We start from the raw sequence: 141604 nt of genomic DNA on the forward strand, positions 1-141604 counted from the left end.
AATAAAGAGGGGTCTCTTGTAAGGATCCAGTAGGCAAATTCGTAAGCATGGGGGACAGGAAAGAGAATTGAATCATCCCACTGGAGTGGGAAAGGCAAGGGCAGAGGCAGCTTTCTCTGTCTCTATCATCTTTATTTCATTGTCCGCACCCCACCCCGGCCCCCCGCCCAGACACACACACTCTCTCAACTGAGCGCCAGAGCTTTCGGGTCAGTTGCTTGCTTTCATTTAACTGACTTAGACTCTGTGTGCCTGTTGGATTCTCTCTCTCTCCTTTTTTAAAGTTTTATTTATTTATTTATTTATTTATTTATTTATTGTTAGGTAATCTCTACACCCAACGTGGGGCTCCAACTCATGACCCTGAGATCAAGGGTTGCATGCTGTTTGCACGGAGGCAGCCAGGCACCCCTGTCTGTTAGACTGTCCTACCCAAGAACGGTCATTGCTTAACATGACGCATTGTTGATACTGGTGTGCTGAAGATGTCAGACAACTGGCTCCCTAAAAAAAAGAAGTATGCATATATACATATATAACTTTATTATACATTTTACTGATAAAAAGGATGTGTAGCGTACGACTTACAAATAATACAAGATACCTACTACTTATTATAAATTGCATACCCCTATAATTTCAGTGTGACTTGTTATTTCTTTTCTTGGTTATTTCTTAAAATTCTACTGTTGGTCTTTATAATTCACAACAATAGTCATGAAATCAAGACGATGAATAAGCTTGATTACTACTCAGTTAAACAAAGAACTCACGTATGTCACAGACCAGAGTGCCGTTACAACCTCAATGTTGTTTTATATTCTCATTTATGTTGACTAGTAAGACAAAACTGGAACACGAAGGACATCCTTCCGAACTTTACTCGATCATTAATAATGTGAGCAAACTTCTCTGATTAACTGAATGATAAGTTTTGAATACTATAAAGAATTTGTCCTCAATTTCCCATTCTTTTCACAGCGTAACAGCTACACACATGACAGTTTTTATTTTTTTTTTTATTTTTTTTTTATTTTTTTTTTGTCTTTTGTTTTTTGCACATGACAGTTTTTAGTTCAGTCTGCTTTATTAACATTTTCTTTACTACTTTCTTAAGTCTAGACCAGAGGCTGGCAAACTATAGCCTGTGGGCCAAATCCAACCTTTGGCTTTTTTCTGTGCAGTCTGAGATCTAAGAATAATTTTTACATTTTTAGAGGCTTGTTAAATAATTATTGTGACAGGAACTGTGTGTAACTCACAAGCTAAAATATATGCCTTTTTAAAAAAAGATTTTATTTATTTATTTGAGAGAGTGAGAGAGAGAGCATGAGCAGGAGGAGGGGCAAAGGGCGAGGAAGAAGCAGATTCCCCACCAAGCAGAGAGCCCACCACAGGACTCGATCCCAGGACCCTGAGATCATGACCTGAGCCAAAGACAGATGCTTTATTGACAGATGCTTTATTGACTGAGCCACTCAGGCGCACCTATATGGCTCTTTATAGACAAAGTTTGCCAACCCCTGGTCTAGATAATTTGTAAAACAAATCAATAATATATACTGATTTCCATGATATTAGTACATCCACTCTCGCTAATTTCAGTCTATAAATGTGGTATTACTGAAAAAAGAATTAGGGGAAAGGATGCTTAGTAACATCTTTTTTATAAGACTAAAAAAGATTTAAAAAGATTAAAAAACAAAACAAAATCAGAGAGGGAGACAATGAGAGACTCTGGACGCTAGGAAGCAAACTGAGATTACAGAAGGGAGGGGGTGGGGAGAATAGGGTCGCCGGGTGATGGGTATTCAGGAGGGCGTGTGTTGTGATGAGCACTGGGTCTCATACGCAACTGATGAATCACTGAACACTACATCAAAAACTAATGATGTACTATATGATGGCTAACTGAATATAGTAAAAAAAAAAAAATTAAGTATAAAAACCAGCTTAAGGGACGCCTGGGTGGCTCAGTTGGTTAAGCAGCTGCCTTCGGCTCAGGTCATGATCCCAGGGTCCTGGGATCGAGTCCCACATCGGGCTCCTTGCTCAGCGGGGAGCCTGCTTCTCCCTCTGCCTCTGCCTGCCATTCTGTCTGCCTGTGCTTGCTCTCTCTCTCTGATAAATAACTAAAATCTTTAAAAAAAAATAACCATAATACCAGGTGTACATGTTGTATCACCATAGAGATATAGCAGACATTAATAATATTAAAGCATAAATAATAGTAAGATATAGTAATGAGAAAGTGGTATTTTGAGTACTTACACTTTTTTTTGAGTACGTATACTTTTTAATATCATTTGCTTAATCACATACTTACATATACTAATATTTAAATAATTGATATGTTTAAAAACCAGCTCGAGGAATTCCTGAAAAGTTGGCAAGGCTCTCATCAGCCAGGATGAGAAGGCTCCAGCATCCCACTGGATCCACTGGTTTTGCCACGACTTGACCTGTGGGTAGGTGTTCAGTAAGAAGCGGAAGGAGCACAAGCAGAGTAGACCTGATCCACATCCTGAGTTCTCTGATCCAAGCCAGCATGCTTCAGGAAGAGAATACAAAATGGCAAATTTCCTGAGTTTGTTTTCATTTTGCTTTCCCTGAAATCAGCAAAGTTCTTTTTAGGGCCTGAAAATAGGGAAAACTAGAGATGGGGAAGGTGACTGGATTATCTTCCAGAGAGGTCTACGAATCATAAATCCACACTGATTCCTGAAATGGGAGCTAAAGATGGTGAAGAAGTTTGGACCTGTACAGACTTTAATATGACCCATGAGGAAAGAATCAGTGAACTTCAAGATATGTCAATAGAAATTACTGAAGCTCAAACACAGAGAGAGTGAGAAAAAAAAGAATAGAGCACCCAAGAGACTTGGGACAATATGAAGTAGACAAACATACTTTTTTTTTTTTTGACAAACATACTTTTAATGGGATTCCTCCCACTGCAAGAGAAAGTGGAACAGGTTAGAAGAAATATTTGAAGAGGCTATAGCCAAGAGTTTTCAAAAAATAATGAAAGACATCAAACCCAGGAGCTCAAGATCCAAGTAGCTCAGAGAACCAGGAAACAAACAAACAAACAAATACAAACAGGATAAATATTAAAAACCCCACCAAACATACAAAACAAAAAACACCTAGACACATCATATTCAAACTGATGAAAACCAGAGATAAAAATAAAACACTGATGGTAGCCAGAGAAATAAGATGCATTACATGGAGTGGAATAAAAATCAGATTAGCAGCACACTTTGCACCAGAAACAATGCAAGACAGAAGGCAATGTAATGACATCTTCAAAATGTTGAAAGAAAAAAAAAAACCTCATCTACTTAAAATTTTATAAACAATGCAAATATCTTTAAAAAATTAGGGTGATATCAAGACTTTCAGAAAAACAAAAGGCTAAAAGAATTACCAGCAGATCTGCATTACTTGATGTGTCCAAGGAGGTTACCGGATAGAAACTTGGGTCTACACCAAGGAATAAATATCTCTAGAAATGGTTAAAATGAAGGTAAACGACTTCTTTTTTCTTGTTTTTAATAACTGTAACAGGTGATTGAGGATCACTTGTACCTTGCCAGTGAAAATGTAAAATGGTATCACCACTATGGAATACATTTTGACAACTTCTTATAAAACTAAACATGCAGGGGCTCCTGGGTGGCTCAGTGGGTTGAGCCTCTGCCTTTGGCTCAGGTCATGATCTCAGGGGTCCTGGGATCGAGCTCTGCATCAGGCTCTCTGCTTCCCCCTCTCTCTCTCTGCCTGCCTCTCTGCCTACTTGTGATCTCTCTGTCTGTCAAATAAATAAATAAAATCTTTAAGGAAAAAAAAAAATAAACATGCAGTTACCATGCAACACAGTGATTGTACTTGGGGGTATTTATCCCAGAGAAGTGAAAACTTGTATTTACACAATAACCCATAAATGAGTATTCGTAACAACTTGATTCATAACAGCCAAAAACTACAACAGCTCAGATGTCCTTCAACAAATTAGTGGTTAAACAAGCTATGATATACATAAACCATGGAATACTATTCAGCAATAAAAATGAACAAACTATTGATATACACATCAACATGGATGGTTCTCCAGGGAATTATACTGAATGAAAAATCCAATCACAGGTTATATACCATATGTTTTTTTTTTTTTTAAAGATTTTATTTATTTATTTGACAGAGAGAGATCACAAGTAGGCAGAGAAGCAGGCAGAGAGAGAGAGAAGGAAGCAGGCTCCCTGCTGAGCAGAGAGCCCGATGCGGGGCTCGATCCCAGGACCCTGAGATCATGACCTGAGCCGAAGGCAGTGGCTTAACCCACTGAGCCACCCAGGCGCCCCATATGGTTCCTTTTATATAACATTTGTTGAAATGAAAAAATTGTAGAAATGGAGGCCAGTAAAGTGGTGGCCAGAGGTTTAAGATGGGAGTGGAAAGGGACAGAGATGAGCGTGGCTCTACCAGGGCAACACAAGCAATCCTTGCGGGGGTGGAATTGTGGTGTATCTTGACAGTGGTAGTGGATACTGAACCCACATGAGATAAAACTGTCTGGAACTAACACACACATGAAAGTAAAACTCTGGAAATCTGAATATTAGTGGATTGGTAACAGTGTCAAAATCCTGGCTGGGGGGCGCCTGGGTGGCTCAGTGGGTTAAGCCGCTGCCTTTGGCTCAGGTCATGATCTCGGCGTCCTGGGATCGAGTCCCGCATCGGGCTCTCTGCTCGGCAGGGAGCCTGCTTCCCTCTCTCTCTCTCTCTGCCTGCCTCTCCATCTACTTGTGATTTCTCTCTGTCAAATAAATAAAAATAAAATCTTAAAAAAAAAAAAATCCTGGCTGGGATAATGTGCCAGAGCTTGTTAAGATGTTACTGTGAGGGTAAACTGGGTAAAGATTGTGTGGAATAACTCTGTACTCTTTCTTACCACAGAATGTGAATCCACAATTATCTCCACTAAATTTTCAATAAAAGATGACTGACTATCTAAAGCAAAAGCAGGAGCAGTGTAGGGGCCTCTGGGTGGCTCTGTTGGTTGAGAGACTGACTCTTGGTTTTGGTTCAGATCATGATCTTGGGGTCTTGAGCTTGAGCCCCACGTCAACTCCATGCTCAGCACAGAATCTGCTTGAAATTCTCTCTTTCCCTCTGTTCCTCCCCCTGCTCACACTCTCTCTCTCTCTAAAAATAAATAAGTACATCTTTAAAAAAAAATAGGCAGTGGGGCGCCTGGGTGGCTCAGTGGGTTAAGCGGCTGCCTTTGGCTCAGGTCATGATCTCAGGGTCCTGGGATCGAGTCCCACATCAGGCTCTCTGCTCATCAGGGAGCCTGCTTCTCTCTCTCTCTGTGCCTGCCTCTCCATCTACTTGTGATTTCTCTCTGTCAAATAAATACATAAAATCTTTAAAAAAAAAATAGGCAGCAGTGTAATTTGGAATTACAGTATGTGCAAAAATAAAATACAGGCTAACAATAGCCTAAAAGATGAGAGGGAAGAATATGTCATATATTGCTAAAAGGTTTTATACTATATAGAAAGTATATCATTATTTTAAAGGAGGATGTGTTTAATCAAAGATGTATATTGTGAACTTCAGGGCAACCATTAAATATGTGTGTGTTTTTTTTTTAATGAGGCATGAATGGGGCACCTGGGTGGCTTAGTCATTAAGTGTCTCCCTTCGGCTCAGGTCAGGTCATGATCCCAGGGTCCTGAGATCAAGCCCCGAATCAGGCTCCCTGCGCAGTTGTCTCTCTCTGTCAAATAAATAAATAAAATCTTCTAAAAAAATAAAAATGAGACATGAATAATAAGCCTATAGTAAAGATAACATAATAAAAATTATTCAACCTAAAAGCAGGCAGAAAAAGAGGAAAGAGGGCCAAGAATAGAACAGAGAGAAAACAACTAGCTAGGTGTTAGATTTAATCAATATTACATTAAATACAATGGTTTAAACAGGGGTGCCTGGTGGTTCAGTGGGTTAAAGCCTCTGCCTTCGGCTCAGGTCATGATCTCAGGGTCCTGGGATCGAGCCCCGCATCGGGCTCTCTGCTCAGCAGGGAGCCTACTCCCCCCCCCACCTACTTGTGATCTCTGTCAGATTAAAATTAAAAAAAAAACTTCAAATGGTCTAAACACACCAATTAAAAGACAGAAATTTTATTTGAATTAAAAACAAGATCTACATACATGATATATTTTTAAAAATCCACTTTTCTCTTCTTTTTTTTTGAGAGAAAGAGAGAGAGCAAGTGACTGAGAGCAAGCTGGGGGAGGGGCAGAGAGAGAGAGAAAATGTTAAGCAGGCTCCATGCTCAGCATATAGCCCAATGCAGGGCTCAAACTCACGACCCTGGGATCATAACCTGAGCCGAAATTAAGAACTGGACATTTGGGGCGCCTGGGTGACTCAGTGGGTTGAGCCTCTGCTTTCAGCTCAGGTCATGATCTCGGGGTCCTGGGATCGAGCCCCGCATCGGGCTCTCTGCTCAGCGGGGAGCCTGCTTCCCCCTCTCTCTCTGCCTGCCTCTGCCTACTTGTGATCTCTGTCTGTCAAATAAATAAATAAAATATTAAAAAAAAAAAAAAAGAACTGGACATTTAACCAATGAGCTACCCAGGGCCCAGCCCCCCCAAAATCTACTTTTTTTCTCTTAAAGATTTTATTTATTTATTTGACACAGAGAGAGATCACAAGTAGGCAGGGAGGCAGGCAGAGAGAGATGGGGAAGCCGACTCCCCACTGAGCAGAGAGCCCAATGTGCGGCTTGATCCCAAGATCCTAAGATCATGACCTAAGCTGAAGCAGAGGCTTAACCCACTGAACCACCCAGGTGCCCCAAAAATCTACTTTAAATATGAAGACATAGATATTTTAAAAGACAAAGGACCGAAAAGTGTAACACGTAAACAGTAATCTAAGAAAAGTTGGAGTGACCATGGTAATATTTAAGTCAACTTCAGAAGAAGGAATATTACCAGGGATAGAGGGACAGCTCACATAATAAATGGGTCAATTTACCAACAAAATGTAATAATCCTACATGTGTATGTACCCAACCACGGAACTTCAAAATGCATGAAGCAAAAAACTTAATAGAAGTGAATGGAAACATAGACAAATCCACAATTTTATAATTTTTAAATAATTTTTTTTAAGGAAACTCTTTTCCCCAGTGTGAGGCTCAAATTCATGACTCCAAGATCAAGAGTCACATGCTCTACCAACTGAGCCACCAGGTACCCTGAAAAATCCACAATTTTAGGTGGAAACCTCACTTCTTAGTAATCAATAGGGCCAAGTAGAAAGAAAATCATAAGGATATGGAAGAAGTGAACAATACTATCAAGAAACTTGACCTAGTTGCCATTTATAGAACGGTTTGCCCAGCAACAGCAAAATATACCTTCTTTTCAAGTACCAATGAAACATTTACCAAGATAGACCATCTTATGGGCAGTAAAAGAAACAACACTTGCGGGGCGCCTGGGTGGCTCAGTGGGTTAAGGCCTCTGCCTTCGGCTCGGGTCATGATCTCAGGGTCCTGGGATCGAGCCCCGCATCGGGCTCTCTGCTCAGTGGGGAGCCTGCTTCCCCCTCTCTCTCTGCCTGCCTCTCTGCCTACCTGTGATCTCTGTCAAATAAATAAATACAATCTTAAAAAAAAAAAAAAGAAAGAAACAACACATGTGAAAGAATAGAAATCATATAAAGTATGTATAGTATGTCTTCTGATTAGAATGGTACTAAATTAGAAACCAGTAGCAAACATACCTGGGAAATATTCCAAAATCTGGAAGTTAAAAAAGCACTTTTTCTCTTTTTTTTGGAGAGAGTATGTGCATGAGCCACGGGTGGGGGTCGAGGGGCAGGGAGGTCAGAAGGAGAAAGAGAGAGAATCCCAAGTAGGCTCCCAGCACAGAGCCAGACACAGGGCTGATCCCAGGACTCTAAGATCATGACCCCAAATCAAGCCAAAATAAGAGCCAGATGCTCAAGTGACTGAGCCACCCAGGTGCCCCTAAAAACACGCTTTTAAGTAATTCACAGGTTAAAGAGAAAGTCACCAAGGAAACTACAACATATTTTGAACAGAACAAAAATGAAAACTATAATTTATCAAAATTTGTGGAATTCATCAAGAGCAGAGCCTAAAAGGTAGTCTGTGGGGTTCAATGCTTATATTAGGGAAAGAAAAAGAAAAGAAGGGTTTCAAATCAATAACCTATGTTTCCACCTTAAGAAACTAGAAAAAGGGGGTGCCTGGGTGGCTCAGTGAATTAATCACAGGGTCATGATTACAGGGTCATGGGATAGAGCCCTGAGTCGGGCTCTCTGCTCAGCAGGGAGCCTGCTTCCCCCACCCCCACCTCTCTGCCTACTTGTGATCTCTATCTGTCAAATAAAATAAATAAAATCTTAAAAAAAAAAAAAGAAACTAGAAAAAGGGGGTGCCTGGGTGGCTCAGTGAATTAAGATTAAGCGGCTGCCTTCTGCTCAGGTCATGATCCCAGGTCAAGCCCCACATCAGGCTCCCTGCTCAGTGGAGGGTCTGCTTCTCCCTCTTCTTCTGCCCCTACCCCACGCCCACCTCCAGCTCATGCACTCTCTCTTTCGCTCTCTCAAATAAATAAAAATTTTTTAAAAAGGAAACTAGGAAAAGGAGAGCCAATTAAACCCAAATCAAGCAGGAGGAGGAAATAAGATTAGAAACAGATGAAATTGGAAACAGATGCCTGTGTGAACAGCTATCACCCAAAAAATTAGAGATAAGAAATGTTAGCAAAGATGTGGAGAAAAGGGAACCCTGCGCACTGTCGGTGGCAATGTTAATTTGGTGTAGCCACTGTAGAGAACAGTACGGAAGTTTCTCAAAAAGTTGAAAATTGAACTACCATATGATTCAGCAATTCCAGTTCTGGGGATTATCTGAAGGAAAAGAAAACCCCTGTTGGGATATCTGTACTCCCATGTTCACTGCAGCATTATTTACATAACCAACGGAGGGAAACAACCTAAGAGTCCAAAGACCGATGAATGGGTAAAGCAGTGGAATGGAAATTTGCCATAAAGAGAAGGAAATCTTACTATCTGTGACAATACAGAGAGCCCTTGAGGGCATTATGCTAAGAGAACTAAGACAGGGAAAGAGAAACACTATATGATCTCACTTATCAGTAGATTCTAACAAACAAACAAACAAAAAGCCAACAACCAAGAAACCCCCAAACCGAAACAAAACTCACAGAAAAAAAAAAAAAAATCAGATTTGTGGTTACCAGAGGCAGGGGAGGAAGAGAAGAAAGGTGGTTAAAAAGCACAACTTTCCATTTATCAGTAAGTCCCAAGGATGTAATGTACAACACGAGGACTATAGTTAACACTGCCAGATGGTATATTTGAAAGTTGTTAAGCGAGTAAATCCTGAGAGTTCCCATACAAGGAAAAAAACCATTTTATTTCTTTTTCCCTTTTTGTGTCTCTATGAGGTGACAGCTGTTAACTAAACTGATTGTCGTCATCATTAGACAATATATGTAAGTCAAGGCATTATATTATATACCTTAAACTTACACAGTGCTGGGGCGCCTGGGTGGCTCAGTTGTTAAGCATCTGCCTTCAGCTCAGGTCATGATCCCGGGATCCTGGAGTGGATCCCGGCACTGGGCCCCCTGCTCAGTGGGGGGTCTCCTTCTCCCTCTCCCTCCCCCCAGCTTGTGCACTCTCTCTCTCTCTCTCACTCACTTCCTCAAATAAATAAAATCTTTAAAAGAAGAATGGTGACTGTAGTTAATAATACTATGTCATGGGGTGCTTGAGTGGCTCAGTCTGTTAAACAACTGACTTTGGCTCTCGTTATGATCTGGGTGGGGGTTCTCGGGTCAAACCCCGCAACGAGCCCCAACCTACACTGTGCTCAGCAGGGAGCCTGCTTCCTCCTCTCTCTCTATGCCTGCTTCTCTGCCTACTTGTGATCTCTGTCAAATAAATAAATAAAATCTTAAAAAAAACCCAACCTCTCACAACCAAATAAAAGAGAAGAAAGAATCCAATAAAAAATGGGCAACTATCTGAATAGACATTCTACCAAAGAAAATACACAGATGGAAAATAAGTACGTGAAAAGATCTTTAACATTATTGGTTTTACTGGGAAAAGGCAAATTAAAACCGCAGTGAAATACCACTATCTAACTACTGGAATGGCTAAAAAAAAACCTGATAATACCACTTGGTGACAAGGTTGTGGAGCACCTAGAACTCAGACAGCCCTGGGAGAATTAAAATGGCACAGCTGCTTTGGAAAACAATTTGACAGCTTATTAGAAAGTTAAATAGACATAGAATCTGACATAGAATCCAAAAATGCCATTGCTAGTTATTTGCTCAAGAGAACAAAACCTACATTTACATAAAACATGCACACAGGGACACCTGGGTGGCTCAGTTGGTTGGGTACCTGCCTTCTGCTCAGGTCATGGTCCCGGGGTCCTGGGATCGAGTCCCCCACTGGGCTCCTTGCTCAGCGGGGAGCCTACATCTCCCTTTCCCTCTGCCTCTCCCCCTGCTCATGCTCTCTCTCTCTGACAAATAAACAAACAAAATCTTTTAAAAAAAATGTACATAATTGTTTAGGCAGATTTACTCACAATCACACATCTAAAAAAACCTGGAAATAACTCAAATATCCAACTGATTAATAGGTAAACAAATTGTGGTACATCTACATCATGAAATGATATATGTCAGTAAGAAGACAGATTTATTGATACATCAGTGTGAGTGAATGCCAAGCACATAATGCTGAATGAAAGAAGCCAGACTCAAAAGATGATCTACTATATGATTCCATTTAAAGAATATTCTGGAAAGGGTAAAACCATCAGGGCAGCAGACACATCAGTTATTGCCAGGATCTAAGGTGGGGAGAGGGATGCTGTAAATTTTTTTAGGGAATGGAAATATTCTATATTTGGATCGACAAATGCACAGTTGTATGCATTTATCAAAACTCAGGAATTATACACTACAGAGGATGAATTACCTGATTTAAAAAATATTTACAGATCACAGAAATTGTTTTCATTTTATTTTTGGGATATTGTCCTGAAGTGAATACACAAATGCATTTGACTTGCTATTTAGAAATGTCATGTTTGGGGCACCTGGGTGGCTCGGTCGGTTAAGCGTCCAACTCTTGATTTCAGCTCAGGTCATGGGATTGAGCCCTGTGTCTGTCCCGTAGCTGGGCATGCAGACTGCTTGGGATTCTCTCCCTCCCTGTCTGTCCCTACCCCTTCTGCGTTCCTCCCCATACCTTCCCCACAGTGCTCTCTCTTTCTCAAATAAATAAATACATCTTTTAAAAACAGGAAATGTCATTTTCTTCTTTTAGGTTATTTCAACACTTAAAAAATCCTTACCTAGGGATGCCTGGGTGGCTCAGTGGGTTAAGATGCTGCCTTCGGCTCAGGTCATGATTCCAGGGTCCTGGAATTAATTCCTGCATTCGGCTCCTTGCTCGGCAGGAAGCCTGCTTCTCTCTCTGCCTCTGCCTACTTGTGCGTGCTCTCTCTCTCTGATAAATAAATAAAATTTTAAAAAATCATTACCTCATTTAAAAAGTGCGTGACTATCGAATATTCTTTTTAGTAATTTTTTTAAATTAAACTACATATTGCTTCTGCTAAGAACCTCTTCCCTGACTTATCCCTGTGAAGCATGTTTCAGTCTCCCTGTTTACAGCCAGATTCTGAATCAGACACTTGAGCTGCCCAGGAACCTGCACTGTAACTAGCACCCCCGGGGACACTGATGCTCATGGGCTGAGAACGGCTAATTAACACTAGGAGGCAGTAGAGCATTGAGTAAAGAATGTGGGTTCTACAACCAGGCCGCCTACTTTAAAATCCTGCCTCAACCACTCTCTGGCTGTGCAATGGAAGCTTTATGGGCCTTGCCTGTTTGGCAGGGTTGGGGGCGGTGTGTAGTAACAATAGTATCAACCTCGTTAGATTGTAACAAAGCTTAAAAGAGATGCCATATGTAAGACACAGCAGGATATGTGGTATGGAGTCTCCGAGTGTCCCTTGTTGTTTCTAGTGACCTGTTCATGAAGAGCAAGGCTGTGGCCCAGATCTAGAATTTCATGGGGGTAAAAATACACCCATTTTCATTTCTAGAGTGCTTTTCTACCCAAATGCCTCCCCGGGAACTGGGCAAGCCTCACACAAAGGGGAAGGGTGATGGATATGGGGCCTAAGAAATGCAAGGTCTTTGGCTTCGGGTGGTAAGAAGCTGACAATTTGTCAAGCATACAGTTGTCTCTGCTTACAAACTTCGTCATAGGTATGCACCTGGCGCAGTAAATTATTTCCTAGGGAACTCTGAACTGGTGAGATTTTTTGTTAAAGAGTGTGGGACGGGGTGCCTGGGTGGCTCAGTGGGTTAGGCCTCTGCCTTCTGCTCAGGTCATGATCTCAGGGTCCTGGAATCGATGATCTCAGGGTCCTGGAATCGAGTCCCGAATTGGGCTCTCTGCTCAGCGGGGAGCCTGCTTCCTCCTCTCTCTCTGTCTGCCTCTCTGCCTGCTTGTGATCTCTGTCAGATAAATAAATAAAATCTTAAAAAAAAAAAAAAAAGAGTGTGGGAAAACAGTTAAATTGCTTCTCTTTTGTACTATGTAAGTACAGATATGTTTGTTCTAGCATTGGGGGGAAAATCCACAGAATTCCAAATTCGCAAAAGAAAGTAAACAGTGAAGGAACAGATCCTGTAACTGGAAGTCTAATCCAGGTGCACGTGTGCAGGTGGTCTTTATTAAGTATCATTTTTACAGTCCAAATAATTAAGGGGATGTAATTTTCGAAGGTCACCTGGAAAATGTCAGGGATGTAACCAGAATCTGAGTTTCCTGCCTCCCGGTATGAATGCTCACCCTGGTTTTGAGGATAAAGGTGAGAGCTGGATGAACTGACATGAGGTTCAGGGACTGGGAACACGTGGGGGGGGAATAAAGACCCTGAAATAGGGGCGCCTGGGTGGCTCAGTGGGTTAAAGCCGCTGCCTTCGGCTCAGGTCATGATCTCAGGGTCCTGGGATCGAGTCCCGCATCGGGCTCTCTGCTCAGCAGGGGGCCTGCTTCCCTTCCTCTCTGTCTGCCTCTCTGCCTACTTGTGTTCTCTGTCTGTCAAATAAATAAATAAAATCTTTAAAAAAAAAAAAAAAAAGACCCTGAAAGAGAACCTCAGGCATGTCTGAGCACTCTGGGAACATTTGCATTCCTACCCATGGCACTTTTCAGACAAATGAGGTCTGATATTTGTTGGGTGAAGGAAAGCTTGCTAGCCAACTTCAGTCCCCATAAGGAGCTTGAGGAGGGAAAATCACCATTGCCTAAGGTTTTGCTGGTGCCGAAACCTGAGATGTGGGTATGCTGAGAAGGAATCACTTCCCACAGAGACATTAGCATAGGCCAAACTCCCAGCCTAGTGCAAAAAAAAAAAAAAAAAACACAAAAAAACCCCCCAAAACCCCACCCAAACCTATTTACTAATTTATACTGAGAAATTTGTCAACGAGACAGATCCTTGCATTCCCCATCCGCACATCCCCACCATGCGGTGAGCATGTAATGAGGGACGTGGCCATTTAGAATGATGTTAATGGATGATGTCATGAAACCTGGATAAAATGGATGCACCCATCTCCATCCACACAGAGAGAGACATCGGCCACACTGAGCCAAGCGGAGGGCACTGCTTCCTGGGCTGATGATGGAGATCCATGATGAAATCAGCCTGCCTTTCTATTTTCTAAGGCTGACGCTCCTCTCCACCTCTACCCACAATGAACTGTTTTTTCTATAGATATGTTAGGACCTTCCTTCAGTCAATCTGCAGTCAAGTCTTGCCTTGGGGACCTGCTTTCCTAAAAGGTGACTTTGCACCTCTTTGCTCTAATCCATTAGACATATGCTTTCCCAAAGTGTGATTCTTACCGATTTTATTTCCCTATTTCCAGAATTTTTTTCAGGGCAGTTTTGATGAGCAACTGCATGTACTGCCTATCATGCCAAAGACCTGACTTAGGGGCACCTGGGTGGCTCAATCAGTTAAGCATCTGCTTTCCGCTCAGGTCATGATCCCGGGGTCCTGGGATTCAACGCCATGTAGGACTCTCCGCTTGGTGGGGAGTCTGCTTCTCCCTCTCCCTCTGCCTGCAGTTCCCCCTGCTTGTGCTCTCTCACTATCTCTCCCTCTGTCAAATAAATAAATAAATAAATAAAACCTTTTAAAAAAAATACCCGATTTGGCTCAGTGGGTTAAGCCACTGCCTTCTGCTCAGGTCATGATCCCAGGGTCTTGGGATCAAGTCCCGAGTCAGACTGCTTGCTCGGCAGGGAGCCTGTTATTCTCCCCGCTTATGCGGGAGCTCGCTCGCTCTCTCTCTCACACAATAAATAATGAATAAATAGGGCGCCTGGGTGGCTCAGTGGGTTAAGCCGCTGCCTTCGGCTCAGGTCATGATCTCAGGGTCCTGGGATCGAGTCCCGCATCGGGCTCTCTGCTCAGCAGGGAGCCTGCTTCCTCCTCTCTCTCTGCCTGCCTCTCTGCCTACTTGTGATCTCTCTCTGTCGAATAAATAAATAAAATCTTTAAAAAAAAAAAAAAAATAAAAAAAAAAAATAATGAATAAATAAATAAATAAAATCTTAAAAAAATACCCGATTTAATTTTTTAAAAAGATTTTATTTATTTATTTGACAGAGAGAAATATCACAAGTGGGTAGAGGGCCAGGCAGAAAGGAGTAGAAGCAGGCTCTCTGCTCAGCAGAGAGCCTGATGCGGGGCTCGATCCCAGGACCCTGGGATCAGGACCCGAGCCGAAGGAGGAGGCTTAAATCACTGAGCCACCCAGGTGGCCCTGATTTTTTTTCTTAAAACATCTTTAAAACATATGTCAAAAATATAACATATTCCTGACACTTGTGTCCAGATATAAATTCTAAATGGGGTAAAAGAATTAACAAATATTAAATGTTCTTAGATACGATATGATCTACCATGTATCAAATGAAAATATGCCCATGTCTAGAACAATGGAGAAATTCTAGTCCATGTATCAAACAGGGTGTTGGAGAATCTAAAAATTAATCAATTGTGCTATCAAATAACTACAGGAATAACTTAAATTTTTTTCCTTGAAGACTTTTTCCAGGGCACCTGGGTGGCTCAGTCAGTTAAGCATCTGCCTTCAGCTAGGGTCATGATCCCTGGGTCCTGGGATTGAGTCCTGCATTGGGCTCCTTGCTCAGCAGGGAGTCTGCTTCTCCCTCTATCCCTCCCCACTGCTTATTATCACTCTCTTTCTCATGCTCTCTCTCTCTCAAATCAATAAATAGAACCTTAAAAAAAAACTTATTTCATTGAATAATCGTGATGAGCATTGTAGATGTGGTAAAAATTATCTGTAAATCTGTCTCTTTATTAAAATTTTAAGAAAATTTTCCTTTTTCTTAGATTTTATTTATTTATTTGACAGACAGAGATCACAAGTAGGCAGAGAGGCAGGCAGAGAGAGAGAGAGGAGGAAGCAGGCTCCCCGCTGAGCAGAGAGCCCGATACGGGGCTCGATCTCAGGACCCTGGGATCATGACCTGAACTGAAGGCAGAGGCCCCAACCCACTGAGCCATCCAGGCACCCCAAGAAAATTTTCCTTTAAATTTTTTCCTTTAAAATTTTCTTAAAGGAAAATTTTCCTCAGGGAATTTGTTTAAACTTATATTTAAAAAACATCAAATTTGGGCACCTGGGTGGCTCAGTTGGTTAAGCAACTGTCTTCAGCTCAGGTCAGAGTCCCGGAGTCCCAGAATCGAGACACGCATCGGGCCCCCGGCTCCATGGGGAGTCTGCTTCTCCCTCTAACTTTCTTGCCTCTCATGTTCTCTTTCACTGTCTCTCTCTCAAATAAATAAATAAAATCTTTAAATAAAAAAAAAAAAAGACAGCAAATTTGGCTCTAGTATCATTTATAGCTTTGGTTATAATTTGGGCTTCTGGAGGCAGAGCAACCTGTTCTATACTCACAGATAACAAACTATACTTTTGTGAGGTCCCTGGGCAAAGCTGGCTTCTCCTGCTCTTACCTCCCAGAGCTGGTGTGGGAGGCTGGAGGAAGCAGATGGAATCTGAGCGCTGTTGGTGGAAGGAAAAACTGCTGGCTTCGAATGCCTGCTCCTGTCGTATCTAAAACTTTTTTTTTGAAAGACTTGAGCATACAAAGCTATTGAACTTGAGGTAAACTTTCTATTGTAAAATAGCCTAATAGCTGTTTTCAGGATTGACTGTCAGTGTTAGGAAACTGTATGGAACAAAGGATGCTTGCTAAGGGGAAACCATGAACCAGAGTAAAACAGCTGTGGGGGTCTCACCATGCTGAGGTTTTGATTATTTAATAGGCCAAATGCCTTTCCTCTGGGTTTAATGGTTTGTGCACACAATACGTTTAAGAAAGATCCTAGGCTGAGATGTAAAGCAAACTAACATTAGTTGTGGCTATTTAAAAAAATATATATCAATCACTGTTTTCACCAGAGAAAGGAGATAGTTCTGTCTGATTTTCAGGTTGCTTGATTGCTCAAGTATCCTCTTTCATAAATGTATTCTTCCTCATCCTCAGACCAGTATGTGGTTGTGCAAAAATAAAATGGTCGTCGTCTTTCGTGCCAGCAGAGATGTGGTTCTGGGCTATGTTATATGAACTCTTTAAGATCACTTATGTTTACATATGTACATACATATTTTGTCTACTGTGACATATTTAGATTTTAAGTTTTAAAGCTTTCTCATTGTACCGTGCAATTTTTTTCATGTATTTCATATGAACCGTACGTTTGAATGTTTTATAGTTATAAAACAAAAAGGCTTTATAGTTTTAAAATGAGCATATAAAAACACAGCGGCATGAAGTGACACGGAGCATGGGGTGGAGAGGAAGTGGCCATTCATAAGACTAAACCCGCATACATGCAGGAGACAGCAATTAAGAGGCCAAGGATAGGGATGTTTTGAAAATATACTTAAAATAAGATCAAAGAAGATCTTTGGACCTTTGAAAATGTCCCAGAAAGTGAGTGAAAAACAACAGCCTTCTCTCTTTTTTTCAGAGCTCTGACTCAGACCTCCTACTAGAAGGACATTGCGAAGTAGAAATGTGTGTGTTCTTTTTTTAAGATTTTATTTATTTGACAGACAGAGATCACAAGTAGGCAGAGAGGCAGGCAGAGAGAGAGGAGGAAGCAGGCTCTTCGAGGAGCAGAGACCCCAATGCGGGGCTCGATCCCAGGACCCTGAGATCATGACCTGAGGCGAAGGCAGAGGCTTTAACCCACTGTGCCACCCAGGCGCTCCTGAAATGTGTTATTTTAAAATGCAACATATATTCCTTTAAGTGAGTTAAACTACTATGTGCAATTTTTCGAAGGATCCTTAAAGCAGTCATGTATATGTACAACATAATTACATAGATGGCCCACCGTGAGTTTTCACATCCTAGGAGGTTCCAAGGGTCCCCCTATCTCTTTCCTCACAATTACTGACAGCACCGATAATCCAGAGGAACTTGGGCAATTTGGAAACTCTCAAACTTAAGATGTCAAAACGAGGGCTGCAATGTCACACTTCCTCTGGGCAGCTCTCCCTGCATACTCTATTCCCTGTACCCTAGTCAAGTTAGATTCCTCTGTTGTAAGTTCTAGCAATTTCCAATTCGTTTCTTGCACACAGCAGTTTGTAATTATATATTCATTTTTTGATTCCTTGGACAGTCTAACTCCCTACTGCACAGACAGCAAGCTGTATGAGGCACTGTGTTTTTTAATTCCACTTAATCCAGTGACTGGTGTATGACATGTATTCAGTAAGTTATTTATTGACTATATGGAAGTGGTATTTGTCTTTCTGATGTTATTCCTGATGAGACAGGTATAAGGTTGCCATGGTGTATAGCTGGAGGGGCAGGGGAAGGAAGCCATGGGGGTCAGAAGGTTCTGCACAGGTGAAATGCCACGGCTGGCATGGAGTTCTATGTATCAGAGTGGGAACGGCTTTCCTACCAAGACAGGCATCCCTGACAAGTCATCTGCATTAGGCTTGCTGTCTGATTCTGTGATTTTAGGTTTGAATGTTTTCTAGTTCTGTGTTTTATCCCCACTCCCCTTCTTACCCTTCCTCCCTTAGTTTGAAGTCTCAGGAAGGAACCTGGGAGTAGACACATCAGGAGGAGGAGCTCTCATCAAGGCCTCTAAGGGAATGTTTGATGGCGAGAGGCTTTGCAGAGACCACAGTCACTTTAGGACTGAACATAATGTTGGCTGAGACTTTCAGATCATCTGATTCTCAGAGGTATTATGAAGGAGGCAGCTCAGAATCATGGCCCTTAGTTTATAAATGAGTAAAGTAGAGGCTCAGAAGAGGCTGGATTATACAAGTTATAGTGAAAACCAGAGCAAATTAACATTTTTTTGGAGAGTTTATTACTATGTTGTTGAGGCACTACACACACACACACTTAGAATATATACTTTAATTTTTTTTAAGAATATATACTTTTTTTTTTTAAGAATATATACTTTAATCATTACCACATCCCCACGAGATAGGTAACCATTACTATTATTCCCATTTTACAGATGAGGAGACTGAGACTTGGAGAGATCAAATTATTTGCCTCAAATATTACTATTAAGAAGCAGAGAACCACGCTTCAAACTCAGGTAGTCTCTGTCACACCACTATGTTAATGAGTAGCACTGGGAGTTCTCCAAGAGTACATGGTGTTATTTGAACTTGCTTCTATAGGCGTGACTCCTGGCTTAATTCTGCTGCTTTATGTTGCCAATTTTTTTTTTAAGATTTTATTTATTCATTTGGCAGAGAGAGAGAGAGGTCACAAGTAGGCAGAGAGGCAGGCAGAGAGAGAGAGGGGGAAGCAGGCTCCCCGCTGAGCAGAGAGCCCGATGTGGGGCTCAATCCCAGGACCCTGAGATCATGACCTGAGCCGAGGGCAGAGGCTTAACCCACTGAGCCAACCAGGCGCCCTTATGTTGCCAATTTTTAAAAACTGTTTGCACTTTCACCTGAGCTTAGAATTTATCACTTAGATACCACAGTGATCATTGCCTATAACTGAAATTAGGTCAACCAGGTTCAGATAATATCCCCTATATCTACTAATTAAAAAAAACCCTGCTGAATACATTTACTAATTTTATATTTTAGAGGTGCTCGTTGCTTAATTACCACAGGGCACATCTACTGAATATATATGGGAATACTTGCACACTTCTCTGACACTCTACAAAACATTATTAAAAAAAAAAAAGAAGTCGGGCGCCTGGGTGGCTCAGTGGGTTAAGCCGCTGCCTTCGGCTCAGGTCATGATCTCGGGGTCCTGGGATGGAGTCCTGCATCGGGCTCTTTGCTCAGCAGGGAGTCTGCTTCCCTTCCTCTCTCTCTGCCTGCCTCTCTGCCTACTTGTGATCTCTCTCTGTCAAATAAATAAATAAAATCTTTAAAAAAAAAAAAAAAAAAAAGAAGTCTATGAAAACGTGATTTATGAGTTCTCTGTAAACTGTTACCTCTTTAAGGAGAGGACAGTAACCCACAGCGACTGACACATTTTGTGCCCTCTACAGATCCAAGTCCCTCTTTCTATGGGCTCCCTTTACATTCTATTTTGTCACTGGAAAAAGGACATAATGTTGTCATCTGTAGCTCCTAAGAACAAATGACAACAAAAGGGACCCTTGCTTGGAGTTCTACAGAGGGAAGTGTACCCAGGCAAGATTTGGGGCTCATGCACAGAGCTATGACCCAGGAGGGCAGTGAGCAGAGATCAGTACAGTAAAGGGTGTCATTTGTGTATCTTTGGAATATCACTGACTGGATATGAAAGCCACATTAGAAAGGATATTGGCTGGTTTGGGGCTTCTCGTGTGATCTGGGCCTCTTCCCCTCTCCATTATGGACAACTGAGGTTTTTAATTGAGGTTTTAATATACAGCAGTGACATTCTAGTAGATGAAGGAAGGGGTAGTCCCCGAGGGCAATCTGAACTTCTGCTTAGTATATTTACTCTTGCTGTTTTCCTTCCTCCTCATTCGTAATTCAGGAGGCTCTCTGAGAAGACAGAGGCAGCGAGGCTTGAGGCTTCTTAGATGGATCGAAGGATCACGAGCGGGGATACCAAGTTCTATGAAAAGGTCTGCTCTTGAATTTGCTCTACCTTTAGGCCAATCATTTGATCGTGTTGTGCGCTTTGGTTTCTTCCTCTGCTTGCTAAGTGTAAATAACATGTATTGGACTATTTTGTGATTATCATAGAGACTTTTTTAAATGTGTGGGTGATTTATTTTTCCAGGCCAGCTGCTCAGGTATAAAATGACAATCTGCTCCTTTGAGATGCTAGGCTCCATGGGCCGTCAACTGACCTCCAAATCCTTGAGGTCAGCAGCTGTCCGGTTGCTTCTCGGTTGGTCTGACACAGTTTGCAGTCTCTGGGCTGTGGCTCCTCAGGTTTACTCTACAGTGGGGGCGCATACCTTTCTGTCTCCTTTGTTTTCAGAAACGGAAGACGTCACTTTACATACCCTTGCTGCTTTCACCCTCATCCCCAAGCCACCCCGTCTAAAAATAGGAAGGCTTGCTTTCTGCACAGAGCTGCTTTATCGGACAATGATTTCAAGACACAGGAGGGAGAGCTGACCTGGTAAACAAACAGAATTCTTCGGATTGCCTAATAAGAGTTCCCTTTCCATGACTTAGGCCAGGACCACTCGAGGTTTGTACTAGCTTTAGGGGCTCTCCCTCTTTGCAGTTTTGGCAGGAAGCAGTCAGGGAATAGAGTGAAAAGAGAGAACACAAAGTATCCACCCCGTTTCCCCGCCCCCTGTTTTTGTTAGTTTGTTAGTTCGTTTATCTGGTGGGAAACAAGACATTCCTGTCAACCAAAAACTGCTGACCTGAGATTCTTAGAAGCTACTAAAAATGTCTGTGTGGAGGCTAAAGGGACGATTTGGGTCCTCATCAGGGGATCCCCACACCGCTGCTTCCCAAAGGACCCTCTCTCAAGTGCAATCCTGGAGTAACCGGAGAGGCTTGTTTCTTTGGGAAACCAAAAAAAAAAAAAAAAAACAACAAAAAAGTTATTTACATTGTATCTAAGGCAGTGAAAATTAAAAAGCCGTTTCTAAACAAACCTGGAACCCGTGAAATACGTGGCTCCCCAGCTGGAGCTTTTGGGTGTAGCCGCGGGAAGAACTTCAGACCCAGGAACCCAGCGCAGCCCTTGGGTTCTGAAACGTTGCTAAGGTCGGCTCGGGCTGGAAAGGATCCGAGAAACCTCCGCGTCCACTACGGCTCGCAGAGCTGAGTTTTCGCGTGAGGCGTGTTGGGTCCAACTTCTGCCGGTTAGTTCAAGGACATCAGCAGCAAGGGACCTCGTGTGTGTGTGTGTGTGTGTGTGTGTGTGTGTGTGCGCGCGTGTGTGTCTGCGGGGGTGTGTGTGCATGGGGAGGTCTTCATTCCTGGGCAGGGTCGTCTGTACATCCAAATAGGACTTGCAGGTGCCCCCGCTGCCGTACGATTTTGCAGCAATTTAATAGTAATATAAAACTATATTTTCATATGAAAATATTTTAAATATTTGCAGCAGCTTCTGACAAAGGCAGAGAGCTTTCGCGGACGCCTCTGAGACACTAGGCAGCCCGCAACCTGCCAGGCTCGGGGGACAGGACCGGGACGAGGGAGGGGAGAGCTCGGGGAGAGCCTGTGCCTCGGAGATTCCGGGCTGCTCTGTGGCTCCCGCGGCGCCGGGGGGAGGCCCGAGGGGGTCTGGCTCGCGGGCTCTCCGTGGGAAGAGGAAACCACGCAGCGGAGCCAGGGACCCGGGAAGAACGGGCACCGGCCGTCGCAAGCGAGGGGTGGGTCTGGCCCGTCCCCGACCGACGCGCGGCCGCCGCGGCCGGGGGTCCGGGGGTCCGGGGGTCCGGGGTGGGGGGATGCGACGCCCAGAGGCCAAGACGACAGCGAGGAAGGCCCAGAAGCCCTAGAGGCAGCACCTCGGAGGGACGGGAGGTTGCACGAGCTACCTGCGGAAGGATCTCCCTCGATGGTGAGAAAAATTAAAAAAAAAAAAAAAAAATCATCTCGGCCATTCCGTGGAGCCGCCGCCGACGCCAGGCGGGGCGGCGCGCGCCGGGCGCAGGCGCGCTCTTTTGGTCCCGCCTCCCGGCCGGCGGCGGCGCACGCAGCCGGGGAAGGCGCCCGGGCCTTTCCTTCCCTAAGGGCTCCGGGTGGAAACTGGCGCCGGCGGCGGCGGCGTTCCGCAGGCGGAAAGGAAGGGGGAGGCGGGAAGGCTGTGCGCCGCCCGCTCCTCCCCACCCCGCCCCCTCCCCCGCCACCACGTCCGCCTCGGCCCTGAAGGGGGCTGGATGGGCGAGTTGGGCGCGATGGCTCGAGCCCGGGCGGCGGCGGCGGCGGCCGGAGGCGGCGGCGCCTCCTCCTCCTCCTCCTGCTGCTGCTGCTGCTGCTGCTGCTGCTCGCCGCGGCGCCGGCGGTGATCCGAGCGAGCGGCCGCGGCCCCCGATGCGACTGCTCGCGGGCTGGCTGTGCCTGAGCCTGGCGTCCGTGTGGCCGGCGCGGAGGATGTGGACGCTGCGGAGCCCGCTCGCCCGCTCCCTGTACGTGAACATGACGAGCGGCCCCGGCGGGCCGGCGGCGGCCGCGGGCGGCAGGAAGGACAACCACCAGGTAACGCGGCCGGCGGGAGTCGCGCCGCGGCTCCGGGGGCTGCGGCGGGGGGCGTGGCGGCCCGGCCTTCCCGCGCGCGGCCCGGGCTATTGTGCGGGGGCGGCCGCGGCCGCCGAGGGGCCCCCACCCCCACCCCAGCCCCGGGGCGGTCGCGGCCGCCGCCGCCTCGGCCCTGCAGAAAGTTTTCCCGACGCCTCCGCGGCCCCGCGGCGCCTTTTGTTCCCGGGCGCGGGCGGAGAAACGGCCTCCCGGAGCCGCCCCGGGCCCGACGGCGGGCGCCCCGGAGCCCCGCATTGTTCCCGCGCGTCCCGGGCGGTGGTCGCAGGCGCCCGGCCGCCGCGGCGCGGGAACTTCGGGGGGGTGGGCGCGTGGCCGCGGGCGTCCGGCCGGTCCCCCCGGGGGGCCTGCGGGGTCGACGAGCAGACCGAGCCCCCGGGGACCCGGGGAATCCAAGCCACAAACCGATCCCTTAATTTTTTTTTTTTTTTTGGGGGGGGGGGGTCTGCTCGAATCTCTGCGCATACAAAGGGCCATAAAGAAATTTTAACCGTGCATCGTGAGAGCCTTTTAATAACTCTCCGGGTGACCTTTTCCCTCGGCAGTTTTTTTTTAAAAAAAAAAAAAAAAAAAGGATTTGACAGGTGCTCACACTCCCACCCTCCCGAACCCTGCCCCCCACCCCCTCCGACCGAAGACTGATCTCCTTTAAACTTCGCTGTGGGTTATCTGGCTGGAAAGATGAGGTAAGAAGGAAGATGATGCAAGCTTTTCCTCGAAGGGATTTTTTTTTTTTTTTTTTAAACAACTAAACAACAAAACAAAATTAAAAAAAAAAAAAACAAAACACCCCAGAATTAGGCAGGAGTGAATTGCTTTCAGAGTTGTGGATCGTGACCTGTGCGATGTGACCGGTGAGGTCGCCTTTTTCATGAGGTTTGAGTTTGGGGGGGCCCCCTTAACAGAAGTATGTACGGTTCAGCGGGAGCATTAAGAGTGATCGTTTCATTTTTGACCATAAGGTACTTGGCGGTGAACCTTGCATTTATGGAAAAGAGGCTTTCGGGAGTCCGGCTCAGGATTGCTGAGCCTTGATCGTGCATTTTGCCCTTCCAGAGAGCAGGAAGAAGCGGTGGTTCCCCATTTTTGTGTCTCATCGGGTTTTCATAGATTTCTCATTTTCCTATGTTGGGTTTCTTGTTAGGCCAGGCGTTCAGAGAGTTGACACTGCGGTGGAGTCTGTGTATTTTAATGGAAGTAAATAATTATCTTAAGGACATAAAGCAATTCATTAAGACAAGTAGTGTTTAGTTTTTATCTAGTAATTACTGATCTTGGTCCCCCCCCCCCCTTTCCATTTTTAAAGGAAATCATGCATTTCCATGAAATTTTTTTGTGTGATCCCACGGCTGTTAGAGTTTGTTAGGTAATCCTGCCTATGATATTTTTAGGAGGGCCCTTAAAGTCAGGAGGTGATCTTAAGTTGTAAAACTACATTCTTTGCTGTGGGTTAATTAGCACTGATCATTCTCAGAGAAACAGCTCTGAAGTACTACAGTGATAATGTACAGTTACCAGAATGTCACATAGCCATATGGAATATGAAATAAGGTTCTGGGTAGGATGAAAAGGAGGCAGATCTCCATTGCTATGGAATTATGGTTGAGTCTCTTAGCTGAGGTGCTTATGACTCTTGTCATGATTACACACTTGATAAGTTGTCCGTGCTTGTGGAAGAATTGGTTATATTTTAAAAATTGAAAAGCTGTTTAAGTAATTTGATTTTTCTGGAATCTAGGTAGAATACAGATGTAGACATCACCTCACAATATCTCCTAACAGGAGATACTTTCTAATTGTGGACCTTTTTAAAACTGAATCATTTAGGTTCTGATGAAAACTGATACTGGTTTCAGACACATCATTTACTTTGTTACACTTCTGAGATACTGAAGTATGTGTGTACACTGTGTGTTTTAACCAGTTGGACTAACAGTTTGGCAGCTGCATTCTCCAGGGTGAAGACTGATCTGGTACTTCCTGAGTTATTTTGGGGGAGATTGGCTCTTCTCCTTAGCGTGATCAATCCAGAGGTTATTTTGAGATGATGCATTGACATTTTGAAAATATTGTCCATGAATAAAGATTAAAGTGAACAAAAGAAATGCGTGTGTAAAAACCACAGTGAGATAAAGTGAAAAAGGGGATTTTCCCCTCTGCAGTGTCTGCGGTGGTTGTTATCTGCTTTATATTCCAGGATCCTAGGTTTGCCTTATGAACCTTCTGACCTGTGAAGAAACTTAACTCTAACATTCCTTCCCCCTTCAAATTTATAGTTTCATCCAAGGTTTTCTGGTGTTCATTTGGGTGTGTGGGTTCCATAACCAGCCACATCTGGTTCTTTTGGATTTGCATGAAAGTGAGGTTATGGATTTAATTGAACCGTACTTAGCACAAGTTTTCTTTATGGTTATTTTATTAAGAAATTATGGTGGAGGATTCTCTGGTTAAAGGAGAGGTCTTGGGAAATGTATTAAAAATTGCTATTGGGTTACTATCTCCCGGAGATGAGATGCAAGGCTCCTTTGAGCTAGAGTCGCTCTAAAACTGTAGGGGCAGCATCATCTTAATAACTTGGTTTGATGTGCCGGCTTCCAAACTGGGATTGTTTTTCACTTCGGGCAAGGGAGAAGCAAGAAAGGCTTCTCCCAGAGCAGACATGTGGCTTGCAGGCCAGCTTGGGCTCACTGACATTTTTGTTATAGCCCATGAAGTCAGAATACTTCTACATTTTTAAGTAGTCGTAAAAAATATATAATATTTTGTCGTATGTGAAAATCATGAGATTCAAATTCCAGTGTCCACAAATAAAGTTTTGTTGGCACAGAGCCACTACATTGGTTTACTTGTCTTTAAGTGCTTCTGCACTACAGTGGTCAAGTCGCATAGTTGGTTCTTTATGACCTACAAGTCTAGAATATTTACCCTGTGGCCCCTTACAGAAAAGGAGTTTTCCCCAGAGAACTTTCCAGCTTCCTTCATCAACAGCACACTTCTTAATCACAGGTTGCACAGTGGATAGTTTGACTCATTGGGAAGAAATAGAGCCAGCCAGGGAGAAACTAGATATGTCACTTTTCGGTTTTGGCAGGCTTGGAACTTAAAAAGAAGATAGCAGCAACAAAAACTTTTGATCTAGTGTTTTTGATGCATTGTACCTAGTACTTAAAGTTAAGGCAACTCTTATGGAGCTATTGAAACTTGAAAGGACTCTAAGGCCCCACTAACTAGGCTCTTGATAATAACAGTCATTCAGTAGTTTCTGAGTTGATGGAGTGAAAAAAGAATTGTTACGGGGACTCCTTGGAACCAGGCCAGGACAGCTTCTTCAGGTGATGCACTGTATGCGCTTTTAAGAGCACAGGTAACATTGGTTATCTGGAATTAGTAAGGTGTAACTTAAAATTACAAGTTTGTTTATATCTGCCTTATTTTTCACCTTTTTATATAAATTCAGAACTGTGTTATGTTACAAGCAGTGATAGATTTAAGATAGTCAAAACAATTGTTTTTTGTGGTTTTTTTTCCAAATGAAAAAATACTTGGTGATCCCAGCCATAGGTCAGAGGTTGTGCTAGCGGACAGATGCGGCCTCCTGTCCCCTTCACTCCTCATTTACTTGTGGAGGCCGACCCAAGTCAGCGTGACTTCACAGTGCTCGGGGCGGTCGCCAGCTGGCCAGATGGACACGGATGGATTTGTGTCCTCTTCTGAACTGCCTTCCAGAACCTGGAGGCCTTCGTAGCCGAATACCAAAGAGATTTTGTAGAGTTTCTTTCCTTATAATCTGTGTTGAAACCCTATATAAGTGTTTGCCTCAATTTCATGGACCACTGGGATCCCTCTCTTCTGCTGGATATGCCAGAGGCCTTTATGTTCCCCTTTGAAGGTGCTTGAGGGCACCCTGGTAATTGCCAGTAACAGACTGCTGTTTAGACCTTCTGAAGCTTTGTTAAAATCTTAGGATTATAAAATTTTAACAGTGAGTGAGTACTTGAAATGAAAATTGCCAATAATTTATTTATTAAATCAGAGCTGAAACAACTTAATCTAATCCATATGAATTGTTTCCCTTCGTGGACCTGAGGGTGCCCTGTCATTCTGCACATTGAAATCTCATATAGAGAGGTTGTTGGTTTAGGTTTGTGTCATTTGTGGAAAAATAATGAATGGTTTGAAGATTTACTCTTATGCTGTGCTTAGATGCAAGAAAGTGTCAATGATTGAGTGTCTGGACAGATAGGACCCCTTGCAGAACTTGGAATGTGATTTTTGAATCCTCAGCTGTCAGGTCAAGGTCGTCAGGCTTGGTCTGACCACCCCCTGTAATAGAAAAGATTCTATGTTCGTGGATCCCATCAGTGGAGCCTTTCCAATTGTTTTTAGTGGTACTAAATGCCTCAGGTCTTGGGTTACTCATTCCTTTTGAGAATGGCTGGGTGCCCAGACCTACAGTGTGGTTTTTAGGCATTCCCTTGAACTTCTGCTCTCTGACTGGCTTTTGTGGGCCTTGGACAGGAAGGAGAAGGAAATCAAGTTATTTTGCTTCTATTGTGCACCAGACACTTTAGTGTATCATCCTCTCTCATCCTTACACCAACTCCCAGAGGTAGGTGCTACCCCCCCCCCCCCTTTTTTTTGCTCCACCCCCTTTTTTGAGAGAAGATTGAGCCTAAGAGAGATGAGACTTGCTTAGGAGACGTTGGAATGTGGCAGGTCCAGTGGAAACCCGCCCCCCCCCCCCATCATATTAGAATACAAAAGATACTCTTACTGCTCAGGAGATTCCCAAAGGGTTTTAGGAGCTCTTTGCCTGGATCTAGGGGTTAAAGACCAAATATATATATTTTTTATTATACCATATTACCTAAAATCAGGACCTTGGCTGCTTTTTTTGGGGGTGTAAAGATTTATTTATTTGACAGAGATCACAAGTAGACAGAGAGGCAGGCAGAGAGAGAAGAGGAAGCAGGTTCCTCGTTGAGCAGAGAGCCCTATGTGGGGCTTGATCCTAGGACCCTGAGATCATGACCCGAGCCGAAGGCAGAGGCTTTAACCCACTGAGCCACCCAGGTGCCCCAGGACCTTGGCTTTTAAAAATAATTTTTCTAATTCCATTTCTACTGTGCTCAAGTCCTTTGTATTTTGGAAAGAAAGACTTTTTTTTTTTTTAAGATTTTCATTTATTTATTCGACGAAAAGAGGCAGTGAGAGAGGGAATACAAGCAGAGGTATCAGGAGAGGGAGAAGTAGGCTTCCTACAGGGAGCCCAATTTGGGCTTGAACCCAGGGTCCTGGGATCATGATCTGAGCCAAAGGCAGATGCTTTATGACTGAACCACCCAGGTGTCCCAGGAAAGACAATTACATAGCACATGTATGGTTGTTGAGAAACTAAAAAATAAATTCAGAAAAACTTCTAATTGTATCCCTTGGTCTTGTAAGTAAATATAATCAATCTTACAGGAAAATTATATTTATACTTTGAAGGAATGATTCATCCACCAAGGTTATATAAAGATTAAGAGATGTTCATGGGCTTAATCTGTAAGACCCGACCTAATACCTCATTATTTTGATTGGCACATACTGTCACATACATGTTAAGAACTCATGTCTACGTGATTTGGCTGTGTATGTGTCTAATTTTTAGTGTGTCTTGCTACAAGTGGTATAGTCTTTTAGTATAGTTTTGCTACAAGTAGGGAGAACATTGCAATTTCCTGTGATTTCTGGAAGATGTCTTTGTTAGTTGTCACATCCTACTTTGTCCTTGACATCAGCAGAGGACTGTACAGTGTAACTTAGTGTGATTAGAATTTGTTATTTAAAAGATTTCCTTCCTTACTTGGATGGATGAAAATTCATGTAAGCTTTAAAGGAAGATGCTAAGATGACGTTTCTCCAGACACCAGTCTCCAGCTGAGGAGGCCAGCCTGCTGTAAGTAGGGTGAGCACACAGTCCTTCCAGTGTGAACATTTAACGAGCATGATGCTTTGTTCTTGCCTGTGCACCTTGGTCTCTGTAGTCTTTGAGGAGCACACATTCAAAGAACTCACCTGCTTGAAAGTGCATGGGAGCCTACAGACAGGCCACCCATGCTGTGAGCTCATTACAGCTTTTCATTTAAGCTGGATTGTCTGGAGAGAGGAGCTCCGGGGGACCGCCATATGGTTGCAGGGGGTTCCTGCATTGATTTTCTCTCTATCAGCATCTCATCTTAGAGCAAGGGGACTGCATATTTAAGGCCTGAAGGTCCTGCCTAAGATCATAATCCCATCATGATTCCCTTGGTTCCCTTGGTTTCTGATTTTTTTCTCTCCTCTGGAATACAAGTTCCTGGAGGCCTTTGGTCATCTTTAATTTTCCCTAGACCACTGTTAAGCTGTGATCATTAGGAAACAGTAATGAAATTTTTGGGGTTGGCCCGTGTAGTTACTCTCAAGCAGTACTGATTTTGCCTCCCAATGGATGGATGTTTGGCAATGTCTGGGACGTTTTTGGGTTGCCACAGCTCGGTGGAGTGCTCCTGGCATCTGATGGGTAGAGGCTAGGGGTACTGCTGCATGTACATCCTATAATGCATGCGACAGATCCTTTGACAAAGGATTATCTGGGCCCAAATGTCAGTAATGCGGAGGCTGAGAAACCCTGTCATTTAGTTGCTATCCAGATCAGATTATCTTTTCTCTTAACGTACCCAGTCCAGTTTAGTTGGACAGAGTGGTCCTGCTTTCTTTTCTGCAAATGTATCTCAGACATGCTGGGTAGACTAAAGAGAAGCTTCTTTGAAAGAAGCTCTTATGAAGCAATACACTCCTAGAATAGGAACCCGATTCAACTGTAAGTGCTGAGAAACCCCAGGCTTCCGATTATCCGGAAGTTGTGAGATGGTAAGTGAAATTTGAAGCCCTTGGCTGGGTGCCTGGAACAAGGTAGGTGTTCAGTCAGTGTTGTCCTTCGTTGCTTGCTTGTGGTGATGCAATTTTGTGGTGAGTGGGTGGGTTTAACCACTGTTTGCAGAAGTGGGTTTAAGCAAGGCCTTTCATAGGTACCTGGCTGGCTCAGTCAGTGGAGCATATGACTCTTGATCTCGGGATCATGAGTTCAAGCCCCACACTGGGTGCAGAGATTACTTAAATAAATTAAGTAAGATAATAAAATAACCTTAAAGAAAAGCAGGACCTTTAAAAAAAACTTGGAATTTTAGAAATTGACAGAAACCTAGTGACCGCTATCTCTGTGGCTGTCGTATATCTCCTCTAAGATTTTGTTGGAAACTCTACATTCTATCTGGTAGGCTGCCTGTGATTTTTTTTTTTTTAAAGACTTATTTATTTCGAGAGAGCAAGTGGAGGGGTGGGGGGAGAGGGAGAGAAAGAGAAGCGGACTCCCTCCTGAGCACAGAGCCCAACCAGCGCTCCATCTCAGGACCCTGAGGTCATGACCTGAGCCAAAATCAAGAGTCAGATACTTAACCAACTGAGCCACTCGGGTGCCCCTGGGCTGCCTGTGATTGATTCAACGAACATTTATTGTTCATTGTATCTGTGCCAGGCACTGAAGTCAGTCATTGTTCCTACCTTTATGAAACTTTGTCTTCCTGGGAAGGGAGACAGTGAACATACAGTTATGTACAGTTATTCAATTCAGTGGTCATCAATGCACTGAGGAGATATATAGGATATAGGAGAAGGTATTTGAATTGGGGGGGGAGGATCCTATCTGGTCTACAAGTTCAAGGCAAACATACTTGAAGAAATATTTAGGCTTAGGTCAGATTAACCAGGTGAAGAGATAGTGGTTGGGGTGATGGGAAATGTAGAGGAGAGAGCAAACCCCATGTGAGACAGTCCTGAGAAAGGAGTCTTTCAGAAAAAGAGGGGTACAGTGTTGTGACATAGTGAATGGTCAGGGGTTATGGGTGGCAGACAGTGTTAAGAGATAAGGCTGTGGACACAGAACGAACAAATTGCATAGGGCCTGGGAAGCCCATAGTGAGCATTTTGGGTATTAGCTTCAGACTTGCATGAAGTAGGGTTGTGATGTGGTCAGATTTGCATCTTTTTTTTTTTTTTTTTAAACTCGACAGAGAGAATGATCACAAGTAGGCGGAGAGGCAGGCAGAGAGAGGGGAGGAAGCAGGCTCCCCACTGTGCAGAGAGCCTGATGCGGGGCTCATGTGGGGCTCGATCCCAGGATCCCGAGCTCACGACCTGAGCTGAAGGCAGAGGCTTAACCCACTGAGCCACCCAGGCGCCCCAGATACACATCTTAAAATTTGCATTTTTATTTTTTAAGATTTTATTTATTTATATGACAGACAGAGATCCCAAGTAGGCAGAGAGAGAGGAAGAAGCAGGCTCCCTGCTGAGCAGAGAGCCCGATACTGGTTCCATCCCAGAACTTGGGGATCATGACCTGAGCCGAAGGCAGAGGCTTTAACCCACTGAGCCACCCAGGTGCCCCAAAATTTGCATTTTTAAAGAGGTTTGCCAGATCACTTAAATTTTCAAACCACTTTTAATTTCTGGAAGATAAAAATGCCATCTACATTTAAATATGTATGTATATGTTAAAAAGAAGCCTTTATTGAGATATAATTCACATACCATAAAACTCATCCTTCTGAAGTGCGCAGTTTGGTTGTGTTTATAGTACAGTGTCTTCACAGAGTTGTGCAGCCATCACCGTGCTAATTTCAGGGCATTTTCATCACTCCAGAGAGAAACCCCATATGTGTAAGTAGACACTCCCTCTTTCCAACTACAGTCTGTTTCCTGTCTCTGGATCTACCTATTGGACACTTCATGAAAGTGAAATTGTATCATTTTGGGCCTTTTTTCAGAGTTCTTCCATGTTGCCCCATGAATCAGTACGTCACTGCTTTTAATGGTTGAATAATCTGTATTCTCTTGTATGGATCAGTCATCTCTTGTTTATCCATCAGTTGATGGGTACTTGAGTTGTTTCCACTTTTGGGGATTACAGATAATGTTCCTTTTGGAGTTGACATTTATATCCTGCAGATAGTCAGCAGGAGCATGGATTTCAACCTTTATCTTTTTTTTTTTTTTTAAAGATTTTTTATTTATTTATTTGACAGAGAGAGAGATTACAAGTTGACAGAGAGGCAGGCAGAGAGAGAGAGGAGGAAGCAGGCTCCCCGCTGAGCAGAGAGCCCGATGCGGGACTCGATCCCAGGACCCTGAGATCATGACCCGAGCCGAAGGCAGCGGCTTAACCCACTGAGCCACCCAGGCGCCCCTCAACCTTTATCTTTAAAGAGGAGGGCTTTACTCCTTTTTATTCTGTAGCACATTCTGTTCACTAAGCAGTTTCTTTTCTTTTCTTTTTTTGAGATTTTGTTTATTTGAGAGAGCGCGAGTGAGATAGCAAGAGAGAGCAGGAGCAGGGAGAGGGAGAAGCAGGCTCTCCAAGGAGCAGGGAGCCTGATGTGGGGCTCAGTCCCAGGACCCTGGGATCATGACCTGAGCTAAAAGCAGATGCTTAACTGACTGAGCCACCCAGGCGCCCCAGCAGTCTCTTTTCTGAAACACTTGTGTGGCTATAAAGGTTCAATCACATGTGTCAATGTCAGTGAATTGAGAGAAATGCTGTTAAGAACTCGAGTTTAAAAAAAAAAAAAAAAGAACTTGAGTTTTTCCTCTTGGCACTTGAAAGCAATATTTGCAGTTAATGATGCCCAGTCTTGCTTAGTTCTGAAGTCAGAGTCCGTTGTTCCAGTTGTCCGTTTACAAGTGGATGCTGAGGAATTCTAAGCTCCTCTGTTTCACTTGAATGACTTCTTGTCCATGTTAATAGAATGTGCCTGATTGCCTACCACCAAGGTGATGGCTTTCATCTTGATTAGTCATTTCAGAGAATAAAAAATAAATAAAAGGCAGAGTGGCCTCAACATTACAGAGTTCAGAATGTGCACCAGAAGGTCGGGAGTATAATAAAAAATGGTTTATGACCTGCACTGGGGTATAACTTCAGACACAATGAATATTAAGAGTTAGTTAATGATTAAGCAAGACCATTTTCAGACCAAGGAAAAAAGTGTAGGCAGTGAGTATAAGAAGCTTCACAGCTTATCACACAGAGTAGAAAAAAATGAAAATTGCTTTCAAGTCCAAGAAGTTTTGGTAAGAGTATTTAAACGGTGAATTAACACAAATCAGTCAATAGGTGGGAGATTTGGTATCTCGTTTGGATATAGGGTTTGTAAAAAAGATGAGTTAATCTTTGCAAACTTAATGTGTGCCTTTTTGCTTATTTGTGTTAGTTTCTAACCGGGTCCTTTCAATGTTAGTGTCAGGAATGTTAACCAAGATTTCATTGAACATTTAGGAAGCTTTGGAGGATTGTAAAAGTGGGAACGTGTCCTGATAAATGGTCATACTTTTGAGGGGGAAACAAATTACTTTTGGCCAATAGATGTTTTATTGGGAAAAATTGATTGTTTGTTAGCAGACAATGGATTAATAATAACTGGTCAACCTTACAGTTTCATCATAGTAATTAATGGCCTACTCTTATTTTTCAGGCCATGTTAGAGGAATCTCATTGCTATTATTATAGGATTCTTCTGTGTGTCTGGTACTATATTTGAGGATTTGCTTGCATTATCTTGTTTAATCCTCTCAGTACCCTACTAGGATAGATAGATAGCAGTGACATCTCTAGTCCACAGATGTATGAACGCAGACTCAGAGATTAAGTGACTTGTCTGAGTTTACCCAGGAATGGCAGAGCCAGGACTTGACCGTGAAGCTGACCCTACAGCTGGCCTGCTGTGTGGTCTTACTCCCCCCTTCCCTGGTACACTGACTCTAAATGAAAATGGAAAACACTGGGGTGCCTGTGTGGCTCAGTGGGTTAAAGCCTCTGCCTTCGGCTCAGGTCAGAATCCCAGTGTCCTGGGATCGAGTCCCACATCGAGCCCCACATCGGGCTGTCTGCTCCGCAGAAAGCCTGCTTCCTCCTCTCTCTCTCTCTCTGCCTGCCTCTCTACCTACTTGTGATCTCTGTCTGTCAAATAAATAAATAAAATCTTTAAAAAAAAAAGAAAAGAAAATGGAAAACACTTATTGTGGAGGATTACATTTCATCCATGGTGGAGGTTCTTGTTTTGTCCTCAAAATTGTGTTGTGGCGAGAGCCTGTTCATAGATACCTGATTCTCCTACGTGTTACCACTTTTGTCTTATTAATTACATTGTGACCTTAAGTAACTTCTTAATCTTTCTCAAGCACATATTGCCCATCTGTGAGCGTGTTACAAGACCTGGTAAGCACACCTCCCTATTTCTAAAGGCCTCTCTATAGCCTACAAGGAGAAAGGCAGGTTAATCTGGACACTGGAGTATTAACTTCTGTGGCTTCTTCTGCCATTGATTTCTTTGGTGATTTTGAATCAAATCACTGCATTATGGGACTGTTTCCTTATCTAAAACCGAAGTTATTATTGCCAGTTTTTGCCTTCTGATGTTGCTTTCCAGTGAAGGAGAGGCCAGCAGAGCTTTCCTAGATCTCAGGGTACGGGGGCTATAGTGACTGAAACATTGGACCAGATGGGACTCAGAACACCTCAGCCACCTACTAAGCCACTAGAGCTGCATGACTCAGAGCCCTCTTCAACCTTCCCCCATACTCTTATGAGAATTAAATGAGAAATTACTTATGTAGAAGTATTTTATACTTTATAGGTTGTCTATATTTAAGAGATGATGATTATTCTCGAAGTGCCAAGTGCCTTGAGATTATAATATTGGAAATACTAGATTTGATTTAGTCTTCCGGCTTTTGTTTTTGGAGTTCTTAGATGACACTTTAGTTGTGTGTTTTCACCTTTCTTCTTTCTTTTTTAGTGGTATGTGTGCAACAGAGAGAAATTATGTGAATCACTCCAGGCTGTCTTTGTTCAGAGCTACCTTGACCAAGGAACACAGATCTTCTTAAACAACAGCATTGAGAAATCGGGCTGGCTATTTATCCAATTATATCACTCTTTCGTGTCATCCGTTTTTAGCCTGTTTATGTCTAGAACATCTATCAATGGGTAAGTGAATCTTACGTACTTTTTCCTTATCTTTAGGTTTATAAAAAGAAAGTGGAAGAGAAAAGTGATTTGGTGGAAGGTGTTGACTGCCTCCGCCGCAGTATTTCTACTAGTCAGAATCCCTGGCAGTGGGCCAGTGTCTTCAGCCTTGTGCAGTTAGCTTTTTAAATTCACCACAACTTGATAAAGAACCTCATTAGTCTGTATTTCTACGGTGGGAGTTCTCCTTGGAGCAGTGCTTCTCAGCTTTGATGGGTATGGGAACCAACTTGGAGATCTGGTTAAAATACAGATTGTGAGTCAATAGGTCTGGGGCCTGAGATTCTCCATTTTTAACAAACTCCCAAGTGATGCCCATAATGCTTCTAGTTCCTTATGAGTAATGAGTAGCAGGAACTAAGTCCTTAACATAAACCGAAGAGTAAAATCTTTGCCTTAAGCACGCCTCCCAGGAGCAAGTTTTTTGGGGGGATATAATTAGTCTCCACAGCAACGTGTACTGGCTTATTTCGAGTGAAGGGTGCAAAATCTGTTCTTACATAGTATCTAGGCTCACCAGAATCTTTCAGACTTAGTATGGAAGTACCTGTCTGCAGAGTCGTTCTCGCATATAAATCCGTGGAAGAAACTTTAGGAATATTTTTTATCTTTTCTCTGTCGAAGTTTCAAATATCCCCAAGGCCCAAGAAACTAGAATGCTAAGGAGAAAGCGAGTAGGGCTCAGTGTTTACGAAGCCTTGTTGGACAGCTTAAAGCCACTGGTTGTGCCCACTCTTTTTTCCCCTTGAGGTTTGGAGCCAGCTTCTCCTGAACGTCTGGATCCCCAGTCTATCATCTGGTCCTTAAATATGTTTTTAGGCACCACGAGCCATTTCTCAAGATTTCTTTCTTGATTTTCTTCATTGTTTATATGAAATTGCCTTAAGTTTGCTTCAGCAAACAGTTGTTATTTTTGTATTGGTAGTTGAGTTTATACAACTTGGTCTGACATTTTGTTTCTAAAATTGGCTGCACTGAATTTCTGTTCTGTACTATAATATTTTCTTTGGGAAGCAGACAAGTCATTGTAGCAGTAGCTCTTACCCTTCATGCGGTTCTTTACCTCTTTAAAAATGGTAAAGTATAGGAATCCTCTCTTCAAATAATGTTTACATTCAACATTTCACATATAATTTTGGGAGATTTCAAACTCTGAACTACCTCTCCCCTTCACTTCTACTCCTACCCCCAACTTCTGCCACTCTGGATCCTGTTTCAAATTCCCAGATACGGAATTTCACAGTTCGGTCAAAGAGAGCCTGTGCATTTCATCAGTCCCTTTGGGTTCCCTTATCTATGGCTCTCACCTCCCACTCTCCCAAAACAAGTCTTGTTGCGGGTCCTATCTAACCTGAAAGCTTAATTTTGAACCTGTTGGTGTTTTCCATCCATGATAGATTATTACCACAAATGGCTGTCTCTTTCTGAAATAATTACAGGCACACCTCAGTTTATTGCACTTAATTCCACTCACAGATACTGCATTTTTTTTTTTTTTAATTTAATTGGTACTTTGGGATAACTGTGCATCGTGCAAGTATATCAATGCCATTTTTCCGGTAGCATTTGCTCACGTTGCATCTGTGTGTCATAATTTGGTGATTTTCACAATATTCAGACTTTTTCATTACTATATTATGATCATGTCTGATCAGTGATTGCGGCTTGGTGAAAACTCAGCTGATGGCTAGCATTTTTTTTTTTTAACTAATGTATTTTTTAACATTAAAAAATTTAATAATGTTAATTTAACATTAACATTATTTTTTTTTAGACATAATGCTGTTGTGTACATTATAGACTGCGGTATCACTGTAAGCATAAATAAAAGTTACATTAAAGGTGCACTGGGAAACCAAACAATTCGTCTGGCTTGCTTTATTGTGATATTTGCTTTATTGAAGTGGTCTGGAACTGGACTTGCAATATTTCCGAGGCATGCTGTACTGTGTGGTACCTTCTTGAATTAAAAAGATACTTATCAGGGGCGCCTGGGTGGCTCAGTGGGTTAAGCCGCTGCCTTCGGCTCAGGTCATGATCTCAGGGTCCTGGGATCGAGTCCCGCATCGGGTTCTCTGCTCCGCAGGGAGCCTGCTTCCTCCTCTCTCTCTCTCTGCCTGCCTCTCTGCCTACTTGTGATCTCTCTGTGTCAAATGGATAAATAAAATCTTTAAAAAAAAAAAAAAAAAGATACTTATCAGACTTTGTATCAGCAAGGGAAAGGCCAAGTCAGGAGAGACTTGACAGCTGTTTTCAGAGTTTATATTATAAAGAAAATATTTGTAAGGAGCCACACCTCCTCTATAGATTCTATATCTGGAGAGAACTTAGATTGTGGCCAGAGAACCTAGGATGGTTATTAAACACTAGTCCCTTCCCGCCAGTGGGCGTCACTAACTTTGGAAATTAAAGACAAATTAGGGAGCCATACCTCTTCATGATATGTGTTTGCTGGAAACTTTGTATTGAGCTAGGTCAGTGTTTTGGTGTTCTAGGTGGGATACTTTCTTATTGTGTGGGACTGACCCACGTGTATCAGGAAGTATAGCTTTTCTTGCTTTCCTCACTAACTGTGGCAGCATTCCCAAGCCCTTGGGACTACCCCTGACTCTCCCACCTAATCCCACTGCCCCCTAGAAGGCAGAGTTGGTCCTGATTGAGAAACACTGGGCTTGAATTTTGATTTGACAGTTTTAACCTTTCTGTGGAGCCATTGTTACTTGTGATCTTTGGAAATAGGCTGGTGCTTCTCTCTCTGGTGTCTTTAAATGTAGGTAAGTCAGATAACCTCCTGAGCTCTGACCTCAGATGAGCTGCAGCTCTAAGAATTCTAGGATTATTACCTTAAGATTCCTTACTTCCCAAGAAGTTGGCTAGGGAAGCCTGTTTTTCTTATAAGTAGGAAAGTTTAAGCCAAATGACTGGTTTTGCAACTTACTTTGGATCCTGTGGCAAGTCAGCACCGACTCTGGGAATATGCATGCCCCAGACTGTGCTGCCCGCACCCTTTTCCTGCTCTGACTCAGGTAGCTTCTGTGCGAAATTTTGTAAAGTTCTTCCTGTAAATTCAGTCCCTTTTCACAGATTTGCTTTCTACAGCCTAGTGTTCCCCTAGAAGATAAAGAAACAACTGTCTTGGAGGAAATCGCTTTTCTTTGTAAAGGATAGCATGGTTTTTAGCAGCCTCTGATGACCATGCCCCTATGCTCTCCATGCCCCCTAGCTAAAAAGCATTTCTGTGGGGCAGACGATTTACCGTAAACACATTATTAGATCTGGTTAAACTTTTCTCCAGCCTTAATGGGAAAAGGGGAAAGAGGGAATTTGTTATTTGAACTCTGCAATTTTACTTCTTTCCCTAAACTGGTCTTACCAGGAGTACCAGGTTGCAGGCATGTGACATTGTACCTTACGATAAATTTCCAGAAAGTAGCAGTACAGGACAGGTTTCCCTGCCGTTTCCCAGACCAGTGGTTTTCAAACTGTGTTCCAGGGTCTGAAGAGGAAGTGCCTCAAGAACTCCTTCAGCTTGCAGGGAAGGGCCCAGACGTGACAGCGTCTCCAAGGCCCCTAACCTCTTTGCTGCGGCAGCGCTCAGCGCTCCCTTTACCGTTCTTCGTAGTGTCTGAGCCCCACTTCAAGAAAGGGTTCTGCTGCTTAAAGGGAGCTGGAGAATCCCTGCCCTGGAAGGACTAGGATTTGAGGGCTAAGATACCAGAGCTAAGTCGGGGGGGCCTTCTGCTTCCCACTATGGTGCTTCCTGGAGACCTGGTTTGAGCTTCAGCTGCTGTTCCCGAGATTTCTCTCTGGTCTCCACTTAACACCTCTCCAGCTCTTTTTTTAAAGGCATCACTGTAGTTTTTTTTTTTTTTTTTTTTTTATAAAGATTTTATTTATTTATTTGACAGAGAGAGATCACAGTAGGAGAGAGGAAGGGAAGAGATCACAGAGAGAGGAAGGGAAGCAGGCCCCCTGCTGAGCAGAGAGCCCGATGTGGGACTCGATCCCAGGACCCTGAGATCATGACCTGAGCCGAAGGCAGCGGCATAACCCACTGAGCCACCCAGGCGCCCGACATCACTGTAGTTTTGAATGTTTTTAGGATTTTTAGAAATAGCAGGACCCAGACAATTGTTGTAATCCGTAAATTGATGGAAGTATGAATCTACTCTTTAAATGCAAATTAACTGATACCACAGGGACCGCTCTTTTCTGCTTTTCTCCAGTGTCCCTTAAAAATCTATGACAGTGAAACTGTTTTTTTCTCACCTATTGTTTAGTTTCATAACATAACAGCTTTTTTTTTTTTTTTTTTTTTTTTCCTATTTGATTTTTCTTGGTCTTACTGGCTAGTGCTGCGGTCTGATTCTCTTGGCCTATGACAGGAAACATTACTCAGTCCATCTCTCCTTCCTAGTTTAACATGAATTCTTGACATTCACCTTTTACTTTCTTACTCCTTTTTCTTCCCTTCCCTTCCTTTCTCATTCGTGCTGTTTCCTCTCCACCTTTTACCCCTCTGCCTTCCCCATTCTTCACGGGGTAGTATTGATCTCAGAGCCAAATGATACCTAAAGATATTTTCTTATTTTCCTAACTTCGGTTTAGACTCTATAAGTTATATAAAAGGTAATGTATAATTTAACCATACAATCACCTAAAATAAACATTTTGTAGTTTCAGGAGGCCCTTGGGACTGAAGTACTGTGGTTGCTCTGAATGTATGTGGGGGTGCTTGATTTGCATGGACTCTTCCATTTTTGTCCCTTTTTTTCCAGGTTGCTAGGAAGAGGCTCAATGTTTGTGTTTTCACCAGATCAGTTTCAGAGACTGCTAAAAATTAATCCAGACTGGAAAACCCACAGACTTCTTGATTTAGGTGCTGGAGATGGAGAAGTCACAAAAATCATGAGCCCTCATTTTGAAGAAATTTATGCCACCGAACTGTCTGAAACTATGATATGGCAGCTTCAGAAGAAGAAATACAGGTATAATTTTTAGACTTGGTTTGGGGTGTATTTCTTGGTTTTAAGATGTATTTCTTTTTATTTAGTATATGTGCTGCCAGATTGAGCAGATGAGGAGAGTATTATGTAAAGGATATGGACTAGAAACAGTTTTCCATGATGAGAAATTTTTTAAAACTTTCCATATTACAGTAAAGTAGAAACCGAGAGAACAGTCATTTTCTTTTGTCACTATCATTTTGGGCTAGAGGAGATGGCACTATAGACGGAGAAGGGCAGGGGAGGGACAGCTTCTTGGTAAAGGGAGATCAGATGTAGAGACTTTTCCTTGATTGGACTCTGACATTCTGAAAGCTTGGATTTTGTTTTTGTTTTTATTTTTCAGTGAAAAAAAATTTTTTTATGATGGTAAACTACATAACATAGAATTTACCATTTTAACCATTCTTAAGAGTACAGTTAGTGGTATTAGATACATTTTTGTTGTGTAACTGTCACCACCATCCATCTCTAGAACTTTTTTGTTTTTCCCACTGAAACTCTGTACCCATCAAACACTTATTCCCCAGATCACCAGCCTGCCCTTCCCTGGCCCCTGGCAACCACCATTCTATATCGTGTCTCTACAAATTTGACTATTCTGGGAACGACAAATAGGAATTATACATTATTTGTCCTCTTGTGACTGGCTTATTTCACTAACCATAATGTCTTCAGGGTTCATCCGTGTTGTGGCATGTATCAGAATCTCCTTCCTTTTTAAGTATGGATGATACTTCATTGAATGGATATACCACACTTTGCTTATCCATTCATCTGTCAGTGGACACATGGGTAGCCTCCACCTTTTAGCTATCATGAATAAATGCTTTTATGAACACGAGTGTAAAAATAACTTCGAGTTTTTGCTTTCACTTTTGGTTGTATACTCTGAAGTGTAATTGCTGGGTTATATGGTAAGACTATGTTTAATTTTTTTAGGAATTTTCGTACCGTTTTCCAGAGTAGCTACACCATTTTACATCCCACCAGCAATGTAAAAGGTTTCCCGTTTCTCTGTATCCTCACCAATACTTGCTATTTATTTATTTATTTTTGATAATAGCCATCCTAATGCGCAAGAAGTATCAAATCTTGGTTTTAAGGCCATCTCCTTCTTGAAAGACTTAGGAAGAAGGTGTTCTTTATTTAATACGGATTTTACTGAATGGGAGAATAAGGTACTGGGTACAGAATGCAGGAGTTGAGATTAGAGCCTGCCTCCTCTGATATTTTGGAAGCCAGGCTGAGCCTTTCGAAAAATGGAGCAAAGAATTATGCACTCACTTTGCTCTCCACCTGTTTCTGCTCATAGACACTAGCCCTAAAGACAGAGCATTGGTGTAGCTCTTGCAGCTGGACTGGATTGAACATTGGCAAAATATGGAAATGTTTAGCTTGGAGAAGAGAAGACCAAGTAGGAAGGGGGTAGAAGGGAAGGTTCTGATCAACAAACGTAATGGGGTTTTATCTGGAAAGAGGAGTAAATGTTCTCTTTGGTATAATCATACACAGCTATCTCTCAGCTGAGGCAGAGTTTAGATATCGACCTTCCTAATGGCTCAAGCATCCAAGTCCTTGCCACTCTCCATGTTCAGATAGCTGTTAGGGATGCTATGAAAGGAGACTTTTGTCTGCGTGTGGTTGAACTCCTTGATTTGTAAGATCCCCGTTAGCTCTAGCAGTCCGTCTCAGGTTAGATCCTGGAGGGCCTGTGTGGTAATAACTGAAGTATTTCTTCGCTTAGAAATTAATGCAGCATTTCCAAACTTAGAATGTTTTGGCCTTTGTTTTAACAATGACTTAAATGATGCCAAATTCCTAATCTGGTACTTTCCTTCCACTTAAAAAAAAAAAAGTTTTGGAAGTGCGTGTGGGGAGGAAGGTGTTTGAAACATCTTCATTCCCTCCTACCCACTCGGGCCCCTCCGTTCCTTGGTTGCATTGAAGCCTTTCTTGAGACTAAACGCCTGAATGGAATTATCAGTGAAACTTAGATGTTTGAATTAATAATTCATTGTATCTGGAGTTTACGTGGTATGTAGCCTAGTAGTAAACTTTTTCCCATATGAAAAAATGCTTAAATTTTTTTCCCTGATGTATAGCACATATGCCAAAATCTATTTGCATTTTGACTTAAATAGGAAATTCATGTTGGTTGCTATTCCCTCCATGTATTATTAGTATTAAATATAAACATATTCACAGAAGTGGTGTTTTTTGGCACAGTCTGAGATTTTAATGAGGAAGTAGTATCTTACTAAGGTTAGGGCTCATCCAGCCATGATGGCAGAACAGACTTGTAGCTTAATACCTTGTTTTTTTGACTTGAGAGCTATTTTCTGTTTCTCTTCAATATCTGAGTTCATGAAAAACTGGCTTTTTAATAAAGGTTCTGACTGTCATTTTTGAAATGATACACAGAAAATAGCCGTGTTTTTCCTCTTTGTTGCCAAGATATCACTATTCAGGCCAGAGAACCTGATTGTAGAACTTAAGGATGCGGCTTTGATTCTTAAAACAAAACAATAATTTTTCTTTATAGTGTTTGTGTTTTGCTTTTTATTCAGGATTTATCAAAATACTGATTGCTTTCTTCTGTAAAATATATTTTAAATCCTCCTGGAAGATAAACTATTACTTTAACTTGTTTTCTTGAAAATAGTAATTCCAGGGTTAGAAATAACCTGTTTTGGAAAAGCCACAGACTTAGGAAAGAATTATACAGTTAATTTTTTATTGTGTGCACTCTTGAACAGTTCCACAATTGAAGTGACAGTACATTAAAAAAAAAGAATCTGGGGTGCCTGGGTGGCTCAGTGGGTTAAGCCGCTGCCTTCGGCTCAGGTCATGATCTCAGGGTCCTGGGATCAAGTCCCGCATCAGGCTCTCTGCTCAGCGGCACGCGTGCTGCCTTCTCTCTCTCTGCCTGCCTTTCTGTCTACTTGTGGTCTGTCTCTGTCAAATAAATAAATAAAATCTAAAAAAAAAAAAAAAATCTGTGGCAGGGAAAAATTTTGGCAGCATATGTTTTCCTTTTGTGGTCTACTTCACCAAAAGTTAGTGCCAAAATCAGTTTAGGTGACCTGAAGGGAAGTTTGTAAGATGATGGAGGAAATACAGGTGTGGCAAGATGCAGAGCTGTGAGGGTATGGGTTTAGGGTTAAATTCACATAGACTCTTCAAACATGGGTGATCAAAAAGGAATTGTCTGTACATTTTTAATACCCGAGAACAGATCTTTAATGTAAATTTGAAAGATGCCTGACTTTAATCCATCATTTGGAGGTTTGGGATCTTTCTTGCAAAGAAAATATTGTAGTTAAGAATTTTGTTTCTCGGGCACCTGGGTGGCTCAGTTGGTTGGGCGACTGCCTTCGGATCAGGTCGTGATCCCAGGGGGTCCCAGGATCAAGCCCCTCATCAGGCTCTCTGCTCAGCGGGGAGCCTGCTCCTCCCTCCCCCTCTGCCTCTCCCCCCTGCTTGTATCCTCTCTTTCATTCACTCTCTGTCAAATAAATAAAACCTTAAAAAAAAAATTCTATTTCTCATGTTAACATCCTCTTTATTTTCTCTCTTTTTTTTTTTTTTTAAAGATTTTATTTATTTATTTGACAGAGAGAAATCACAAGTAGGTGGAGAGGCAGGCAGAGAGAGAGAGAGAGAGAGGGAAGCAGGCTCTCTGCTCAGCAGGGACTCGATCCCAGGACCCTGAGATCATGACCTGAGCCGAAGGCAGTGGCTTAACCCACTGAGCCACCCAGGCGCCCTATTTTCTCTTTTTAATGAAGAGATGTTGGAGACTGTGGTGGAGACCGCCCTTCACTGTCAGCCCACCACCCCGGCAGCATTCATTCACAGACCGAGTGTCAGGCTCTGTCTTGCCTTAGCTGGGGAGAGCAGGTTCACTGACCTGAATAGCGCACTAGGAGCGTTTCCAAGGTGCCATTTTTACTCTGCCAGGGACTTGCAGTGTGATTGGGACAAGTCACTTCTTCCCCTGCTCTCATAAGGACATCTTAACCACGTGTCTCATTGCTGGGCTAACATGCAGTTTGAGCAGAGCCAGTACATTTGTCTTCCTTGGTGGAACTGAGTTTATAGATGAAAAATCGCCATCAGAAGTAAAGAAGTTGGGCTTCTAAATGTGTAGCCATAACTGTCCCTGTGTTAAAGCCATAATTTTCTGTTAGGAGCTTGTCTTTCTTTCAAAGTCTGCAGGTAAAGGACACCTGGTGGCTCAGCCATTGAGTGTTTGCCTTCGGCTCAGGTCACGATCTCAGGGTCCTGGGATTGAGCCCCGCATATGGGGCTCCCTGATCAGCAGGAAGCCTGCTTCTCCCTCTCCCACTCCCATTCCCCCTGCTTGTGTTCCCTCTTTTGCTGTGTCATTCTGTCAAAATTTTTTAAAAAATTAAATTAAGGGGCACCTGGGTGGCTCAGTGGGTTAAAGCCTCTAACTTCGGCTCAGGTCACGATCCCAGGGTCCTGGGATCGAGCCCTACATCAGGCTCTCTGCTCGGCGGGGAGCCTGCTTCCTCCTCTCTCTCTGCCTGCCTCTGCCTACTTGTGATCTGTCAAATAAATAAATGAAATCTTAAAAATAAATAAATAAAATCATCATTGCAGTTACAAGTTCAGTACAACAACGTGAGTTTGGAACCCTAATGCCCTGCTTAATTCAAGCAACAAAGGAGTCTTGACTAGTCCCTTGAAGTTGGTTAGAGTTGTTTTGGAAAGAAGATGCAGCTGAGTGGTTTGTGCTTCTTTTATTCTGCTATTTGAAAATGCTCTCAAATACCACTATTTTAATGAGTTTCCTAAAACAGCCCTCATTATACTTTTAGAATTTTCTAAGATAACTCGACTGTACCTACTCAGCTTTATCAGAGACTTGTTTACCAAAGATCCTTTCTCCTGTTTCCATGTTTCCCCTGCCTCTGTCATAACATGCCTCACCTGCCACATTCTGATTGTCATAACCAAGCAGCAGTAATTTACAGAATTGCCTTAATGGTGTGGTTAACAAAGACTCTTGATAAGAGAATTCCTTCTCTCAGTGGATGAAACCTTGTAAAGGACTTAGAAATGTTCTGAGAGCGAGGGAGAGCGAGGGAGAGGGAGGGAGAGAGTGAGAGACTGAGGGCTGAGAGTGGTAAGTTAACTGCGCTCTTCCCTTGCAGTTGTATTGTTTTTTTAATTTTAGTTTTTTAAAGATTTTATTTATTTATTTGACAGACGGAGATCACAAGTAGGCAGAGAGGCAGGCAGAGAGAGAGGGGGAAGCAGGCTCCCCGCCGAGCAGAGAGCCCGATGCGGGGCTCCATCCCAGCACCCTGGGATATGACCTGAGCCGGAGGCGGAGGCTTTAACCCACTGAGCCACCCAGGCGCGCCCCCACCCTTGAAGTTTTAATAGGATGTCCTGTGCTTTGTTGTTTTCTATATAGTTATTCAGATATGAAGATTCTAGGGTATGAAATGGCATCTGTCTCCTGGGAACAGAGATGTGTTCAAAGGCCATAGGTTGTAAATGGAATTTATCTTATATCACCCCCAGCCATTCTTAAAAATAGGAGGGACCCCAGGAATAGAAAACATGAATATAGGTTGTATTTTATTATTAAATTCCAATGGATGCAGAAAGTAGGATTTTTTGTTCATTTGATGTTCAAGAATTTAATGGCCTATTTCAAAAGATTTATTTATCCATTTTGGAACGAGAGTGAGGGTGAGGGAGGGGAGGCCGAGGGGGAGAATCCTTCAAGCTGATCCCCCTACCCTGGCGCTGAGCGCAGAGCCCGATGTGGGGCTCGAGCCTGTGACCCATGAGATCATGACCCGAGCCAAAACCAAGAGTTTGAAGCTCAGCTGACTGAGCCACCCAGGCACCCTACTAGCCTTGATTCCTAAGCTTAGAAGTACTAACTTACAGTTCTCCGATCTCAGCAACTAGTTGAGCTACTAAAAGAAAAGGTGACTTCCTGTGTTTTGCTTAAAGTTCAAAAGAGGGGCGCCTCTTCTTGACACCCAGTCAGTTAAGCAGCTGCCTTCGGCTCAGGTCATGATCCTAGGGTCCCGGGATAGAGCCCCGAGTCAGGCTCCCTGCTCAGCGAGGAGCCTGCTGCTTCTTCTCCCTCTGCCTGCTTGTGCTCTCTCTGTCTCTTTGTCAAATAAATAAATAAAACCTTAAAAAAATAATATTCAAAAGAGGTAGTTCTAAATGAATAAAATGTTTTTAGGTTAAGAAAAAAGAATTTGATGGCCTAGTTATAACCATTTTTTATCATTTTATATCTTCATACATATTAAACATGATTAGTTCTTACAAAGGAAGTATACGTTTTTAGATTTGGAAATCGGTGAAATGCTAAATTTAAAGAAATATGGTTGCTGTTTTTCTTGGCCTGGCCATTTTATTACTGCAAGTATGAATTATAAATGAAAGATCTTGCATTTACTTTGATTTAGAAGATAATGTTAGCGTGTGTACTAGCATTTCAGTTATTCTTAAAGTTGTCTTTCAGGGGGTTTATATCAATCAAGTTCTTTCTGATGTTTTCAGAGTGCTTGGTATAAACGAGTGGCAGAATACAGGGTTCCAGTATGATGTCATCAGCTGCTTGAATTTGCTGGACCGCTGTGATCAGCCCCTGACTTTGTTAAAAGATATCAGAAGTGTCTTGGAGCCAACTAGAGGCAGGGTCATCCTCGCCCTGGTTTTACCCTTTCATCCCTATGTGGAAAACGGTAAGTGTGGTCAGGTCGCCTCTTACCCAGCATTGATGTTTATTGGTGTTTGGGATTCTGTTTTCTTAGAATAGCCTGGAATTTAAAGGACTATGGTTAACTCATGTAAAATATCACCTTGGCTAATGCTCATCTTACTGCAGATTTTACAGAACTCTGGTACTCCGTTTGCAGTGGGAATAGAGAATACTCAGCTGGTCTTCCTTCTTGAAATTGAAAACCTGAAATGTGTTGATATTTTCTGCTCCTAAATGGAGCCTAAACCATTTGTTTATTAGCTTATAAGCCTAGTCAAGAAATAAATGAAGCCTTTTAGTTTACCTGTGTGTATTGCCGAATGTCCTGGTTGATTTGCACTTTACATCTCTTATTCCAGATTCTCAAAATGATAAATGCTGTTATCTTTTCACCCTTCTAAAGACCATTTGTGTTCCAGCATGTATCATTTCTTTGTGTGACATTTCGTTTGTTGATTGCATAGTCTTGCTCTTCAACAATACCGAATGAAGAATATATTAAAAGAAATGCTTTGATTTCATAGAACTTCCTCTTTCCGGTGACCTGGTTGCAGTCCCATCAACTCATGGCTTTAGCTGGCAAGGTCTGCATTTCAGCTCATGTCGAAAGTCACGGCTTAAGCCTCTCCTTTGCGCTTTCACAAGCTCATGTGCACATAAAGAGTTATTTATTGTATAAGTCATACATGCTAATGTTTAAAATTCTTTAGTTTTCCCACTTTACTGTCCAGTTCAGCCTTACATTCAGAAACTCCAAGAGCGTGCAGACATTTTTAAGGAACCCATTACTATTTTGCAAGCGTTGTAGTTAACGAATATGTGTGAAAATCTGTCTTAGGGAATAATGCTCATGTTTGCTTATCACCATGGAAACCCAGTGTAAATCCTTGCCACTCACTTGCTCCTTCATATCTTTTTGTCCTTAATTTTTCTCCCCTCGGGTCATAGTCCCTTCAGATTAAATGCTTGCTTTAACATTTACCAAGTGATTTTAGATTTATGTTGATGATGGGGGAAATGGAAAATTCTTTAGACGTAAGAGGGTGGGAAGAGCTCAGGTAGACCTGATAGTCCCTCCCCCATCTGACTTCTTCATTTTTACATTCCTGGTGTAGAATCCCTTGTCATGGTAAAGAAGACATTGCTTTAAGTTGTGTGTGTGTGTGTGTGTGTGTGTGTACGTGTGTGTACTCCAGTGAAAACCCTAGTAAATGTCCTTGATAATTCAGCAACCTGACCTTTTTTCAGTGCTGTTCCCTGTGTAATTAAGTCCCCACTCCATCTCTGCATTGCAATCACTAGTCATCAGGTTGTACGGTCCCAGTTTTCTGTGTCCTGTTGGGCAACCACATGATAGAATGTTAGTGCTATTTCCTGGCATAGCAGGAGGTGGAAGAGCCGGGGAAGAAACATCAATCTAACCATGAGTTTTATTTCCTTGTGTTGCTCACACTAAAAATTGAGAGGAAATTCAGCTGGACAAGGCCTGAAAACAAGCTCCTTGATTGTGGGCACATAGCACAGAGTTGCCTGTTGAGTCCAAGGAGTCTGACATGTGACACATAGCAAACCTGAGACAAAAAGCTTTGTTGCTGTGGGTGACCTTTAGTGAACTATAAATTTTGCAGATTGCTCTACAGCACTCTATTATTGCTTCCTTTTTCTAAGTCACTAATTAGATCCTGATGATTTCCATGTGACACGGTGTGAGGACTATGAACTGCAAAGTGACCTTGCCGTGTGAGTTCATGAATACTGGGCTGTTTTAAGAATATCAGAGTGTGCTTGGCATACTTGGCTCAATCTATTTTTTAACAAAAACCGAATTGTAGATGCAATGATTTTCTGTGATTTTTTTGACTTGTCTTTAAGTCAAACCACAGCAATTTTGTTACTTAGGTTAATTTGGAAAAGAAATGTAAAATGTGCCTTTCTAATTCCAATTTCAGTTTATTTGGTTTACTGACCCAGTTTTGGTTAGGGGTTATTAAATGTTTAATTTTTAAAAAACTGTAATTTTTATAAAAAATGCAATTCATGGTTAAAAGAGTTCAAGCAGTTAGCAAGAGGGTATACATGAAAATTTTCTCATTCATCCCAGTTCCATAGTCTTGTTCGGGTCTCTTGAATATTCTTAAGATAGTCTCTGTAAATATAACTCTTTGTGCACGTGAAAAAATTGATTAATTAAATCCCATTGTAAATCCTTTGGTTGCCTTTTTCCACTTCAGTGTATCTAGAAAACTACTCCTTACCAGCACATATGTACTTACATCATCATCTGGATATAAGCAGTGGTATGCTGGAGCTGGTTTTACTGGCTCTTGAGAGCTGATTATTATTATTTTTTTAAATAAACATATAATGTATTTTTATCCCCAGGGGTACATGTCTGTGAATTGCCAGGTTTACACACTTCACAGCACTCACCCTCCCCAATGTCCATAACCCCACCCCCCTTCTCCCAACTCCCCCTCCCCCCAGCAACCCTCAGTCTGTTTTTTGAGATTGAGTCTTTTATGGTTTGTCTCCCTCCCAGTCCCATCTTCTTTCATTTTTTCTTTTCCTACCCCCCAACCCCCCCACATTGCATCTCCACTTCTTCATATCAGGGAGATCATATGATAGTTGTCTTTGAGAGCTGATTATTATATTGTTGTGAAGTTAGTGAAATAGTCATTGAACAGGACTGTTATTGAAACTAACCATTGTTGGGGCGCCTGGGTGGCTCAGTGGGTTAAGGCCTCTGTCTTCGACTCAGGTCATGATCCCCAGGGTCGTGGGATCGAGCCCCACATCGGGCTTTCTGCTCAGCGGGGAGCCTGCTTCCTCCTCTCTCTGGGCCTGCTTCTCTGCCTGCTTGTGATCTCCGTCTGTCAAATAAATAAATAAAATCTTTAAAAAAAAAAAAAAAAGAAAAAGAAACTAACCATTGTCTGGTCAGTGGTGGGAGCACTTAAATCTTGAAAATTGGCAAACACCATAGCCTTTCTCCTCTCCAGGGTGGTTGGTAAACATTTACCAGCACACCACTGGATATATAACTTTACTTGAGGAAGCCACTGTTTATGTACTTTTAGGTACCAGCAGTTTGCTTTATAAATAATAGTGGAAGGAACACACTCTTAGCAGGTCTTTGTACATGTGTAAGTATGGATCAGGTTGCTTTCTGCTTTAAGGAACAGAAGGAGCAGGGTGCCTGGGTGGTCAGCCAATACTTTGTTTCGGCTCAGGTCCTGATCTCAGAGTCTTTTTTTTTTTTTTTTTTTTTTTTTTTTTTTTTTTTTTTTTTTTTTCTGATCTCAGAGTCTTGATATTAAGCCCCGTGTTGGGCTCCACGCCTAGCATAGAGTCTCTTAAGACTCTCCCTCCTTCTGTCTTTGCCCCCCTCCCAACCCTCCTCACTCTGTCTCCCTCTCTTTAAAAATGAAGAGTTTATTTTAGGAAAGCAATTCTATGGTTGGATTAATTCTGCTATACAGCTCTTCTGTTCAAGTTCAAAACCTGCTTTCTTTTCTTCATATTCAGTGTATTGGCATTCCTTTTAGAATTACAAAATGGCTAATGTAGTGCCAAGTGTCATGTGTAGGCACGACAAAATCTTGGAGAGAGGGGCACCTGGGTGGCTTCGGCAATTAACCTCCTGACTCTTGATTTCCACTCAGGTCATGATCTCAAGTTTGGAGCCATGTCGGGCTCTACACTGCGTGTGGAGCCTGCTTAAGATTCTCCCTCTGTCCTTTCCCATTGTACCCCCCCGCCCCCCGGAACAAAAATCTTGAAGAGAGAGGACCATTTGCACCCATACATATATATATATATATATTTTTTTTTTTAAATAAGTGAGAGAAACCTTCCCCAGAAATCTCCCCATCACTTTAGGGCCCATTGTCAAGGGCAGGGGCATGTGTTCCTGCCCAGCAGCAACTGGTGAGGGGTCGTGACACACTGGGTCTGGAAGAGAGTCCTCTGCCCTGCGCGCATTTACAGTGTTGGATGGAGCTTACAGTGAAGGTGGAAGGGAGTTGGTGCTCTTATGCCACAGAATATCTTCATTCATTTAAAAGTATTTACTGAGTGCCTAGATGCTGGGGATACAGCAAGTGGAAAACACACAGATACCCTTGCCCTCATGGAGCTTCGTTCTAGAACGGAAACAAACGGCATGCTGTTGGTGATGAATGTTACAGAGAAAGTGAACTGTAAAAGCAGGAAAGGGACATCTGGAATTGGGGATGGGTTTGGGTGCTTTATTTTTATTTTTATTATTTATTTATTTTTAAAAGATTTTATTTGTTTATTTGAGACAGAGCGAGCGAGAGAACACAAGCTGGGGGGAGCGGTCAAGAGAGAGTGAGACCCAAACTCCCCGCTGAGCAGGGAGCCTGACGATGTGGGGCTCACTCCAAGACTCTGGGGTCATGACCTGAGTGAGCCACAGGCAGAGCCACCCAGGCACCCCCTGGTTTTTAACTTTTAAATTTTATGCCCAGCTTTTGGGAAATTGACAAATAAAAATTAAATGTATTTAAAGTATGCAGAATGATGATTAATATGCATACATGTTGTGAATTACTGCTGCGGTCTAATGCATTCATCACCTCGCATAGTTACCCTTTTTGTGTGTGTGATAGCACTTAAGATCTTTTTTTTTTTTTTTTAGCAAACTTCAGACGTGCAGTATAGGGTTCCTTACTATAGTCTTCATACTGTACGTCAGATCCCCAGAACTTGCTGTCACTGAAGTGTGTGCCCTTTGACCAGCGTCTCCTTATTCGCCCCAGCCTCGAGCCCCCAGCAGCCACTGTTCTACTGTCTGGTTCTGCGAGTTTGACTTGTTTAGATTCCACATGTCAGTGGGATCAGCAGTATTTATCTTTCTGTGTCTGGCTTGTTTGACTTACCATAATGTCCTCCAGTTTCATCTGTGTTGTAGCAAATGGCTCTTTCATCTTAGTTTAGAATGAATGGTAGGTGTATATACACAAGCAATTGATTTTTTTGTGTCTGTACTAATTTTGTAATCTTTTACATTTTTCAATTATTTTAGTGTCTCCAGTAGTTTCTGTATTGATTCTCTTGCGTTTCCCTGATACATCTACACATGGTTTTGCTACTTACTTTCCATATTTAGACCTTTTTGTCCAAGTGAAATGGTAGTTAATTCCAGAAAATGTTTTTTAAAATGGTAGACATTTTTATCTTATTTTTTACTTTAATGAGAATATTTCTACTTTATTAATATGATGCTGTCTTTTGGCTTGAGATTGCTGTTGTTTGGCTTGAAACCATCTTCTTCTAAATCTTGTTTCATTAAGAGCTTAAAAAGTGGGGCGCCTGGGTGGTTCAGTGGGTTAAAGCCTCTGCTTTCAGCTCGGGTCATGATCCTAGGGTCCTGGGATCGAGCCCCGCATCGGGCTCTCTGCTCGGTGGGGAGCCTGCTTCCTCCTCTCTCTCTGCCTGCCTCTCTGCCTACTTGTGATCTCTCTCTGTCGAATAAATAAAATCTTAAAAAAAAAAAAAAAAAAAGCTTAAAAAGTCAGGAATCAAAAAAAAAAAAAAAAAAAGTCAGGAATCGCTGTTGAATTTTGTTACCTGTATATTCAACATCAACGGAGGTAGTCATTGTTTCTTCTTCTTTGACTTGTTAAATTATTAGTATGTGTATACTGTATATCCACCCTTGCATTTCCGGGCTTAGATGGGATAGTCTTCTTGTAATGCACTGCCAGATTGTATTTATAAAAATTATAAATGAATAGGTTAGCAAAATATTGATGACTAATGATTGATTTATATCTCATCTTTTATTTTTTGGAGGGTGTTATCTTTGTCATGTTTTGGTATCAGTATTCTGCTGGCTTTGTAAAAAAATAATTTGGAAGTTTTTCCTCCATGCTCTGGAACACTTTAAATTGCATGTGGTTCTCTGTTCTTGGAAAGTTTGGTAGAATTCTCCTGTGAAACTGTGAATTTGGTAGAATTCTCCTGTGAAATTCTCCTGCAAGGCTGGTGCCTGTTGAGAAGTAGCCTTTGGCAACTTTCTTACTTTCTTATAGGGCCATTGTTCCAGTTAAATTAGGCATATTTAGTTTTAAAACTCCCATTATGAGTCTAAAGAGAAATAAGCAAGACTGGTAAGACTGTTGCATGGAAAGAGCTTGGGCTCTGAGGCCCTGTTTGAAACATGGGCCTCTAGTTAAGGTTTGTGTTTCATCTCTAAGAGTGGTGCTAATCCTTACCTCAAGGTTCGTCCTGAGTATTTTTTTTTTAAAGGTTTTATTTATTTATTTGACAGACAGAGATCACAAGTAGGCAGAGAGGCAGGCAGAGAGAGAGGAAGGGAAGCAGGCTCCACGCTGAGCAGAGAGCCTGGGACCCCAAGATCATGACCCGAGCCGAAGGCAGTGGCTTAACCCACTGAGCCACCCAGGCGCCCCTCGTCCTGAGTATTAAAGAGTCTAATGTATAGGAGAGTGCCCTACCGTGTCTGTCTCAGTGTTGATAATTTAATACGTGTTAGATTTAGGTCATGCCATTCTGTCCTTTTACTTTGATTTTGTTTGTGGCTTTATTAATCCTATGTTCACAGTACTTCAGTATTGAAATATTTGAAATATGTGTCCTTCAGGTCTGAGACCTCACTCTTCTCACAGTAACTATCATAATTTGATGACTTCATTAGACATTGCAACTTTGTCTCAAAGTGTACACTGCCCATTGGTTAGTGTGACTTGATTCCACAGAACCTTCACTCTTTGCCTGTGATCTAGGGGTCCCTGATTCACTCAGGTCTGATGTAGCAGAGAAGAGGAAATTACTTACTCTGAAAATCCTGCTAACCTTGGGGCGCCTGGGTGGCTCAGTGGGTTAAAGCCTCTGCCTTCGGCTCAGGTCATATCCCAGGGTCCTGGGATCGAGCCCTGCATCGAGCCCTGCATGGGGCTCTCTGCTCGACAGGGAGCCTGCTTCCTCCTGTCTCTCTGCCTGCCTCTCTGCCTACTTGTGATCTCTTTCTGTCAAATAAAAAAATAAAATCTTAAAAAAAAAAAGTCCTGCTCACCTCTTTCAGTATGTGGTTTAAGTGCCCTTGTCTAGAGGGTGGGGTGTGTAGTAGACACCAGAACCACATCTTTCTGGTTTCCCTCCTGTTGGGAATTGTTTCAGTATTATTCTCTTCTCATTGTCATGGGAAACTCAAATCTAAACAGAAAGCTGTAGTTTAATTTTTTCCAATGAAAATTCTAGATGCTCAGCTAAAAGGACAGTTACTGCCAAGGATTCAACCAACATTGCTTACAGTGAGGACGAGGGCTGATGGCCAGGGAATGGAGTGTGCTTCATCTCTCAGTTGACATGCTGAAAAAATGTTTTTCTGTAGAAACAGTGTTCATGTGTATTCATATAAAGGTATTGGAGAGCCTAGTTTTTACCGGCAGTGCTAGGCCGGTGGATACAAAGATAATGAAAAACTTGCTTTTAGTCTTAAGATACTTGCAGAATCATACAGAAGACAGATATAAGCAGACAATGGCAGGATAGTCTGATAAGAAATATGACAAGTACTGTGGGTATAGAGAAGGGAGGACCCATTCACTTCTAGGGGAGGTCATAGAAGGTTTCCTTAAGAGGTGGCATTTGAGCTGTGTTTGTGTCTGAGAAGCTTTTCCCCGGCAGAGGGCACAACATAGGCAAGACCCTGAGAGTGTAAACAAGGTGGGGTTAGGGAAGGACAAGGTCATTGTGACCCCAAGAGCCGCATGAAAGAAGCACTTCTGACTGGGTAATAGTCCGGCACCCAATAGATGTTGTTTTCCAGATGGATAAATAAAAGAAGGCATATTAATACACACATCAGTACTGATCTGTATGATCTCAGGGAATGTCACTGCTTTCCCAAAGGAAAGTATATCCCAGTTTCAGTTTGATCAGTGATCTTGGGTTTGATCAGTGATCTTGGGTTTGATCAGTGATCTTGGGAACACCGTCCTTGTTGCGTTGGGTAAGGCTTATTCTAAATCAAATACTAATTTATCTCAGGGATTTTATCGGCTAGTTAAGTTACACCAAGAACAGTGTATTTTCAGCCCTGGGAGTACCAAAGTGTAATGACTCCCAGAAATGAAAAGTAAATGATCTAATCTAACACTTTCCATTCACCTGGGTAGTTAGTGCTTACTTTTTTTTGGCCATCTAGTATAGAAATTCATTTATTTCATCCAAGCCAGCAGTCTCAGAATAGAGCTGTATACCCAGAGAACACAAGACCGTTGACTTTGAATTATAGGAAGAAACATGAACATTTCTCTTTCTATGACTTTTTAAGCCAATTGTTTAATTTCTACTTTTGTGTGTCAGTTACACATATATGCATATATGCACATGTATGCACATACATATATACACATACACTATACCCAGCACACACGAATGCACCACATAGGCACTCACACAAATAAAAGGAGTTGACATGCTGCCCCCCTTCCCGTTTTTTCTGAGCACATGTAATAACACATGTTACTACTGCCATCACTGCCAGACATGTTCACAGGGATCTTAAAATATTTTAAAATTCTGCTTGGGTTTTAAACATAGAATTTACCTCATTTATTTATTTATTTTTTAAAAGATTTTATTTACTTATTTGACAGAGAGAGACACAATGAGAAAGGCAACAGAAGCAGGCTTCCCCGCCAAGCAGGGAGCCCAATATGGGGCTCGATCCCAGGACCCTGGGATCATGACCCTGAGCTGAAGGCAGAAGGTTAATGACAGAGTCACCCAGGCACAGCCCCCCTCCCCGCACCAAATTCACCTCATTTAATAGGAGGTGTCTTAATTTAATAAAAAAAAATTTTAATGAAATAAAAATAGGTTGTAGTTAATTTTTAATAATGAATGCACACTTGTGGGTACTTTAAATACATTTTTACAATGAGGTAGCTTTCAAAGAACAATCCATAGTATGTTTTCTCACTGAGCTGGTGATGATTCCATAGACATCCTTGCTGGCCTCACCTCTTAGCTGACATTCCCCTCCTAAGTCCATTAAAAATCAATATTGTAAAGGCACAGGCAAGCACGGTGCCTTGCCCACTGCTTCCCTGGTGCTGTTGTTTAGCACAACACTGACATCTAGAGTTGGCTGGGGCGTCTGTGTTCTGAGGTTCTGAGGTTGTCTGTTTAACCTCCTGTGTCAGATCCTCTCTATTTTAGCTATCCTATTCTTACTCTGTTTTTTCACTTTTTGCTGGTAGCATGACGTAAGTCCTTTTGCATACGCAGGCAGGAAAATGTGCACTCGACTGTTGCCCGGTGGCAATGCCAGAAGAACAGTATTCACTCCAAGGTACTTTGCAAGATGGTTTTTCGTCTTCCCTTTTTTTTTTTTTTAAACTCAAATTTTGGCACTTCCCTTTCTTCTTCCCCGCCTTCTATCTTAGTCTCCTGGGCCCATCACTTCTCAACCATAAAGGCAATTCTTGCACCCAAGGCAGAAACACGGGATGTGACGTCTGATTTTCAGGGTAGCAGTCCTCATGTACCTCACATGTCAAATGACACATATATAGGAATATGTTAGGAAAATGGCAGTTTTTAAAATGTTAGACTACTCAGAATTCTGGCAAGTTAGGAAAGTATTTTTCAGTTGTATTTGGTAGGGTTTTAGTATCTTGGTAATTACTGTTAGTGATAATTTCCTTGTACATCTTTCCTTGTAGAGAATTGTTTTTTCCATTGACCTTTGATCGTTTTTTTAAAGCCCTGATGGGCGTATGTCCATTAAAAGTGCCATAACTTCTGGATTTGGATTTTCAGTGACTTACTTGAAAATCAAAGCATTTCTATGGTCTTTCATAGTTGGAAAGCACTCTTCTGTTTTCGTAAGCGTTGCCTTTCTCCTGCAATAGTAAATGACAAGCCATATTTAAGGCTATATAACCAGTGATGCCCCATGGCAAGCAACATATTAATTAACATGCCCTCTTGCATTATGGGTCCTAAGCAGCCTCCAGTAATCTTAATGGTGCAGTTACTGTTCTTTTTGCATTTAGAGTAAGATGTGGGCACTGCAAATTACTTTTCTCTTCTTTTCTTAGAGCATTTTTCTATTATTATATTTTAATAAGTATATTAAGATTCCATTCATTGCATTTTTGTTGTCTATATTGTTGTTGAAACAAAGGATTATTTGGCCTGCAGTGTTTTCAGTCTGGGATTTGCTCTCTCTAGCCTCACAGTGCAAAATAACATGGGCCTCTGTGCTCTGTTGAAAATTAGTTTTCTTGTTGAGATGCTGCTGGGAGAGTCCTGGGTTACATAATAGTACTTACTTCTAGACTTGTCTTCAAGACACTTATCTTTGTATGTTTGCAGAAAAAGATGCTCTGGCCTCAGTAAGGAAAGAGTGAACAGGCATCTTTAATTATGCAGAGTGCTATCTTAGGTGAGGAGACCTTTTCTTTGTGTATGTATATACACGCTGAACTATGAAATGACTCCAGAAACGACACTCTTTCCCGGATGAAGATCCTTTTTAAAAGTTGGATTAAAAAAGAAGAAGACCTCATATCAGACACTTGTAACGCTTGCCCTCTTGGCAGCTATTTAAGAAAAATCCTTAGTTGTGTATACGTTCATTATATTGTATACATTTTAATTTAAATCTGAGCAGCCCGATTGTGCATGACGGGAACTTTAGTATCTGTTCCACTAGCACTAAAACAGCATCTTGTTTGGAAAACCTGTTATATAGGACTTTAAAGAGACACTGTCAGGTATGTTACAGATAATGTGAATGCATTCTTCCTGCCACTGTAACCCCAAAGACTGAGAAAGACTTGATTTTTATTTTAATTAGTTACTCTTTTCTGCTGTGAATTTAATTCTGCCATAGTAGCAATAAGTGATGTGTTCTGTATAACGTGACCCGCAGTTGTTTGCAGCATTTCCTTACTGCCCACTACTGCATGCAAGGTACTGTGCAAGGATCTTTTAATCCACAAAAGCATCCTTGTCTGAATTGAAAATGTTGCCTCTATGCAATGTGTTTCTGAAAGATTCCATGTTGCTAAGATGCCAGTGTGGTCTCTATTTAATATTGTTTCAGATGTCCTTTGTTATGTATCGAAACAGGTTCTATATAAAAATGCATTCTGTGTGAAAGTCTCTTTCAGACTCCTCTAGAGGAAAACATGATGACTGATGGCTCGCTGGTGGCTTAGCTTTTCCAGTCAACATGCTTTGTGTCTGCATTACGTCTCCTTGATATTTTACACTTACAGGTTGCTGTCTTCTTTCCACGTGTCTCTTACTATATAGTTCTTGAGCAATTTCCTGAAAAATACGCCGGGCGCTCTTCTTCTGTAAACAGAAATGAGAACAAAACGCCTGTCTCTCTTAGGACTAGAAGAGTGATTATTGCATACACATCTGAGCTTTGTCTTTCTTTACTGCCACCAGTCAGAGTGATGGCCTGCCCCCACCCCCCAGCACATCTACACTCACCATTAACTTGTAGTCTGAGTATGTTCGGTAGGGTTAGTGGCTCAGAATGATCACATTTAAATCATAGTTTACCACTTGAGATTATCCTTGAGTTTCTCAGTAATAAGAAATGGTATCTATGGTTGAAAGTTACCATGATGTTCTCTGTAATTTTTTCATTATTTTAGGTTTGAAATCATTACAACTAGCCACCGTTTAAAAGATACAAGCGTTGGGCTGTACCTTTTGTGAATCTTCGGTTTCTTTGTTTCTTAAAGAGTTAGATTTTGACTGTCAAGAAAAAAGGAAAGTCTTATAAGACATTTTATGTACTCAAAACCGTTGTGGCAGATATCTTCTACCATATTAAGGTTAAACTAATTCAACATTTAAATGATATACAGTAAGAGTTAATGTCTATGTAATTTCTGAGATGCTTTTATTATATTAATAAAATAACAATTCATATTGATGTTGATTCTAGGCTGTGTCATGATCCTAATATAGCATATATGTACCCCCTCTTATAGCCTATGAACAGCCAGAAGATACTCCTTCCCAAGAACTTTAGGCCTTTTACAGATATTTTAAGGCAGCTTCTCATCTCTTTGTTAACCCCTTTTTGCTCTTAAAGGCTGTTCATAGGCCTTTTATAGTTAACAGTAATGCTTCCCAGTGGAAAGATCGCATATAAGATAGTTATAGAGAAGGATTTCTTACTCTCATATGACTGGTTTTAAAGAGAAAGCATTGCAAGTTTTGTACTCTGGTTAGTAAAACTTTCAGTGATGAGAAGTTACACTTCTGTAGACCGTTCCTGCAGGTGGTGTTTCCTCAGATGTAGAGGAGGTTGTTAACTAGGTGAGCTGTTTCTGAGGCTCACATGTGGAGAGATGGAAGTTATTTCCTTAGGATAATATTCCAGGCTATAGGGACATCTAGTGCAAGGAAATTGGACTTACTTTGGAGAGGATTATGAAGATCACGAGTGCACCAATAATGTAGATAGAGAGCAGTGATAGGATGGCTACCAGGAGGCTGTGTAGTCTGTGTAGTTCCTTCATTTCTTTGTTAATTACAAAAACAGAAAGAGCCACAGTCATTATTGAAACATATTATTGCAAATACATGCGTGAAATGCAACCGGAACTCGAGTATTAGAGGCGATATGTGAGCTGCTCTGCTTGGCTAGGCATTTGTCTGTTTATTTATTTTTAAAAAGATTTTATTTATTTATTTGACAGACAGAGGTCACAAGTAGGCAGAGAAGCAGGCAGAGAGAGAGATGGGGAAGCAGGCTCCCTGCTGAGCAGAGAGCCTGATGCGGGACTCGATCCCAGGACCCTGAGATCATGACCTGAGCCGAAGGCAGAGGCTTTAACCCACTGAGCCACCCAGGCGCCCCTTGGCTAGTCATTTAAAAATTTATTCAGGGTCTCCTGATTCAGAAGACCCTCAAGGATGTGATAGAACTGAAACCCATTCATCATTTCTCTAAATATACTAAATATACTAAAATTGTTACTTCTTTTGAAAACTAAAAAAAAAAAAAAATTCAATTCAATTAATTACTTGCCATAATACTAAGAATCATTTTTTATAAAACATTATTTGAAGTTAGATAAACATTTTAGGACAGTTTGTGCAAGGGCATTTAAAATTCCTTTGGTAGAAATAGTGTACAAGGATCACCAACAGTCTGTTCATGGAGTTAGGATATTTTTGCCATGTGTTTGTGAATGCTGGCATTTATAACTTTGAACTGTTTCGTATACATAGCTGAATAGTGCATTCCGTACAAGGAGCTGAGAAGCCCCTATGTTGAGAATCTCAGGGCCTACTACACCCTTAAATGACAAGCACTGTTAAACGTGTGCCTTCTTTTCTAATAAAGTTTTGGAAGTAGAATTATTGAATCTATATTCACATTCTGAATTTCTCCCTCCTTGCAGCAAGTGTCCCATGCTCTTGGTGGGGATAGAGCAGCATGTGTTGTCTTCAATTACCTGATTATTTGAAGCACAAAATATAATTAGAAATGTAATTATTATCTGAACAATCTGTACTATCCAGCGAAATAGCCCATAGATATTCATCCTGTGAACTCAGTTTGTACAGCGTACATTTTTGTAACAGATTAACCACCTCTGTAAAATTTTTTTTAAAAGTTTCAAGTGCTAGGGGCGCCTGGGTGGCTCAGTGAGTTAAGCCTCTGCCTTCTGCTCAGGTCATGATCTCAGGGTCCTGGGATCGAGCCCCTCATCGGGCTCTCTGCTCAGTGAGGAGCCTGCTTCCCTCTTTCTCTCTGCCTGCCTCTCTGCCTACTTGTGATCTCTGTCTGTCAAATAAATAAATCTTTAAAAAAAAGTTTCAAGTGCTAAATTTGGAGCCCTGTCGAAGAGGCAGGAAATCGCTCTTAGTTATACTTCCATTTCTGTTCTTAGAGAAGAATCTGTCTTCACATGAACTTGCAGTTTTGAGACCTTTCATCTCTTTACAGACTATTTTTAGTTTTGGCTGACTTTTTTTGTAGACTAATACAAGTCTCCAAAGTTGTTGTATATTTGTTCTAATATCTGTAGCTGACATTTATTTAAGCATACTTGCTATAAGCCAGGCATCCTCAAAAGTGTTTTATGTGTATTAACTCACTTATAATTTATCTTACAGGTGAGGGTAAACTAAGGCTAAATAACAAAGCGGTACCAAAAACCCAAGCAGGAATTAAAATACAGGATGATCTCGGGTCCCTAAAGTCCTGTTTTGAAATGGTAGCGCTGTTTGATTGTGAGTTAGTGTTTTGATGATGTCAGTGTTCATCATACCAGAGTCCTTTTTAACAGAAGAGATCCAAACAAGTCGAGTAGCATTTCCTGTCTCTTCCTTTCCCCAGAACCCTGTGAAGCTTTTTTCTTGAAATTTCTTTCTTTTCTTTTTTTTAAAGATTTTTAAAATTTATTTGACAGACAGAGATCACAAGTAGGCAGAGAGGCAGGCCAAGCAGAGAGCCCAATGAGGGACTCGATCCCAGATCCCAGGACCCCGAGATCATGACCTGAGCCGAAGGCAGAGGCTTAATCCACTGAGCCTCCCAGGCGCCCCCCCCCCGAAATTCCTTAATTTCTTGATTTGTAGGATGTAGCTGGGTTCAATATCCTCACTTGAATGAGGAAATTGTCATAGGTTATAGCAGATCTCAAGAAGTTGTGTCATACATCCCTTTCTGTTCTGGCCATGCAGAATGGGTGGGTTCAGAGGTCCCCCAGTGGCTTCTCGTCAAATTTATATTTATTCTCCATACTGCCTTTTTTTTCTTCCTGGATCCAATTTATTGGTCACTTACGCTTTATTCTAGATGGTGCAATGCCAGCCCAGTTCCTGAACAAGCTGCTCACTAATCATCCCAAGTTTCCCTTTGGACTTGACACATTACCAGTCACTGTCCTTCACAAAAGGAGGACCTGTTGGCCAGCCTGCACTAGTAGAGTCTGGACACAGAGTGAGAGAGAGCCCTGACTTTGTGTCTGTGGCGGCTGGGAGATGGGATTGGAATAGTGCTCCCACCCCGACGTCCTGTCCGCTGGTGTCAGACCACGCCCTTCGCTGGCCAGGGTATTGAGTTAGTGCATCTGTTTCTTCATCCCTGCATTTAAGTGATGTAATCATTTAAAGGGCTGGGCAAAGCCTCAGCTGACAGACCTCTTACGACCAGTGTGGTCCCTTCTCCGGTCCGCTTAGCTCCTGGTTGCTTTGACGTGGGGAAGGCGATTCCACAGATGTAGACGGCGCTGTCGTTCAGAGCCACCCTGTTTATAGTGAGGGAGACTTCTCCCTCTGTCAGGGCTTCCTTCACTGTGAATTTGCCTGCATCGCCAGTGCATCCGTCCGAGCATAGGTTCTCAGGCTGGTCCGCACCATAGCGAAACCACAGGCTTTTGGGTTGCCCTGAAATGCACCCGTTGTAGGAGAAGGAACACTGAATGGTCACGGCCCCTTGAGTGTGGGCCACTTCGAGGTAAGGCCGTTGCTGGACAAGGACCGTACAGTCATGCGCAGCGCCTGTGGGAGGAAGCACACGAGCCACGTTTAGTGGGCTTCTCGCTTCCCTTGCCTGTGCTTCTATTTTAAGCACATTGTGGGGCTAGGGAATTCCAGATTCCTTTCGTTTTCTTCCGCCTTCCTCAGCACAGACAAGACTACCCTCGTACGACAGCAGTGCCCTCACTTTTCCTGACTCTTCACACTCGCTGACCTTACCCTGCTGTTGGCTGTGCTGATTCCTTGAGGGGGCAGCAGATCTGGAGTCAGGAATTTGGGGTCCCCGCGATGACTCTTGGTGTCCTGACAAGCTTTCCTTTGATCTCTGAGCGTGCTTCCTCATCTATACCCCTGGCCTCGCAGGAGCGCTGTGGTCAGTGTGGAAATGGATATCGAAGCACCTCATGCAAGTGTCCCTGCTGACTGAGCTCATGAGGTGAGGGATTTTTTTTTTTTTTCTTTTTTTGCCTTGTGGGGGGTTGTGATTGCTAGGAATTCACGGCAGGTCACAATTATCCCTTTGTAAGCCTGGTTGTCCCTATGGGAGACATAAAAGACTAGGTCCACACCTGGGGAAATACAGCCCTGGCTTAGCCTCCAGCATATTTGGTTACCAAGCAGAGGCCTAATGAGTTAGCCATGCCACCGTAAGCAGATCTGATTTCTTCCCGGCACCAGCATCCTGCTTTGTAGTCCCTTGTAGCTTCTGTCTTGTTTGATGAACAGTGTTGTGATAAAGAGCACAGACTCGAGTTCGGGTCCCAGCCCCATGGTCGGTAGTGAAGAGGTGATGTATATGCAGCGTGGAGTTAGTGGGAGGTTTCGGCGAGGCAGCTGATGCCTGAGGAATACTTACTCGCCTGAACCTTAGTAAGAACTTAATAAAAGGTAGCTATTTCTGCTGCTGCCCTGCCTCCACGTCTCCTGTCCCATGATGTCATGGGCCCATTTTAGGGATAATTGTGGGCGTCTCAGCGGGTGTTAGCAGGCCCGGGACAAGATACCCCGTCCGGTGCTCTCTCTGTTGCGTGATTTATCCAAGTTATGCTGGCTGGACCTTGACCTTCTAACCTCAGGTCCCTGAAGTGGAAAGCACTGTAGTGTTTCCGAGGGGGAAACTGCCCTGAACCCTTTTTGGGGTAAGGGAAGGTTTATGTAAAATCATATTGGTTGAGACAAATTGGAATTTATGCAAGTTTTTAGTTTGACTTCTGCCTGGTTATGTGTTCCAAATGGTCTTATTTGTCTGAGTTTGTCCTTGGCTCCTGTAAATAAAACTGTAAAGTAATCCAAGTGGTCTAATGCTTGAATTTCAGAAAGGATTTTTGTTTTGTTTTGTTCTTTGACTTAATGATTTTTTTTCAGTCTTCATTCAGAACAGAAGAGAAATTAAAAATAGAATGATGGCATTTGTGATGCAAATATATTCTGGCCACATTTTAATTTTAGTATATGTACAGTCTGAGATGAGCCAGAAGTGTTTTAGTGACCTGATAAATACAGACCAGAAGACAGGGTAAGGTCACCTGGAGAAGGACTAGCAGGCTCCTCACTCACCTGCTGCTGAGGGATTGGACTCACTCCTGAGTCCAGTAATTACAGCCTTACGTCTCCTACTCAGGGGCCGCCCCCTTAGCAGCACGAACACTTTGCACGTTATAATGATCAGTATATAACGGGGGTTTCAAATGCCTGCCAAGATCCAACAGCTGCCAGCGGCATCTCAGTTGGGGTCCTTCTTCACATACAGTCTTAAAGGGAAGCTGACTTTTAAAAAATTTTGGAGAACTAAAGTCCCGGGGAAGAAGAAATATTTGCAACTTTGGAGTTTCATGTCTCCACTCATTTCCGACTTCTGCACTGTTCGCACTGAGTGTGGGAGAAGAGCCCGCACCAGTTTCCTTTGAGAGCCCTGACCAGTGAGGAAATGGCCGCCCCTCCCCCACACCGGTGACACAGCGTCTTCGCCAAAGAGAGAAGTTTGGATAATGGGCCACACCAAGCCTAGTCCTGCCAGAATTTCTGTTTCAGGATTCTTATATCCTAGAGGATTCTTTTTATTCCCGCCCCCGCCCCCCCCCCCCCCATGCAGGACCCTCTGAAAAGTTTGAAAGTATATCTTCTTAGGAATAAAGAAGATCGCTTTGGCCACCCGGTGGCTCAGTCGTTAACCGTCTGACTCTTGATTCTCTCTCCCCTCCCCTGAGTCTCTCTACTGCCCCCTTTGAAAAAAATAACTTTATTGTGATCCAAGCTGGAAAATAAGTAGAAAACTGATTTTTGACACTTCACATGGAGAATTTCAAGCATGCACAGAAGCAGCAGGCTCACACAGTGAACTGTCTCCGGCTTGTCCCAGTCTTGTCTTGCTTCAACCCCCCAAACAACGCTCCTCCACCCCCCCCAACCTGCTCCTTCACTCCCACGTGGTTTTAGGGTAAATCTCAGATAATTCTCTCTTCACATCTGTCAGAGTATATCTTGAAAAGGTAAGGATTCTACTTTAAAATAATACTAATGAAAATAGTTTATAAAAGTCATTTATATGGATTAGGAAAAAAAATAGAGTATTACTGAAATCACCCATAGTCTTTATCCCAAAATAACCATTGTTAACATTTTTTATATATTTCTTTACAGATGAGAAAAAAAAATTTTTTTTTTTAAAGATTTCTTGTTTATTTGACAGAGAGAGAGAGCACAAGTAAGAGCAGCAGGCAGAGAGAGAGGGAAGCAAGCTCTCCGCTGAGCAGAGAGCCGACGCGGGGCTCAATCCCAGGACCCTGAGATCACGACCTAAGCCAAAGGCAGAGGCTTAACCCACTGAGCCACTCAGGCACCCTGAGATAAAAATAATTTGAAGAGCTTTTGCTACCTTTCCTGTTCTGTGGTGTGGACTTTGTGAGCAACTCTGAGATTATTAGCTTTATTACAACTGTGATGAGATGGATTAAAACTGCTCTCTCCTTAATAGAGAAAAAAGTCAATAGAGGCAGAATTTTAAAAATTTATCTAGGGGCGCCATGTCATGATCCTAGAGTCCCGGGATCGAGTCCCACATCAGGAGCCCTTCTCGGCAGAGTCTGCTTCCCCCTCTGACCTCTCCCCTCTCATTCTCTCTCTTTCTCTCTCTCGAATAAATAAAATCTTTAAAAATACATATATATCTAGTATGGGATGGTTATGCTCTGTGGAAGGATCATGGCAGCTTTTTTTTTTTTTTAAATGACAGGTTCTTTTTAATTTACAGAAATCTGGCTTTTCAGATACCTTATTCCTTTTTTTTTTTTAAGGTTTTATTTATTTATTTGACACACAGAGATCACATGTAGGCAGAGAGGCAGGCAGAGAGAGGAGGAAGGCAGGCTCCCTGCTGAGCAGAGAGCCTGATGGCAGGGCCCCATCCCAGGACCTTGAGATCATGACCTGAGCCGAAGGCAGAGGCTTTAACCCACTGAGCCACCTAGGCGCCCCAGGACACCTTATTCTTTGAAAATGTTCAGTAATTATTGTGTATGCCCGTCATGTGCAATGCACATTTGCCTCTGTGGACACGACATTGTTGATGACTAGCACATGTAATTTTAAGAACCTTTCCACCCCTTTGTTTGGTGAGGTGCTCTTCTCTAAATCAGCAAGGGAAATTGTCAAGGTTAATCTGAAACTTCTTCTCAGCTGTTCTGTTACTACCTATTTGTCTTGGGGTTAAAGAACACTTCCATAGCATTAGACATTTAAAAATTAATCTGCAGGGGCTTTAAATAGAAATGCATTAGGTGAGGAGTAGGGATTGGTTAGATAAAATGGAGGAGGAAAGAAAGAAACTTACCGACATAAAAGAGAATCAGGCCAATTTCCAGGCTGAGAATGATCCTGCCTCCCGTCACGGTCTCCATCTCGGGTGTGTGCATGCGATGGTGGGCACTGGGCATTTGAAGAGAGTTGGCTCTTTTTTTCCCTGCGTCTTTAGAAAAGAAGAACTGAATAGAGGAACTCTTATTAAGGAACCATAACCTGAAACTTTTTTGAAATTGTGTAAAAGATTGTTTGTAACTCAGTTTCACCACTTAGAGTTGAGATTTTAGTCTAGAGCACATTCCTGAATGTTCATATGATAAATTTTTTCTTGGACTTGTAGATTTTTTTTTCCAGATTTTATTTATTTATTTGACAGAGAGAGAGAGATCACAAGTAGGCAGAGAGGCAGGCAGAGAGAGGAGGAAGCAGGCTCCCTGCTGATCAGAGAGCCCAATGCGGGGCTCGATCCCAGGACCCTGAGATCATGACCTCAGCCAAAGGCAGAGGCTTTAACCCGCTGAGCCACCCAGGCGCCCCAACTTGTAGATGTTTTGAGGGAGATTTTGACTTCCACTTTCCATTCCCAGGAAAGAGTATTGTTTGACAGGCAATTGGTACTTTAAATTTCCGGGGTAGTTTGGTTGATGATCCTGGGGATCTACTATGTGCTCAGTGCTGGGCCGGTAACACTGGAAAGTTGGAAGAAGTAGAAGGAGTGTCTATGTATACGGAGAAGAGAAAAATTAGTGAATAGTACACTGTGGCACAGTGAGGAAACATGGAGGTGATATTAACTAGTTGTATGTCAGCTTTGTGTAACCCCTTGTTAATGTGTTGTTGAAACCAAGTGTGGACCCACCGTTGAGGTTCCTTCCTACCCCCTCTCCTGCCCCACAGAGGCCTCATCAGTTGGGTTTTTCCCTGGAAGCAGCAGAAATGGACTCGAGCCGACTTCAGTGAGAGGGGGCTGATTGAAAGGATTCAGGGGTAGCTCACACAGTCACAGGAGGACTGGAGAACCCTGTGGGGTCTACAGCAAAGACAGATGCCTCAGATTATGCTGCAAAACTGATCTGAAGGGTGTACCGCTGCTGCCCAGCACTAGGGACCGTGGCACAGGTCACACTCAGCTGTTCACACGACCTGATGCCGCCCCAGCTGCAGTTGCATGGACACTGCTCTGCCCCCCGGGGAAGGAGCCCATGTCCCACTTCTCTGGGTCACTTGCTCTTCATTCCATGTCTCAGGCGAGTGTGTCTGAGCTTGGGTCATGCGCCAGTGCCTGCCTTCGCTGCAGGAACCCCGGGCTTTGTCTCCCACAAGACTCCAGGAAGAGGGTTCAGGTGCTGGGCCACAAGAAGAGTGAAAAGTCTTTCCCTTGTAGTGAATGTGTTCTTGGGACCTGTTGATCATGTATTTTCTCACAGAAAGCTACCGTCTGTCTGAAGTTAGTAATACTTTTAATATGTGTGCATTTTTTTTTAACAGCATAGGACCTAAAACCACGCCAGAATTGACATATACCATTATCTTTGTGTCCATATGTCTGTAGCCAATGCTTGGTGTGAACTTGAAGGCCTGGAGACCTTATCCAGGCACCCCTACCCCTGCTCCACAGGCATCTGACACTCATGGGCTTGGAAATGATGGATACAGACTTCAGTCACTAGTCCAAGAAATGCTAGGCTGATCCAGTCATTCTCCATCTCTACCTCTCTCTGGTCTTGGAGCTTAACTTGTATAAAATTGTTATGAAAAGTTAGGGAGTAGATCCCATCACCTTCCCTTGAAAAATACACCGATGATCTGTCTTTATAAATAAAACTTCTATTAGTCCGTTTTCAGCCTGTCTCGTTAGTACATTCACTACATTACGGGTGTATTTCTTGCATTTATCCCTAAACCTCCTTTCACATTTTGTGGGTAACTCTCTGCTTCCGTATTTGTGTGTTGTATGCAGAGTTCTCCAGAATCATAAACACTTACAACCCAATTGGTCTCCTGGAGTCAGAGACTCCAGGAGAGTCTCTGTCAGAGAATGTAAAAGTGTGGGCTTTGGATCCACATAAACCCAGGGTTACATTTCTGCTCTTCACTTGCAAGCTTGGACAAGTCCCTCGGCCCTCTGGGTTCATACTTCGTCTCTGCCCTCCTCCTCAGGAGGCGTCAGGGAGCTGAGTCATCGAAGCACCCCGTGCTGGGCACATACCAGGCCCCTGGCAAATGTTCTTCCTCCTTTCTCTCTTTGAATACCTTCATCTGTTCAAGAATTTAACTTAATGTTTCTATTTGTTTTAGTAGGTGGCAAGTGGGAGAAACCATCAGAAATTTTAGAAATCAAGGGACAGAACTGGGAAGAACAAGTGAATAGTCTGCCGGAAGTTTTCAGAAAAGCTGGTTTTGTTATCGAAGCTTTCACCAGATTACCATACCTGTGTGAAGGCGACATGTACAATGACTACTACGTTCTGGACGACGCTGTCTTTGTTCTCAAACCCGTATAGACACGTGGAGGCCCAAGTCTTCAGAGCCCACCCCGAGAATGTACACTCCAGAAGAGGGTCTGCGTTTGTGATTACGTGAAAGGGGGGACCTTTGGGGACCGCCATTCTAAATATCATGTAGGAATTTAAAAAGCCAAAATACTAATTATTTCTTTGTAGTGTGTAAAAGGAATGTTTCTAAAAAAACAAAACCCAACTCTTTGAGGATTTTTATCAACTCTTTACTCAGTATACAGGTCACACTCCCAAGTACGGAAGATATTTTTTATACTTCATTACAGTAGGGACTCATTCCCAGTCAAAGCAATAGTCACGACGTCACATGGAACCAATAAATATGGATTGTTTTTAATAAAGTGAAGACTGGCAATAAAGCTGTCCGTTCAGTTGCAAATATTTGGTTATAAAAGGTATAGCCACTGATATTCTTTCATGTTTAGAAATTCTTTCTGTTATTCAAAAAATGTTTTTAATCATGCTAATAAACTTTTTTGGAGATGACTCTGGCATCATGTTTGAGTTAATATAAGGCTCCCCTAGGATCTTTTATTGCTTTGGCTTCAGGGGTGCCCAAATAGTAGCATTATGTGAAAAGTGCAGTTAGGACTGTGTGATAAAGGCTTCCCACCGGGTGGGAGCCGGGGGAATATTGCAAACTGTGGTGAGCACTGAACTAGGCAGTCTAGACGAACCCTTAGGAAGAACAACTTCATTCAGATCTAGTCCTTCAGGGACCACACCCCAGTCCCCATTTCAAGTTGGCTTTGGGAAATTCAAAACACGGGCTTCCGACTTTGTGATCGCTTCCACCCTATGCTCAGAATTCTGCTTTTCTGGACAATCTCAGGTTCTCAGAATTGAAATATACATCTGTGGCTTCTGACAAAATGCAGCCTAAAAATGTTTTAATTCCACTTCTTACTCTACACGTGCATACCTCTTTCCCAGAACCTGGTTCTTCCTGAAACTCTTGACTGAGTTTATTCGCCAAGAATAGGGACGGATGAAGACCATGTCAGACTCCTCTATTCTAGAATCCGTGAGTGCCTCCAACCATATACCCACAAATGTTGCAATAGAGGAACTCATTAGCAAGATCAATAACCATTGTGCATATTCCAAAGAGAGCAGAGCACTTAACCCAGAATCTAAAATCTCAGTAATAACAGAGACGACGGGTTCGAGATTGTGGTTATTAACAATATGTTATTCTCATGACTTTCTTTTTTTCAGCCAGGTGTTTCATTAAATATTCTCATTTATATGCTCATAGAAGTCATCAAGTCAACACATTTACTGCAACACCTGGGTATAAAGAATGAAAGCCTCAAGAAGAATCACTTTATTATTCATTAAGAACAGCATTCCCACATCCTCACACCGATATCCCCCACTGTTACTGTGTTGTCATAAGAAGAGTTGGGTTATGTGATTTATGCAAAATTGTTATTGGTGCATTCTAGTGTTTTTCCCCCCAGGAATTCCAGTAGCACCCTAGATGATGAAAATAGAGGAAATGAATAAACATAATGTAGTTCTTACACAGTTGAGTTTTGTTTCTTTATAAACTGTCATAATCTTGCTGTTTTGACTGTCGAACAAGAGGGCAAGAGTGATGGATGTTCAAAGAGGCAGGTTGCCGCAAAGGGTTTCATAATTTTGAAATCAATTAATTTTATGGTCTATTAAAAAAAAACCAAAATATCTCTTTTTTATGCCCCTCAAAAGCAGAGAAAGCACATCCATTTATGCATTTCAGAGATACAAATACTGTCTCAAAACCAGGTTCTCAGAAAACCAATATATTAACAGTTCTGTTGTAGGATGAAAATTTAAACCAGCAAATCCTAGCACATTGGATACCTGGTCTTGGAAGTCTTGGTGGTGTGTCACCTCTCCACTAGGTGACAGTGTTGCTTACTGAGTGTCAATGGCTTTTATCCACCCCCACCCCCCATGGAATCCTGTTTTTTCCCCAAAGTACAATAAAGCTGCCTTCTTGTCTGCACCATTCCTCGTGTAAGTGCTTCATATCAAATTTAAGGTTATGCTAGAGAAATTAAGAAGAGCTCTACTTGTGGTCAAAGCAAGTTATTAACCCATTGACCCTGAAGGTCATGGGGAAAGGGAAGGCCAACTGCACCTGCGATGCATAGCGGGAGTCCCTTGAGTCTTGGGGCCACGGGTTACAGAGGAGGGAAGGAAAGAAGGTACAATACCCTCAGTCACTTCTCACTTGTGCAGAGCGGTTAAAAGCAATAGTGTATTTTGCCTTTCTGTATGTCTTAAACCAGTTTTTATGCAGTTGACCCTTAACAGAAAGAAGCTGGGCTGGGCAATAAACTGAGACGTACTTGTTTCAAGTCCTCTTTCTGATTAAAGCTTTGTTTTTCACTTAGATCTGAGTACAGTGTTTCAATAGGCTCGTTACTGAAGATGTTTTCATCAATTGCTTCCCACTACTTGGTTACCGACTGAAGTGTTTCATGATCCTTTTTTTCTAACAACTACAGCACATACTCAACTTCACATATGAACTTCCCGTGGCTGAAGAGATCCCTCATATTGGTACAGATGGCTGTGTACCCCCAAATTTGCTTCTAGCCGGTGCAGGGAAGACCCTGTGCCGAGTAGGGACTGAGTGGTCTGACTTGCACGGCCCAGGCACCCACGGAGCACATACTTGGCTTAGAATTGACCTGAAACGGGATGCTCACGAACTTCAGCCCCTTTAGAAGATCCAACGGCAGGAGTTGGCAGAAGGAAGTTCACATTTGTACCCACACTAAGAAACATTTGTTTGTAATCTAAGTGAAAATACACACCCAGAATCATTAAGGAAATATTGCTGCGGTATAAAATTCAGCAACCTGCCTTTTTGCAGTTAGTGGATGATGAGGCAATAATGGGGCAACAGTGAACGGCACAATAAAAATTAAAATTTCATATCGACTGTAGCTATGTATAGGTATTCGCGTTTTGCTGCTTCCTTTATCAATTCTAATAGATTTGTGTTGTCTTTGTCGTCTAGGTAGGAATTAATTCAAACTTTTAAGTTGTCACTTGCTTTTTAAAATTTATTTTTAAATGAATTTTTATTTATTATTTTCGTATAATGTTAGGTTTAGAGAAATCTTGCAGCGTTAGTACAGAGTTCCCGTACACCTTTTACCTCCTTTCCAAATGTTGACACTTTATGTAGCCTCGGTGTGTTCATCAACATTAAGAAATTAGCATTGATCTATTAAGTAAACGACAGTACTGGGATTTTGTCCGTTTTCCCATTCATGAGCTTTTTCTGTTTTAGGAGCCAATCAGGATACCATATCTCATTTTAGTTGCTTACTTTAAAAATTATTAGGGGCAACTGGATGACTCAATTGGTTGGGGCATCTGCCTTCGGCTCAGGTCATGATCCCACAGTTTGGGGATCAAGTCCCTTATCAGGCTCTCTGCTCAGCGGGGAGTCTGTTTCTCCCTCTGCCCTTCACCCGCCTTGTGCTCTCGCTCGCTCACTCTCTCTTGCTCTCAAATAAACAAATAAAAATTATTAGTGTTCATTGACCTGACACCATTATATGTCTTCCAAATTTTTTAAGTTGTGGTAAAACACGCATAACAAAATTTACCACCTTAACCATCTTTTTGTACTGTTAGTGGTATTTAGTACATTCATACTGTGCAACCATCACCACCTAGCTTTAGCACTCTTCATCTTGTAAAACCGAAACTCTGCGCCCATTAAGTCCTTCCCATTCCCCCTTCCTCTAGCCCCTGAAAGCCACCATTCTGCTTTCCATGAATTTGCCTACTTTACGTTCTTCATATATGTGGAATCGTACAGTATCTGTCCTTTAGTGACGGAATGATTTCACTCAGTGTAATATTCTAAGGTTCATCCACGTGGTAGCCTGTGTCAAAATTTCTTCCATTTTTTTTTTTAAGATTTTATTTATTTATTTGACAGACAGAGATCACAAGTAGGCAGAGAGAGAGAGAGAGGGGGAAGCAGGCTCCCTGCTGAGCAGAGAGCCCGATGCGGGACTCGATTCCAGGACCCCGAGATCATGACCTGAGCCGAAGGCAGCGGCTCAAACCACTGAGCCACCCAGGCGCCCAAATTTCTTCCATTTTTAAGGCAAAAAAGACTCCCCTGTGTATATACGTCTACACCACAGGTTGCTAATCTGTTCCCCTATTAATGGATACCTGTGTTACATCTGCCTTTTTGTCATTGTGAATAAGGCTGCTGTGAACATGGCTGTACAAAAACATAAGGCACTGCTTTCACTTCTTTTTAAAATTTTTTGAAATTGCAGTATAGTTAGCGTACAGTGTTGTATTAGTTTCAGGTGTACGATATAGGGATTCAGCGGTTCCATCTCGACTCAGTGCTTGTCAAGAGAAGCGTTTTCACTTCTTTATTTTTTAGACACACAGAGATCACAAGTAGGCAGAAAGGTAGGCAGAGGGGAAGTGGGGGCAGGAAGCAGGCCCCTACTGAGCAGAGAGCCTGATTCGGGGCTCGAAGCCAGGACCCTGAGATCATGACCTGAGCAGAACGCAGAGGCTTTAACCCACTAAGCCACCCAGGTGCCCCAGAGCCCCGCCTTTTCACTTCTTTGGAGTATATGCTCAGAAGCGGGGTTGCTGGATCATACGGGAATTCCGTGTTTCATCTTTTAGGAATTGCCATACTGTTTTCCACTGTACCATTTACACTCCTAACCCGGCACAGGGCACGGCACAGGGGTTGCAACTTCTCCACATTCTTGCAAATGCTTGTTCATTCCTGTGTATCCTCATAGCAGCCATCCTAATGGATGTGAGGTGCTATCTCATTGCGGGTTTAATTTGGATTCCCTAACGATTTGTTGTTATAGCACAACTTGCATGGCACTGGGTTTCACTTACTAGTAATTTGTGCTTTGTGGCTTGCTATTTATATTGCTATTACTGAACTGGAATCCGTGCTCACGGATACCAAAGGATTTCTTTTTAGCTATGACATTTTATACTATTGGAGAAATAGAAGAGTCCTGTTACATAACTAGAACTTAAGATTTCCCTCTGGATTTTAGAGTCAGTATGCTGTTGTCCCATGAACTAAAATACACTTTTTGTTACAAAACTGTTTAAAAATCATTTTGAATACTTGTAAAAAATGAAAAGATCCTCCCCCTCAAATAAATGACCATGGAAAACTGGAATGCCTTATACACCTGCACTTCTTAAGTTCTGGAAAATAATTAAGAGCAGGTACAATGCCTAAATGTTGTTTTCTTATATCCTGTTTAGGAGTCAACACAGAATATTGTATTTTGTATTGTTTTCAGAATATGGGCTTTAAATGCCCTTGAAATAACATTTTTCAAATGGTAGAGTTGAGTTGGTTGAGAATACATTGTCAGTCCTTTTTATACTCAACAGAACAAAACAGGTTTTCCTACACTTGATTTTGCCACTTTTCTTAATTTGAAAAAATAAATTTTTATTATTTTTTTAAATGTAAGTTTTATACCCAGCCTGGGTCTTAACTCAAAACTCCAAGGTCAAGAGTCACTTTACCAACTTTGCTTTACCAACGAAGCCAGCCACGCACCCCTGCCACCTTGTTTTTATTTGTAAAGTGGCTGTGATTGATCATAAAGCCTGGTGGCTTTTGCATTGTAAGTAACATGTTTGTTATAGACAAAGTAGAAACCACAGACAGGTGAAAAGAAGAAAGTGTAAATAAACTCCACCTAGCTTCAACCCTGACAGAACCAGTAGGAACATTTTAGTATACGCACTTTCAGACTTCATCTACACACGTATGTACACACACATATTTATAAACTTTTGACATTAAACAATGTAAAAGGGAAAAGATGCTTTTATCCTTCCGGAATGGATCCTGTGAAACTCCTGGACACCTGTTTTCTAAATCAAACGTTGACAAAGGATGGAAGACATTTCCCATCGTTTAAGGCTTGTGAGTAAGCTACTTCTTTAAAGGATTAAACCAAGAGCTGGGGATAAAAGAATTTTTTCTGAAAACATTGAACACTGGTATTACATAAATATTGGCCAGATGAGCAACAGAACAGTACAGGTGGTCATTTCGGAAGAGAATTTCTAATTCTGCCACTGACAAAATAACGCCAGCATCAGGCATTTTAGCTATTTTAAAAAGTTTGGATATTGAGATGTGTTTCATTAAATATAAAAGACTGCAAGGAAATCTCTAGAGTTCACAGTTCTATTTTCACTAGAAAAGAGGTAAAAGTAATGCATTATTCCACCATGCAAACCTTAGCACAACAACCCACTCCCTTCCAAGTTTAATAAAAGTGTATTACTTAATATTTGACTTTTTTGGGTTCTAAAATCATTTCCAGGGGCGCCTGGGTGGCTCAGTGGGTTAAGCCGCTGCCTTCGGCTCAGGTCATGATCTCGGGGTCCTGGGATCGAGCCCCGCATCGGGCTCTCTGCTGAGCAGGGAGCCTGCTTCCTCCTCTCTCTCTCTCTGCCTGCCTCTCTGCCTACTTGTGATCTCTGTCAAATAAATAAATAAAATCTTTAAAAAAAAAAATCATTTCCATGTGTTACTATTACATGGTCTTTGTTAATGCCCGTTTTAATGACTATGTATTTCTTTTTTAAAGATTATTTATTTATTTGACAGACATAGATCACAAGGAGGCAACGAGACAGGCAGAGAGAGGAGGAAGCAGGCTCCCTGCTGAGCAGAGAGCCCGATGCGGGACTCGATCCCAGGACCCCGGGATCATGTCCTGAGCCGAAGGCAGAGGCTTTAACCCACTGAGCCACCCAGGCACCCCATGACTATGTATTTCATAGAATTGCTGTATCACAGTTGATGTAACTATTGCCTTATTGGTGTACACTTACATTGGGTCTTTTTCTACCACCATTTGCTGTGTGTGTATATATGTAATGCTGGGGCAGTGACTATTTTGGGGCACGAGCCTTTTTTACTTGGGAAGATTTTTTTTTTCCTTCAGATGAATCAGGTCACATGTAAGGACCAACCGGTCTGAACATATTTACAGCTCTTATTATTAAAACAAAAAACAAAAAACAAAAACTTTTCATTATGGAAAAATCCCAAACACATAAAGGAAGAAAGGTAATAATTACCCCCTCTTCACTGGTTTCAACAATTATCCACACATGGCCCGGTTCTGATTCGCCCAGGCTCCTGCTTACTCTGTGGTCCCCTTAACTTCCAAGCAAATCCCAGACATCACGTTTCCGTTTTGCAGACACACATCTACAAAAGATAAGGACTTTGAAGAGAACCACATTACAACACTCACACCTAAAAAAACGTAACCTTGGGGCGCCTGGGTGGCTCAGTGGGTTAAGCCGCTGCCTTCGGCTCAGGTCATGATCCCAGGGTCCTGAGATCGAGTCCCCCATGGGGCTCTCTGCTCAGCGGGGAGCCTGCTTCCTCCTCTCTCTCTGCCTGCTTGTGGTCTCTGTCAAGTAAATAAATAAAATCTTTAAAAAAAAAAAAAAAGTATCCTTTTGCCGGTCCAGTGACCACACTGCCACAACTGTCTTTATAATTTTTTAACAGTCCGTTTGCATCCGGATCCGAATAAAGTCCCTACGTTGCAACTGGGGGGCGGGGGGGCTCTCTGTCCTCTGCTCTCCCCCGCCCCCCCCGCCCCCCCCCCCCCGTCCGCGATCTCAGCGAGGGGCCCGGCGGCGTACATTCTGTCCGTCCGTCTCTGGCACTGCGGGGGTCGGCAGAGCAAGCCCCCGCCCCCCAGGCGGGGACTGCGACCCGGAGGCTCTCTCGGCGGGGTCTCCACGGGGAGGAGGTCACGCCCCCGCAAGCTGGCGCCGCCCCCACCGCTCCCGCCGCTCCGGACGCGCCCTACGGCCCCGCCCCGCGGCCCCCCGCGCGCGGGACTCAGAGCGGCCGCGCCGACACCGCAGGTGAGGCGCACGCGCGCGCGCGGCGGACCGGGGCGCCGAGGACCCCGCGGGGCGAGCGAAGGGGGCGGTGCGCGGGCTGGGGGCGCGCCGCGGGTCTCCCCGGAGAAGAGGCACGAGGGGTGCGCGGGGCGGCGGGGCGGGGGGTGGCAGTGGAGACAGAAAGCGGGGGTGGGGTGGGCCAGGGGCAGCCGCAGCTTTCAGGGCGCTGGGAGGTGGGGGCGTCCGCGAGAGGGAGTGTGTGCAGAAATTTCCAGAAAAGGGCTTTGGACCCACTTAATAGTAATTAAAAAAAATAATAAAAATAAAAAAACCCCAAAAGCCAGCAGTGATGGCAACGTTTGTAGGAGCCCCAAAGCGACGGCACCGGTAATAGAGCTGCGGTTCGCGGAGGGAGTCTATGCGGTGGCCGTGCGGGGCTGCGTTCTCCCCTCTTTTCTACCCCAGGCAAGTTCTTCACGTAGATTCGGTTTATTACCTCTTAGCTGGGCGGAGCGAGAATCGGGCAAGTGCAGGGTAAAGTGGATTGCGCACCGACTGCGCACGGGATGCATTTATGAACTTTAAAAATGTGGACACGGGCTCGGTGAGGGACGGCCTGTTGCCCTTCGCGGCGTGCGGAGGAGGAAGTGCCAGCCCGGGAGGTGAAGGGAGCTTGCTCAGGAGCAGACATGGTGTCCTTCCCTAGCAAAGCGCAGCTCCTGTCCCCGAGAGGGCTCCGGCCACCTGGAGTTTTAGGTTCCGGGTGCTCAGTAGGGAGGCTGGGGAGCAAAGCTGGTCAACCCTTTGGATCTTTGGCTCTGGGTTTGGGAACTGGCCCTTCCACGCGGTAGCAGTGGGGCCTTGCGCTGGTCATTTTGACTTCTTGGAACCTAGTTCCTTCTCTCTGAAGTAGCAACCATGGTAATATTTGCCTCAAAGGTTTGGGACGCCTGGGTGGCTCAGTCGGTTCAGCACCTGCTTTGGGGTCATTCCAGGGGCCTGGGATCCAATCCTGCATCCAGCCCCTTGCTGGGCGGGGAGCCTCAGCCTCCCTCTGCCTGCTTCCCCCTCTGCCAGGAACAACCCCTGCTTGTGCTCACTCGCTTGCGCTCTCTGACAAATGAATAAATAAAACCTTAAGAAAAAAAAAAAAAAAGTTCTGCAAGGATTCAGGGAGACAGTGTATCTAGAGGGGGATGTGCTGCCTTCTCTCTCATTCGGTGGTTGCTGGCATTAGGACGACTGTGGAGTCAGGCAGCCCTGCCCTGGGATCGCCTTTCTGTCATTTGCTTGCTGTGTGACCTCATGCGCCCACAGAACTCCTCTGTGAAACCCAGTCAAGTAAAGCGTGGGGCCGATGGAGAGAGTAAGTGAAGGGAGGGCCTGCCATGATGCTGGCACACGGAAGATGCTCGGTGAGACCTTTCTTCCTCTTCTTTTGCCACAGAATCCCACGCCTTCCATTCTGCTCCCCTGAGACCAGAAGAAAGGAAGGGGTTATCACTGTCCAGAGTCTTCCAATTAAGGGGGAAGCTGGGGCAGGAGCTCAGGCCTCCATTTCTGTAGCCCAGAAAGTAACCACTCCTTTGACTTCTGTATTCACTATGAGCCTGGCCATTCCAACTACCAAATCCACTTCAGTCAGCCTGGTATTTGGCAAGCCAGACCAGGTAGCCCACTTTGCATGGATAGCAATGAAAATTGTAATTTTTGGGGTGTGTGTGTGTGTGTGTGTGTGTGTGTGGAAAATCTCCAAGTTGGTATCTGGATGGCCCATAACTATGGATCCGTGATACACAGACCTTAAATGGGGCTGCTTTACAGACAGTAAAACTCCATGTAATTGTGAGTTGTTGGTTTGTGTGTGGGATGGGGTGTGCCAGCACTGGGAGAACCTCACCACTGTCCCCTTGCAAGCATTTCAGCAAGTTTCATAGAGGATGAAATATCTCTCATCTGTAGGGTGACCAACTTATCCTGGTTTGCCTGTGACTTTTCCTGTTGTAAAAGTGAACTGCGTGTCCCAGGAAAACCCCTCAGTCCCAGGAAACCAGGATGGCTGGTCTCCCTGCTCATTCAAATGCTTGCTCCCAGGTGCTCAGGAAACCGCGTTCATTTCTGGTTTGTGGCTAAATTGTTGCTGTTTGCGTTTTAGGTTGCACCAAAGCAGCCCCCCAGCCTGCCTGGTTTCCCCCGGTCTGCAGTGGGGAGCCTTTGGGGGGGGAAAGGGAGGGGTCCATGGAGAAACCGGAATCATTATTGCCCTGCACAGTCCATTCAATCCTTTTGGCCTATCTCCTGAAAGAGAGTGACCCAAAGGGCTTTTAATTAAAACCAAATCCCATGCTGGTGATGCTCTGGGGTTTCCTTGGAACGAAGACATTATGTGCAGCAGAAAGTGGAGCATCTATTTCAGTAATCATATACCTCTCCGTGGAGTTAATAGGGAGATGCTGGCAATAAAGCACAAGAAGCCTCATTGTCTGGGAAACTGGAGAATTGTGAATGAGGCCAATGACCAGGGCAGCTGAGCCAAAGGAAAGGGAGAAAAAAAGGGCCACAGTTTCCCCTAAAGCCCCAAAGACCCCAAAGCAGTAAGAGTTATTATGAGAGTTGAATGTACCAGCTCCGGGGGTGGGATTGGTGGGGCAGAACACAGCTTCAAAGGCTTTGGGATCCCCTTCCCTTAAAACCTGTTGGAATGTGTGCCTTTGGCTGTTTGCAGGTTTCCAAAGTTTCAGTTTGTTTTTGCCCTGGGCAGTAAAATGAGCATAATTGTTTGCAAAGCTGGTTGTGGAAGTCCCCTTGGAGGTTAAAGAATCCATTTCCTTAACAAGCTAGATAATACTAGGAAGATCTGTAAGAAAGAATGCCTGAGCGCCTATAAAATATTCTCGGGAAACCGCGGGTGGGCTTGATGGGGGTTCCCTTCAAGCTCCTGTTAATACCCCAAGAGGGTGGCATCCGTTCTTTGGGATGGGGTATGGGCTACCTGACTGTCAGGTGAAAGCTCCCAGTTTTCACCTGATTTGACCCCATAAACAGATTTTGAGGGGGTCCCTCCTTCCACTTGACCGGAAGAACAAACACATATAAAAGCAGACTTAAGACTGTAATGAACCTCATGTACTCCTCCCTCAGTTTCCACAAGCCGACCTATCACCACCTCCCACCTCCTTCCTCCCCTATTATTTTTTTTTTTTTTTTTTTTTAAAGATTTATTTATTTATTTGACAGAGAGAGATTACAAGCAGGCAGAGAGGCAGGCAGAGAGAGAGAGGAGGAAGCAGGCTCCCTGCTGAGCAGAGAGCCCGATGCGGGACTCGATCCCAGGACCCTGAGATCATGACCTGAGCCGAAGGCAGCGGCTTAACCCACTGAGCCACCCAGGCGCCCCCTCCCCTATTATTTTTGAAGCCATCTCTCAAACACCACATTTCTTGTGTATATAGGGACAGGCGCAGCTTGGCGAACGGAGAGTTATTTTCTGTGGCCACAGACGACACTGGTGCGAACTGGCCTGGCCAGAGCCCCTAAAAATTTGCTTTTGGACACTGACACTTAAATTTCATACGTGGAATTTCCAAGTGTCAAGAGATAGTGGTTTTTTTTTTTTTTTTTTAAACTATTTAGGAAAAAACAACAACAACAAACAGCTTTGGGCCCCATAAAACCAGGTAGCTTGTTTGAATTGGGTTGTGGTTTGGTGACCTTGTTGGCGGGGTGGGGGTGGGGGCATTTGAGAGATCACGTGACTGTTGGGTAATCAGTCTCCTCAGCCCTTGCCCCGTTCTTGGAATGTGCCACGTGCCCACCATTCCCGCGCTAAGAGCCGTTCCAAGGAAGCAACCTCCGGCAGCGAGCAGGTAGTGCGCCTCCAGATGTCCACACAATGGGTTTCCACACAGTAGGTCTCCAGGTGACCCACAACTTCAGTGTGAGGTGGCTGTGTTGCCAAGTGAACTGAGGAGACCCTGCACCCTGGGGACTTGACCCACCCAGACCGGAAAGAGTCACCGAAGTTTCTTGGTCTTGTCACAAGAATGAACTCGACATGCAGCACCGTGGGTGACTCACATGCCAGGAAAGTTTATTGAAGTGCAAAACAAACTCTGGAGATATGAGAGCCGGGAACTCGAGAGAGAGAGAGAGAGAGAGAGAGAGAGAGAGAGAGAGAGCCCGCGAGAGCGAACGCGCACTCGAGAGAGCTACGTGATGTGAGCGTTGGGTTTCTTTTATTGACAGCTGTTAACTTGGGGGTGAAATATCCATTACTTGGGACTTTTGTGATTTTTCTTCCTAATTTGGCCAGGGGGTTCCTGTCGTGGCAGCCGCCATCTTGGCTGAGTCTGGTGGGATCTGGCTTCCGGTGGCCTGCCACCAGGCCTCTGACCTTCCTGATACCTGGCCGTGACTTCCTGGTTGCTGGCCTCCAGGCAGCATCCTGTCAGGACCCAACCAATGGTCTAACAGCTACAGATCTAAGGTTCCCACAACCTCTTCCTCAGGTTTGGTCCGTTTGCTTGAGCAGCTCACAGAACTCAGGGAAACGCTGTTACCAGCTTATGAGGAGACACGATGGAGGATATGGATGAATACATAATTAGATGAAGAGACAAGAGATAGGATGTGGTCTGGGAGGGTCCCCCGTGCAAGAGCTTCTGTCCCTGTGGTGGTGGGGCATGTCACCTTCCTGAGGTGATGGGTTCACCCACCTGAAAGCTCCCAAGCCCTGGACTGTTGGGATTTTACGGAAGCTTCCTCACATGGGCATGATCAATTATAAACGCCATTCTCAGCCCCTCTTTCTTCTCTGGAGGGTGGGGGTGGGGCTAGAGAATCATGGCTTGGTTTTTCTGGTGACCAGGAACCAACCTGGAGCCCACCCAAAGTCACCTCAGGGGAACAAAAGTTTCCCCTAGTACTTTTACCATGTAGGAATTTACCACAGTTTTGGGAGCTCCATGCCAGGAACCCAGAGCAGAGACCAATATATATTTTTATGCCAATGGTTTCCCTTATCTTAGAATCTCAGTCTTAGGCTACCTCTTGTCCAATGTCCGAAAGCCTTTGTGTCATTATTTTGGTCGATTTTCTAATTATTTAAGGCAGGAGGGTTTATCTTCTTCCATCAGATCTGGGCGCAGAAGTCCAACTTACTATTCATTGGTGAATGATGTTCATTGTATCATATATTTTTTGAACCTTTCCCCTGTGCCCGGACATTTGAGTTGTTTCCAATTTTTAGCTATTATGAATGAAACTATTCAAGTGTTTATGTGGACGTAAGTTTTAATTTCTCTTGGATAAATGCCCAGGGGTGGAATTCATGGATGGTAGAGTGTTGCATATTGAACTGTACAAGACACCACTAGACAGTTTTCCAGAGAGATTCTTCCCGCTCCCCATCATTATCGACACTTGGTATTGTCAGTCTTCTCAACTTTTAGCCCATCTAGTATATGTAGTAGTGTGTTTTTTTTCTTAAGATTTTATTTATTTATTTATTTGACACAGAGAGAGAGAGAGAGAGAGCATGGAGCAGGCAGAGGGGCAGAGAGAGAAGAAGGAGGCTCCTAGCTCAGCAGGGAGCCTGACGTGGGGCTCCATCCCAGGACCCTGGGATCATGACCTGAGCTGAAGGCAGACGCTTAACTGACTGAGCCACCTAGAAACCCCTCTTTTTTTAATTTTAAGATTTTATTTTTAAGCAATATCTACACCCAAATGTGGGGCTCCTCGAGATCAGGAGTCACATGCTCTACCAAACGAACCAGCCAGGCGCCCCTGTGTAGTGGGTATCTAACTGTGCATTTAATTTGCATTTTCCTGATAATTAATGATGCCGACAATCTTTTATGAGTTTACTGGCCATTTCTTTTGTTTAAAATGAAACTTAAATTTGTATCTTTTTTTTTTTTTTCCCCCGCCTCTGGCTTATCTTGCACTTACTGAGTTGTAAGAGTTCTTTTTATCGCCTAGATATAAACCCCTCGTCAGAATAGAGCCCATGCTTCTAATCATTCCTCTCTGCTGGATTGAGGGGAGTGAGAGGGGATGTAAGAACATAAACTGGCCGTTGTTGTCATCAAGAAGAGAGATGATTGTGTCTTTGACTAACGGAAGGGTTTAGATGGAGCACAGTACATGGAATTTAAAATGCATTTTTTAAAAAGAGCCCAAGAGGTTCTGGGCCTATTAGTTTTTCCCTTTTGTCTTCTGAATGTTCTTTCTCTCTCTTTTTAAAAAGGATTTATTTATTTATTTTAGAGAGAGAGAGAGAAGACAGGAGGAGAGACAGAGAGGGAGGGAGAGAGATCTCCCAGCAGATCCTCCCGCTGACGATGGAGCCCAATGTGGGGCTCCGTTCCAGCACCCTGAGATCATGACCTGAGTCGAAATCAAGAGTTGGATGCTTAACGGAGCCACCCACGTGCACCAAGTCTTCTGAATGTTCTTAAATACATTTTAAAAATACAAACCTGAATCACTTCTGTGCTTGAATTAACTACAGGAGGATGTCCCAGGAACCTCGGATGTCCTTTCTTTTCCTGTTCCTTTTTCTGAGCCATGGAGTGGCAAGTCATAGAGTTCCAGATTCCAGGCAGGGTAAGTCCTGAGGGGGGGGAAGAATCTGCCGTAGTTTCCACACATCTTAGGGTATGTAGTGGGATGGATTGGTTTAGGTACAGGGTGCTGGAGAGTGTTTGGGATGTATGTGTATGTGTGAGTCCGTGTGTGCATGCACGCGTATGTGTCAGTCCGTGTGTGCATGCACACGTATGTGTAGGATTTTCAGGATTATTCTAAAAGGATTTTTCAAACTAGGGTTTTCGCACACTGGGCACACATGGTCACAGGTATAATTGAAATTCACTAAAATTTTCCTCTATAAGTGACTTTTTTTGGGGGGGAGCTTCTCTTTCCCTAACCCATATGTGTATTTCTGAAGATCACAAAATTAATTCTAGTTATACCTTCACTGGCTTCCTTACAGATTTGGATCCATTGTTGCAAAAAATGGCGGTGAGTATCCCATTTTCTTTTAATCAAAATCTCCTCTACTGGAACAGCCAATTTTTGGATGTTTTACTCGACATTATTTCTCTGTCTTTTAGGAAGAAATCATAAATGGAAGCTATCTGAATGGTAATGTCCCCACTCTGTCCCCCACTTGGCTGCGTCTAAGAATTTCAAACAGAACGTACCTGTTGATCTCTCTGGAATGATTCTTTTAAAGTTGTCTTTTCGTTTTATTTCCATGTAGCGTTACTGGATCTCATACAGTTTCAAAGGTAACCCACCCTCGAGGGGAGGGGAAGGAATGGAACGGATGTTTAGTAAAAATTCCTAAATGGGAATCTCTTAATTGTAAAAAGTAATACATACATATGTACTCATTACAAAAAGATATCAACCAGGGCACAGGTGTTTTAAAGTGGTTACATTTGTTTCACAATCTTTTATTCCTCTCTGTTGGCACAAGTGCTACCACAAGTGTAACAGTCCCATTCTTAGTGCTTTGTGCCTAGAAACATGTCTTATCTTTACAAGCTCCCCCAGGGAAGGTCCTGTTGTGATCCAGTTGGACAGAAGAGTGAAACTGAGGCACAGGGAGGCAAGGTCATGCAGCTGGGAAATGTGGTGGAGCTGAGGCTCCACTGTATCCAGTGTCCTGTCATGTTATATACGGCATATGGGCTGGTGTTAGATACCGGGGATGCAGGGCAGGCCACTAGAGCGTGCTGTGGAAAGACAAATATTAACAGATAATTCTAATATGATGAATACTATGAGGGAGAAAAATACGGGGGTCTGAGGGCCCAGGACAAGGGCACCCAATTACGTTAATGTGAAAGAGTATCCCCATAAACATTCTTCTTCCTAATGTAACTTTAACTCTGGTTAATAGTTGTGGATATATTCTTTCAGGCTAAATTTGATCTGTCTATTTATCTGTCCATCATCTTTGTGTTCATTCATTCATCTATCCATTTATTTAGTAACAAAAATGGGATTGTAAAAGGCCTTCCAGTCGTCTAAGGCAGGAGGATTTATCTGCGCCCAATTACTCCATCACAGCTGGAAGCTGAAGTCCCACTCATTCCTTTGGTATTCATGTTTTATTGATACATATTTTTTTTTTAAGATTTTATTTATTTATTTGACAGACAGAGATCACAGGTAGGCAGAGAGGCAGACAGAGAGAGGGAAGCAGACTCCCCGCCGAGCAGAGAGCCCGATACAGGACTCGATCCCAGGACCCTGAGATCATGACCTGAGCCGAAGGCAGCGGCTTAACCCACTGAGCCACCCAGGCTCCCCTATTGATATATTTTTGATTGATATCCATTCCATTGAATGGATGTACCATATTTGTTTTTTTGTTTGTTTGTTTTAAATTTTTTATTTTTTAAATTTCTTTTCAGTGTACCAGAAATCATTGTTTATGCACCACACCCAGTGCTCCATGCAATCCGTGCCCTCCATAATACCCACCACCAGGCTCACCCAACCTCCCACTCCCCGCCCCTTCAAAACCCTCGGGTTGTTTTTCAGAGTCCATAGTCTCTCATGGTTCGTCTCCCTGTCCAGTTTCCCCCAACTCCCATGGTTGTACCATGTTTGTTTAACCTTTTACTTGTTGTTGGACATTTGGGTCATTTCCATTTTTTGGTTGTTCTGAGTGAAATTGTGTGTTTTCTATGTGGCTGGGTACTGCTCTAAGCACTTTATGTGTGTGAACAAACAATCTTCACAATTTTGGCTATAGTATGTAGAAAGGGAAACTGAGGCACAGGAAAATTCAGTAAATTGCCTAAGGCCACACAATTAAGTGGCAGAGCCGGGATTCAAATCTGCTTTTGAGCTCACACTCTTAACTGTGCTATTCTAGCCTCTTGTGGTATACACTGTATCTGCTTTTTAAATTTAATATCATAATGGTATCTTTCCAAGTCAGTCTGTTTGGATTGTACTTAATCCAAGTGGATTTTTATGGGAATTAGAATATTGCACACAGCTCGTAAACTGATAATTGTCTTGGAGAGAGTGGGATCCACGGAGATTCTTAGATTTGGAAAATCCCCCACCACTGTGCCAGGTTAACAAATGTCCTGCCTCCTCCAAACACAAATTTTCTAGCATCCCCGGCCCATTCCCCACATGCTGTCTGAATTCTGGTCTTCTGGCCACTTGGCAAGTAGGGGAACTCCTCATCATAGGGGAACCTGTCATCGTGACCTTCTCCTGTCTTCAACTAAAGCTCGCATGGGTGGACAGCAGACCTGTCCCACAGAGTCCTGGCCTATCTGAATTCACGGAATGTTGCCTTCACCATCCCCAGCCTGCAGGTGTGTACCTGAGACTCATCCCTATCATATAATCCCCTCTTAGGACCCAGGGGTTGTACACTCAGGGGCCAGGTAGGAGCAGGATGGGGAAGTGGACTAGGTATGAGCTAGTTTTCACTGCCACGAAGAAACGTGTTCTGTCCAGTTGTTTTGAAACATGATACAAGCTCTTTTGTGTTTTTCCTCGTTCTACCTTTGATGGAGACTTGGTGTCTTGGGGAGGAGGCTGAGCTGCTATAACAAAGGGACCCCAAATTCCAACAGCGCAAACAATGTAGTTTATTTCTATCTCATGTTACAGTTCAGAGTTCAGTGGGAGGTCCAGAGAAGAGAGGGGGCTCTCTTGCTCTCTCTTTTTTAAATTTTTAAAAAAGATCTTATTTATTTATTTGACAGAGATCACAAGTAGGCAGAGAGGCAGGCAGAGAGAGAGGAAGGGAAGCAGGCTCCCCCCCTGAGCAGAGAGCCCAATGCGGGGCTCGATCCCACAACCCTGGAATCATGATCTGAGCGGAAGGCAGAGGCCTTAACCCACTGAGTCACCCAGGACGGAGCTCTCATTTTAAAAGACTGTCCAGGGGCCAGCTTCCTTCGATCTGGTGGCTTTGTCATCCTCAGGGACTCGTTGCCCATGTGACTGAGAGAGCACATCCATTCTCCGGCCCAAGAGAAGGGGTGGTGGGAAAGAGGAAGTGAAGGGTGAGCACCTTCTCTTTAAGGACGTAACCGGCAAGTTGCACCCTTCCTCCTGCTCACATTCTGCACTCACATGTCACGGCGCAGAAGAAAGAAGTCTTTCTGAGAAACTCCTAACTCGGCTAAAACTTGGGGGATTCTGTTGCTAAACGGAATTACAGGAAGCTGGCTGTTTGGGTGTAATGATCAGTCTCTTAATTATGGGTCCAAGAAAAATTTTCTTCCCTTTTAATTCTACTGTAAGAAAAATGGTAGCAGAGGCATGGTAATAGATGGCAAGGATATTGTGGAGCAGTAGGGCATGCTGGGGACTGTGGCAGACTGGACAGCACGTGCCTCTTCAGCACGATCATCAGCCCAGGGTGACACATCGTGTCTTTATACTGTGTCTTTATACTGTTAAAATGTGGAAAGCACAGAAAATTGAGGGAATATTCTTTCGGTATTTAAAAACTATCTGATTCAGGGGCGCCTGGGTGGCTCAGTGGGTTAAGCCTCTGCCTTCAGCTCAGGTCATGGTCTCAGGGTCCTGGGATCGAGCCTGCATCGGGCTCTCTGCTCAGCAGGGACTGCTTCTGGGCCACCCCCCGCCCCACCCTGCTGCTCTGCCTACTTGTGATCTCTCTCTCTCTGTCAAATAAATAAATAAAATCTTTAAAAAAAAAAAAATCTGATTCAGCAAAGAAGTCATTGTCATTGACGAATGAAGTTCTGACATCAGAATAAATGAAGCCCTGATGTCTTTATTGTCTGTTTTTTACTCTATAATGCAAATGAAAATATCAGCCAACATTCTCATGAGAACTCCATTCAGAGAGCTGGTTGCTAACCCTTTCCTAAGACACCCACTAGCTGGAGGTGGCTGTTGGCCTTATGGCACTGACTTACTTTCTTCTGTTCATCAGTCTGTGGCCACCTAAAGGCAAGGAATGCCTGCCCTTTCTCTCTCCAGCAGTAAGTTTTCTCATTGAAATGTATATATTTTAGCTTGAATAGTAGCTATCTTCTCTCTCTTCCTGTGGATAAATTTGTATATTCATTCAGTGTCCACTTATCTAACCTCTAATCTCTGTGAGGCATTGTTCTAGACACTGGAGACTCAGAGGAGAAGTCGGAGGTCTCATTACTAGGGAGAATCACTAAGCAAATCATTATGTAACTCATTCAAGATAGGGAATAAGGGGTGGCACTTACCGACCACTTACTGTGTGCTGGGCACAACTGAAAACATTTTACACACACTCATTTCACCCTCACAACAATCCTACATGGTAAGTCTCTACTGTGTCTACTTTTCAGTTGAGAAAACAGAGGCTCTCAGAGTAGTGTTGCCTATTTAGCAAATAGAAGTATAGTATTCTTGGGGCGCTGGGCTGACTAGTTGGTGGAATGTGTGACTCTGGATCTTGGGATCTTGCATTTGAGTTCTACATTGAGTGTAGAGGTTGCTTAAAAAAAATACAGTGTTCCCAGTTAAATTTGATTTGTAGATGAACAATAAATGATTTTTTTTTTAGTGTATGTTCCATGCAATATTTGGGACATACTTAAATGCTGAAAAATTATTCACCATTTAACTGCAACTCCAGTTTAACTGGGCATCCCGTGTTTTATCTACCAATCCTAGTTAAGTAACTTGTCCCAGGCCACACAGCTAGTCGGTGGCAATGTGGGGACATTCCTGGGTGTTGTCTGGTTCTAGAGCCCACTTTTTGCCCATGCCACCACAGTATGCTGCCTTTCTGGAGCACCTTTATTTAACAGAGATTTAGAAAATAATTCCCCAGACAGCAGAGGTCATCTCTTTTAGGAGAGGCTGCTGTCCTTTCTTCCTCACTCCGAGGGGAGGCCAAGAGGAAGTTTGTTCGTGCTGCCTGAATTTTGCTTTTATGCTGGTAGCTTGGGGCGTGGGAGAGGGTTTGAGCAGTGCCAGCCTGGGGGTGGTAAACTCCCTGGACAGAGGCCAACTGTTCTGGACTTGAAACCCCAGTCGCCTATAGGAACCAAATGGGCTGGCTGGGTGGGCGGTGAACAGGAGTGTAATTACAGGGAACAGCTGCCCCTCAGCCCACTATTATCACCAGGAAGGGGATATGCCTAGTGTTGCCAAATCTTTGTGTTTTCCAAGAGACCTTGGAAGTCTGGATTTTTGTGGGGAATCCCCTGACTTTGAAATGTTGGCAGCTGATGAAAAGTTTTGGAGCCAGCCAAAGCAAACACATCCTCTAGCTGCCGGCGGGTGGGCTCTGCAGGGAAGTAGGTGGCCTGGCTGGGCTGCTGGCCATGGTGCTGACCACGTGCTCCTGGCCTGTCCTCACTGACTCTTCTCAACACCCCATAACCAGGCAGCGATGGAAAACCACCTGCAGCAGCGCCTGTACCAGCCCCAGAAGCTGCTAGAAGACCTGAGGGAAACCGACGCTCAGCGCTTCTGCACCGCCATGAAATGCCTCTTAGAAGACAAGAAGGACCTCTTGGTGAGGCGTTCTTGGCACCCGGGGAGGAGGGGAAATCCTGGGCCAGTTGGTATTTGTTGAGTTGAATCCAACAGAGCCTGACTCGGGCCTTCGTTAGGTTTTCCTCCCAACTTCTCCCTTCACAACCTGCACCCCCCCAGGAGCCTGCAGACCTTGGTTTTCTCGCTTACTTTGACCAAAGTGCAAGTGAAGAGCCTTATGGGAACTAGGAGAGGAGAGGGTACCGAGGAACTTCTAATGGTTTGGCCCAGTAAACGTCCATGGATGATGACAGTGCATCAGGGGGCACTGGGTTCAAGGATGAAAGTCTACCCCGGCCCTCAAGGAGTTTACAGTCTGGGGGTAGGAAAAACAACAACAACAACAACAAAATCCAAAACAGAAATAGACAAATTTGCCCCAAACAAAGTTGAAGATCAAAGAGCATCACAAAGCAAGGTCTGTGAGACCTAGAAAATCCTTGAGACCCAGAACAGTGAGGTTTAAAGACACCTTAATGTAGGGAACTGTGTTTCCTAGAAGGAGTTGAACCATGTAAACAATTTAATAGTCACAGACTTAACTTTAATGTCTGTTATTCAAATAGAATGGATATATCTAACCTGTGAATTTGGTAGATGTGATGTTTCCCTTTGAAATGAACTAAAGTTAAAAAAAAAAAAAAAAGAGTTGGTTTAAATAAAAACATATGAGGGGTGCCTGGGTGGCTCAGTGGGTTAAAGCCTCTACCTTTGGCTCAGGTCATGATCCCAGGGTCTGGGATCGAGCCCCCCATCGGGCCCTCTCCTCGGCCAGGAGCCTGCTTCCCTCTCTCTCTCTGCCTGCCTCTCTGCCTCCTTGGAATCTCTATCTGTCAAATAAATAAATAAATTTAAAAAAAAATTAAAAACTTAGGAAGTAAATAACAGTAAAGATAGTGCAAATATACGGCAAAAATGAGGATGCTGCTCTGTGAAAATGATATTGGTTAATGTTTATTGAGGGTTTGCTGTGTGTCAGGTGTTATTCTAAGAGAACGGTCAGCAAACCATTTCTGTAAAGGACCTGATACTAAATATTTTAGGTTTCGCAGGCCATGTGTTCTCTGTCACAACTACTCAGTTCTGCTCTTGTAGCAGGAAAGCAAACAGAGGTGGCAGGTAAATGAAAGGATATGGATATGTTCCAATAAAACTTTATTCACAAAAACGGGCCCTGGGTCAGATCTGGCCTGTGAATCATAGTTTGCCAACACTGTGTTAAGGGTTTAACATGCACGGACCGATTGAGTCCTTTCCAGGACTTTTGAGATAAGGACAATCATAATATTACCATTTCAATGTTCAGGTAAGGAAACGGGCTTGGAGAGGTTGAATGAATAACCTTGCATCCCGCCACAGGCCACAGCTCGAGAGTGGCAGGTCTGAGTTTGGAACCTGGGCTCCTGACTCTGGCTGTGGGTCCTTCTGGCATCTCGTGAAGCCCATTGGCTTCTTCTCAGAATAACTTGTGAAAAATCTATAAAATAAAACACAGAGGATTATAAAAGAAGCCAATTCTATTGAAAGACATTTATCAAAATATATAAAACAAACGCATTGGGAGTATAGTAACTGATGTGCTTCACACATCCAATAACAAGATTTAGCTCTGAGTCAAATAGCTTTTGTAATTTTGAGAAGGTATGGATTATAAAGGAGATTTCAAGATATCTGTGACAACTGTAATGTGTTATGAAAGTGTCTGATTTTTCCTAATGACAACTCCAAGGTCCTACTGGTGGTGCCTTGGTAGCTTATTATCTACTATTCATTCCTGAAGGAAATGCTGAAAGTGAATGAAGGTAGAATGAAGGTAGCAGTAGAATGAAGGTAGCAGTTTCCTCCAGTGTTCACAGATGCCCTAAATTCTATCCACAGACCTCTGCTGCAGAACTCTTAGCTGCATTTTTTTTTTTTAAAGAATTTATTTATTTATTTGAGAGAGAGAGCATGAGAGGAGAGAGGTCAGTGGGACAAGCAGACTCCCCACCGAGCAGGGAGCCCGATGCAGGACTCGATCCTGGGACTCCAGGATCATGCCCCGAGCCAAAGGCAGTTGCCCAGCCAACTGAGCCACCCAGGCACCCTCCTAGCTGCATTCTTAATCACGACCCTGTTTAGCTCTGAGAGTAAATGACTGAAGTTAGGAAATGCTCGGTCATGGTTAGAGGTGTGGGCTTGGAGGCAGATGCACCTGTTTCAGATCCTAGCTCTGTGGAAGTCTGGGCAGGTGGCTTATTCTATCTTGTGTTTTCATCACCTGTGATCGTGAGGTAATAACAGCGTAGTATAACCTTTGTTGAGTGTGTGGTCCTTGCTAGTCAGTGGTGGTTACTATGTGTACAGGCTGTGCTGGGTGAAAGACTGAGGTGCCAATCAAATTATGACTAAGCCGTGTCAGCATTCCTGGTAGTTCTGTGGTTCAAAAGAATCATTTGTTCGTTCGTTTGTTGATTCATTCCTTCCTTCATTCATCCTAACAGGCTTTCTCCATATTTTCTGGATTCCAGGCATTCCACTAAGGCATATGGCTTGGGCACCAAGGACTTTTCTGGCTCGACCCCTGCTGCACACCACAGTCATTTGCCTGGGGTCCACCGAAGGGCGGTTAAATCAGACTCTGTGTGGTGGTGCTGGGACCACTCCCCAGTGATTCTGGTGGGCAGTCAGGGTTGAGAACCATTGGCAAGGAGGAATGACAGGCCCATAAGCATCTCTAATGCATCGTGGAGTTTGGCTAAGGTGCTCTTGGGAGCACTTAATGGAGGGAGAATTTGATCTGACCAAGGTAGGAGGGCCTTTGAGAAGACTTCACCAAGAAGCCAATGACAGTTGAGCTTATCGGTGAGGAATGAGCTGGATTTCACTAGAGGAAGGAGCTGGCGCGGGAATTCCCGCTCAAGCATGCACCTGAGGTGCGAGTCATGAGGTAAACTTGAAGACTGAGAAGTTGCCTAGTGTGGGAGAGGCTGGTGAAGGCCTCAACTTGGTTTTGTAATAAATGGAAAGTTCTAGAAGGTCTGACAGAGCAGCATGGTGTTAAACAGTGGTCCTGAATGTCCCCACTGCTAAGTGTGGTTCCTCCCAGGGTTTCCAAATCTAGAGGCCTCTCACAAGACAACCCTACCTTTTTTCTTTAGGAGCTGGAAGACATTGTTCTTGACTTGGGAGAGATCCGGAAACAAGCCTTGCAGAGCCCTGGTGTGAACCGCAGCCTGTTTCTCATCACACTGGAGAGGTGTTTCCAGGTGCTGAACTCCCTGGAGTGTGTGGAGATCCTGGGCAGGGTGCTGAGGGGCTCCTCAGGCAGCCTTCTGCAGCCAGAAATTGCAGAGAAGCTCCCCCGGGACCTGCGTGAGGACGCTTTCAAGAACCTGTGAGCCTTTCCCCCAGCCCATGAGCCCCACTCCCCATTTCTTAGAGGCAGTACACGGCAGAGGGGAGGAAGCAAGGGGAGCAGGTTAACCTGTGAGACCTGAAGCAGAGCTTACCATCTGTGGAGCTTAGAAATGGTTTGCGTAAAACAGTGCCGCCCAAATGTCAGTCATTCTGGTACCATCCTCACAATTTTTGCCGTATCTATACACCGCTGGTACTATTCTTTACTTGTTTTTTTTTCTTTCTTTATAGTGACTCTTTTTTTTTTTTTTAAGATTTTATTTATTTATTTGACAGAGAGGGATCACAAGTAGGCAGAGAGGCAGGCAGAGAGAGAGAGAGAAGCAGGCTCCCTACTGAGCAGAGAGCCCAATGCGAGACTCGATCCCAGGACCCCGAGATCACGACCTGTGCCGAAGGCAGCGGCTTAACCCACTGAGCCACCCAGGCGCCCTACAGTGACTCATTTTTGTTTATTTATTTTTAAAAGATTTTGTCTATTTATTCATTTATTTGACAGAGAGAGCGAGAGAGAGAGAGAGAAAGCACAAGGATGGGGAACAGGAGAGGGAGAAACAGGCTCCCCACTGAGCAGGGAGCCTGATGCAGTGCTCAGTCCCAGAACCCTGGGATCATGACCCCAGCTGAAAGCAGATGCTTAACTGACTGAGTCACCCAGGAACCCCATGACTCACTCTTTTTAATTAACATTTATTTAAAAAGTAACTTTCAAATTATTACTGTAAGGTCAAGTCCTATTTGGACCAAGTGGGACTGCTGAGTATGGCAACAATGAGGCCGTATGGTGACTGTGGCCATGAGGAGAGGTGTGGTGGGAAGCGTCCCAGGCCATAGTAGTTAAAGGCGACCAAGACACTTCATACCCAGTCGCGTGTCTATAATCAAAATGTCAGATAAATATTTGCAAATGACCTATCTGATGAAGGGTTAGTATCCAAAATATTTGAAGAACTTTTAAAACTCAACACCCCCAAACCAAACAATTCAATTAAAAAATTGGACAGAGGACAGGAATAGATATTTTTTTCCAAAGAAGATAGACAGATAATAAACACATGGAAAGATGCTCCACATCACTCAGCATCAGGGAAATGTGAGTCAACACCACAGTGAGGTACCACCTCACACTAGTCAGAATGGCTAATACTAACAAGTCAGGAAATGACAGATGCTGGCGAGGATGCGGAGAAAGGAGAACCCTCCTACACTGTTGGTGGGAATGCAAGCTGGTGCAACCACTCTGGAAAACAGCATGGAGGTGCCTCAAAAAGTTAAAAATAGAGCTACCCTAGGACCCAGGATTGCACTGCTAAGTATTTACCCAAAGGATACAAAAATGCTAATTTGAGGAGAAGCATGCACCTGAATGTTGATAGCAGCCGTGTCTACAATAGCCAAATTGTAGAAACTACCGAAGTGCCCATCGAGGGATGAGTGGATGACGAAGGTGAGATCATATACACGTCACGGATATTACTCAGCCATAACAGGAATGAAATCTCGCCATTTGCAATGACATGGCTGGGACTGGAGCGTATGACGCTAAGTGAAATAAATCAGGCAGAGAAAGACAAATACCATATGATTTCACTAATATGTGGAATTTAAGAAACAAAACAAATGAGAAAAGGGTAAAAAAGAGAGAGGCAGGGATGCCTGGATGGCTCAGTTGGTTAAGCAGCTGCCTTCGGCTCAGGTCATGATCCCAGCGTCCTGGGATCGAGTCCCGCATTGGGCTCCTTGCTCGGCAGGGAGCCTGCTTCACCCTCTGCCTCTGTCTGCCACTCTGTCTGCCTGTGCTCGCTCTCTCTCTCTCTCTCTGACTAATAAATAAATAAAAAATCTTAAAAAAAAAAAAAGAGAGAGAGGCAAACCAAAAAACAGACTCTTTTTTTTTTTTTTGAAACAGACTCTCTGCAGAGAACATACTAATGGTTACCAGAGGGGAGGTGGACGGGGGATGGGTTAAATAGGTGGCGGGGATTAAGGCGTGCCCTTGTGATGAGCACCGGGTGGTGTATGGAATTGTTGAATCACTATATTGTACACTTGAAGCTAATATTACACTGTACATTAGCTAACTGAAATTTAAAACTAAAACTTAAAAAAAAAACCCAAACCCAGAACGTCAGGTACTAACCAGGGTTGGTGAGGTTATGGAGAAATCAGCACCCTCACGTGGTGAGAATGGGAAATTGCGCAGCCTTTTTGGACAACAATCTGGCCATTCCTCCAAAGGCCAAGTGCAGAGTTGTCATTCTAACCCAGCAATTCTGCTCCTGGGTGTCTACCCAAGAGAAATGAAAATGTCTGTCTGCACAAAAACTAGCACGTGAATTTTTTTTTTATTTTATTTGACAGACAGAGATCACAAGTAGGCAGAGAGGCAGGCAGAGAGAGAGGAGGAAGCAGGCTCCCTGCTGAGCAGAGAGCCCAATGAGGGGCTCGAACTCAGGACCCTGAGATCATGACCAGAGCCGAAGGCAGAGGCTTAATCCACTGAGCCACCCAGGTGCCCCATGCACGTGAATGTTTATAGCAGCATTATTCATAATAAGCCAAAGGTGGAAACCACCAGAGGTCCATCAACTGGGGGTTTGATAAATAAAATGTGGTGGGTACAGGCCATGCAATAGTATTTGGCTCTGAAAAGGCCGCAAATGAGGTACTGATGCCTTGTCCAGAATGCGTGATCGTTGGAAGCATCAAGCCAAGTGAGAGAAGCCAGTCACAAAGATGACATACCGCATTCCTCCTTTTATCTGCAATGTCCAGAAGAGGCAAATCTATGGAGACAGAAAGTAAATCAATAGTTTCTAGAGGTTGGGGTGACTAGTAGGTGGGGGGTGGTAGGTAAAGTGTATGGTGTTTCTTTTTGAGATGCTCCAAGTGTTCAAAAATTGAATGTGGTGATGTTTGTACAACTCTAGGAACACCACCGAATGGTACATTTTCAATGGGTGAATTGTATGGTGTGGGAATTATATCTCCATAAAGCTGTTACAAAAAAAGAGAAGAAAAAGGACACGTGGCTCAGTTGGTTAAGCGTCTGCCTGCGGCTCAGGTCATGTTCCCAGGGTGTTGGGATCGAGCCCTGAATTGGGCTCCCTGCTCAGAGGAAAGCCTGCTTCTCCCTCTCCCTCTGCCCCTCCCCCCCAATCGTGCTTTCTCTCTCAAATAAATAAAATCGTAAAAAACAAAACAAAACAAAATAAGTGACCAAGAAGAGAGGAAGTGGAGGACACTCTTTGGGAGGTATTTAGAGGTAAAGGACAAAGGAGAAATGGGACAATAGGTGCGTGTAACAAGGAAGGGGGAAGGCTTTTCAACACAAGACAGCTTTGGGTCCATTGGCTGTTTTGACCCTATCTCTAGTCCTCCAGCTGTTTGTTCCTTAAGTGACACCCGGATGTTTGTCATTTAGATCTGCGGTGTTCAAAGATCTCTACGACCAAACCTCGGCTCATTCCCAGAGAGCTCTCTACTCCTGGATGACTGGGATTTTGCAGATGTCCTCCAACGCTAGTGGTGAGCCTGACCTTCAAGGTAGGGTCACTTTTCAAGGGGGGTGTCTGTCCTTAAAGGTGGTGCTTCCTCTCCGAAGACAGGAATTTGATTTCATTGCCATTTCTGATTTTTACCTGTCCTTCCCACCTTCCGAAAAGGGTTTGATGTGGCTTATGGAATAAAACACCCCAGGGGTGCCTGGATAACTCAGTTGTTCAGTGTCCACCTTTGGCTCCAGTCATGATCCCAGGGTCCTGGGATATAGTCCTACATTGGGCTCCCTGCTCAGTGGGGAGTCTCCCTCTCCCTCTGCCCTGACTCGTGCTCTCTCTTACTCTAGTTCTCTCTCTCTCTCAAATAAATAAATATAATGTATTTTTTAAAAAGATATTATTTATTTATTTTAGAGAGAGTACCAGTGGGGGGTGGAGAGGGGCATACAGTTTCCACACGTTCACGTCTCCATTACAGTCAGCGGGCTGTCCTGGCTTGTAGAACGTCAGTCGCAACAGCATCTCGGATTTGAAAAGAACCTTTCAGAGTGAGGTTTCAAGTTAAAAAATCTGTATCCTCAATCTGGATTAGAGAGAGACCTGGTACATTTTTAAAAGGAAATCTAGGCAATAAAGCACAGAAATCTAGTGCGAAGTTTCCTGGCAGCCAAGGCAGAAATAGGTCAAGACTCATTTATTTTACAGATGTGTATTAGAGGAGTCCAATTCGTGGAGCCAGAAAGAAGGGAGGCTCGTTGCCAGGGGCTGGGAGGTGGGAGGACCCCGGGGGGGGGCGTTGTTGTTTCTTGGAGACCTTTTCGGTTTTGCAAGATGAGCATGTTCTGGAAGTGGGTGGTGTTGACGGTTGCACGGCGAGGTGAATGTACTTAATACCACGGAACCATCCACTTACAAATGGTTAAGTTAGTAAACTCTATGTTAGGTTTACTACAACAGCAAAAAAAAAAAAAGAATGTGTAGAGGAGTAATGCGGACAGTGTCGCAGATGGCTTCAATTTGTTGTGTTTTTAATGTGAGTCGTGTCAACAGAATAAACTTCTTATTTATTTTTTTTTAAAGGTTTTATTTATTTATTAGAGAGAGAGAGAGAGCATGGAAGGAAAGTGAGAGGGAGAAGCAGACTCCCCACAGAGCAGAGAGCCCGATGCGGGGCTCGATCCCAAGACGCTGGGATCATGTCCTGAGCCGAAGGCAGAGGCTTAGCCCACTGCACCACCCAGGTGCCCTAAGAATAAACTTTTTAAACACTTAGCAAATCCTACCGTGTGTCAGCTACTGGAGACACAGAGGAAAAGAAGCCAAAGTCTCTGTCTGAGAGAGCTCTTATTGTATTGGAGGAGGGTAGGTGGAGAGAAGTTTTAAACCAGCAAATTAGTGAGAGAGCGAGCGAGCGCACGTGCACACACAGAGAGTCAGGGATCAGTAGGTGATATGAAGAAAATAAAATGAAATGGATAAATGCCGTGAAAAGGCTTAGCGCTTTTGACCAGAACAGGGCTTGACCCTCTTTTTATTTTATTTTATTTTTTCTTAAGATTTTGTGTATTTATTTGACAGAGATCACAAGTAGGCAGAGAGGCAGGCAGAGAGAGAGAGAGGGAGAAGCAGGCTCCCCACCGAGCAGAGACCCTGATATTGTGCTTGATCCCTAGACCCTGGGATCATGACCTGAGCTGAAGGCAGAGGCTTTAACCCACTGAGCCACCCAGCACCCTGGCCCTTGTTTTCTATTAAGGGTCAGAGTGGATGTCTCAGGCTTTGTGGGCCTATAGTGTGGCTCAACGAGGCAATGCTGTTATCCTGGTGCTAAAGAAGATAATGCCCACAGGTGAGCAGGCATGGCTGTGTCCCCTCGAGCCTTACTTACTGGCCCTGACACTGGCATTTCACAATTGTCATATGCCACAACCGTCTTCTTTTGATGTGACTTCCAACCATGTAGAAGTGTAAAAACCGAGTTCACAGCTTCTACAAAAGTTTGAATTGAGACCAAAATGGGAAATGGAATGGGTCCTGTGAGGCTCTGGGGGAAAGATGTTGCAGGCCGGGGGAACAGCAAGCACAAAGGCCTGGGAGTGGGAATGGGCTTAGTGTTTCGGAGAAACTAAAGGAAGCCTGTGAGATTGGAGTGTAGTGAGGGCCAATCAGTCCTTTTCCTGGAATTAAGCTTTGAGATTTGTGTATAAGGAGCATTCAACAACAGAATAATCAATGCCTTCAGTGTGTAGCACACTTCACTCTGCCTGACACATGTTCACGGCCTCCAGAAATCTGCATCTCCCAGTGCGTAACCCCGAGAAGAGCTGCTCGGCCTCTAGACTTCCTGAGCCCTCATTGCCAGAATTTAATGAGAGACAGACTTTCCTTTTAAAATTCCTCCGTGCTATGTTTCGTTATTCTACTAAAGTGAATTAAAACGAATTCTACTTAGACTTTAAGCTTTTTATTTTTCATGAAGTTCCTCGAGGTAACTGGGAATACTTTGGGTGTTAAAAAAAATCCCGGCCTTCCGGATCCTTGGTCTGCCGAAATACGGTTTATGTTCTATAATTAATTTAACTCTAACAACTCAGCTTGGTTCCTGATGGATTGAGTGGTTCTCCCCCAGCCCCCTCTTGCCCAGTTCTCTAGCCCTCTGGGACCAGCCCTTCTAATAACCAAGTCACATGTCATCTAGGGGGTCCTAGGGTGTTCACCTGTGCTCACCCCAATGGTTCTGACTCTTGGGCTAGGAGGCATCTTGTTCTTTTTTTAAATTAAATTAAATTTAATTTTTAAAAAAGATTTTAGTTATTCATTTGACAGACAGAGATCACAAGTAGGCAGAGAAGCAGGCAGAGAGAGGAGGAAGCAGATGCGGGGCTCGATTCCAGGACCCTGGGATCATGACCCGAGCCGAAGGCAGACGCTTTCACCCACTGAGCTACCCAGGCACCCTGCGAATGTTGTGCTTGTGACTCAGTTCACACAGCAGCTGACTTCACCATCTCATCTGGGCATGAGAGTCATTGCCCCTGGCTTTTTGCAACAGCTCTTGGTGATGGAGTCACTGTGCCCTGTAAACACTCCCCTGTTCCTACCTTTTCCCCAAAATGCCACCCACACAATGCCAAGGTGTAGTGTAAAGTCTTACAGGTAGGAGGCTGTCTGTGAATGGTTGTTGAATGAATGAATGAACACAAGAAGGAGGTCCTGATATCAAAGATATTTTTGACTATGACATACCAGGCAGAGGCCATTATCTATCTATCTACCTATTTATTTAATTTATTTATACATTTCTCCATTTATTTATTTTTTTTGCAGATGACTCTGTTTCATGGGTCAGTGCAGAAAACTTATGGATTTTGGGCAGATACATGGTTCACCTATCGTTTGAAGAAATTGCAAAAATCAGTCCTGTAGAAGTAAGTGGGAAACGTACATTTCCCCGCCCCCATCTGCACGCCATCCTGGGAAGGGTGTGCTCTAAACCGCTCGTGTTCAGCCAGCCAGTCAAGGTGCTCTGGAAAATTGGATACCCTCCTCAGCCAGTATATCTAGAATCTCTGAAGAGAACTCTTGGGATGAGGTCTCAAGCGGCCCGTCATCAGATTGTGTTTAGGGTAGACGAGCCAAGAAAAGAACGGGAATTGTAGACAACCAAGATAGCTCTGAGGTGACAAACATGGCATAAAGAAAATGTTGGCTGTGAACCAAGAATCATTTTAGGGGGGATGCCTGGGTGGCTTAGTTGGTTAAGCAGCTGCCTTCGGCTCAGGTCATGATCCCAGGGTCCTGGGATCGAGTCCCACATCGGGCTCCTTGCCCTCCACAGGGAGCCTGCTTCTCCCTCTGACTCTGCCTGCCATTCTGTCTGCCTATGCTCGCTCTCGCTCACTCTCTCTCTCTGACAAATAAATAAATAAAATCTTAAAAAAAAAAAAAAAAGAATCATTTTAGGGTATTTTTGTATTCAAGAAAGGCCAAGGATTACTAGAGACTTCCATTTATAACGACGTCTATATCGCCATTTCAGCATGAGCACTGGTTGGGTTTTAACCATAGAGTCTACTGGTTGGGTTTTAACAATAGAGTCTACAGTTGAGAAATGTACACATTCTAAGGTTCCTTTCACTCACTGGTCAGCCTGTCTCTGTCCTCCTGATGTTGACCCCGTGACACCAGAGTTCCTTGAACATCACGATACTGGAATGCAGCCTCCAAAGATGCTTCCAACAGGGAGGCATTCATAAAGACTTTGGGGCTTGCGTTCAGTTTTTATCATGTGTGCCTTGACTTTTTTCTGGCCAGTGAGAGAAGTGTTTGTATCACAAGACTGGCTTGCTCAAGGGCAAGTTGATCCAACAGTGTCTTCTTATTGTGAAACCGGATGCAGAACCAGGTTCTTCTTTTTCTTTTTTAAAGATTTTATTTATTTATTTTTTGAGGACAGAGAGAGAGAGAGAGAGCACAGGCACGTGGAGGGGGAGGGGCAGAGAGAGAAGCAGGCTCGCATCTGAGCAGGGACCCCAATGCAGGACTCGATCCCAGGACCCTGGGATCATGACCCGAGACAAAGGCAGACACTTAACCAACTGAGCTGCGCAGGCCCCCCCCCACCAGGTTCTTCTTTTTAAGAAAAATTTTTAGAACTTTTAATTGAAGTACAGTTGACTTATCTAGGTTCCTCTTTTTAACCTAGGAGGCTGAGACTATTTCAAACATCTTTCAATTTTATAATCCTCAGTTATAAAGTGGATTAAACCTCAGTTTCACTCTCCCAATATTGAGTGAACTTCTGGAAGTTAGATGGAGATTAAATTGTTAGGAAGCTGGACACCTGTGGAGGAGTTTCTAAGGTCAGGAGGTCACTTGAAGCTTTTCTTCATCTTCTAAAAGTGTAGACAAGGGAAGTAAAGCCACAGGATACCAACACTAAGAGGGAATTTTATGTGGACAGAGTAGAATCCACAAGAGAGAGACAACTTCATGAGCACAGAATAACAGTGCATAGAAGGATAGGAAACTTCGGCTTGACATCCTTGGACACTAGGCAGAAAATGAACAAGAGGAGAAAGAACCTGAATGGTATATTTAATACAGTTGAATCTATATATCTCTATCTTTCTCTATCTTTGTATCTTACCAAGGGAGCACATACTCTTTTTCATCACCCAACACCCATTTGTAAACTCATTCATCTATTAAAAAAACCCCTGATGCCCCAAAGTGCAACATTTGGGGACTGCCGTCTCTGACCTCTACATAACAAATCTACAAAGAAATGTGCAAACATTAGCTTTCAAAGAGTTCAATGGCTCAGATACTAAAATAGAACATTTTCCTAAGTGTTGGGTTAAGGAGGAAGCCAAAACAGTTATTACAGAGTGTTGAGAAATCAGTGACAACTGGGTATTTACCCTAAAGGTACAAACATAGTGATCCGAACGGGTATATGCACCTGAATGTTTATAGCAGCGATGTCCACAATAGCCAAACTATGGAAAGAACCTAGATGTCCATCAACAGATGAATGGATAAAGAAGATGTGGTATATATACACAATGGAATACTATGCAGCCATCAAAAGAAATGAAATCTTGCCATTAGTGATGACGTGGATGGAACTAGAGGGTATCATGCTTAGCGAAATAAGTCAATCGGAGAAAGACAATTATCATATGATCTCCCTGATATGAGGAAGTGGAGATGCAACGTGGGGGGTTTGACCTCTACATAACAAATCTACAAAGAAATGTGCAAACATTAGCTTTCAAAGAGTTCAATGGCTCAGATACTAAAATAGAACATTTTCCTAAGTGTTGGGTTAAGGAGGAAGCCAAAACAGTTATTACAGAGTGTTGAGAAATCAGTGACAACTGGGTATTTACCCTAAAGGGGGTAGGAGAAGAATGAATGAAACAAGATGGGATCGGGAGGGAGACAACCCATAAGAGACTCTTAATCTCACAAAACAAACTGAGGGTTGCCGGAGGGAGGGGATAGGGAGAGGGGGGTGGGGTTATGGACACTGGGGAGGGTATGTGCTATGGTGAGTGCCATTAAGTATGTAAACCTGGCAATTCACAGACCTGTACTACTGGGGCTAATAATACATTATATGTTTATAAAAAATTTTTTAAAAATGAATTTAAAAAAAAAAGAAATCAGTGACCAGGGGAACTGAGTCTCTGAGATGGGGCACAGCGCGGACCACCAGCTGGGGGGGGGTGCGGCTTGGGGCCAAGTCAGCCCTCCCCACCAGGCTTCCTGTCCTTGTCCACCAGATTGGGCTGTTCATCAGCTATGACAATGCCACCAAGCAGCTGGACACGGTTTATGACATCACGCCCGAACTGGCCCAGGCGTTTCTGGAGAGGATCAGCTCCTCCAGCTTTGACATGAGGAACACCTCCACCATCCACAGGCAAGGGGCAAGGGCTCTGGGTCCTCTGAGTTGTTTCCCCAAATGTGATGGAAGCACCAGCTTCCTCTGAGCATCAGAGGGCCCTGGGAGGGAAGGGAGGCTGCTGGCCCGTCTCTTTAAATACCCCCATGTCTCTGTGCACGTGAGGCGAGGTATTTCCCCCAAAAAACACCCTTTGGTGGGGTGGAACAAATTCTTTCTGAACCTCTCCTGTGCCAGGCATTTGAGGCAACCACTCTGAGCACGGAAAGAGAAGAACTTAAATACTCGGTGCTCAATCCATTCCAAGGTCAATGTGTAGCTTCCATTAGGGTGGGTCGAGCTTTTGGGTGCCCATATTTGTGAACCTCTTGCTATCCAGATTCTCAGGGGGAGGACCACAGATGACGTCAGCTCTGGAATTTAGTGTGTACCATGATCCTCCAGGAATGACTTCCTGCAGGGCAGGGCGGGGGAGCTGTGGGCTTGATAACCCCAGAAAGGGTTTGGATGTTAGTGGGGAGGGATCCAGCATTGTCTCACCATCTCTCTGTCTCTCAAGGCCACGTGTAGAGAATGTTCTTCTATGAAACTATCAAACTTTCTCCCCCCACCCCTAGTAATCTTTACCCATAAGCATGGGTTCCCTTTTTCTATGGTCATACAAAAATAGCTTGGTGGTTAAGAACACAGGACCTGGGGCCAGACTTCCTGGGTATAATCCCGGCTCTGCCACTTACAAGTTGTGTGATTTTTGGCTGCGTCAGTTCACCTCTCTGTGCCTCCATTTCCCCATCTGTAAAATGGGAGATAATAATCTGCCTGCCTCACTCAGGTCCTTGTAAGGATTGTGCACGCCTGCCACATAGTAAGAGCTCAAGAAATGTTAGTTATTCTTAACATGGTTATAAATATTCAGTCTTCACGTGCTCTGCGTCGTTTCTCATCTGACACATTTTCAGATCCTTCTGCTGACCTGATTGCTCTCCCGTGGACATGTCTGAGCATGTCAGTGTCTTTCTGAGAGGGTCGATCCAGGTGGAGCATGGTCAACCAGGTGGTCCACTCATGCAAAATTGGATAGATTTCATACGGACTCTAAGAGCATCCATTAATGAAGGAGCATCTGGTGTCTACCAGCAAGTGTACTCATTAAACTCTCACGGTACTCCTGATTCCTCCGTTCATCATAGTTATTGTGATGTGCTATGATGAACAAAGTCAACCTCCTTTTTACTAAAGGCCCAGAGAGACAGGGTCACCCTGTACAGTAGTACATAATGTGGACTGATCAACTATGCATGCAGCAGCTTTGCAGAGAAATTAAGTAGCTTATTGGATCAAACATCCTAGGCAGCTGGGCTTCAATCTTGTTGGCCTAAGCTATGCTCTTACCCACGAAGTACAGTGTTCCCAGCTAGACCAGGGTTCAGATCCCACCTCTGCCCTTATACTACCCCGCTTCCTGTCTTTTTTTTTTCCTTTTGAGGTCATCATCATCTAGGGGTATAAGTTGTAAACGATGCTGGAAATAATCTGCCTCAGAGATTGCTCTGAGGGGAGCAAACCCTATATCTCCATGTGAAAAATGGGGACTTTCCTGTGGCTGACTCAGCATCCCACATTCCTTATGTCCCCGAGTGCCCTGGGAAGAGAGACGGTGTAGTTGGATGGGTCTAGATTTAAGTCCTGGCTCCACTCCTTGTCTTGGGCAACTAACTTAACTGCTCTGACTCTGTTTGCCCTTCCGTGAAATGGGGCTAATCAGATCATCTGCCTCGTAGGGCTGCTGTGATGGGGTGATCCGGGCACAGGGCTCAGCATAATCCTGGCACACAGTAGCTGCTCTGACCATGACTCTTGGTTCTGCGTGGGACAGGGCTGTGGTTGTGGCCCGCAGCTCTGAGCCCCCCGCCAGCACCCTTATCTTCCCACACAGGCTGGGGCTGCTGGTCTGTTTCTACGATGACCTGGATTTGCTGGACGCCGCCGTGGCCCAAGTGCTCCTGCACCAGATGATCAAGTGTAGCCGCCTGAGGGGCTTCCAGGCTGGGGTTCAGAAGGTGCCATGGGGGTACAGGGCCCTGGGGAAATGGCTGGAGAAATGGGGAGCAGAGTCTTGCCTGGCCTTTGAGGAAAAAACACATCAGCTGACTCAGGATCCAGGTCCAGCCACAGCAAATGGCATCCTGAGTCCTGGGATGAGCTTAAAATGGGAAGAAATGACATAAAGCAGTAGAAGGGAAAACCTGGGACAGATCAAAATTCAGAGTGGCCGCCTTGAACTCAGCTGTGCGTGTGGATTGCTTGGGATCGTCAGTGTGGATTCTCATTCAGTGGGTCTGAGCAGAGCCCTGAGTGGAGATTGTACTTCTTTCTTTTAGTAAAGATTTTATTTGTTTATTTGAGGGAGGGCACAAGCGGACAGAGGGGCCAAGGGAGAGGGAAGAGAAGCGGGCTCCCCGCTGAGCAGGGAGCCTGATGCAGGGTTCGATCCCAGGACTCTGGGATCAGGACCTGAGCTGCAGGCAGACGCTTAAGCAACTGAGCTACCCAGGCGTCCCCAGGCACTGCACTTCTAGCAAACGTCCAAGCCGTGCTGAAGCAGCTGCTCCGGTGACTGTGCCTGGAACTGAAGGAGATAACACAGGGCTCTCAGACCTGGGTCTGCCCTGGTAGCACCCCACCAGCTCCGTCCCCGGGGGCTCTGTAGGTATTGGTCCGTGCTGTGGCCGGGGGAGGGTATGTTTCAAAAGGTCCTCACGTGATTCCAGTGCAGCCAAGGTTGAGAGCGCTGATTACTGGGTATTTACGGAGTTCTTTTTTTTTTTTTTTTTTAAAGATTTTTTTTTATTTATTAATTTGACAGAGAGAAATCACAAGTAGATGGAGAGGCAGCCAGAGAGAGAGAGAGAGGGAAGCAGGCTCTTTGCCGAGCAGAGAGCCCGATGCGGGACTCGATCCCAGGACTCTGAGATCATGACCTGAGCCGAAGGCAGCGGCCCAACCGACTGAGCCACCCAGGCGCCCTATTTACGGAGTTCTTAGGCAGAAGTTCTGGCACAGACATTCTCGCTGTCCCTCTCCTGCCACCTCTCTCCTTCCTTCCCTTCAAGTGTCAGTTCTGCCTGGCTTCTCTTGTGTTTTTTAGCCCCCCCCCTTTTTTTTTTAATTAAAAAGATGATATGAAAACAATATTAAAAGTTTGGGGCACCTGGCTGGCTCAGAGAGTAGAACATGCAACCCTTAATCTCAGGACCATGAGTTCAAGTCCCAGGGTGGGAAAGTAGCCTACTTAAAGTTTAAAAAAAAAAAAAAAGAAAGAAAATTTTGATAATGCCAAGTAATTCCATAGTAGTTTTTCACACGCAACTATAAAATCCCCAGTCCCGTCTGACATTGAAAATAGTCATTATGATCCTGACCAGTGCATGTTTTTATTTTCAAGGGAAAGGATCCCTCCGAAGCCAACTCAAACCAAACATCAAAAAAGGAATGTGATTTTATTTATTTTTTTAAAGATTTTATTTATTTATTTGACAGAGAGAGATCAGAAGCAGGCAGAGAGGCAGGCAGAGAGAGAGAGAGAAGGAAGCAGGCTCCCGGCTGAGCAGAGAGGCCGATGCAGGGCTCAATTCCAGGACCCTGGGATCATGACCCGAGCCAAAGGCAGCGGCTTAACCCACTGAGCCACCCAGGCTCCCCTGAATGTGATTTTAAAGCCATAGGCCTAAGCGGTGACCGCCCTGACCAAGAAAGTCCAACACAATTAAGATATAAGATTAGCCTTTGGGATCACCTAGCTCATTGCTTCCCAGACCAGAGGGTACATGAGAATCACCTGGAGGGTTTGTTAAAATGCTGGTTGCCGGGCCTCCTGCTCAGGATCTCTGGTTCAGAAGGACCTGGGTAGAGCCTGAGAATCTGCATTTCTAACAAGGTTCCGGGTCATGGTGCTGGTCTAGGACCACAGTGCTTTTTGACAAGCCCTGCTCAAGAGCTTGCCTTGGTCTTACAGATATGGGAGCTGAGCCGCTGGGAAGGAGAGCCGAGGAATTCGGACAACCAGGGGCTATGAACGCTTTCTTCCACTTCACTCTGCTGCCCCCCAGTGGCCATTTCAGTTCGGCCTGGTACACTCGGTGCACACTTCTGATAGGAATATAGCCTTCCTGCAACTTCAGATGTTAAAACATGCACCGTTCTCATTTTTTGATACAGAGGTCATGTTACAAGCAGTAACTTTATCACCTTCTTTACTGTGGTTAGGAAACACACTTAACTAGAGAGGCATAGGATAATGAAATCATTATTAAGGCAATCCCAGAAGAGTGAAAATCTGTGTAAGACCTAAGTAAAAAATACAGAAAATTGTGTTTCTGTTCATAGTACAACCACGTGAAAGCGACATGCTGTAGTTTACTTTTTTTTTTTTTAAAGATAAGTATTTAGGGTGCCTGGGTGGCTCAGTGGGTTAAGCCGCTGCCTTCGGCTCAGGTCATGATCTCAGGGTCCTGGGATCGAGTCCCGCATCGGGCTCTCTGCTCAGCAGGGAGCCTGCTTCCTCCTCTCTCTCTCTGCCTGCCTCTCTGCCTACTTGTAATCTCTCTCTGTCAAATAAATAAATAAATCTTTAAAAAAAATAAAGATAAGTATTTATTTGAGAGAGAAAGAGAATGAGCATGAGTGAGGGGTCGGGGCTGGGCGGGGGGAGAGGCAGAGGGAGAAGCAGATTCCCACTGAGCAGGGTGCCTGAATGGGGCTGCATCCCAGGACCTTGAGATCATGACCTGAACCAAAAGCAAGAGTCAACTTCTTAACAAACTGAGCCACCCAGGCACCCCTAATCATGGTTATTTTTATGAAGTAGGAGTATCAGGAGCCTTTTACTTTCTTGTTAATGTTGAAAATTATTTTTACACGATTATATTATATATATATATATATTATCTGTATTATCTGTATATTTTTATATATAGTATATATTTTACATATATATATATATATATAATATAATTTTATAATGTTGGATGTTTTATGAAAGAAAACCAGCCATGTAAATGGATGCAGAGTTCAGGGTCACAGAAGGACAATAGATGCTATGAGAAGGTGGTCGACTTATATAGACAAAGTGGATACAATTTCCTCCTGCCATGTTTCAAGGTTGATTTAATAGCAAATTAATATTTAACTGAACTACAAAGTGAATTTGCAGCATATTAAGGTCAAGGCCAGAGGAGGTGGTGCTCTCACTGGGTGATGCTCTCCTGTGTTTTTTCACTCTCACTGGGGCGACTCACTGGCCAGAGCTCAACTGGGCAGGGCGGGGCAGGGTGTGGTCACTACCCCAGGGCGTAGGCAGAGGGCGCCACTGTCCAGCTTGTTATCCACCCTCATGCCGGCTTGCTTCCCTTCTAGCTCAAAGCCGACCTCCTGGACATCGCCACGGAGAACCAGACCCTCAATGAGACTCTGGGCTCTTTGTCGGATGCGGTTGTGGGCTTGACCCCCACTCAGCTGGAATCCCTCTCCCCCGAGGCTGTGCATGGCGCCATCTCTACCCTCAACCAGGTCTCAGGCTGGGCCAAGAGCCAGGCCATCATCTTGTCTGCCAAATACCTGGCCCATGAGAAGGTCAGTTGGAGCTTTGAACTCTTTTTTTTTAATGCTCTGAGGCCCAAGGGCCAGTGACACACAGCAAGGACAGCCCGTCAGTACGAAGATGGTGCCAGAGAGGACCCACTCTGCCGTTTACTAGCTGCGGGACCCTGGACAGTCGGCTTACCTTATTTTTGCCTCAGTTTCCCTATTTGTAGGATGGGGATAGTGATAGCACCTCTCCTTAGGATGGCTGCGAGGTTTCTGTGGGTCAGCCCACAGGAAGAGGTTGGAGCATGTGACCTGGACTGTAAGCTCAGTGAATGGTAGCTCCTGTGTTTTTTCACAAAGCTTGGGAACCATGCCGGGATTTCCTTGCTTGTTGTCGAGCCTGAGAACGTATCCCTCACGCTGAGACGAAAGATAAGCTATTTTATTCATCTTGGGTGGCAAGGAAGGAGGTCTTGTTTGGAGGTGGCGGGAGCCTTAGTCCATGTCCTCATGTTCCTGGGGAGGGAAATGAGTCATTTTTGCTGCGGAAATCATCTCTCTGCCCTGGGCTCAGTAGAAGGGGCTCCAGAGCCCCGAGTCCCTAAACATTTTGGATGTCCTGCTCTTTCTGTCCATAGCCATGTCCTGGGGTGCAGGCTAGTTCATGAGGACTGGACTAGAGACCGATTCCAAAATGACAATAATAACAGATACTCATTACGTGCTGCTTGTGTCCCAGGTTCGGGTCTAAGTGAGTTAATTGTTCAATGTTTTCAACAACCGTTTGAGGTTAGTAGTGTGTTATAACCTTCATTTTCCATGTCATTCACAAGAGGCACAGATTGTATAAGGGAATTGCCAGGGTCCCCTAAAAGGGACACAGCTGGGATTGAACCCAGGATGTCTGACTTCAGAGTCTGCAGAGTCAGAGTCTGCTTGCTTAAGTCCCATGCTAACTGCCTTTCTGACTCAAGGCCACAGCTAGCCCTTTCCTCTTGTCCTTTGTAGGGGACAATTTAGTTCGAAGGCTTGGCAGCCCTTCTCTGTTTTGACTGGGGCCTCGTGAGTTTACTTGCACAGTTCAACGGGCACTTGATTTCAGGGAGCTGAGGGAGCCTGTCTTGCTCCTCCCAGCCCTGGACAAAATAGCTTGTCTCTTTCCTAGTGTCCATATTTTCCTGCAGAGAGGTGAGGCTGTCGTTATGAAGAAGCCAAGAGCTCAAAAGCTCGTGCCTTCCTTGAGGACGGTAGAGACTGTCCATTCTACAGAGCACAACACCAAACCATCCCACTGGCTTTTTGCAGAGCTAAGGAATGAATGGCCCTGATTATATGGAAAACCATCTGGCATCTTTACTCTAAAGGAAGGAGACAAAACAAGTAGAGTTTCTGAAGGGGCAGACACCCACAATCTTATTTGTCGTAAAATATCAGACCCATATCCTGAAACATTTTTTCCAACTCAAAGCTTCTACGTGGAGATGGATGAGCGTGGGGCTTTGCTATGTCACGAGACATCATGAGAAAAGTGAGCTGCCTGGGGGTCATGGATGAGGGGGTGAGGCTGGGTAAACTGAGAGCCCCACAACTTACGTCAGGGGGCAGCTGCTGGTCAGTTCTTGCCAACTGTTGCCAATGTGGGCCTGGTATTGCCTGGTGTTCAGATTTTTTTAAAACCTGGATTTTGTTGGAAATTTCCCCAATTTTTAAATGTAGTCAGCTCGTCAAAGTTCAACACACACACAAAAGCCCATTGCCTGGCCAGCTGTGGTACATGGTCATGACTTTCTGATATTTGCACTGTGGCCTCAGACAGCATAGGGCGCCCCAGGCAGGGCACTTGCCTCATGTGTCGTGTCTTGATAGTGACTCTCTTTCCTGAGGGAAGGAAGGAAGATCTGGGAAGGCAGCGTGTGTCTTGCTCCCCGTGGCGCCCCTGGCTCCCATCCAGATCCCCGGCACGCTGTGGAGAGTCTCCCAGGTGAGAAACCAGAGCAGAACCTCATGGTCCTTGCGGCCGGTCTTCCCAGGTGCCGTCTTTCTACAACGTCAGCCAGATGGGAGTGCTGCTGGCTGGGCTGGGCACCCAGACCTTCCACGCCATGGATCGCAGGGACCTCTTGCAGGTCCTGAGAAGCGCTGTCTCCTTGCACGTGTCCGACTTGTCGCCTGCCCAGAAGCAAGGTGTCCTCAGCAAGGTGAGGGAAGACATGTAGTTCTCAGCCATGTGGTTCGCATGTGGTTTTGGGGTTTTGGGCTGTAACTTTGGGCCATTGACTCAGGGCTGGGGGTAGCCCAGCCTTTGGTGAGGGTGCCTCGTGAACCTTCCCCTCATGGGGCCACATTCCTTCCTTTCCAGGAAGAGACCCTTGGCTCCTGCTACATCTCTCCTTCCTTCCTTCTTTCTTCCTTTCTTCCTCCCTCCCCCTCTTCCTTTTTTCTTTCGTCCCTAGATTTACGTATTTATTTTAGAGAGGGAACACGAGTGGGAGGGCAGAGGGAAAGGGGGAGAGAATCTCAAACAGACTCTGAGCTGAGCCTGATGCAGGCCTTGAGATCATGACCCTGAACCAAGAGTCGGACACCTACCCAACTGCACCACCCAGGCACCCCAAGGGTCACGCTATATTTCTTCCCAGACCCCAGTGGTTTCCTTAGCCAGTTGACTCCGGAAGACTTCTTCTCTTCTCTCTCTCTCTCTTTTTAGATTTTATTTATTTATTTGTCAGAGGGAAAGAGGAAGAGAGAAGGCAAGCAGAGAAAGCCGTCAGCAGAGGGAGAAGCAGACTCCTGGCCGAGCAGGGAGCCTGGTCCTAGGACCCTGGGATCATGACCTGAGCTGAAGGCAGAGGCTTAACGGACTGAGCCACCCAGGCGTCTCTGGAAGACTTTTCTTAAATTAGGTTTCTTGATATGATAATGTTTTGAAAGTTTGTTTTTCAAATCTCAAAATGAACCCTGAGGTTTGCAGAGTGCTTCTGAAAGCCCCTTCCTGATCTGAAGTCCCACCTATGTTCTCCTTTCTCACTTGGCGATGGGTCTCTGGGCATCCTGTTCTCTTGGACCTGCTGCGACCAGTTGCGAAATCTGTTAAGAAACCAAACCCAAGCAGTTTGGCTTAAAATACCAACAGCTTGCAGATAGCAATAGCACGGCTGGTTAAAACAAAGAGTGTGGGTTCTGGAATAAGACAGACTTATGCTTGAGTCTTACTTGTCAGCTTACAACCAGGTGCTTATTAATAAGCCTCAGTTTTCTCACCTGCAAAATGGGGTAAGGATAGTCCCCCACCCCCTGGGGTTGCTGAGCGGAGATGGTGCGCTTCATGGGGTCTGAGACCACTGACACAGGGCCTGGTCCCCCCCCAGAGCTCAGCACACTTTCTACGAGGTGATTATTTTGCTCATCCTCATTCTTGGCAGATGGTCGAAACAGGAGATGCTGCCTCGAACATTGTGGAAATACAAGGGGCTTTCTTTAAGGAAGTATCTCTTTTCGATTTACGGAGGGAAGCCGGATTTAACACCACAGTCCTAAAGGAAAAGGAGCTTCGAAGGAGCCAGGTATGACCACTGAGGATTCTGATACCGATTTGGATGTGTGAATGCTGGGGGGAGTGGGTTCCCCACACCAACAAGGAATTCTCCGACATCAGTTGGGTGTCCTGTGATTCGACTCAGTTCTGACTCCGTCTGCCTGGTGATGGCATCAGATCCCACAGGGTAAGGGTTCAGCCCTACCATCCTACACCCCCTACCCCTCAATGTCCGATCCCAGGCACAAGTCCTTGTCATCATCCCCCATGCTTCTGACCTACCAGCTGTAGATCGAAGGTTCCAGTGACTGCGCTGCTCTCACTTTGGTGTGATTAACTTGATGGAGTGGCTCACAGAACTCAGAGAAACATTTCCCTTACTAGATCAGCGTTTTATTGTAAAAGGATGTAACTCGGGAACAGCCAGAGGGAAGAGATACACGGGGCAAGGTTTGGGGAATGGGCCTAGAGCCAACCCCTCCTCGCCGGCTTGAAGCTCTCAGAACTGGGTGCTTTGGTTTTTTTTGTTTTTGTTTTTAAACATTTTATTTATTTGTTTGACAGAGAGAGATTACAAGTAGGCAGAGAGGCAGGCAGAGAGAGAGGAGGAAGCAGGCTCCCTGCTGAGCAGAGAGCCTGATGTGGGGCTTGATCCCAGGACCCTGGGATCATGACCTGAGCCTAAGGCAGAGGCTTCAACCCACTGAGCCACCCAGGCGCCCTGCTTTGGGGTTTTTATGGATGCTTCATCAGTCACGCATGCTTGAGGAAGTCCTTGGCGGTTGGTGACTGATTCAGTCTCCAGCCTGTCTCCCCTCCCGGAAAGTTCCAACCCTCCAGTCCTGTGTTTGATTCTGCCAGCCACATCCGTCCACCATCAGGTGATTTCAAAAAGTCATCATTAACATGAGAAAAGAGGCCTTGCTGGCTCTCCTCACTTAGGAAATTCCCAGGGTTTTAGGGGCTGGTGCCAGGAAAGGGGATAAGACCAAATACAGATTTCTTCTTAGAAATCACAATGTCACAACCACAGTGCCCAGATGACTCCTGGATTTCTGACTCCCTGCCTTGTGGGAAAGTTCTGTTTTAAGGTTAATTGGGTAAAAAGAAATTTATTTTTGTGTGATTACACTCAGGGGACAGAACAGTGTAGTGCTGAAGTCGGTCGGACGAGACCTGAGCCTGAATCTGGGTACTGCCATTTATTAACTCTGGGGGAGCTACTTCTTGCTCAGCCTCAGTTTTCTCAGTGTGAAATGGGCATAGTTTCTTTCTCTCTCTCTTTCTTTCTTTCTTTTTTTTTTTTTTTAAAGGTTTTATTTATTTACCTGACAGTGATAGAGGGAACACAAGAAGTGGGGAGCAGGAGAGGGAGAAGCAGGCTCTCCACTGAGCAGGAAGCCCGAAGCGGGGCTCGATCCCAGGACCTCGGGATCATGACCCGAGCTGAAGGCAGACGCCCAATGACTGAGCCACCCAGGCACCCTTTTCTTTCTTTTTTTTAAAATGATTTATTTATTTTAGAGAGAGAGCACGAGCCTGTAGGCACCTGCTGGGGGATGGGGTCCAGTGGGGATGGGCAGAGGGAGAGGGAGAGAGAGAATCTTCGTGATGACAAGACTGGGGTGGGAGAGGTCCCCGAACCCAATCCTGCTCCTGAGGAAGAGTCTGGGGCCACACACAGAGCTTCGGGAACTTACCTCCCTGGCTGTTGCTTTCTCCTGGGCCTGGCTGCCACGCTACAGATGCCTCTGTCTCATGCTGGCTCATAATTTATTCTGTTTGGGGAATTATGCTCAAAGTTTCAGAGTCTATAAAATAGATGGATGTCATACGTGATCGCATCTGCAAGTTAGGTGTTCTGTAAAATTACGTTTCTTAAAACAAATGGCTCCCCTGCCTACCAGGTATTGTTCTTGTTGAGTGCCCGTCTGGCAGGGCTGGAGGGGAGCGTGTGCCGCAAGCAGGAGTTACTTTATCCACGGTACTTTCTAGCCCCTCCTGGTCTAGTCCGCCCTCCCTCCTGCTTTTGCTTCCCGGACCCTGGCTGGGGGGCTCGGACCCAGGAGCTGTCCAGCCCCTTCACGGCGGATCCGCTGTGGACACACGGACACAGCGCATCAGCACCCTCGCAGAGCTTTGGAAATAAACCCGCAGCCCCGCAGCCCGACGGCTTTGCTCCTCATCCGTGTTCTAGAGTCGGGGTCCTCCAGGTGGGGGGAGCAGAGCACGCGTCCTGCCGTCGCCAGTTCAGATCCCAGCCCTACCACCTAGCAACTGTATGGGCCTGGGTCAATAACCTAGCCTGTTCGGCTTCCCTGTCCCCGTCTGTAGAATGGGATCATCGTGTGCCTTCCCCACAAGGCCTCACGGTGCGGGAGTGAGGCTCCTTCCACGCGGCAACCCTTCTTTTCCCTCAGGCCTTATTCCTGTATGAGCTTCTGTCGACGTCGACCAGAAGGCCCGAGGAGCTCCTGAGGTAGGCTCCTGAGGTACTACTCAGCCTGGGGGCTGATGAGCCCTTTGGAGGCTTATTCCCCGGGAAGGAGAGTTGGGCCGCCCAGTCCGGAGCCTCTGCCCCAGCAGACCTGCCTCCTCTTGCCCCTTCTTCCCTCCCCCCTCCCCCCTCCCCACGCGCCTCTTTTCCTTGCTTCCTTGCTCTGCTTTCTAGCACGGGGCAGCTCATCAAAGGCGTGACGTGCTCCCGCATAGATGCCATGAGTGCGGACTCCTTTCTGGCCCATTTCCACTATTTTGAGAACAGCCTCTCCCTGCTCTCACCGTATCAGGTACCATTACAGCACGTTTCGAACTTCTGAGTCTCGTCCCTGCCCTAGTCCTCGGCCCGACCGGGCTGGGGTGGCGGGGGGTTGGGGGGGTTGCTTAAGCTATTTGTGCCAGGATTATTCCCATGCAAGTGCTGATGGGGGCCCAAATATGGACCGGGTTTTCTCCAGTTTTCTTTTCTTTTTTTTTTTAAGATTTTATTTATTTATTTATTTGGCAGACAGAGATCACAGTCCGGCAGAGAGGCAGGCAGAGAGAGAGAGGAGGAAGCAGGCTTCCCACTGAGCAGAGAGCCCGATGCGGGGCTCAATCCCAGGACCCTGGGATCATGACCTGAGCTGAAGGCAGAGGCTTTAACCCACCCAGGCGCCCCTCCAGTTTTCTTTCTTTCTTTTTTTAAATTTTATTTATTTATTTGACAGACAGAGATCACAAGTAGACAGAGAGGCAGGCAGAGAGAGAGAGAAGGAAGCAGCCTCCCTGCTGAGCAGAGAGCCCGATGCGGGGCTCGATCCCAGGACCCTGAGACCATGACCTGAGCCGAAGGCAGAGGCTTTAACCCACTGAGCCACTCAGGCGCCCCCAGTTTTCTTTTTTAAAAACTCCAGATACCCCTGTCTCTGCAGCCAGAGTTTCATCAGGTTGGTTATTCTAAATTCAGATATGGACCTAAAAATACAGTGGTTGGGTATACCAGTTGTTTGTAATTAGGTCCCTAGACTGAAGGTCATTCCCTCCTCCCTGTCCTTCCCAGAGGTAGCCGGGAATGGAAACACTACTTTAATAAGAGTATCTTCTTCTTCATTTAATCCTTTGTTTTCCAAACGGGTAGGGAGACTCTTTATCCCTTTGGGGAGACCAGAGGCAGAAACGGACTTTTCCCCGGATTGAAGCAAGTAAAACCAGGCTTTGGGAACAGCGTTTGGACTTGGGGGTCTAAGCTTTTGACGGGATAGGGTCCTGAGAGGGTGAGCACGCAGAGACACAAGGCATCTGCCCGACTCTGGCCTGGCCTGTTGTACATACGAATGCAAAGTTTCCAAATAATGAATTCTCTCCCCGAGAGCCAGGAAATGAGCGTAAAGCTTGGTGTGTAATCCAAGGTGGTTAGAGGAATAGGGAAAATTTTCACAAAGCCTTGTCATTCCCTTGCATTCAGTCAGTGGTTCTCAGATTTGAGTGTCCGCACTTCCTGGGATGCTGGAGTTGTTTGATGGGTATTAAGTTTCCGTTTTGCTCGATGAATGAATTCTAGAAATCTGCCATGCCACACGGTGCCGACCACGAACAATGTGGTATGGTGGACTTCAGAATGTGCTAAGAGGGTGGATCCCATGTTAAGTGAAAAACAAAAACAAAAAGGAAAAAAGGAAACTCTGGCAGATGTTGGATGTGTCTATTACCTTGACTGTGTGAGGATGTCCCGGGCATTTGCACATGTCCAGACTCATCACAGTGTATGCATTAGAGGTGCACGTCTTTGCATATCGATAATACCTCAAGAAAGCTATTAAAAAACCCCACAGATTAAAAAAAAAAAGAAACCAACACAGATTGTGGAACCTCACTTGCAATTTCAGGGGTGAAGCCTGATAATGGACATTTCTAACAGCTTTCTGGTGAGAACTGTCGAACTGTGTGAAAAGTCTTGCCCAGGCAGGGAGGAAAGCAAATTATTTCGGTGACCTAGACCCTGGCATGGCAGTCTCCTTTACGCTCATCGAACTGCCCCAGTGGCTGGAGGTCAGACCCACTTTGAGGAAGACGACTGCCATGTTCAAGGAGGAAGAATTGTTCCAGAGCAGAGAGGACCTCTGGACCTTCAAATACCAGTTAATTAGAAAATTTGCTTTTGTTATTTACACTTTTATTGAAAACACATAATTATTATTGACGAACAAAACAATATTTAGAAAGTAAAATATCCCCCCAGTATCCCCTGGAGCAGTGATTCTTGGAGGACTGTTTGGCCATTATCTGGAGACACTTTTGGTTGTCATGCCTAGGGGAGAAGCGTGTAGTGAGTAGAAACTAGGGATGCTGCTCACTTCCTACAATGCAGAGAAAAGCCCCACAGCAAAGGGTTGTCTGAACCCAACATCTTAAAGGTGCTAAGATTTGAGAATCCCTCTTTTTTTTTTTTTTAATTTTATTTATTTGAGAGAGAGAAAGAGAGAGGGAATACTCTAGCAGTGGGGAGGCAGAGAGGGACAAGAAAGCCCCCCCATTGAGCAGGGAGCCCAAGAAGGGGCTCGATCTCTGGACCCAGAGATCATGACCAGAGCCAAAAGCAGCTATTTAACTGACTGGGCCACCAAGTACCCTGAGAGTCCCTCTTAAGGTAACCATGGGGAGAAGTTTGCTAGCGACTTTGAGAGGTTTTTTTGCATATATAAAACGTATTTACATGTAATTTAAAAAACACAAATGACTTCATACTATACACATTGTTCTGTTTAATTTTCTATCACAGGCATGTGTGTGTGTTTTTGTGTGTGTATCTAAAATAGGTCATGGGGCGCCTGGGTGGCTCAGTGGGTTAAGCCTCTGCCTTCGGCTCGGGTCGTGATCCCGGGATCCTGGGATCAAGCCCTGCATTGGGCTCTCTGCTCGGCAGGGAGCCTGCTTCTCCTCTCTCTCTCTGCCTACTTGTGGTCAAATAAAAATAAAATAAAATAAAATAAAATAAAATAAAATAGGTCATGGCCATCATTCCATGTTGACAGATATAAATCTACCTTTTTTTTTTTTTAAGATTATTTATTTATTTATTTGACAGACAGAGATCACAAGCAGGCAGAGAGGCAGGCAGAGAGAGAGAGGAGGAAGCAGGCTCCCCGCTGAGCAGAGAGCCCTATGCGGGCTTCAATCCCAGGACCCTGGGATCATGACCTGAGCCGAAGGCAGAGGCTTTAACCCACTGAGTCACCCAGGCACCCATAAATCTACCTTTTGAAACAAAACAGTTACATAGCCCTCGGTTGTATGGATATACCATAACTGAGCTCACCAATCTCAAACGAAGGGACAGTGAACTTAGATCTCTGCAAAAGATAAACAGAGGTATATTAAAAAATTTTAAGAGTTTTTCTGAGCAAAAATCAAGTGGTTTGGAGTGCTCTGGCAGAGGGAAAAGAATATTATATAGAGAAAGTGCAGATGCAGAGAAAGAAATTATTTGGCGATAGCTTAAAGCCTCATCGGTTCTTGATGATTGGTTGTCGGTATTTTGATATCATAACCTTGAGGTGCTTATGGACTTGGGTTTTGGTGTGCTCACATAGGGCACCATGTCATTAGGGCCACTTTGGTCTGATCGCCTCCTTGTTTAATTAATTTAAATCACACTTTCTTGCAGTAATAAACAAAACAAGGTGAGCATTCTCAGACTTAAATTTTTGTGCTCACCTTGTGATCATCTCAGTGTCCGCATCCCTAAGCTGGGCACAGTAGTGGTACCTCTACCATAGGGTGTTCTATTAAATAATAAATAAACATATATAGGGCCCTTAGAACAGTGCCTGGTCCAGAGAAAGCACAGTCTGTGTTTGCTCTTACAATCATTGGACTAAATTCCTAGAACTGCTTTAATCTTCCAGGTGAATTGTTTGGCGTGGAAATACTGGGAGGTCTCCAGGTCCTCTATGCCACCTTTCCTCCTGGCTGTGCTCCCGTAAGTGAACATTGGCTCCCCTCTCTGGCCCAACAATGAGATCGGGGAGAGTCATCCAAGCCTTCTCACCCCCCGGGGTTTTTGTGAGGAGCCAGAGACAGAGTGCCTTCCAGAATTAAGCCCTTGTGAACCAGGATTTAAATTCTGAGCCCCATGTAGGTATTTCAGACAGAATCTCTTGCTTTTTACCCCTCCTGTTATTTAAAAACCAAAGCCAAAGCAATCCAAGCCTGAGTGAGTGCTGGTGAAGCAGGTCCCATCTGGGCTGACCTCACAGCTGTGCCCAGGCTCAGGGTGATCAGGGCTGATGTGAGTCGTGTGGATTTCTCCTGGCATAGGTAGGCTTCTAGGCGTGGGAGGGGGAGCCCTGCTTTTCAAGCACAGTCTGGATATTCTCTTTGTCTTTATTTCCCTCTTCCTTCTCTTGCTGTTAATTGTCTTCATTTATTAAAAAAATATTCACCAAATATGTACTCTATACTAGTTCTCAAAGATAATTTACTTTTCCCCTCTAAGAGCTTATAGTCTCTGGGAGGGGGAATATACAAATACAAAACCAATTACAATGCCATGTTGGTATTTGGTTGAAGGTGATAGAGCCTTAACTCAAACTGGCTTAGGCAAGAAAAGGCAATTTTGGTTCAGGTAACTGGAAAGTCCTGGGATAGATTTCAGGCATGCAGGCATGGCTTGATCCAGGAGCTCAGTGATCAGCCATGTGTCTTTTTGGCCCTGCTTTCCTTTGTAGGCTTCTGTGCCAGGCAACTTCTTTCTCTATGGTACTCTCTGGCAGATTCAAGGTCCTATCTTCCTGGTTAAGACTTTTTCTTCCCATCCTCAGTGTGTTGTGGGTTTGACTGGGGTCACGGAGTATGGATAACTCTGACTGGCTTAGTTTGGTATTTTACCCCTGGAGCCAAGAATGAAGTGGGGGTCCACCTCAAACCACAAGACTTCAGTGAAGATGGTGATTCTCCAAGAAAGCCAGGTGCTCTTACCATGGGAAAGAGTGATGGGTACAGGGCACAGAAGGGGAACTATCTCTTTCAGACTGGAGAGTCAGAGGAGGCTAACCTGGAGCTCAGAGAATGAGCAGGGGGTTCAGAATTCAAGGTGGACACCTCAGGCAGGGGCACAAGGGATGTTTGGTCCAGCAGTGAGTGGGCAAGGGAAGCGAAGCACTCTGGGGAGCGCATGGTGTGTGTCTGCAGAGTAGCTGGGAGACAGAATGCCAGAGAGGGACAGTCAAATCGGGAAGGGTTGTGCGACACCATAAGGTGTTTCACGTGTATTCCGGGCACAGATCCTGAGATTTATGTTTCAGAGAGATTGTTGCCTCTGTCCCATAGCAGACAGAATACAGGGGGCCTGGCCAGAAGGAGGGAGACATGGAAGCTTATTGCTAGAGCCTGGACCTTGGCATGGTGTTCTAAGACCTGTGTCTTAGAACAGGCTCCCAGTCATTCTCCATTGCAGAGCCCTTTTGTTTTCTTCCTTACTCTTATCACTGGCTGAAATGGCCTGTTTTAGTCACTGGTTTCTGTTGTCTTTAACCTACTAGAATGAAGCATCCCGAGAAGAGGGACCCACCCATCATGCAGTGTTTGTGGTTGTAGCTGGGGCCCAGTACCATGCCTGGCATGCAGTAGATATTTGCTGAACGAATGAAGAGATAACTAAGATAGCAGTACTATGAATGGAGAGGCAACAGTAGATTTAATATTAAGCTGGTAGCAATGACCGATTTGGGGAGAGAGGAAACGAGACACTTGGGATGGCGTAGAGGAGGAAAAACATGCAGAATTTGGTTTTGGAACAGTCTAGTGGTCGTGATGAGTAGGCCATGTGGGTCTAGAGCAGTCTTTCTCAATCTTTGTTTCATTCTTGCCTCCCTAAAGGGAACAATTTAATTTCTCCTGAATAAGAGAATTTACCAGGAATAAGATTTTGTTGAATAGGGTTGAGCTTTAGAGAGTCACAAATCATTGTAATAACTAAGATTTTTTTTTATTTATTTGTTCCCTCTCTCTACCTGAACCAGTTTTTTCCCCTCAGGGGGCCATATTGCCTCTCTTAAGAATACATGGTCAAAAGTTTTGGGGTAGGTGGTTCTGGACTGGAGATGCCAGAATCAGGTATCATTTCTCTTACTTTTTCCTGCTCTCTCCTTGTCTTTATTTCTCCCTTTCTATTTTATTCTCTGTCTTCTTTATCTCTTACTTCTTTTTCTTTTTCTTTCTCTTCATCTCCCCTCAGCCAGTCCGTCCGTCAACATATGTTTATGGAGACCCCATTCTCTGATCAGTGTTACTGCGGGGTAGAAGAGAGGCATGATGGGAAGTCTGTTTCTTGCCCATAGAGGAGGGGCATGGTGGGGGCATCTGTTTCCTCCCCCACAGAGGAGGGGCATGATGGGAAGTCCATTTCCCCACCCATTGAAGATTGGCAGGGTGGGCAGTCTGTTTTCCTGGCCACAGAAGAGGGTAGTGATGGGTAGGAGGCTTGCTCCCTCCTAGGAGGAGCCATAGCATCGCTGGGGAGAACAAACATTTAAAGAACAGCCCTTCTCCCCAGAGGGATAAGCTCTTGGGCATGTGAAGGCTGATTTCAGGGGCAAATGCAGAGCAGCCACTGTTTTCCTCCTGTCATTATTCCCGTCTCTTTCCAGGGCTCACTACCTGGCTTCTGTCCCAGCTTCCCAGTGTGTGCCCTTTCTCATCAGCCTGGGGAAGAGTCAGCTGGACTCCTTGGTTTTAGATTCCCACAAGAAGAATTCAGTCCTTGGGAAGGTACAGCAGTGCCTGGTAAGGAAACTCTTCCTGGGTGACACTCCTGGTGTCCCTTCCTCCCTGAGGGTCTGTGGCCATCCCAGGGAGCTGGCTGGGATCTCAAGCTTGGGGTGATGGCTCCAAGTCTGACTTGTGGGTCTCAAACCTGGCCCTGGGACCCTGGGTGGGATGATGTTGGTCATTGGTTCTGAGAACTGTCATCCTGGGCTTGAATGATGGGGACTGCTCCAGGGGACTCGAGAGATGATGGTACACAGAGTCTTTGATCTAGACTGATCAACACTGGCCTCTGACAGTGATTGGTTATGTGGCTTCTGGCAAGTCATTCCCTTCCCTGAGCCTCAGTCTTCTTATCCCTAAAATGGGTGCAAGAGTTATTGCACAGAGTTATTGAGGGCATGAAATAGGTAACATATTGTTCAGTGCCAAGGCCCAAAGAACACACTGTCTGAGTGTGAATCCTACCTAGGCTTGCCACTGACTAGCAGTTACTTTATCTTTAAAGAGTGGGTGGTATTTGTACTTATCTCTTATAATTACTTTGAAGATGAAGATTAAGACCTGTAAGCTGTTAGGACACGGCCTGGCATGTGTGAAACATTCAAATGTTATCTACTTTTGTCATTTGGAGAAAGCGTTTTAGAGGGTTTTGAGTCCCATACAGATTTTGAGGTGCTGTTTTTATTCTTGCTGTAGTATCATGAGCATGGTTATTGAACTCAGAGCAATGACACCAATGATGACATCAGTCCTCATTTATGGAGGATTTACCACGTGGCACACTCTACCCACACCAGCTCCCTGGTGGGACCTCCTAGCCTTCTGAGGCCTGCCTCCCTGGGGTAAAATCAGACCCTGTGCTGTCTTTTCTAGTCCATGGTAGGGGGGTGATTTAGGTCCTGGAAACACAAGATTGGGGACCGGGATGTGTCATGGAGGGATCACGATCTTGAGTTTGCTGGATCTTCTCATCAGCTCCTCTTGTCGGTTTCAGAACAACTCCATTGCCGACGAGTATGCCGTAGACATCGTGGGGAAACTGCTCTGCCACTTGCCAGCTGCTGTCCTCCACCACGGGGTCTCCGCCCGAGCCTGGGCCACAGCCCTGCACGTGCTCAGAGACTGCCCAGAGCTCAGCCCCGAGCAGAAGGCTGCAGTGAGGCTCAGGCTCCTGGAACAAAGCGGGTGAGGAGGGGCTGGAGCCTGGCCTCCAGGGGTTGGGGGGCCAGAGGGCTGGCCAATGGCGTTTAACCCTGCTGCTCCTGCCTTCCAAACAGAGCGAGTCTCTAGCTAAGGACAAGGTTAGCCGCTTACATTTATTCTAGAAATGTGACCTTTCTTTTTTTGGGCCTCAGATGTCTTATAAAGTGAGAACAACAGTAGTGTCTCTGCAGACCTCACGTGGTTGTCACCAATACATCTTGGTATATATAAGGGCAGGAATTTTGAAAAGACGGCACTTTACAAATGCAAGGAGCTGGCATCTTTATTCTTATGAAATAATAACAACAACAACACTAATAACAATACAGTAATCAAAGTACTGTCAGCTCTGGGTCCGTCGGAGCTCTGGGCAGGGTGGGGGGGCAAGTAATGGGGGGGCAGGCACAGAACTGTTCTTTCTCATGTAGAGTCTCTTGAAGTTGGGGCAGGTATTTGAGTGGGACCTAGCCACCAGTCAGTGGTTCAACAACAAACGTTTCTGGAGTAATTACTGTGTCCTAGGCACATGAGATGTGGACTCGGGAAGCCGACTCCTTGGGTTAAAATTTTGTGTGCATTCTCTCTTGTCTCCATGACCTGGGAAAAGCTCCTTCATCTTTTTGCACTTTAATTTCTACATCTGCGGAATGGGGACAGTAATGGAAGGACAGGCTGTGATGTAAGTGACAGAAATTCAACAATTCAAGCTAACAAAGAAGTGGGAATTTACTGAGATCAGAAACAGAACGTCATGGAAGACTCCAGTGTATATTTCAGGCCTGACCAGATCCGGAGGCTCAAGTGATGTTGTCGGGAGTATGTTCCTCCCAGCTCTGTGCTCCTTGGTGGGGCCTCTGTTCTCTCCACGTGGTAATGGGAATGGCTTCCAATATTCCCTTTCCTGCTGGAGACACCAGGAGTAAGAGGGCTTCTCTAGTCGTTCTAACAAAATTCCCAAGGATGACTTGGCATCCTGCCTGTGCTAGCCTGGGTCTCCTGCCCGTTGTCCAGGTCGGGGAAGTGGGACTGGTATGAAGTCGGTTTGTTCCTGCAAGAAAAGGATGCTGCGAGACAGGGACAAGAACACAGTGTTTCAGTTGACTGCTTATCCTCTCCTCCTAGACTCCCCCAGAACTGGACGGCTGAGACGGCAAAGGACTTGGGACCCTTTCTGATGCTTTTTTCAGAAGAGGAATTAAGCTCTGTTGCCACAAAGGTACCTCTTGTGTTCCATCCTTGGAAGGTGGAAGGGATTTGAAGGCACAGAGAAAGTGTGGTCAGTTGACCACTGGGTTTACTGCCTGTTTGCTTTCTGGAACCTTCCTCCCTGCCTCAGAGGGCTCAGGTGTTTCCAGCTCTGCTCCAGGATGCCCAGGGTTTGGGAAAAGGGAGTAAGGGAGCAGCAAAACCAACTCTGGGCTTTTCACACGGCCTTCGGGGCAGCTGTGCCCAGACTAGATGCTGTAGGCCAGCGACAACCCTGCTGTCCACAAGCTTCCCACATGCAGGCCATGTTTGCACGCCTACACACAACACTGCCATAAACACACGCACACCTATGTCCAGCGTGTGCAGTCACATTTCATCCCAAACCAAATCCTTATGGAGCATTGCCTTTGGGCACACACTTTGTTTGGAGCAGCTCTCCAAAGGTTAGACAGCGTAGCGCTCAGGCTACCTGGAGCTGCTGCTTCTCACCATGAAGGTCTGAAACTCCCGAAGAGGGAGCTCCAAAGTGCAAGTGCAGTTTTCTTTAAGGCCTCCGCCGGGAGACACCATGCTACCATTTTCCATTGGCCAAAGCAAGTCACATGACCAAGCTCAGCCGGGGGGGGGGGGGGGAGCCGGAAGTAGTCTCCTTCCTGCGGAAGTGGAGGGCGGGAGGGAGTAAGGGGTTGCTGGATGACATTCAGGGGGACCGCAAGGCGCATGCCCACACTCTCATCCCTGTACGTGTGTACGCAAGGTGTACGTTGGCCTACGTACGTGCTCAGCGGCACCAGAATACACCGCGGGTCACCCACGTTCACCCCCGGCGTGCATTCCAGCGTCCAGGCGTGGCCGCATCGTCTTCGGGGGTGTCCGGACGTACAGTCCTAGCAGCGGATGCTTGTATATCATATACTTATCTTCTGAAGATCGGTTTTTGAAATCGAAAAAGTTTAATCTCAGTTTTTATAGTTAAATCTCAGACACACAGTGCAGGGTTAAAAAAGGTTAAGTTGCAAAAGCCTGCCTATGGTAGGATATGAAATAAATCTTAGATTTTTTTTCACTATGAAAATGCTATAATGGGGGGCGCCTGGGGGGGCTCAGTGGGTGAAAGCCTCTGCCTTCAGCTCAGGTCATGATCTCGGGGTCCTGGGATCGAGCCCCACGTCGGGCTCTCTGCTCAGTGGGGAGCCTGCTTCCTCCCTCGGCCTGCTTCTCCACCTACTTGTGATCTCTGTCTGTCAAATAAATAAAATTATTAAAAAATACAGAATGGAAAATACCATTCACTCTGCTGTGCATTTTCATTTTTTTAAAAAAAAGATTTTATTTATTTATTTATTTATTTGACAGACAGAAATCACAAGTAGGCAGAGAGGCAGGCAGAGAGGAGTGGGGGGAGGGAAGCAGGCTCCCCGCTGAGCAGAGAGCCCCGATTCGGGGCTCCATCCCAGGGCCCTGAGATCATGACCTGAGCCAAAGGCAGAGATTTTAACCCACTGAGCCACCCAGGGACCCCAAGTTTAGTGAAAGTTTAAAAACAATGCCAGACCAAAACAGGGTAGGCTCCCCTGCATTTCTGATAGATCTTACCAGGTTGCTCCGGTAATTCTGCACCATTTAACCGTCTCACAGAAGAGCAAACATACACATTTACTGCATTTTGCTCAGCATTAAACCTTATCGCTTCATCTTATTTTTAAGCGTTATCACTTTCTTTTATTTTTGGTAATCGGATGGGTGAAAAACAATAAGTACTCGAGCTATCGAACGTTTATTGGATTGCTAATGGGGTTAAGAATTATTTTGGATGATTCTTTATGGAGACCGAATTAGTTGGGCTCGGGGATAAATTTAAAGAATAAGCTGCTATAGAAGAAACACAACCCCTGAGGGACCAAGTAGTATCACAGTGTAAATCTGTGTTTAATGTCCTTTAATTATTATGTGTTCCTCCTCCGGCCTCTTCTTTCCTGCACACAGTTTCCTGATATCCTTCAGCAGACAGTGTCCAAGACAGCCGGGACCTTGCCCCCGCAAGGATTCCTCCGGGCTGTCTTTGAATCTCTCCGGAACAGCAGGGAGAAGAGCCCCAGCTCGGCCCCCAGCCCCGGTGAGTGTTTCCGGGGTGTCTCAGCCGGAGCCAGGGCAGTGGTCTTTGGCCGAATCCCTGACATCCAGAGGGCTCCTTTGTCCAGGGGGCTGCATGCAAAGTGGGCAGAGCAGCAGCATGGCAGAAAGCCACGAGCCAAAGAATGACCCCTGTAGTAAAGGAATTTGGAAACCGTCTTGGGCTCCTTACCCAGGCCAGTCACTTAAATGGGGATCACATGTGGCAACAAACATTTCAAAAGAATTGACTTAAAGGGTATATATAGATGGCTGAGTGCCAGTGTTTTGCAGGGCTGGGGCCAGGCTGTGAAGCCTGGGTCTGTTGCTTACTGGCCGTGGGACTTTGGGTAAGCCCTTTAACCTCTCTGTGCCTCAGTGTTCATCCTCCCCGTAAGATGGGGAGAATGAGAGTCCTTACCTCCTTAGGTTGTCACGAGGGTTAGTGGACTGGAACCTGTCAGGCTGTTCACAACAGTGCCCGGGCAATGTAGGAAGTGCTCCAGAGGTGTTCGCTGTGTTTATGACTTTCATGCACCCACTGAGCACAGACCTGTGCCAAGCAGGCAGAGACGAGGTTAATCAGACCCAATAATAATTATAAGACTAATAGCTGGCAGCCGGTGCTTGCTTTCTGTCCTGCCAAAATAATTATGGAGTACTGAGCGTGTGGACAAAAACAAAAATCCCTGTGCTCGCAGAGGACAAGGGGCTGGGCCGTGGGGGCAGGTACCCAGCAGTAAATCACACACACACAGTAAAAGATGTCGTTTTTTTGTGGGATGATAAGTGCCAAGAAGGAAAATAAAGCCAGGCAAGGAGAGGGTCAGTGAGTGGAGATGGGGGTGGGGAGTTATAATTTGCAAAAAGAACTGTGGAAGTGGGTTTTGCTGAGAAGGGGACATTTCAGGAAAGCCCCAGGGAGCGCGGGGGCGGACTGTGTGGACATGCGGCGTCGGAGTCTTCCAGGCAAATGGAAGTGTAACAGGAACAGAACGGAACGGGGCGTGAGAGACATTGTGGCTGGACTGCATGAGAGACAGGGCCCTGTAGGGATTTATGAAGGAAGTCCGAAGGACTTTCTTTGTCTTTGTCTTTTGGTTGGGGTTTCACGGAAGCACCAAGCAAAGAAGTGTCACAGTCTGATTCATGTTGATCTTGGGCGGTCCTCTCTCCATGTACTTCTGTCCTGGGCTTGCTCCCATTTTCTTGACAAGGGAAACTGAGGTGTAGAGAGAGAGAAAGAGGCTTGGCCAAAGTCATGGAGTGAGCAATGCAGCTCTGGGATTGGTACCCAGAGCTGGCGATGATTGCCACTCGCTCCTCCTGCCCTCACAGCCCAGCGGTGCACTCGTCACATGGCAGGTGTCCTGCTCTGTGCATGTGGGTGTGCAGAAGGGAGACCCGTCACACTCTGGGGAGGACGCTCTGCCATGACTGCATCCCTGGAGTTTTCTTTCGTGGTTCTGGGTACTCATTACTGCTGTGCTTGTAGTAATTAATGGCGTAGCAGAATGACTGGTTGGTTTCATTTTAATTTGTGTGTGTGTGTGTGTGTGTGTGTGTGTGTATTCATTTAACAAATACTTGCTAAATACCTACTATGTGCCAGGCAGGGACCACAGCAGGAAAAGGCCAAGTTCCTGCCGCATGGTATAACCATTTGGTTCCTCTCTAATTCTAATTCACTGGATCCCGTTTTCATTGGAAAGTCGGGTGGAGTAGGGTTGTGTCTTTTGTGGTAAAAATGCTTGAGGACCACATGTGGCGACCTGGGTTTGGTCTGCTTTCACCTCCTGGAGTCCAGTGAGTTGCCGCTGAGAGGCAGTGAGGAAGGAGTGGTCACGGCTTGGGCGTGGTCTGGCTGGGGGGTGCTGGTCATTTTGTGCTCCTCAGGGGTGGACCGCCGCTAAGACAGGAGAGCCAGGATTGCTCTTTGGATGAGGAGCTTTGAGTTCTCTCCCAGTGGAGCAACAAGGGAGAAATATCAAATTCGTGTGTTGATGATGTTAACTGGTTTAACCACGTTGAGATTCAACTCGGTCAAAGACTGAAATGGATGGGTTTCTCCGGTTGCCAGACCCATTTCTCCTCTTTCCCAGGAAGTGGGAAGGGCATAGCCCCCACGATGCCAAATCATTCTTCCTTCCCACACTTGAAGATTTTATTTATTTACTTGAGAGAGAGCATGCCCAAGCATGCACACACACACACACACACACACACACACCTGTGGGATAGAGAAACAGAGGGAGAGGGAGAAGCAGACTCCCTGCTGAGCATGGAGCCCGACGGATGTGGGACTCGATCCCAGGACCCCAGGATCATGACTCGAGCCAAAGGCAGACGTTTAACAGACTGACCCACTCAGGCATTCCACCCTTACCACATTCTTTTTTTCCTTGTGATTCTGGAAGCCTTAACTTTGGGTTGCAAATAAATGCCTGAGGTGGCAGCTGCTGGTAACATAACTAACAAAGATAGCTAGCAAGTATTGAGTGCTTACTGTATACCTGGTATTATTCTAAGTGCTTCATATATAATAATAATACATTTAATCCTTCCAAAAATTTGATGAGATAATTCTGTCCTCATTTTATTGACGAGGGAACTGAGGCAGAGAAGGGTTAAAGAGCTTTGGATGTGAATCTGAAAACCAGAACTGTTCACCGCCAGCTCTCATTGTCCTCCAGGCAATTTGGAGCCCCACTGTAGTGCTGCAGAGCTCCTACTATGTGCATGCATGTGGCCTCCCAAAAGTTTGGCATTTCCGTGATTTTGTAATTAGCAAGAAGTGCTGGAAGTGGGATTCAAGCTTCCCCCGCGACCCTGCTCTCAGTGTCTGTGCTGTGCTGCCCCTCCTGGGTAAATCTACCCAGACAAGGAGATTACTCATTTCAGTAAAGACTAACATTCCCTGAAGCTCTCTTCCCTCTGTTCCTCCCCGTTCTTGAGGTTGCCATGGAGTCACGGCTCCTTCTTCTGGTGACATCCTAAAGTTGGCGGAAGCCAATGCCTGCTGGGCCCCCGCCGACTTGCTCTGCATGGAGGAATCCACGTTCATCCGGAACGTGGAGCTTCTGGGGGCCGTCAGGGGTTTCAGGCCGCCTCAGCTGATGACCCTGAAGGAGAAGGCTGTACAGGTAAAGCCCACCTCAGGGAGGGAGCATTCAAGAGAGGGAAAACCCCAGCATGACGGTCCCAGCACTTCCGTGCACGGAGCCCACCGCAGGGAGTTTTCACGGGTGCAGCAGTTTCTCCCCATCATCACCTGGGTGTCATAAGTGTGTGCTCCGCATCTGAGAATTTTCTCGTTCCTCCCTCTCGGGCTGTGGCAGAGAACAGAGATGTGTCTTGGCATCTCATGGACACTGAGTAGAAGTTCTGTGGTTGTTCTGGTGCCCCTGACTGAGACAGTTTCCAGGGCTGGTGTCTTGTCTTTCTCCGCTCGGAGAACCGCAATTGCCGCTTACAGCAGGTTTTCTCAGAATCCTTTGGAAACGTGTGGAAAACAGCAGAAAGGAGTAAAAAGGGGACTACAAGCCTTTTTTTCCATCTTTATAAATTTCCCTTTGAGTGGCTTGTTTCAGCCATTTGAATAGTTGTAGAGTATCTGGTTATCCCTGTGGGATTAAGACAGTAAGTTCCTTTTATAACTCATTTTTATATAAAGGACCCAAGTTTATTGTAGAAAAGTTAGAAAACAATAAAGAAAATCTTTCATAATCTTCTACCCAGAGATAAGCACTGTTAAGATTTTGATATAATCACCTGAATTTCCCCAGACTTCTGTGTATATTGTATCAGATGTATTTATATATTTCATGTATACTCACATACATGTTAGAAAAATATAGTGTCATGCCTACCCCTATTCAGTAACTTGCTGTCTACACCCAACAGTATAAACACATATTTTTCCATATCAGAAATATAAATTTATATCATTTTATAGCATTTTAAACAGTCGTGTATTTCATTTTATGATTGGTACCTTTTTTCTGGTCCTTGTTTATTGAGCAATTATTATTGAGCAAATTGGTAGACTTTTAGGTTGCTTATATGTTTTTAATGCCTCAGGGTACCTATTTGTACATATTTTGGGGGGGCATTTATCTCATTATTTACTTAGGCTAGATTCCCTGAGGTGGAATTCTGGGGTCAAGTCATACAAGTATCTTTTTTTTTTTTTAAAGATTATTTATTTATTTATTTATTTGACAGAGATTACAAGTAGTCAGAGAGGCAGGCAGAGAGAGAGGAGGAAGCAGGCTCCCTGCAGAGCAGAGAGCCTGATGTGGGGCTCCATCCCAGGACCCTGAGATCATGACCGGAGCTGAAGGCAGAGGCTTAACCCACTGAGCCACCCAGGCACCCCAAGGCATACAAATATCTTAAGAACTATTGATACACATAACCAAATTCCCCTCCAAAAAACATCTTCCCCCACATCCCTTGATGTCATTGTCCTTGTCATCTTAGGTGAAACCTTAGTCCACTGGCCAGGGATCCTTTATGGGGCCAAATCAAAATGAGGGCCAAGAAATCAGACCAATAAAGTCCCATGATATAAAGTTGTTCTGTTTGTGTGTTTTGTATGTATGTATATATATGTTCATGTAGATGTATGTATGTGTATATACATGTATGTATGTACATATATGTATGTATATATTAAAGCTAATGCAGTTGTCTTTTTCTTATTGATTTATAAGAGAACTTTATATATTAAAGAGCTTTACCCTACATCTGTTTAAAATACTATTAGTAATGGTCAGTCTAATCTGGATTTTTTGGATTTTTTTTTTTTTTTTTCATTTGAAGGTTTGGGACATGCCTTCTTACTGGAAAGAATACCATATCGCCTCGCTGGGGCGCATTGCTCTGGCTCTTAATGAGAGTGAGCTGGAGCAGCTGGATCTCAGCTCCATCGACACTGTGGCTTCCCTAAGCTGGCAGACAGAATGGACGCCAGGACAGGTGGGTAGATGCTGGTTGATCTTTTAAATATTCCATTTCTTTCTTAATTTTGCATGTATTTTCCTTTATGTCCTGGAACATACAGTATTTGTAATAGCTGCTTTAAAATCTTTGCTGCTAATTCTGTCATCAGTTATTTCTGAGTCTGTTTCTGTGGGCTAAGTTTTATCTTAGTCACGGGTTATGTATTTTTATTTCATATGCAAGGCTGGTAATTTTGACTGGTTAATGGACATTGCAAATTTTACATTTTTTGATTTAGTTGTACTCCTTTGATGGATATTGGGTTTTGTTCTGGCACTCATTCATTCATTCATTTATATGTTTTTAAACATTTTTTAAAATTTAAATTCAATTAATTAGGGATGCCTGGGTGGCTCAGTTGGTTAAATGTCTGCCTTCAGCTCAGGTCTTGATCCCAGGGTCCTGGGATCCAGTCCCACATTGGTCTCCATGCTCCGTGGGGAACCTGCTTCTCCCTTTGCCTCTGCTCTAACCCTCCCTCTCTCTCTCTCCAAAGAATAAATAAATCTTTAAAAATAAATAAATTCAATTAATTAACATATAATGTATTACTGGTTTCAGAGGTAGAGGTCAGTTATTCATCAGTCTTAATTTTTTTTTTTAAAGATTTTATTTATTTGACAGAGATCACAAGTAGGCAGAGAGGTAGGACCCCTCTGTTCTGGCTGGTGGGCATATGTTCTCTCTCCAACTCCATATGGGCTCTGAGAATTGTTCAGCCTATCGCTTTCTGAAGCTCCTTCCTGATACTTAATGTGGATTTTCCTCTTGGTCTGTGTAGAGAGGTCAGTGCTCAGCCAGAGAGGGAAGACCTCTCTTTCTCTTCTGCCAAGTTTCTCTTCTGTTGTTCTCTTTCTCTGAAGTTTCTTACTCTCCAGTACTTTCCCCCACAGATTACAGGTGCCCTGGCCTCTCTGACTTTGGGTCTCTATGTTCTCAGCTCGGCTGGACCCCTGGGTTTGTTTGGGTGCCGTTTCCTGCTCCCTGGCCTGAAAAGTGCTTCTGGGCAGGAAGCAGGGGCAATTTTCAGGCCTTCCTTATTTATGTTCCCACTGTCAGGATCGTAGTCCTGTGTTCTCCATTTTCCAGGGTCTGAATATCATCGTTTCATAGATCTTGTTCCGAATTCTCATTGCTTAGGAGATTGGTTTCCGTGTCAGTTAATCCCTCTCCTGCGTTAAAGAAGTTCTTTCCAGAATTTAATTGTTTCTTTCGACTGGGAGGGATGTTAACCTGCCGTATTGCTAGAAAGGAGGGTCTTGGCTGCTCCACGGTGTCTTCCGGGTCAGGCAGCCCTCCCTCGGTGGCCATTTTCAACACTGGCTTTACATATTATCTCATCCGCATCCTCATAAAAAAAAAAAAAAGTGCCCCTCTTGCGTGCATTTTTGAAAAAGTCCCAGTGTTGACTCCATTTATACCATTACCACCCCCAGCAGTGACTGTGGTCAGGAGTAGACTACGTCGGCTGGCCAGGCGTGCGTGAGGGAGTGGGGTCCATCTCAGCATGACCCTATGAACTGACAGTGGGGAATTGGGAGGTGGGGAGGCTGCTTAAGGCCCCAAAAGACGTCCGTGCCCCAATCCCTGCGGGCTTTGAAGATGTTTCCTTATGTGGCAAAGGGATTTTACAGATCTGATTAATGTAAGCCTCTTGAGATGGGACAGTTCTCTTCATGAGTCCAGCGTAATCACAGGGGTCCTCAGGAGAAGGAGACAGGTGGCCATGTGACAAGAGAAGCAGAAGGACACTGAGAAAGAGTCCAAGGCACTAGGCTGCTGATTCTGAAGATGGAAGATGTGGCCCCAGGCAGCCTCTGGAAGCTAGAAAAATCGAGGAGATAAATCCTCTCTAGAGCCTCCAGAAGGAGCGCACCCTGCCGATCCATTTTAGGACTCAGGACCTTCTAAAACTGTAAGGGAATAAATCTGTGTTGTGTTAAGCCACCGAATTTACGGTGGTTTCACTTGTCACAGAAGCAAGGGGAAACAAATACAGGACGGTTCGCCCAAAGAAGAGCATGGTGTTCTCAAACAACGGCGGGACGGGTGCTGGGCAGGCAAAACCGATGCACGTCCCCTGGTCACATGAGGTTTTCAGAGTCGGGATTGCCAGGTCCCCTAACTCTGAGTGGCACCATTCAAACACAGCACGATGTGAATTGTACCCACCGCCTGGCAGCATGGAGAACCCTGGCCATGAGGATCGCCAGAGTCCATACACGTGAAACGTTTTGAACAATGCCTGGCACATAAGTATTCAGTGAAAAGTAAGTGTTTTCATTGTGGTGGTGGCTGATGCCATCGTCATCGTCACAATCACCACCACATTTCCTCTCTCTGGTGTCTCGCCTCGTTTGGGGTAGATGGTCTAAACTCAGCAATCTGAGGTTCATGCCCTCCTGACATTCGATAATGACGGATCTTGACTGTTTGAGAAGTGCCCTGTCACCCTTCGGATATTAAAATCCTTCTAGTCACAGTCTGGGAGAAAACGGAAAAAATATATCCAGCACAGGAACCAGAGCTCCCTCTCTCCCTTTGCAACAATTTTAATTCCCATAGATGCCAGTGAGATTTATCAATATGTTTGAAGAGGATATGAAAACCTAACATTTGCATATATCATTTGCAGTCACTTCCTCAACTTTCGCTCCCAATCAAACCCTTAAATGCATGTTTCTAGATTAATAGTCAGACCTGGTGGAACCACATTAACAGAGTTCAGTTTAAAAACCAATATAAGGGGAGAAAAAACTATTAGAGAAGCCAGAGGGATGAACAGAGAAATTGAAATCTTACAGCTATTCATTTTCCAGAGGGTTAATATTGCCTAAAAGTGTTAGTATTAATTGTCTTGGAATCATTACAGATACACTGGTCCAGTCATTCGAGTAAATATATTTTGGCTTATCACCTTGCAGGCTGAGCTTGCATTTTCCAGGTTTCAGTGGCAAGGACAATTGAATACCACATCTTCAAAGTAATTTTATTTGAATTGTATTTTCGCACTTTCATTTTAAAATGGGCATGCCTGATGGTCGGGGAGCACGGATTGTTATGAACCAACTAGTGAAACCTGATTGTGAAGCCTTAATAGGAAAAGTTCAAAAGCGACCTCCAATCTCTCTCTTTCTTCTCTTCATACCCAAACGTCTTCGCTAAGTGCACAGGCTCTGGAGTCGGAACGCCTGGGTTTTCATCCTAGCACAGTCATTTGCCAGCTGAGTAGCAGAGGTTTACTTTACCTCTCTGGGCCTCAGCTTCCTCATCCGTGAGAACGAGAATAATATAATACTTCGCAGGGTTGGGTCGCCCAGGTGGCTCAGTCGGGTAAGCGTTTGTCTTTGGCTCAGGTCCTGCGATCTAGGCCCACATTGCCTCATTGGGCTCCTTGCTCAGCGGGGAGCCTGCTTCTCCCTCTGCTGCTGCTCCCCATCCTTCTGCTCCCTCTCTCTTTCTCCCTGACCAAAAAAACAAAGTTAAAAAAAATATTTCACAGGGTAGTTGTGAAGGCTAGATGAGTGCTGGTCCGTGCAAAAAGTCAGTAAATATCAGGTATTATTATTTTGGATGTACACTCCCATTCGGACACCTTGAACTCTGAGTGTGGTATTACTGAAACTCCCCTGTGGAGCCTGCGAGTTTTGTAATCACTGAGAGCAATTTGGTAAAGACACTGATCAGTCTGATTTGCAGAAACAGGAAATCTCCCTGAAGCCAATCCATCCTGGGAAAGCAGCAATCTGATGCTATTTCAAAAGAGCATATATATTGCCTACAACTGCTTCAGATCACTGACTCAGAAATTCACTCATTCATTTAAAAAGTCCTTATCGGGGGGCGCCTGGGTGGCTCAGTGGGTTAAGCCTCTGCCTTCGGCTCAGGTCGTAATCTCAGGGTCCTGGGATCGAGCCCTGCATCGGGCTCTCTGCTCAGCAGGGAGCCTGCTCCCTCTTTATCTCTGCCTGCCTCTCTGTCTACTTGTGATCTCTCTCTCTCTCTGTCAGATAAATAAATAAATATTTTTAAAGTCCTAATTGGACTAAACTGTGTGCCAGCCTTCGTGCCAAGTGGTAGGGATACGATGGTGAACTAGCTGGGTATGTTGTGGGTCTCTGGGGATTCTCCTTGGTGATACAAGACCAAAAAAGGGAGAACAGTGAAAAATGTTTTAAAACTGTGATAATTGATAACAGAAAACGGACAAAGTGTTCATAGAACTAAGGAGGGAGGCTGTCTGAAGTCTGGGAATCAGGCAGTCTTCTCTGGAGCGATAGCATTTCGACAGACCTGGGGGACGGGAAGGCAATGGATGAAAAACGGAAAATCAGTGCAGCATTTCGCAATCTTTGCCACCACTTTCTCAGCACTGTAATGGTTCTAACTGTGTGATCGGATGAACCGATGGTAAGAGGAGATGGGAAGGCGCACTGTATCCTTGTGACCCTCCTTCCAATTCAGATGTTTGTCTTTGGATGACTCCTTCCCAGCTTTGGGAAGCATTTGGGGAGCACGGATTGTTGGACTTGCCACTATGAGCACTGAGGGATCCAGACTTTATTCCACAGCTCATCTCTGAAGAATTGACTTGAATCCTTCCTCAGGTCCAACATCGGTAGGTCAAATGAATCAGGGTTCATTGCGTTCCAAGTGGCAGAAAAACCAACTCAAAGTGGCTGGACCAGGCAAAGAAATTTATTGGCTCCTGTAACTGCAAAGTTCACGTGTAGAGTTCAGGTATGGTTGGATCCAGAGTCTTCGTCACTGTGGTCAAGGATCTGTCTCTCACCATTTTTTTGATCCTGCTTTCCTTTGTGCTGGCTTCAGTCAGAGGCAGGCTCTTTCCATATGGTGAATTTTAGCAGATCTAGGTGATTATGCTTCCAAGGTCCAGTCCACAGTAAAGAATGTTGTCCTTCCAGAGAATGAAGACTGTCTTATTCCCCTGTACCAATGAGGACATCCTTAATCATTCCATCCAAAGTCCATGTTGGTTTGGACTGGATCCCAGGCCCAATCTAGAGCAAATCATGGCAGCCAGGCCAAGAGATGACTTCAGACTAGTCAGGACTGGGCCAAACATTGCATCACCCCTGGAACTCAGAAGGCAGTTAGCTCCACCTGGACCACATGAAGTAAGAGTGTGGGAAGGGAAACTCTCCAGGGAAAGTCATGAGCAATGAATGGCTACTGTGCAAGAATTTCAGGGACCCTACCCAACAACCCCCTTAAATTAAAGCTCACTGATTAAATCCCTTGGTGGTTTTCAATACCAAAGGATTTGTGATACTATTCTCTGAAATTGAAGAGAGAAGGATAAGTCTATCAATGTAGGACTTTACAGAAAGGAAAATTCACTGGGGCTGAGCTCATCAGGGAAGACCAGGAAGAAGGTGACATTTGACTCAGAACCCCCAGCCCCCCAATAAAAAGATGGTTGGATTTTGACAGATGGAGGGATTGATTTGAGCAAAGGCAAAAAAGCGAGCTATTAAAAGGTTTTGTCAGAAAGTTCTGAAAACTTACGGTGCCTGGGGGGCTCAGGTTATGATCCTAGGGTCCTAGGATCAAGTCCTGCATTGGGCTCCCTACTCAGAGGGAGAGACTACTTCTCCTGCTCCCTCTGCTGTCTCCCTCTGTCCTCCTTGTGCTCTCTGGCATTCTCTCTCTCTCTCTGTCAAATAAATAAATAAAATAAAAAGTTCTGAAAACATGCTGAAATAATTTGGATCCTGATGCGGGAGAACTTAAATGAGCAAACTATCTGAAGGTCATGAGTGACTGAAGAAAATATGCTAGCGACATAGACATGGGATACGGTTCCTTTAGTGCTGGTGGAGGGTATGAGAGTTTCACTGCCGAAACACTCCTCTGTGGATGAGGAGACATACTCACGAGAAGCAGCACCTTAGGGACATGAACACGGAGGCAGGGGCTAGGATAGTTTGGAATGGGGGGGTGTGTCCAGAGTAGAAAATGGGGGATTGGTTGGTAGACTCTGGCTATAGCTCAATTATCCCCTCAAGCCTTAGGGTTTTCATCATCCCTGGATAGTTCCTCTGTTACTCTCCCTTATTGTTCTAGGCTAGATCCATCCTGCAAGGATTCCTGGAGGATTCAGGCTACAGTATCCAGGATCTGAAGAGCTTCCATCTACTAGGACTTGGTACAACCCTGTGTGCTATGAACGCCACCGAAATCTCACTCATAAAGATCTCAGAATTCAGGTAACCAACTCAGTAGTGGTCAAAATGGTAAATGGTTGATTGGCCAGTCCATTCATTTAGCAAGATGTCTTTTCCTTCCTGATGTTTTGCCACCTTTCTGGGTTAAGATAAAGAGTAGAATCAGCTGAATCCGTTCTGGATGCTGAGCCGACCTACCTTCTGCACAACCCGTCGTGTCTGGAGAGCCTCCCAGGCTCACTCTGTACCCTTCCCTCTTAACCAGGGCGGTGGTGGCCAGAATCGGGACCCTGCTCTGCAGCACCCACGTCTTGGCCGAGTTTAAGAGGAAGGCAGAAGTTGTATTTGGGGATCCCACCGAGTGGTCCAGCTCTGTCCTGCAGGAGCTCGGGACAATGGCAGGTGAGAGCATACCTCCTCTCCCTTTCCAACCTGAAATCTGGGGACAAAAGCAAAAAAACAAAACAAAAAAACCAAAAAATAATAATAACAATAAAAGAATGCTTGGCTGTATGTAGTGAACATCTCTAAAGTTACAGCCGAATCTAGATTTGTGACCGGAGGCTGCAGATGGGGAGCTCCACAAATCTCTTTCAGCAAGCTCTCTCGGGGTTCTTGGTTCTTGCGCACACTCAAGTGGTTTAGGATGTGATTTAACTGACTTCTAAATAGTTTTATACACAATCTGAAATTGCATAAAGTGAAGGTCCTTCTGGGCGTACTTTTCATTGGAGGAGACCAATCAGGGCTAATGCGACCCACTTTTATTATTATTTTTTTTAATCAGGAGTTGATTAAGGAAGTTGATTCTCTGGTGTGATTTTCAAGGCTTTTTGTAAGGACTAACGCTTGCCTAGAACACACAGATCTGCACATTATGCAGCACCATTAATAAAACAAGTGGGGTTCCGATGGCTTGATCTAAACCCTCGTGATTCCTTTTTCTCCCCAGCTGGATTAACTAAGGAAGAGCTCCAAATGCTGGACAAGGATTTGATGCCGTATTTCCAGCCATCAGCAATCAAATGCCTTCCTGATGAGATATTCAAAGTAGGTACTTGGTTCTTCAAGGAGAATAGGAGCTTGACCCCATTTCCGATCACATCGGGGAACAGATGGCAGGCCTTGGATTCTAGAGGCTTGCAAACAGATTTCTGCTGATAGGGCCAGAAGAGAGAGGCATGCCAACAATGAATGGGTCACAAGATAATTTTTGGTTTAAAAACTTTTTTTTCCCCTTAAATTTTTATGTTTTAATTTGTATTTATTTTTATGGTTGTCCTCTCTTTATAGCAAGGTATTGATTTTCTATTTATGATGGTATGACAGTCTCATATTTCTTTGTCTAAAACCCTTGGGGACAAATACATTTCAGAATTCAGAATTTTCCAGATTTTAAAAAGATCACTCTGTGAATCTCCTGTATGTAATTTAACACCCCCAGCAGGGTCTGGGGAAGCACATTATACATTAATATTTCTATGAAGAAGTCAATGATGCCACACTAATTGAACTAAATAGAGACTACAAATGGCCTTATATCATTTCAAGGTTTTGCAGGCAAATAAGTTTGTCTTCAACTTTGGGAAAAACATTCAATTTTAAGCTTTTTTTTGGGCTTCAGAATGGCTGATCAGGGATTATGGACCTGTATAACATTTCCTTTTTAAATAAATTGAAGTAGGGGCACCTGGGTTGCTCAGTGGGTTGAAGCCTCTGCCTTTGGCTCAGGTCATGATCCCAGGGTCCTGGGATCAAGCCCCGCATCGGGCTCTCTGCTCAGCGGGGAGCCTGCTTCCTCCTTTCTCTCTGCCTGCCTCTCTGCCTACTTGTGAACTGTCTGTCAAATAAATAAATAAAATCTTTTTAAAAAATTGAAGTAAAAATATTCTAGTTGATTTAAAGAAAAGCATTGAGAAAACCTCAACAGGACAGGTGAGAAACGACTATGGAAGAAATTGAGGAGGAGGCATTAGATCCACTGAGGTTAGGGAAGCAGGGTGGTCTTTGGGGCTTGCTGTCTCTGGGGCCCCATACAAGCTTCGGGGAGTGTTTGGTGGGGACAGCCTGCTCTGATGAGGAGTGGCCCTGGTGTTCTCGCTTGCTGGGCAACTTGGAAATAAATTCTATCCACCACAACTGTGGAAGACACACAAATGAGGTCGGACAGACTCCTATGATGCCACATCCCTGGTTCATTTCAAGACCAATAGCCGACCTTGAATGACTTCACAACACAGGACAGTTTCCAGCACAGAGCAGGTGAAATAGCTGTTTGGGGGAGAAATAAACAGTAGTCCTGAAGGCTACAGGACCTCCCCACAGGGGGTTTCTGCAAGAACAGCGGAAGCTTGGTTCTGGATGCTGGCATGTTGCCAAGCACTTTCCCCCTGTCTTGTTTGGAGCACTCTGTGGTGGTTTCCTTGTTTGGGGATTTGTCTTTCTCAGAAACTCCTAGGTGTACCTGGGGACGCACTGGTGAAGGTGTATAACCTCGTGCCTGTAGTTGAGGAGTAACATGAGACAGCAGAACCTGAGGTGAATAAGCTGAGCCCTGACTAAGTGTGGAAGCTGCTGCTTATCTCCAGCACACCCAGGCAGGGTGGCAATGTGGGCTCAATATTGCTGGATCTTCCTTTTATTTTTTTACTATTATTTTATGTAAGATTACAGAGCTCTCCATTTTCCTATGAAACCTGCTAATAATTAAATGTTGGTGACCACTTCGAATTTTTTAAAAATTTATTTTAATGTTATTTTTAAAAGATTTTTATTTATTTATTTTTTCGACAGAGATCACAAATAGGCAGAGAGGCAGGCAGAGGGAGAGAGAGAGGGGGAAGCAGGCTCCCCATCAAGCAGAGAGCCCTATGTGGAGCCCAGGACCCTGAGATCGTGACCTGAGCTGCAGGCAGAGGCTTAACCCACTGAGCTGCTCAGGCGCCCATGAATTTATTTATTTTTATTATTTTTTAGATTATTTTTATTTTTAAAACACAGTCCAATAGGCTTAGAGGTTCCATCTAGTTGCAAGGCAGTTGCATTGGAAAAACAGGCAATTTGTAGAATACAGACTCTTATGTTAATGGACGGTGGAAGTTGTAAGCCAGAAGTGTACCTGTGTGTGTGTGTGTGTGTGTGTGTGTGAGGGAAGAGGTGATGCTGACCTTGCATGACAGGTTAGCTAGGTCGGAGGGAGGAATAGTGTTCCAGGCAGGAGAAAGGGCACAGCAAAGATGCTGCCGCCTGGGGTCTACGAACATGGATGCTCATTCTCCTGCAGTGAAGAGTGTCCGGGGGAGGCAGCTGGACAGGTGGGCTTGGCCCAAAGTATGAGGGCCCACTGCCATATTTAGGAACTGGAACTGTGTCCTGGAAGTGGGGGGCAGGGAAGAATTCTAGGCAGAGGAATGACACGGTTCCAGGGAGGCATCTCCGTAGACAGGGAAGAAGAAGAGTAAAGGAGGAAAGAGGAGTGGGTGAAGGGGCATAGCCCACTTCCCAGAATCTTTGGGGCCCTTAGAAAATAAGCGGCATGACTTGAGACGCCTCTCTACAAATTCGGAATCCTGCCATCCCTGCCATCCCGTCTCATTCCAGACCCACTGGAACTAGCCACCAAGTCCTCTGAGCTAGAAGCAGCTTCAGTAAATGTCTTGTTCAGGAGCATCGAAGACGCAGTGAACTCTGACTCTGCTTCTAGTGACCATGACAGATGTCACTAATAGATTATCACACCTTTCCTCCACTGAGCCCTGGCAGGACTCACCCCCCCACCCCCCTTCCCCATGTTCTGCAGGCAGTCACACCAGAGGATCAGGATCCACCCAGGAGAGGAGCTCTCTGCGCCATCCCGTGTCTAGTCCAAAAGCCCAGAGAGGCTGTGAAATCTTCTTGAGGTCACACAGCTAGTATGTGGCAGAACTGGGACACAGATTTAAACCTTTGGCCTTTAGGCTTATATCTTCTCCTCTATGTCAGTATTTCTCCGGTGGGAACTTGAAGCATCAGGGAAGTACCTTGTACTGAATTAAACAACATTAAGTCACACAGTGAGAAAATCATGACTTTCTTTTCAACTCTCCTTTAATGCTGATTACTTCAAGGAGGAAGGTCTCAGGTTGGAGCTAAAATGTCTTTAACCCTTATAACACTTCAAATCTCTTCTTCTTGATTATAAAAAAAATTTTTTTAAAAATAAGATCTTATTTATTTATTTGACAGAGGTCACAAGCAGGCAAGAGAGGCCACAGAGAGAGAAGCAGGCTCCCTGCTGAGCAGAGAGCCCAATGTGGAGCTCGATCCCAAGACCCTGGGACCATGATCTGAGCGGAAAACAGAGGCTTTAACCCACTGAGCACCCAGGCACCCCAACTTCTTGATTAATTTTTCAGAGATCTTGGGCTCAGACATCGTTGGCCAACACAGCTAGCTCGAATTCAATAATGTTCATTTCTTTTAGCTTATTGTTAATGGTTACTGATGGCAAGTCACTCCGGTCTTCCATTTTGGGAAATTTCCACCTAAAATTTTCCTTTTAAGAACGAAATGTGTTCGAGTAGTGGAAAGAACCATGTGATTTTAAGGGAAAATCTCCAGAGCACAAATGGTACACGGGTATGGCAAAGTTGTGCGGGCCCCGGGCAGATGACCAAGGTTTGGGAAGGCCGCGGAGGGGCACTTCTGAGGGCGCTGTGCCCTCTGTCCGCTGCAGGAGCTGTCCGTGGAGCAGATCGCCGCGCTGGGCCCGGAGAACGCCGCGGCCGTGACCCCAGCCCAGCGCCGGCGGCTCAGCATGCTGCAGCTGCAGAGCCTCCAGCGAGCGCTAGATGGCGCCAACCCTCGCGCCTGGCTGGACACGCCCCCGAGCGCCAGTCCCGCCCGGACCCCCTCCTCCAGTCCTCCTCCCGGTGAGCGGAAAACCCTCTGCTGGTGCCCCTACCCCTACACCGCTTCCTTGTCCCCTGCCCGGCGTGGGGCCGGAGGTTCCTAAGATTCAGAGTGGGGACTCACATTCTTCAGAGAGTGCTTTCCGAGGAAAATCCAAAGTCCCCCCCAAGTGCGCGTACACGACTCTCAGGTCCCCGGGGGGCGGGGGGGGGACTTGTGAAACCGCCGGTTTC

The 141604-nt window shown here is 44.7% G+C and overlaps 3 protein-coding genes and 1 long non-coding RNA gene across 10 annotated transcripts in view; 2 read left to right on the top strand and 2 right to left on the bottom strand.

Annotated features, from left to right (window-relative positions):
• The first annotated feature begins 20239 nt into the window (after nt 1-20239).
• METTL9 (methyltransferase 9, His-X-His N1(pi)-histidine) lies at nt 20240-69110 on the top strand. Of its 3 annotated transcripts, none has more exons than XM_059155734.1 (5): nt 20240-20299; nt 34781-34971; nt 39789-39998; nt 46581-46765; nt 68404-69110. In XM_059155734.1, the coding sequence occupies exons 1-5, from the start codon at nt 20255-20257 to the stop codon at nt 68607-68609; spliced, it is 837 nt and encodes a 278-aa protein (XP_059011717.1). In that variant the 5' UTR covers nt 20240-20254; the 3' UTR covers nt 68610-69110. The 3 variants fall into 3 exon arrangements, with proteins under 3 accessions (XP_059011717.1, XP_059011716.1, XP_059011715.1); XM_059155733.1 differs by lacking the exon at nt 20240-20299 and adding an exon at nt 22461-22847 and having other exon boundaries at nt 68407-69110; XM_059155732.1 differs by lacking the exon at nt 20240-20299 and adding an exon at nt 22466-22847.
• LOC131820158 (uncharacterized) lies at nt 20293-22344 on the bottom strand. Of its 3 annotated transcripts, XR_009349489.1 has the most exons (4): nt 22187-22344; nt 21296-21418; nt 21059-21200; nt 20293-20649 (listed from the first exon to the last, which is right to left on the bottom strand). It is a non-coding gene; the product is annotated as an uncharacterized LOC131820158 (long non-coding RNA). The 3 variants fall into 3 exon arrangements; XR_009349488.1 differs by lacking the exon at nt 21296-21418 and having other exon boundaries at nt 22187-22329; XR_009349487.1 differs by lacking the exon at nt 22187-22344 and having other exon boundaries at nt 21296-22180.
• Nucleotides 49377-66312, bottom strand: IGSF6 (immunoglobulin superfamily member 6). Of its 3 annotated transcripts, XM_059155736.1 has the most exons (7): nt 66137-66306; nt 61969-62328; nt 59232-59335; nt 58513-58560; nt 58066-58146; nt 56610-56684; nt 49377-49655 (listed from the first exon to the last, which is right to left on the bottom strand). In XM_059155736.1, exons 1-6 carry the CDS (start codon nt 66237-66239, stop codon nt 56628-56630), a joined length of 753 nt encoding a protein of 250 aa, XP_059011719.1. In that variant the 5' UTR covers nt 66240-66306; the 3' UTR covers nt 49377-49655; nt 56610-56627. The 3 variants fall into 3 exon arrangements, with proteins under 3 accessions (XP_059011719.1, XP_059011718.1, XP_059011720.1); XM_059155735.1 differs by lacking the exon at nt 49377-49655 and having other exon boundaries at nt 55654-56684; nt 66137-66295; XM_059155737.1 differs by lacking the exons at nt 49377-49655; nt 58513-58560 and having other exon boundaries at nt 55654-56684; nt 66137-66312.
• A 13945-nt stretch (nt 69111-83055) lies between the features above and the next one.
• The window catches only part of OTOA (otoancorin), a 62217-nt gene continuing 3668 nt past the window's right edge, over nt 83056-141604 (top strand). Inside the window, exons 1-28 of the mRNA XM_059155219.1 lie at nt 83056-83147; nt 83536-83564; nt 83657-83687; nt 83806-83833; nt 85804-85891; nt 88933-89064; nt 92225-92460; nt 95908-96029; nt 99311-99411; nt 102274-102426; nt 102807-102818; nt 104300-104455; nt 107811-108026; nt 110012-110179; nt 111404-111544; nt 113937-113995; nt 114188-114305; nt 117903-117976; nt 120645-120780; nt 121760-121950; nt 123091-123184; nt 125164-125293; nt 128245-128432; nt 130114-130269; nt 136381-136523; nt 136747-136883; nt 137434-137531; nt 141196-141391. Of these exons, the coding sequence (XP_059011202.1) occupies nt 83057-83147; nt 83536-83564; nt 83657-83687; nt 83806-83833; nt 85804-85891; nt 88933-89064; nt 92225-92460; nt 95908-96029; nt 99311-99411; nt 102274-102426; nt 102807-102818; nt 104300-104455; nt 107811-108026; nt 110012-110179; nt 111404-111544; nt 113937-113995; nt 114188-114305; nt 117903-117976; nt 120645-120780; nt 121760-121950; nt 123091-123184; nt 125164-125293; nt 128245-128432; nt 130114-130269; nt 136381-136523; nt 136747-136883; nt 137434-137531; nt 141196-141391 (3424 nt within the window). The 5' untranslated portion in view covers nt 83056. The remainder of the gene's footprint in view (nt 83148-83535; nt 83565-83656; nt 83688-83805; nt 83834-85803; nt 85892-88932; nt 89065-92224; nt 92461-95907; nt 96030-99310; nt 99412-102273; nt 102427-102806; nt 102819-104299; nt 104456-107810; nt 108027-110011; nt 110180-111403; nt 111545-113936; nt 113996-114187; nt 114306-117902; nt 117977-120644; nt 120781-121759; nt 121951-123090; nt 123185-125163; nt 125294-128244; nt 128433-130113; nt 130270-136380; nt 136524-136746; nt 136884-137433; nt 137532-141195; nt 141392-141604) is intronic.

Source organism: Mustela lutreola, chromosome 17 (genome assembly GCF_030435805.1).
Source record: "Mustela lutreola isolate mMusLut2 chromosome 17, mMusLut2.pri, whole genome shotgun sequence".
Lineage (NCBI taxonomy): Eukaryota > Metazoa > Chordata > Mammalia > Carnivora > Mustelidae > Mustela > Mustela lutreola.

Coding starts and splice junctions, on each gene's coding strand:
- METTL9 (XM_059155732.1), top strand. CDS start 22,683: ATGCGACTGCTCGCGGGCTGGCTGTGCCTGAGCCTGGCGTCCGTGTGG. Junction 22,848..34,780: donor GCAGGAAGGACAACCACCAG/GTAACGCGGCCG, acceptor TTTCTTTTTTAG/TGGTATGTGTGCAACAGAGA. Junction 46,766..68,403: donor TCATCCCTATGTGGAAAACG/GTAAGTGTGGTC, acceptor TATTTGTTTTAG/TAGGTGGCAAGTGGGAGAAA.
- IGSF6 (XM_059155736.1), bottom strand. CDS start 66,239: ATGCCCAGTGCCCACCATCGCATGCACACACCCGAGATGGAGACCGTG. Junction 62,329..66,136: donor CCTGATTCTCTTTTATGTCG/GTAAGTTTCTTT, acceptor TTCCTCCCACAG/GCGCTGCGCATGACTGTACG. Junction 58,147..58,512: donor AAACCGAAGATTCACAAAAG/GTACAGCCCAAC, acceptor TTCTGTTTACAG/AAGAAGAGCGCCCGGCGTAT.